The sequence below is a fragment of the Sapajus apella genome, unplaced genomic scaffold, assembly GCF_009761245.1.
Source record: "Sapajus apella isolate SASKATOON/1434 unplaced genomic scaffold, GSC_monkey_1.0 scaffold22, whole genome shotgun sequence".
NCBI lineage: Eukaryota > Metazoa > Chordata > Mammalia > Primates > Cebidae > Sapajus > Sapajus apella.
This window is the reverse complement of record NW_022436962.1, coordinates 15572026-15716204: the sequence shown is the minus strand read 5'-3', so window position 1 is coordinate 15716204 and position 144179 is coordinate 15572026. Positions and strand designations below refer to the sequence as shown.

The following is a 144179-nucleotide window of genomic DNA, read 5'->3' as shown; positions in this document are numbered from 1 at the left end:
CACAAATGATAACATCTTCTTGATTTCTTTTTATGCTCTGATCCAATATCAAATCTAGCTTTTCAACTTATTTTTGGCAAACACAGACTTCCTATTTCAAAGGAAAAGCACTGCAAGGAACAAATGAAACCAAACCAAGAGCTTTCTGAGACATCCACGGACTCTTGCCAAGCAGCAACTTGATGAGTTCCCAGTAAATGAATCAGAGACAGTGGTTCAGATTCCCCACTCAAAGTGTCAGAGGGACACAGGAAGGCCGAGGGCTCCAGGGAGCTGCTGCTATGTCAACCCCACTCTGCCAGCTGAGCAAGAGATCCTGGTGCCCTTGAGCCCTCAGACATCTCGGGATGATCCTTTCCCCCAGGCTCAACTCACACTCTCATTTCACTCTGTCTTCCCCCAGAAAGAAGATGTCACCAAGGAACCCTAACTGGAAACCAGATAGTTACCAGGGTACCCGAAACCCAATATTTGGTTATTACTTCATCCTTGACCTTCATTCCATTCATTCCCAGCTGCAGACAGGTAGGATTTCTAAGGAAGAGTTACGAGGGTAGAGGTGGTGGACTGTCTCTCTGTGATTGATGTTTTCCAGGAACTCAGCTTGTTGCCAGAGAGATGTCACACACTAGAGTGTTCCCAGTGACCAGCAGGGGAACTCTGGAATGACTCATGTGAGGACCTGCACCAGGAAAGGGAGGATTATGGCCTAAAACCACACCCCACCCGACCCCCATTGTATCAAACTGCAAGCTTTTCAATATCGGCTTCAGCCCCTCCCCTTCCCCCACCAGGAAGCCTTCCTAGATGAACCAGAAGCTCTTTCTACCCCAAGCCACCCTCACGCCTCCAACACTTCATTTGCATATGTAGTTAGCTTTTTAATGATATCAGAGCGATCTGTGAACAGCTTCAGCAGGGGGCCCTCTGACAGCATTGAATAAATTAGATGGTTAAAGATCTGATTGAGGCCAGGTGTGTTGGCTCACGCCTGTAATACCAGCACTTTGGGAGGCCTAGGAGGGAGGATTGATTGAGCCCAGGAGTTTGAGACCAGCTCCAGGCAACATAATGAGATCCCCATCTCTAAAATATAAAATAAAAATCAGCCAGGTGTGGTGGCAGGTCCGAGGTGGGAGGATCGCTTGAGCCCCAGAATTCGAGGCTGCAGTGAGCCATGATTATGCCACTGCACTCCAGCCAGGCAACAGAGTGAGACCCTGTCTCAAAAATTAAAAAGAAAATCTGACTGAGAGCCAACTTGGTAAAGTCATCAGAGCCAAAGTGTCAGGCAGTCAGTCAACACACATGGAAGGATTGTGCACTGGGGAACTGCAGGGCAAGACAGAGATGTAGAGGAAAGACCTGACTCTCAGAAAAGTCAGGAAAGACACAAATAAAAACCCCAAAGAACCCCCGGACCCAGACCTCTACAAACTGACTTGTTAAGCTTTTGACCAATCACGGGGGAAGAAAGGGCTCCACACCATATGAGCCTGGGTCAAGGCTAAGTTGCCGGCGCCGGGTTCTTTTCTGCTCAAGCAGGCTTTATGTGGAACACACTCTCTCTCTGAGACACAAATCAAGCACCATGCCGCCTCCACCCTGGCCCCCTCACTCTCTCAGACGGGGCTCCCTGGCCTAGCAGAGAGCAAAAGGCTACAGCTCTCACCACTCAATGCTGGGCACCACCACCCCAAAGCAGAGAAGTGGAGGAGACGACACTTGGTAACTGCACCAGCAGGGCTGCGCATGAAGCCAGCGCCCGAGAGAAGACAGGAGGGAGGCAGAACGGAGCCAGAGCCTGCAGTTTGCGATGGTCACTGCGGCCACTCTAATTACCATGCACCAGGCCAGGGCCTGTGCTGGGTGTTCCTGAGCACAGAGATATGCAAGACACGGCCCTTGGGGGTGGGATGTCCTACAGGAGAAATTAGCCAAAAACACAAGGCTGCCTGCATTGAATGCCACATGATGGATACATATCATAAGTGTCAGAGGAAAAGAAATATTTACTGAGTATTTACTATGTGTCAAAGCACCTCTAAATGGTTTAGATATATTTAATTTTTCCAGTGCTAGCCTCAGCATCACATACACTACTAAAATTGGAAAGATATATTTAATTTTTCCAACAGCCTATAAAGCGATAGCTAGTATTATTTCCACTTTATGGATAAGAAAATTGAAGCTCAAAGAGACTTAAAGAACTTGCTTGGTGTCACAGTTTTTCATGGTAGATCCAGATTTTCAACTCAAAATTCTACCTCTCCAAGTGCATGTGCGTGCACCCATGCATTAAGTGATGGGAGAGGACTCTGGAACTTCGATGGCTGAGTTTTCAAGCAGAGGGATTTTGTTTTGTTTTGTTTTGTTTTTTAGACGTAGTCTCTTTCTGTCGACAGGCTGGAGTGCAGTGGCGCGATTTCGGCTTGACTCACTGCAACGTCCGCCTCCCGGGTTCAAGCGATTCTCCTGCCTCAGCCTCCGCAGTAGCAGGGACTGCAGGCGCGCACCACTACGCTTGGCTAATTTTTTTGTCTTTTAGTAAAGACAGGGTTTCACCATGTTGGTCTGGCTGGTCCCGATCTCCTGACCTCGTGATCCGCCCGCCTCTGCCTCCCTAAGTGCTGGGATTACAGGCGTGGGAACCAAGAGCTCCTGTTTGATGTTTAGTTGCGTAGTCGTTAAGTCTGCGAGCTGTGATCCTGCTTCATTTGCGCTGTGGGAGGGCAGCGGGCCAGGACTGGCTGGCCGGGCTGGGGAGGAGCCCAGGGAAAGAGGAAGGGAGGGCCGGGGAGGGGAGAAGCAGCTTCCCCCGGGCTGCCTGGGAGTCGCTGGGGAGTCCCAGCCAGCCCTTGGGCCTAGAGCTCCCTGGTACGGCCTCCACTTTTCGCAGGGCCAGGGGGCGAGGAAGGAGGAGGGAGGGAACGGCGATCTCGGTGGGGAGTGGGAGAGCGTCCTCCACCAACTGACGCTTGGGTCTTCCGCGGGGCAGCCTCGGAGAGGGTGGCGGCAGGGCCTGGAGTCGCCTGGGTCGCAGCGCCATCTCGTGGCTGCTGGCAGGTCTGCCTTGGGCCCTCGCGCACATAGGAACCCGGCGTTCTCCCCATCAGTGGCAGGTGCCCGCCGGCCCGCAGTGAGTTCCAGGGGGATTTCTCCAGCGTCATGGAGCCAGGTGGGGAAGGGGGCACGGGTGCTGGGACCAGATTTGCCTGGGTCTGTGCTTCTGGGTAAGGACTGATTGTCAAGAGTGGGCCTCCAGTTCTACCCCAGACCCTGCTGGCCTTGTCCTTTTGCCGCGAGCCCCCACCGTTCTCCCCTGCTCTCTCCCGGCTTCTCAAAGGATAGCATAATGAAGAAATCATCCTTCGGGTATGCAGGCCAGAACCCTGCCCCGTTGCTTATTAGCTGTTGTCCTCGCGCCTCTCTGGGCATCAATGGTCTCATCTGTTAAAGGGCATAACACCAGGAGGAGAACATTTTTATAAAGCCTCTAGCACAGTGCCTTCAAGTAGCAGGAAGGCAATCCATCATTGATGGCGACATCATCATCAGTGGTTACAACAGATGTCAATGTTGCAGAAGCTCATGCTTAGCAGATGGTAGGTGTTCTGGACTATTCAAACCTCATAGTGATGCCTTCTGAGCTCCAGCCCAAGAATGGGACAGTCCTAGTGCTAGATGTTTGCCTATTTCCATAGATGGTAACCATCCAGCTGGTCTTGCAAACCTAGTAAAAATAGCTGTCTATTCTACCATCAGCCCAGGAGAATGTACCTGTGTCCTAGTGACTCCTGCCCCCACTTCTGCCTATAGGAAGCCCTCTTGGAACAAAAGCGTCTCACTTCTGGGAGCCATCCAGGTAGTGAGGGGAGAGGGCAGTGGAGTGGGGTACACAGACTTGAGGCTCCCAAACCGGGATAGGACCTGGACAGGCCATTAACCTCTCCTAACCCCATGTTTGTCATCTGTAAATCAGGGATATTATTAGACTTCCCACCTCTTTAGGCTTTCATGGAATTAAATGAGCTTATTCCTGTAAAACACTTAGCATGGTGGTTGAGTGCATCGGGATCACCTGAGGATTTACTAAAACATGAGTTGCTGGCCCCACCTCAAGGTTCTGAATCAGTAGGAATGTGTGATGTGGCTCAATAATTTGTTTGTGTTTCTAATTTGCATCTTGGGGGATGTTGGCGCAATCTGTCCAGGAATCAGACTTTGAGGACTAACCTAGCACATACTAGACCTTTAATGAATTTTGGTTGTCAGTCCCCACACACCCATGTACAAATCAAAAGAGAATATGAGAACATATGGGAAAATATACCCAAATCCAGTCAAGTAAAACTATAAAACCCACATCTAGCCAGACATAAGAACAGCTTAATTTAACAAAAGTTAGTTGAATGCCTTTTTCTATTTCTTCCATATACTTTGTTGGGTAGAGATTCACTCACATGCCCCATCTCTTTCAACGCTCATAACAATCTTGTGAAGTGCATCATGATCTCGGTTAACAGGTGAGTGACTTGCTTACAGGCACAAAGCTCTGGAAGGCAGAGCATAGCCTCAGTTGGAATCCGCTGACCCCGGCTGGGTCCTTTGGAGTACGTCTCAGACACCTCTGCATGCTCATGGAGGCCAGCTGGGCTGATGTCAGTCTGCTTCAGCCACTGTCTTCTGAGAATTTCTTGACTGAATTTCCTGGCCAAGCTCACTCTCTTAACCAGCTCACACTGCTTTGGGGTCAAGTGCGGATTGGTTTATCCTTGCCAGGCTCACTGGCTCTCTCTTCTCATCCACTGAACACTTGGTCCTTACAGAGCACGGCTCCCAGCAGAAGGACGAGGCCATCAGGGCCTGGGGTAGACTAGAGGCTCACTCTTGACAATCAGTCCTCACCCAGGCCCTCTAGGTCTCAGGAGGAGTCCCCTTCTCCCCCATCCTGGGTATCTGAGAGGCCTGAGTATCGAGTCACTTGGAGATGTGGGAGGAGCCGCCATCCTTCCCTACTCAGCGCCTCCTTTGCCTCTCCTAAGTGGGGTGAAGGAAGGGAAGAGCACTAAACCTGGGTGGACTCTGGAAAGTCAGGATTCTCTCCTCCAGTTTCCTCCTCCAGAACCCAGATAGTTTGGGTTTTTATGGTTGGTGGAATGAACATGGCCGTAAGAGCAAAACCTGATTTGAACCAACACCAGGTCTCTGCTACCAAAATACTGGGTGGTCATTAGGAAGTCTCTTAACTTCTTTGTGTTAGTTTCCTCATCAGCAAAAATAGGCACAGGAGGACTTGCCTTTCAAAACTACTGTTTGGCTTGAGTGACATCTCTGTGTTAAGGTTGCTGGCACCTAATGAGCAGTGTCTTAGTTCATCCATGCTGCTGTAGCAAAGTACTGGAGACTGGGTGGCTTAGACACAGCGGACACTTATTGCTTGCTATTCTAGAGGCTGGGAAGTCCACAATCAAGGCACTAACAGATTCAGTGTCTGGTGAGAACTGCCTTTTTGCTGTGTCCTCACATGGTAGAAAGGGTGACAGGTCCCTCTTGGGCCTGTTTTATAGGGACACTAATTCCATTCAAGAGTGCCCCACCATAATCACCTCCCAATGGCCTATCATTGGGAGGTAATCACCTCAAACAGGCCTCATCTCCTAATACCATTATGTTGGGGTTAGGATCTCAACATATGAGTGGTTGGTGCGGGGGGTGGGGGGGCACAAACACTCAGACCAGAACAAATACCAAATAACTCCATTTTCCTCCATTTGGTATTTACTAAGCACCTACTGTGAGCCTCTCCATGGGGGTACACAGGTGAGTGAGTCAAAATCCTTGCCTGCTGGGTGCTTCCACCCCATACACTTACCCAACGTGGACAATGTGGCAGGCCTGATACCAGATCTCAATGGGGGAGTTGGGTGTAGGAGGCAAGGCTGCTGGTTGGGGATGGGTGCTCAGGGTGTGAACTCTGCAGCCAGGGCGACTGAAGCTTGCTCTATGCCTGCTGGGCTTGAATCACAGCTAATGGTTTTCACAGCTTTGCCTTGGAGGCATGGAGAGCCCTTTGAATCACTGAAGCCTCCTCCACTCAGCAGCCTCTGCTCTGGCATCCTTTGTTACATGTCCATTCTCTCATTCATTCGTTCGTTCGTTCATTCATTCATTCATTCCACAGACATGTCAGAAACCCAAAGTGTGCTGGACCCTGGGGCCTGGAATGTGGAAGACAGACTTGATGGGGAGGCTAAGAGGGGATTATACCCCGCCCATCCCACCTCTCCTCACTGGGCCCTAAAAGGGGTTGGGAGTAGGGGAGTAGGAACTTTTCTCCCAGTTCTCAAGGCTCACCTCATGGGGTCACAGGGAAGCCTGATAAAGGAGTTTCTGAGGTTAACTGGGCTGGTCGTAGCTCCTGAAGGGATATGGGAGGAGGAAGGAGGAGCCATCGTGCGGGGTGATGCCTGACAGCTGTCTTGGAGAGGAAGGAAACCAATCTGGGTTCAGTATCAGTGTTCCCTTGAATTTCTTTTCTTTCAGGAGATGAAAAGAAAGTCAAGAAGCACAGAGTGGAGGATTGGTGGGCGAATGATTCCAAGGCCCTGCCCCCTCCAGCCCTCCTGCCGGTCCCCGGTCTCCTCCACCTCCCTCCCTCTGAAGGCCATCCTCTCCTCTACTCTCATCTCTTCACTGTCTCCCCCTACCCTCCAGACTAAGTCTGAAGCTCCCAAGGAATAACGGAAAAGTGCAGTGACCCTAAACCTGCTTCCTCCCATCCCACTCCACCTCTGCATCCAGATTTTGCTTCAAAGTTCTGCCCTATGACTTATAACCAGAAAAGAAGTCCTACTTAGAAAAAAAAAAAAAAGTTGTTTTGATTAGAGGGTGGAAGGAGCAAACAGCCTCCTTCGCACTGCGTTACGGGCTACTCTGCTAGTGAGCTGGTAAGCTGTTGTTAGTGGGTTGTCCATGCCACCAAATCCCATTTAAATCCTGCAGAGTAGGGACATTGCTCTTAGAGGTCTCGTTCAAGGTTAGCTGACAGATGTTGACAGTTCAGTGACTTGTCTAACAAAACACTGTTAGATTATTGCTGTTTAGATTATTCTCTCCTCTTCCCTCTCGAATTTCCTTGGGGAGATCCCAGCCACTCTTAAGATCTCCCTTGTCATCTCTGTGGCCACAGATCAGCTTCTGACCTCTTCCCCAAGCGCCAGAGCCTCATGGTGGTTAGGCGCTTTGGAGCCAGGGGCCTGGGTTCTTACTATCTGTGGGAACTTGGGCAAGTACTTAACCTCTTGGAGCGGTCGTTTCATCGTCTATAAGATGGGGATAACAATGTCTGCCCTTTGGTGTGTTCTGATAATTAAATGGGATAATGCATGTGAAGGGCTTAGCACAGTGCCTGGTAGAGAGTAATCTCTCAATGTGTATCAGCCAATTCTAGTAACAGTAATAACATCTCCACTTGGATGACCTACAAATACCTTAAACTCGGTATTTCTTCCCTGTAAACCAGCTCCCTGGCCTCCCTTTCTAGTTCCCTTTAAAGGAATCAGCATTCTTCCTATAACTCTTTTGGGACAAGGTCACCTGGATTTCTACTTTGTGCCTTTCTTGTGACCTTTCTACCATTCCTTTATGGCCATGTTCAGCCCTTCATTATGCCTTCCCTGGACTCCCTGGTGCCAGTCTCTCCATTCAGTCCTCTCCACAGAGATATCAGATTTGGCTTTTGGATTATGTTAGTCTCCTCCTCAAGAACCTTCAATGGCTCCCTAGTATCCACTGCCAAAGTAACTACATACTTCTTATACTTCTCTCCACAATATGCCCTGATACACCTGACCACCCACCTCCATGCCCTCCCCTTGCCCAGCTTTTCTCCCTGGAAGTTTACATAACTGTCTCCATCACCCTCTTGCTCTCCAGTATGTGTATCATCAGCAGGATGGACTTGCAGCCCCTATTCCGGGTGAAAAAGAGAATCTCTCAGTCCTACCCTCAACCTACCCTGTCCTTTCTCTACTCGGATTCTTCTCAACATTGACCCTCTTGAAAGGATCATAAAAACTCACTTTAAGGCGTATATGACGCGTTTTGTCTCCCGGGAAGGTTTGCATCGTATCTCTAATGGTGGCATCTCAGGCACCGACTTCTCAGGCAAAGGAAGGGTGATTTTGGGCTGGGGGGCCTTCCTGAAACCTCTGAAGAAACAGCACACCAGCACCTCTGCCAGTCAGCTGTGTCCAGGACCAATGGTCCCCCTGGGTCTGCTTCACTCTTTTGAAGTTTTGCAAGGTCCCAAAGTTAATTTCAACCCTTTCTTTGGTCTCTCTTTGGTCCAGGCACAGCTGTAGGAAAAATCATGAAGTGGCATGAAAAAAGTGAAGGGTTTAGTGTAGTAAATTCTGCATTTTTTCTTTAAAAAAAAAATACTGCATTTAAAAAAATAAAAATACTATGTCTTCTTATAAGGGAAATGTATTTCTACACACACATATAAGCAAATACACTTAAGGGATAGTTCAGTTGAAAGTAGTTATACATCTTTATCATAAAAGTCCTTGGTTTACCCAAATTAATGTTTCTCCTGAAAATGAGAATTCTTGAATTATATTGGGTTTGGGGCAACAACTGCTAATTCATAGGATGTGAGCATCTAGCAGGTACCCAATATGTGTTTTATAAACCTGTATATAAAATGCAAATACTCTGGGCTGGGCAACATGGTTTTCAGTTTTTGCCTGTGTGTATGTGTGTGTGTGTGCGCGCGCGTGTGCACGCACATGTTTATACATTCTTATGCATTCTATCCAAATGATATTCAGAAACAATACAGTGGCTTTGATGCACTTGTATTTTTTTCCCATTATGGCTGGTTTTGGATATACCCACAATTACTGTTGTCAAAGCAGTTCCCATTTCACCCTCTATAAATGTAGATTTACACAGTGGTGGAATGTATACCGTGGTGATTTCACAGTGATGAAAGCTGACACTGAAGAGCTGTTTCAGCCCTGTTCTTCTCACCTGCTGGCATACAGGTAGAGCACTGGTTTCCTCTGTGCCAGCCTGGCCACTGATGGTTACCCAGACTGGGATTCCAGGGCAAACCCCGTGGGTTCTAGTTTGTAAACTGTAAATGGAAACAGCTTTACTTCCTTACATGTATGCTTTGGAAATAAAGCCCTAAAAATGAAAAAAAGAAAAAAAGTAAAGGGCATGAAACCAATCAGAAACCACAAGAGTATTCATTCATGAGAGGAAGAAAACCTTGCTGCCCGGCCAGTGGGGAAGCAGGAGATCCTAGAGACTCAGGGAGGCCAAAGAGTGGAACCCAGGGCAAAGGTGTGTGTGTGCGCCCACATGCATAGATGGACACACACACACACTCATGGATACAATGGGAACCCCAACAGAAAAAGCTGGGAACACAGCTCTGGCATTTTAGGTGTCTCAGCCCACAGCTCTGCCCAAGCCCAGCAGAGGCCCACTCTGCCCCTTCTTATTTGCCCCTTTGCCCAAATTCTCAGATGCCAGGATCCAGGCTCTATCCCTATGGCTCCCTGTGGAATGCCCTGGGCACCTCCTCAGGGTGCTGGGGAGACCACCATAGGGTAAGACTCACAGGATAAGACTCAGGAGGCCTGGGTTCTCCCTCTGCTTCTGCCTCCCTATCTGCCTTAGATTCTTCTAGTATAAAGAGGCTCAAAGTTCTCCCAGATCTCTTCCAGCTCCAACAACAGATGATTATTTTGGAAAATAGTGAAATTCAGAGACTCAGTTTATCAGAATGCTTTGGCTGCAAATAACAGAGATATGAAGAATAAAAACTTGGGGTTCTGTTAGCAAGAAAGGGAAGGGGAGCAGCAGTTGGGTGACCCACAGTGCCTGCCACAATCAGGGGGAATGCTTTCAGGAACGAGAAACCAAGACTATCTTGTTGTTGTAACCAGGAAGGATATTTATTGGAAGAAAGGCGTGGTGTGAGTCTGGAGGAAACAGGCCGGAAAAAAGCAGGAAGCACAATAAATGCCTTCTAGCTGGAGTGGCCTGGTGTGGATTCCTCATCACAGCGGAAGAATTCTAGTGCCTCTGGGCTATGTGTCATTCATTCAAGATTGAAGTCTTGGCAGCAATATAGTATTGGCTCAGGCTGGGATTCAGGCCTATGACCTGGATAGCTGAGTACAGAGAGAAAGAAGACTTGGCCTTTTTAGTTTCCAAAGTGGCCACCTACCAAGACCTTATATAATAGGAGATTCCCCTCCAATAGGAAAGAGGAGTTGAATACTACTTAGCCAAAACAAAGCCAGATGGCCCAGCTAATATCCAGGAATTTGAAAAGCCCTTATTGAGCCTGTGGCCTGGGAAATGCAGTACTTGGGAAGGCAATGGTTGGACTTACTTATGACCACCATGATTAATTACCAGGAAGCAAGTAATGACTATATGCTTCATATTATTTTGCAAGTCTTATTAACAGCTGGGTAAGTTTATTTTGATGATAACATGAATATCTATGTCCACCAAGTTTGTAGTGTGTGTTGGTTGTTCACAATTTTAAGATACTATAAGAATAGAGTTGTTGTTAAAGAAAAAAAGACTTAGAAGGAACATTTTGAAAAATTAGTCCCAGAGATTGCCAGGTGGATACATCACACCTGAGTGAAGCGGTGGAAAGGCTCCAAGACACCAGAGCTGGAAGCAGTGCCCTCAGCTCCCTAATACATTTGCGAGTCCCTGGAAGGTCTCAGGTTCCTTTTTAAGTGGAAAGATACGTAATACCTTTTCACCTCGAAGTAAGGCCGTTAAGCTCCAGATGATCCTCAGTGAGGGATATCATCCTCTCAATATTCAAAAATCACCCCTCTCCAGGGGCCTCTAGACTGCCCATTGCGGGATATGACAGAAACCAAGTCCTGCTCCTGTCTTTCTTGGACCTGGCTTGATGCCACTTTCAGCAACTCATGGAGCCAGCTCAACCTAGACAGCGAAAGGCCAAGACCCACAGAACTACCACTGCCCCTCTGTCAGCAGGAGGCAGCTACAGAAGACTGATCTTCATCCACTGGCCCCCAAAGCTTTGGGGTCTTGGACTCTTGAGGCAGGGGAAATGTTACAGTAGGTAGCTAGTCAAGTATGAGCAGGGCAGGAGAGGGCTCCCTATCACACATGCACCAGAAGTGTTGAGCAACCATCAGGTGATGGTCAGGCAGTTGTTAACAGTTTCTTTAAAGTAATAATTGGTCAAAGCTGGTGCCAGGGAAAGGGAGGCGCCTAATAGATAGAAAACACCTGAAACTGGTCAGCAGCTGCCCAATCAGATCCTGGAAGTATGCCAGCGTATAAAACCCCAAGTCAAGACGTCAAGCTGTGCACTTGGTTTCTCGAGTCGCCTGCTTGGTCCTCTTCCAAGTTGCACTTTCCTTCTTTCCTTTCCTTTTTTTCCTACTTTCCTAAAGCTTTTAAAATAAACTTCCACTCCTCCTCTGAAAAAATAATTACTTAGTCAAAATTTATTTCAAGGTCTGAAAACATTCAGACTAATCAAAATAGTACTACTGTAACTTCTTATAATAGATAATTAATATAAAACTTTGTAAACTGTAGATACAGTTAACTAACCTCTATATACCATACCATCCATCTTAAAAGCAATGGCTATTTAACAAAATATAAGGTGACGATAAAGTATTAAAGAACATTCACACGCTTCACGAGAACATAATTAACAGCAAGCTAGTCAGCCAAAACAAGCACAAACGTTTTCACATTTTCCGTGTTTGTTTTTAACTTTGCTTCATAAAGCCACCTGTAATTGAGTTTCTTTCAAGTATAGATTTCTAATATTAAAAACAGTATTTTCTACATATCTCTATAAAGAAATGAAAAAGCCACAAGTTGCATTGTTTGCCATAAATTCATACACCAAAAAGTAAAACACAATCCAACTAAATTTATCCATGCATCCCTCTTCTCCAACAACCACTTTAGATGTTTTTCTATATATTTTCGAAATATCTTTATTAAGGTCAGTTCAAATTCATTTATGCAGATTAGGAAAAAATGATTCATTGTGAATTATTTTTAAGATTACCTTCTACATACTTCTATCCCTCCACCAAATCAACCACCAAATTTATTGCTAAAGCGAACAGTAATGCAATATACTATTTGAAGGGGTCCAACGCAATCTGTAATTTTAATTTCCTAAATATCCAAAGATTTTAACTTTCTGCCAATATCAACAAAAAGACTCAAAAATTACAGTCAGTAGGAGGAAAAAAATCTAAAGTATGAAGATAGTTTAACAAAACCTACGCCTTTCCCTCAAGCTACAAGCATTCTTTAGCGTTAAATTACATTGTGCATATACAACTACACCAGTTTAGATTTGTCCTGGAACATACACTAAGAATAAATAATTTCCATGGACTTCTTTGTATTCTTAGAGTACGGTTCCATCTTATGCGCACCACCATTTTACAGATATCTCCACTTCCAGCACTGGCCCAACCATAATGAATGCAGTGCATGCATCAGCTGGATGGGTACTACTTGTTCAGGAAAGCTCGCTGTGGCCATGCCCAGTGCTTGGAGCCGCGCAGCACCTGGCCTGGGCAGAAGTAGAGCAGGTAATTCAGAAGGCAGTCCCCTCGCTCCGGGCACGGGCTGTGGCCCGATCCACGCATTGTCCAGACCCCTGCATAAGGAGGTCCATTGAGGGAGGGGGGTGTGAAATCTGTGCTAGGCAGATGCCCACGACACTCAGTGGTGCAGTGGGTGGGTCCCTCACGCTGCGGACCCCAGGAACAGCTTCTGAGGCAGCTGGACTAGGGAGGACTATGACCTGCACCTGCTTCTCCCACACACTTCTCCGATGGGGGCCGGCAGGGACGACACTGATGGGAGCAGAGGCTTCTCAGGGATGATTTGGGGATGATTTGGATGGAGAAGGCAGAGAGAAGCAGCTGGATTATGCAAGTTCTACTGTATTGATAAAAACTTCAATTTGTCCGCACCACCTCCATTTAAAATGAATCAAACGTGTTTGCAGTTTCACCATGCCTGTGACCCAGGTGGAGGCGAGCTTCGCCTAAGTATGCAGCAAGACCTCGCCCAGTCAGCAACGCGCATGCGCACACTTGCACCCGCACATGCGCACACAACACAAACACGTGCGGGTGCGCAGCCGCCTCTCCGCCAACAGACGGCGATGGGACGTGAAGTGAGACCGGAGCCGGATGCCAGGCCACTGAGCCTTGAAAGTCCTGAACTGACTGCTCCTGTCTTTGGAGAGAACAGAGTCACAAGATCTATTGAGGTAAATGACTGGCTTTTAATTGGTGCTCTTTGATGGAGGTCTCAGGGTAAGGCTCAGTCTTACACTTCATGACAGCCCAGGCCCCCACGCCGGCCATCATCTTAGGACATGTCAAACGTCCTGTCCAACAACCACTACAGTTCAGACATTACAGAGATTTAAGTTCTTCCCCTTGGTGCAGAGAAACCCAGCAATGGTGGTTCTTGCATCGTCTAAACAGAAAGTCTCTTCTCAATTAAACTCATTCTTGAGTATTCAAATCCAGTGACTAGGCATTTTTAATCATCCTCTCTAAAACAAACAGAAATTTCCTCCAGATTATCAGGGCCACTTAACTTCCTGAAGCCAGTCCCTGAAGGAGTATCACCAAGTCTCCTGCTTAGACCACTGGGCTTGAGGCAGCTCTGGACACCTGGTGGGCACAGTCAGGGAAAGGGAGAAGGGAGCGGAGGGGTGCCACCTCCTTCTGCCATCTGAGTCCCTCTGTGTCTCAGTGCCCTTCAGCTAGAACCCTCCCACTGCTCTCACACACCTCACACTCAGATTCCCAACTTAAATCCTCTTTCCCCCTCCCTGGCCAGGTCACAGGCTCTTTCCGGTCTTGGTGAAGCCTCAGGTGTGTGACAACTTGGTCTCCATTTGCCCACCAAACCCAGCCTCCTCACTGGTCCCTCAAAGCTTTCTCTCCTTGAGACTTCTTTCCTATCTTGACTACAGCCGACGCTGCACCCCAGCCTTACTCTCTTCATCACCATCAGTAAGGAAGGCGTTTCTTGCCTACCTGTCAAACACTGGGCTTCTTCCCTGGGCAATTTATTTTTCCTAGCTCGAAGGTTACCCTTCACCCATGGTGTTTATTGACATGATTTCACTGAAGTACAGATGTAGCCTGTGTGGCAGTTGGGGTGTGGGGCAGAAACAAAGGTGGCCTATACCATCTACATGTGACATTCCTTTCAGTTTTCCTTCCCAGTTTGTTTGTTTCTTTGTTCGTGCATCAAACATTGCTCATTTATCATTTGTCTGGTTTTGTGAAAGACATTGGGCATAAAAGAAGGTAGATAAGACGTGGTTTCTCCCATCAGCCCCCAAGGAAGCTCGGAGCCTAGTAGGACAGTAGTTAGAAGTTCACAGCAGATAGGGACAATACAGTGTGGTGAGTGCAGTGATAAGGCATTATGAGAGTGATGCACAGAGGCTCTGAACCTCGGTGGGGAGGAGGCTCAGCTGAGTGTTGAAGGATAAGTAGGCAATAGCCAGGGGAAGGTGGGGTGGGGGAAGGGAGATCAAGGGACAGCGGTATAGCAGGGAGAGGGAACTTGTAGTCTGGGGGCCGGAAAGTCATCATCACGTGTGCTGAGAACTGAAGGTAGTTTGGAGTTGCTGGAACTGAGGTTTGAGGCAGAGAGTGGTGAGCGACGAGGCCAGAGCTACTCTAACTCTGGGGGGTGTCATACCTACTGCAGTCATCACGATAGGTAGCCCCTGTTGTGCACAATTTTTGTACCCTTAGACCAAGGCCCTGAATGCAGCTGAGAGGTAAGGCTAAGCTTGGTGGTAAGGACTATAACCTGATAAGGGCTAAAGAACTTGAACTTTGCCTCATGCTACCCCCAGGTGACTGGGCTCCCACCATGCTGTGTCCCTCTACGCACCTCTGTGCTAGTCTTTTCCTTCTCACCCCTTCCTCCTTAGATCACAGGCTGTTAGAACTAGAAGAAAGCTTAAATGCCATCAGGGGCAACCCCCTTCTTTTCAACAAATGAAACAACATTAAAACAAAGGCTCAGAAAAAGGATTGGTGTGCCAGAGGTCACATAGTCAGTGGTAAAATCTTCCAGGTCTGTTCTTCCCTAAGACCCACCTAGCTACTGGCAATATCCCCAGTGTCCAACCTGCCCTGAACTTCTCTTGGTGTTTTCTTTCAGACATTTGGATGTGGCTGAGGCTGATTTGCCAAATCCTCTCCCTAAACCTTATTATTTATGAATTGGGGGTGGGTCCTGGTGGTTGGACAATGAGACCCCAGGAGAGGTTTATTGGGGAGCTGTAGGAAATGCACTTCCTTCCTCTTCTGAGCGAACTTCCAGAAGTACCAGGTGCTCCTGGATGTGTGGGTGGGACCTGCACACAGCCACTGGGTAGAAATTCTCAAAGGAAGTTTGGAAGAAGGGGAGCCTTGGGAGACACACGAATGTAAGCCAGCCGAGCTTCCAGCTTTAACACTTCCCCTCACACCTTTGGGAAAGACTGCCAGAGACATCTGTACAGCCTGGTGTGTGATCTGGGGTGAGTGTAGAGAGGGACAGTCAAAGGAAGACTTTCCTGTTGCCACCTACTTGGTAGTATCCTCAGTGTTGGGACGGGAGGCAAATACTTGGAACCTCAGGCCATGATCGGGGAGGGAGCAGCAGTCCCCCCACCCCATCCCAGTGATGCTGGGAGGGCTGGAAGAAGCCCAGGATACTCAGAAGCCCCTGGTGCCTGTGCAGCTGTAGGCCTGGGTTGCACATGTATCAGTTCTGTGTATCAACAGCAGGGGTTTATCCTCTCTTCCCCTATTTTCTCTCCTCTTGATGTTAGGCTGCCCTGTGACTTGTTTTGGCCAATGGAATATGAGAGCAGCACTAGCAGGGGTTTTAAATGGGTTTGTGTGTTTTGGCTTTGTCTCCTGAGCATCACTGGTGATGAGGAGAGCTTGTTCTGAGTGTCTGCTAGAGCTCCACGACATCTTAAATGAAAAATAAATACAATTGCCATCTGAGATTTCAGGGTTGTTTGTTAAGCAGCAGGGTCAGAGCAAATCCTAGAATACAGTTCTTTTGAGAGAGACTGAACACATAAATGACCAGCGACTTAACACAAAAAGGTTTTCTTCTCTCATGTAAAAGTCAAAAGGAGTCACTGAGACCCAGGACCCTTCCAGCTTTCAGTTTCATCTGCTCCAGGTTGTAGCTTTCATCCTCATGATCCAAAGTGGAATGAGTGATCAGGGTCCACATTCTAGCCAGCAGGAAGGAAGAGTGAGGGATGGCAGAAGGATATGCCTGTCCCTTTAAGGAGACTTCCTAAAAGTTTTACACCAGGAGTAATTTTGAAAATATTTAATGACCAGTAAGGCACGAGTTTCAGTTAATCAGAACCAATGCCAGCTATAAACAACAGGTACACCTCTACCTGGGCATGTAGGGTGACTGTCAGCCCTGATCACATCTTTCCACTTACAGATATCATTGGCAGATCTTAGTCACGTGACCCCACCTAGCTGCAAGGAAGGCTGGGAAACAGTCTTTCCTTCTGACAGCCATGGATCCAAACACAACTTGGAGATTCTATTACCAAGGGAGAAGGAGAAAGAATTTACAGTGGCACAGCTAGTGTCCCTGCCACGCTATTAAAGACACTTAGCAGAGCTCTTGGTACAGGTCTGTAAGCCCTTTCCACGATTTAAAAAAGAATTTTGTAAGTTTCTCTGAAAACTTTTATGAAAAAGTATTTTTCATAAATCATTAGTCAGCAGAATCTGACCTGATGTGTCTGTTCCATTTGGTGTGAATTTTCATACATTTGCTGCAGAAATATAGTGTGTTTGATTATGAGGTACTGCCCTGGATCCCTCTACATACATATAGTATATATATGCATACACATATATGCGTATACACAGTATTACCTTTATAAAATCTAAAAAAAATCTAAATTTGAAGCACATTTGACCCCCAGGGTTTTGTGTAAATCAGGGGATCATACATCCCAGTTTTACAACTGTAGTCCTGGTGAGATTATTGATAGCTCCCCCACCCCTCCTTTTCACTTTCAAAATTGCCTGGTTTGCATGATACATTATATGGTCAACCTGTGGATAAGGGATTGTGAATCTGTACAAAGTTAAGCTCTCGATAAACGGCAGCAGTTATTACCATTCCCAAGTTGAGCTCTTATAATGCCTATGTATATACAAGAATATATTAAAGTTTTTTAAGGTAGCCATCCAGTTCCTCAAGCCTAAACAGTACCCTCCTCCCCATTTTGGCTCCATTATTTATGAATTGGCTTCCAGCTTCATCCCAGCTGCCTCTTAGCGGTCACAGGCTTGGAAGTAACGAGCACTAAATCAGGGCTATTTTACTGAAGCAGGAAAAGGACTAGCACATTTTGAATGTTGACAGGCTTTTCTTTCTTTGTTTATGGGGTATTTAAAAATAGGCCTGGAGATGACTTTTTGCAGCTGAATTCTACATTCATGATATCCCCTTTCCACAAAAGAGATGTGGGGGACATCTGACTGGAAAGTCCGTTTCTTGACTTGAGGTTCTTCCTCCAGGTTCCAGTCAGGAGCTCAACTTCTGGCATAGGTGCCAGTGTCTGTCTCAGCAGGGCCAGCCCTGAGCAGCACTGTAGATGGTCCCTTTCTGCTCCATCCTCCCTGCATTCCCTCACCATCCCCACTTCGACTTACCCTCTTCCAATTTCCCACGGCAAAGCACAGTGTAATATTTCCTAAACTTGGCTCATCTTCACTTGCACCTGGGGGTGTTTGAAAACACAGATTGCTGAGCCCTGCCCCCAGGAGAGTAACTGAGGAGGCTGGGGCCAGGGCCAGGAAACTGTATTTTTAACTGTCCCCTTGGTGATTCTGAAGAGCACCCTAGATCAAGAAACACTGGGCCAGGCACAGTGGCTTACGCCTGTAATCCCAGCATTTTGGGAGGCTGAGTTGTGAGGATCACTTGAGGTCAGCAGTTCAAGACCAGCCTGGCCATATGGTAAAACCCCATCTATACTAAAAATACAAAAATTAGCTGGACGTGGTGGTATGTGCCTGTAATCCCAGCTACTCCGGAGTCTGAGGCAGGAGAATCACTTGTACCTGAGAGTTGGAGGTTGCAGTGAGCTGAGATCATGCCACTGCACTCCAGCCTGGTGACAGAGTGGAAAACTTTTTTTTAAAAAAAAAAAAAAAAAAAAGTAAAAAAGTCTGATGAAACTATGGGACAATTACAAAGATTTTGGAAGAATCTTTCCTTCTCTTGAGATCTTTAAGAAAAGGTCAGTTTCTTTTTTCTTTTCTTTCCTTCTTTTCTCTTTTTCTTTCTTTCTCCTTCCTTCCTTCCTTCCTTCCTTCCTTCCTTCCTTCCTTCCCTCCCTCCCTCCCTCCCTCCCTCCTTCTTTCTTTTTTTTCTTCAGGGTTTGGCTCTGTTGCCCAGGCTGGAATGCAGAGGTGCGATCTCAGCTCACTGCAACCTCTGCCTCCCAGGCTCAAGTGATCCTCTTGCCTCAGCCTTCTGAGTAGCTGGGACTGCAGGTGCCACCATGCCCAGCTAATTTGTTTATGTTTTTGTAGAGACCAGGTTTTGCCATGTTGCCCCAGCTGGTCTGAAACTCCTGTGCTCAAGCCGTCTGCCAAGTGTTAGGATTACAGGCATGAGGCACTGCTCCTGGCCAGAAGAGGTCAGCTTCTAGCTTTTGGGGTTGTTCAGCACTTTTCTGTTTAGGGTCAGAAGAATGGGCTGAGGCTTCTGGGGCCACCTTCATCCCTCCTGTCCTTTATTGGAGTGGTCCTTTTCTCCCTTCTTCAGGAAATGAGTCATCCAAGCCTTTGTGGCTGAGTTGACCTGCCCCTTAGCAATCCTTTGAGGCTTGCTTTATAGGAACCTCCAGAATGCCTAACCCCTGTTCAGGTTCCAGAACAATGTCCCAGAACATTCTGGGCACTTGACTGGCCATACCCAATGAGAGTCAAGTACAAGAAGGTCAACATAGGGAGATGTAAGGGGAGAAGAGAATAGGAAAGTGCTGTCATGGGAAGTAAGATGTAAATAAAATGTCTGTTTCCAAAGAGGCGGTACAGTCCAGGGGCGGTATTTTCGGGCGCACACACTGTCAGGTGGTTTTGACAGGGCCTGGAGCTGAACCGGAGTCAAGACAGAAGAAAGGAGGCACAGGCATGGCAGCCAGATGCCTTGCTGCCTCTGCCTTCTGTTGGGTGGCTTAGCGGATGCACGCGGAACCCAGACTGTGCTCTTTCCTCTGAATGACTTCCAGCCACATCCCTCCCTGACCCCCAACTGAAAGCCATTCTATTTTAATATTTCTCTTGGGAAGTAGATTTCAAAATTTCCCTAAGTCTTCCTGTAAGGGGAGCCTCTGATTTCCAGTAAATCCAGGGTCACATAGTTATCTATATTCATTTGCATTTGGTTTGCATAAATTAGCATGCTACCAAGTCCTGGACTCTGAGTCAAAGCAAGCCAGGGAATGAATGCAAAAAGGCTCAAGCTTTTGTGCCCCTGGGAATGGCAGAGGAAGACTGCTTCAGCCTCAGAGAGCACAGCACCGAGTTCTAGGCAGCAGGTCTCATCCCCTTGGCCAGCAGATTTTCACCCTGGGCCAACTGAGAAGCCTACCAGGGGGTCCTCTTGTCTGCATCCTTGAGGCTTCATCCTCAATGTGTTGGAGTCTAGGAGAGAGCATTACAGTCATGTGGTAGGTGAGGGAGTTGTGTTTGATGGGGTAGGTGTTGGGTGAGGAGGGATCCTCAGATTTGGGTAAAGGCAAGAAGGCAAGGAAGCCAAGAAAAAGCAAGGAATTGGAATAAAGATGGTGTGTGGAGAAAGGGAGTGAGCTGGGTACAGGGGTGGGAGCAGATGCAGGAGGAGGAGGACAGAGAATCTGACTCAGGATTGAGACAGCCTGTGGGAAGTGGACCCCTAGAGTAGGAACAGGAGAGCCAGAGAGGAGAGGTAAAGCGGGCAAGAGTGGGGTGAAGCAGAGGCACGTGGCAGGCAGGCATTGCATGGCTAGTTGAGAATGGAAGGGGCACATGGTGATCTAGGAAGTTGCTGTTTAAAAGCAGAGAGTGTATGGTCAGGCAGTTTCCCCAGTGGGGAAAAAAAAAACCTTTCTATTTTCTTTTACCAGGCGAGTTGTGTTAGACTAGGGTTTCTTGCTGGGGTCTGTCCTGGGACTGTCTGTGGTGTCACAAAGAGCCCACAGGTACAGATCACAGATTTGAAAGTGACTCCAGGTGGAGCAGATGACAGCGAGATGGGACTTTAAGTTGTTTTTCTAGAAGTAACAAGCTGCTCCACTACCCACACATACAGCTCATTCTCCCGGTAGCCAACACACTCCTGTACCTGAGGGAAAGGCAATGCCTATGGCAGAAATGGAGTGATCCCCCAGCCAGGAGAGAGTGGCATCTGGTATGCTACCCAGTGCTCTAATGCATGGAGCTTATTAACTGCTGACTGTAGACCAGCCACTCACCACAGTATAGGTTGGACGCCTCTAAGGCCATGCACTTTGCAGAGTCAGCCCATGGTGGGGCCAGGAGTGTGGGCTCCAGAGTCAGCTCCTTGGGATTTAATCCTGGCTCCAACTCTAGGGGACTTGGGTAAGTTCTTGTAACTCCTCTGTGCCTCAGTTTCCTCACCTGTAAAATGGGAATAATAATGCCTACTTCACAGAGTTGTGGAGAAAGAACTAAGCACAATAATCGCTGTAGAGTTCTTAGAAGAGTGGCTGGCAGAGAGGAAGCACTCAGTAGAGGCTATGATGACACACAGCAGCCCTGATAAGATGCAAGAGAAGGATTGCAGAGCTTGGAGAGAAACACCGGATGGGCTCCCAATTGCTTGGCTCTGTGCCCAATGTGGCAGCTGCTCTTACAATTTCAACTTCAGTTGCTGCAGCCACGGCAGCAGGCTGTATGGATGGGGGCCAGGTTCAGGCTCTGGCCAACCACAGGTTGGGAAATGACACTGTTAGCTAATGATGTTTCATCTGGCCTAGTGATGTTTCTTCCTGTTTTCAGTTTTCCTTTCCTTTTTAGGGGAGTATAAGGGAAAGAAATTGCCCCTTTCTTTTTTTGGAGAGAAAGAATCCATGGGCTGGAAGGAGGGACCCTGGCACAAAGAAAGGCATGGGACCCTCCATGACTCGTTTCTGCCACTCTGCTTCAAGGGCTCCTGGGGAGGGTTTCTTAGTCTTGATTGGTGGGCAGGAGAAACCAAAAATCCTTAGCAGGATTTCTCCCTGCCCTAAGCTTCCTGTCAGAGCTAGCAGAGATCTGCTGAAGCAGGCCGTCATGCCTGGGTGCAGGAGCAGAAGGATTTTATAACAAATATTTGTGGAGCTCCTAATATGTGCCAGACTGTGGTAGACCTGGACACAGCCACTCCCCTAAAGGAGGTTGCAGGCTATACCAATTAAAATAATTATTTCAGTCCCTTCTTCTCAACAGAGTTCTCCATGGAGACTATTTCCCCCCCTGCCCCAGCACACAGAAGCCTTGAGACTTTCATTGTTTCCCCATGGTGATGTCCCTGACAGCACATGCAGGTGGCACTCTCAGCTTATCACTGATTTGCAGAGCTGCTGTCTTGAAGCTAAGTTCTGGGAGGCTTCTTAGAAGGTCATTCTTCACATCACTTAACTATTCAGATTCCAGAACATGGTGCCAACCCTCTGCATTTACCCCAGCCTTGCTCTTCCTCTCAAGATCTAGCTGCTAATGCTATGGGATGGCTGGTGGCCCCGCTTGGGCTCCCCCGACCCCCACCCTGAGCTTCTTTTGGACTTGTTATCAGAGGAAACAGGCTTGAACAAGACAGTGTTGCTGTTGCTTGGGCCTGGCCAGAGAGTTGTGTTTTCTTAGCCTATATCACCTCAGATTGACCCTCAGCCTGACTGCAGCCATTATCAGCTAAATTCACCATCCCTAGATGCCCAGAAGATTCCAAAAGTGGTCTGTAGGCTGCCAGTTGATGTTAGAGTTCAGAGAATCCCTGGACATCAGCATTAGAAAGGAGCAGCCGCTGTGTCGAGGTGTCAGGGGCTGGGTGCAGGGCTGTTGCAGTGATCTCAGCTTGCTCCACTGACCCACTCATCCATCTCTGAAGACTGGGACCAGAGCCAAGCCTGGGACAGGCCTCTCTGGGAACAGGGGCCTGTTAGCATTGGTTTCATTCCTTCACCAAGAGGCCTAAAGACATTGGAATTATGAGCAATTAATGTGAAACGGAAACAAGTGGCTTTAGTTCCAGGCATCCGAAACAGAAAGGAAGCTGTTGACATTCTTTGAGCCCCACTATAGGCTATGATTTATGCTGTGCTAGCCAGCACTCTGCTACTTACTTGAAGGAGGACCTTGGGAAAGTCCCTTCTCTAGGCCTCAACTTCCTCATATGTAAAAGTGCATCTGGGATTAGTCAAGACCCTTCCAAGCCTGACATGCTATAGTCTAAGTGTCCTAATAATCTCTGTGTCACCCAGGGATCAAAGATTTACAGATGTTTAGGAGAGATGGGGAGGAACGGACTAAGAAATATCCTTGTGAGTTTAGTTAACAAAAAGGGTGGGAGAAAGAAAGGAAAGTAAGAAAATAAAGTGAAAAGGTAGAAGAGGGTAGAGTGTGAAAGAGGGAGATAAGGAAAGTACCAAAGATAGAGATGTCCGCTGCAATTTCTCAGCACTGTTCAGATACATCCTGGCCAGGTTTACTTTCTTAGGGACAGGGTGGGTAGATAGGGTGTGGCAAATGGTATTTTTCTAAGAGAGTCACAATAGTATTGCCACCCCACATGCTCTTACACAATGTGATCTTGACATTTCTCTACCAAGATAAATGCAGTCTAGTTCCTTTCCCTTTAAATCTGAGCTGGCCTTAAGACTTGCATGAACAATAAAATGTGGTAGAAGTTATTCCAAGTGACTTCTGAGACTTGGTCAGAAGCAGCTTCCCTTTAGTTACTTCGAGACATTTGTTCTGAGGGAAACCTGAGGCTGTCATGCTGAAGAAGCCACACATAGGCGTTGTTGTTGACAATCCTAGCTGAACCCTGTCTTCTAGTCATTTCCCTCAAGGTTTATCAAATAAGTAAATGAAGCTATCTTGGACCCTCCAGACCAGCCCATGCTCCAGCTAAGTATTACTGATCAATTTCACTTTATACCACAGGGAGCAGAAGAATCACCTAGCTGAGCCCTACCCAAATTCCTGCTGTGTTTGTGCCTAGCTTTTTTTTTTTAATATAAAACAAAACATACTGGAACAGGATGGTAGGAGATGTTTTTTTAAACTCCTGTCTCAAACAGCAATGAAAAATCCTTTAAAATTTAAAAATAAGACTTCAAGATTTTAAGAGGTATGAAATTTCAAAAGCAATCTGATAGCCAGCTTTTAATTTGCCCATTAAGGACTTTAGTACAAAACTACCATCTTCTATAGGTCATCTTATTGTTTTTGTTTGTGTTTGTGTTGATACAGAGTCTCACTCTGCCACCCAGATTGCAGTATAGTGGCACAATCTTGGTTCACTGCAACCTCCCGTTCCCAGGCTCAAAACATCCTCCCACCTCAACCTCCCAAGTAGCCAGGAATACAGGTATGCACTACCATGCCCAACTCATTTTTAAAATTCTTTTAGTAGAGGTGAGGTCTCACTGAAGCAGTGCTGTTGTCTGGGATAAATACCTGGGTTCATCATCTCGAGCCAAGAAGATTAAGGACATGGACACACACGAGGAGTAAGTTTAGGGGCAGAGGTTTAATATGCAAAAGAACGAGAAAGGAGAACAGCTCTCTCCCTTGCAAAAGAGAGGGGCTCCCAAAGGGGAAAACCCAGCCTGCAGTGGACTACACCTGAGTTCTTAGAAGAGTGACTGGCAGAGAGGAAGCACTCAGTAGAGGCTATGATGACACACAGCAGGCCTGATAAGATGCAATAGAAAAATTGCACAGCTTGGAAAGAAACACTGGATGGGCTCCCAATTGCTTGGCACTGTGTCTGCTTGAGCAGACAGTGTCTGATTTGCGTAGGGCACACAGATTGGTTTGACCAGGTATGAGGTTTACATAGTGTGCAGGGAAAGCTGCTCACCCAACCATAATCTTATTATGCAAATGGAGTCTTTGCTTGGCTGGTGCCATATAGTCTTCTCCTTGCTGTACCTGTGGTTTGACAAAGGGAAGGGAAGAGGGAACTGCCATTTTGACCATGCCTAGTCTCAGGTAGCCTTTTTCTATTGTCACAACTACTGGCATTCACATGTGCAAGCTTCCAGCTTGTTTGTCTATGTCTGCAGCTTGATTTTACAGGCTGCTCTTTGTTAGAAGAAGAAAATGATTTGGGGGCTGTTTTCCATTAAAAGAAAAACCTTACCGAGGACTCCCATGCCCTCACTATCTGCCTGAGTAATTTCTCCTTAACTCCTATATTATTGCTATATTGCCCAGGCTGGTCTCAAGTTCCTGGGCTCAAGTGATCCTCCTACCTCAGCCTCTCAAAGTGCTAGGATTACAGACATGAGTCACTGTACCCAGCCATATTGTATCTTTTAAAGTATATTTTATCATGAAAAAGGGAGAAAAGGTACTACATCCTACCAGAATAGCTAAAATGAAAGAGAAAAACACTATTAAATTTTGACAAAGATATGAAACAACCAGAACTCTCATATGTTCCTGGTGGTGGTGTAAAATGGCATAGCCACTTTGGGAAATAGCTTGGTCATATCCACTAAAGCTGAAAATATGCATCTATTCAATTATATTCTTAAGTATATACCCTAGAGATATTTATGAGCATTTTAACCAAAAGATCTGTGTACAAATGTCCACAGCAGTAATCTTTTCTTTTCTTTTTTTGCTCCAGTCAAGGGAGAAGCAGTAATATTTTAGTATCCAGAAAGTGGAATAACCCAAATACCCATCAACAGCAGAATGAATAAATAAATTATAGCGTATTCACGCCATGGAATGTTGTATAGCAAAGAGAATGAATGAACTATTGCCAAAAAAGACGAGGACAAATCTCATAGACGTGATGCTGAAAGAAACCAGTGTCCAAAAAGTACATATTATGTGATTCCATTTATATAAAGTGGGAAAAGGAAGCAACATTAACTTATGGCATTGGAAGTTAGGATAGTGGTTACCCTTAGGGGTAGTGACTGGAAGAGAACATGAGAGGGGTGTTGGGGATGTGCAGTGATGTTTGGTTCTTCATCTGGGTGCTAATTGCATGGGGTTGCTCACTTTGGGAAATGTCATTGAGTGGTATGCTTCTGACCTATGCACTGTTCTGCATATGTGTTATACTTCAAAATAAAACAGACACAGGAGGAAGGACATGGTCTCAAAGCAAAGGACAGGTTTTTTTGTTTTGTTTTTCTTTTTTTTTTTCTTTTTTTGTTTGTTTGTTTGTTTGTTTTGGTTTGGTTTGAGACAGAGTCTTGCTCTGTTGCCAAGGCAATAGCTCACTGCAACCTCCACCTCCCGGATTCAAGTGATTCTCCTGCCTCAGATACCTGAGTAGCTGGGATTACAGGCGTGAGCCACCAGACTGGCTAATTTTTGTGTTTTTAGTAGAGACAGGATTTCACCATATTGGCCAGGCTAGTCTTGAACTCCTAACTTCAGGTGATCTGCCTGCCTCAGCCTCCCAAAGTGCTGGGATTACAAATGTGAGCCAACCACAGACATGATGCCAGATGTAAGGCCAAAGCAGGTCTTTAAAAAGTAAGTTTAACTTTTTGAAAAGTTTTATGAAAAATGTACTACATTTGTCCACATTTTCCCATCTCTCCTTGATCCAGTGTAAATTGCTTTAGGACAGGGTTCTGGGGATATGCCAATGTCAGTGGGAAAAGAAAACAGGGGTGACATGATTGGCATCAACTGATGCTGTGAGGAACAGGCCAGCTCTCCGAGGACGGTGCCTCTCAACTGCTCCTGGCTGCTGCGCTCAGAGTTCACATGCACTGTGTTGTGTGCATGTCTAGGCAGATGCTTCCCAACCTTTTGCAGACCATGGCATATGCAGAAAATGACAACATTGGACTGGCACACTGGCATGCCAGATGGGGCTCCTGGCAGTCAGTGCTGACTGGCCTCATCCTTCAGCCACCCCCAGAAAGAGAGAAATCAATACCTTGGCACATCTGTGGGAAAGTTCCAATTAGAGAGTTGGGGGAAGACATCGGGCTCCACAACACATTTCAGGTTCTCTAAACTGACAAAGGGGAAAAGTCTGGGCTTCCTTTGCCCTTTTGTTCTTGGAGAGCCCAGCTGTGCACACCCCTCAGCCCTGCACTATAGCTCCCATTTGGGTAGTAAAAATCACAGGACTCGGGGGAGTTATGCAGCATTCGGGAATGGAGACCTGGAAAGCCACACTCCTCCTTGCCTTCCCGTGAGCCTCTCTTCTTGCTGTCCCCTTTACAAACCAACAGTCCCTGCAGAGGGAAGACGCTCTGCTTTAGTCAGTTCCACCTCCCTTCCAGGTCTCATCCTCCTTCCAGCCTCATTTTCCCCACACCCTCATGCTCCTTCCCACTGCTCACCCTCACCCCCGACTCTCCTCCAGCACATCACACATTGCACCCAGCATGCTGTGCTTGTCTGCCATCCATGAACAGATCCACGTCACCCACACCCTTCTCTTTCCCTGTCATGCCGGAGCCTCTGTCAGGAGCGCTCAGCCTGCTGTCTCCACCCAGACCTCCCCTCTCTGCAATGCCTCCTTCTGCACATTGCCTGAGAGCCACTCCTCTCTTGGGTTTGTGTTACTGCTGTGTGTGGCGGCGGCATCTCCACGGTGCCTGATTTCTCGTCTTGGCCTATAGTAGGTGCTCAACAATTGTTTCTCAAATAACCACCAGGCTGCAGAGGGACCCCAACACTAACTCCACCCCACCCCAACTCTTGGCAGTCAATCATTGTCTCCTTGAGTTGGGATCCCAGTCTCTCAGAGGACCCGTCTTGCCGCCATTCCACACTCTGTCACCCCACTGCCAGGAGACTAGAGCCATGCTGCCTAGATGAGACTCATCTTTATCAGCTCCTAGCTCTGGCCGCTGCCTGCCCAGGGGTGGCCGCAGGCCAAGGGATTGGGCTGATTACAGGTGAATCAGCACAAGGCTGACTGTGGTGTGACAAAGGGGAAGGGTGACTGTCTCAGCTTCAGTCCTGGCTCCCCTCCTTCTAGCCCTGACCTGCAGTGACAGCATATGGCCACCAGGGGCTCTACTGGGCGACTCATGCCCCACAGAGAAAGGCCCATTGGGAGCATCTGACCCCAGCTCCCAGCAGATGAGAAAGGAAGCATTTGGGAGGCCTCTTCTCTCAGAAGTCTCTGGCGCTGAAGCCCTGCAGCCCCACCCGGCTGCCTTATCCTTGTGTTTTGCCCCTCATGGGTCTAGAAGCTGTTGTCTCACACCTTAACATCTTCCTCCTTCCTTGCCATGAGCTTCTCTGCAGGCCGCCCCCTTTACAGAACAGTCAAGGTAGAGGGAAGATGCCTCCACTTTTGTCAGTTCTGCCTCCTTTAGGAGAGTGCCAGGCCTACCCGCTGTGTGCCCCATCTATCAGGGCATGGAAAGGACAATTGTCCTGTTTCATCTTTTCAATATCTCTTGACTCTTCCTCCTGGTCTCCCCACAGCCAGCTAAGTTCAGGGCCTCCCATCTCTGGCCCGGATTAGTGCAACAGCTTTCTGAAGGGTTCTGGGATCCAGGGAGCCCCTTGCCCATCAAGTCTCCACCCTGGAGCCAGACAGCCCTCACTCCCTTCAGACATCAGCCTCCAGTGGCTCCCAAAAGCCTGACGTCCACACAGCACCCCACGGCCCCAAGATCCAGCTGCTTGATTTTCCTGCCCTGTGTCCCTCCTGTCCCCTGGCCCTCCCACCCAGAAATTGCCCCAACACACTGTGATGTTTCAAGCCTTGTACTTTGCACACATTCTTCTCCATGGCCCAATTCCCTCTCTCCACCCGTCACCCCACCCCTCCTCCACCTTTACCCTTGTTCCCCATTCATTCATCACCGGCACAGCCCTGTTTATCCTTCAAAACGGCCACTTCCTTTGCAAAGCGTTTCCTGACCCGGGTCCCAGTATTCCTTCTCTGAACAAATCATGTTCCCTTAACGTGTGTCTCTCATTGTATCTGTCACTCAGAATTGCAATAATTACTCACACACGCCTGTCCTGTGTCCTCCACTGGCCCTGTACCTCCATGTGGGACCTGTGGCCAGCACACGTCAGTGCTGCCCGAAAGCCGTTGTACTGGAGTCGCTTCCTCTCCCCCATCACCTCCCACCTTAAGCAGGTCCTTTAGATGACCTGAACTCCAGTTGGTTGATCTGTAAAATGGAAAGATGTGAGAATCAGAAGAGAACACGCCATGAAAGGGTGTTATAAACTCCTAGGGGCTGTACAAATATTTTTATTGCATTTTTGTCTTCTAGTGTTTACCTACACTTGCCTGTGTGGAAATCAGAAGACTAAAGGAATGAGATGTGATCTTTTTGTAATTTCGCCACCTTGGTTCAAGGGAAAAGCTGGTCAAGAGTAAGCCATTAATTCATCTCCCTGCAGCCCCCCTTGTCTTCTCTAGAGCTCTGGGTTAATGATTCTGAGGTTGTTCTCCTCAGAGCCAATTCATATCTAATCTTTGGCCTGTTGCCGCCTTTATTAAGAATAGCTTGACTCACTCCAATTATTCCTCATCCTGGGGTCAGGAGCCTTGTTTTGCAGAAGGAAATGGTGGCTGTGTGTGGGTCTTGGGCCTTCTTTCTGTCTCAACCCCCTTTCTTTCATGGATTCCTTCCCCCAGTCCATGCCTACAATTCCCTCTATGGACAGAAGAGACCTCTCCTTACCTGTGTAATGAAGTCTATGACTTTTATCAAAAGTCGCTTTAGGAATTAACTGTGGAGGTCCAAGTAGCAAGGATGCTGTGACCTAACTCATAACCCCCTCATGTGTGGTTTAATTGCTTTTGGAATCCCAGCAGAAGGAATTTCCTGAATATTTGGTATGGAGAAACCATTCTGAGCTGACTTTTAAGCGCTTTATTAGCAGCTCGGGAGGACTGGGCTGCAAAGAGATGCAACCCCCGTCAGAAGCGGTCCCTGGTGGGGAGCAAGGCCTGGAATTCCAGGAGGGAGGTCTGTTTATAGCTGAGGCAGAAGCTGGGGAGCGAAGCCTGGGAGCCAGACACGGCTTAAGGGTGGTCTGGACACTCTTGAGATAAGGCCAGCTAAGGACTATGAACTCATTGAAGTTCCAAAGCCAGTTCACAATGGCTCACCACCAGGCATCTCCCCTGCCCCCACATCCCCTCCTCTCAATCCAGGAATTTGGTGCTCATCTCCATACAGTTTTAGACTATGGTGGTAGGAACCCAGTAAGTCTCAGGTTCTTCCGTTGCCCAGTTCTCCTTGGATTTGCTGGCTTTGCCTCCTTCCCATGTCTCAGCCAGCCCTTTGCATAAAGAAGTGGGCTGGTAGCTCTGCAAGGGTCCCTCTCTGTCCCTCTCAAGTTACCCTCTTGAGCCTCAGTGTCCTTTTCTGTAAAATAGGGATATCATTCTTTCTTTCCTAAGGCTTTTTATAATAATGGCATTCACATCTGAACCTTAACAAAATGAGCCTTTCAGGCTTAGATCACTTTTGTGCATACATAAAAATGAAAGGATTAAGGAGAAGGAATTGGTAAAGATATGTCTGGGGCAATCAGAATTGCCATGGTGATTGTAGGACCATTCTGATTCCAGAGGTGTTAAAATACAAAACCCAACAAAATCATAAACAACCTCGTGCCCACCTCCTTGCTGAAGAACTGAAACAATTCACAACACCAGTAAGACCCTGTGTTCTCCTCCTTGATCCAGTCTCTTGCCTTTCCACCCCAGAGAAAACCAGTCCCGAATTGTTCCCCTTTACCAAACATGTATCAAATCTGTAACATATTATTTGTATTTGCCTTGCTTTTTAGAATTATCATATTCTACAATTTGCTTTTTTAAAAACTTTAACGTGTTGAGCAAAATGTATCTGTGCTAATATGTGTAGCTGCCATTGATTTGTCACTGCATATACCCTCTCAGTTCTGTTCATGGAAATTCAGACAGTTTCCAGTATTATTTTGCTATAAACATCCTCATGGCTGTCTCCTGGAACATGTGTGTTTCTCAGGGGTATACTTAGGAGTGGGATTGCCAAGTCTAGACAATGCTCCTCCCTGCTCTGGTTGCCAACACATGCTGCTGCTCCCTTACTGCCTCCCCTGAATAGTCCAAGGGGGCAAGAGTTCTGTTCTCGCTTTGTCTATGGATCTTCTGGAGTTGGGAGGGCAAGTTTATAAAAAGGATGGGGAGATGGTGGACCATAGTCCTGGGAACCGAAGCCAGGAAGAGGCTGGGAAAGCTGGAGCACTCATCTGGGCCCTGCTGAGCATGAGTGTGAGGTGGGGCTCGCTTTGACTGGCTCCTGGGGTCTCAGGCTGCAGCACAGTTGACATCACAGAATTCATTGTGAGGTCGCTGCTGGGCTGCGGGATACAAAAATTCAGCCATCAAGCCATTCTCAGATGTATGGTTGTTTATTTAAACGGCAGTAAAGAATGCTGGAATAGGCTCTCCAGGGACACTCCCATGAGCTCTGGACCGCTTTGCAGCTTCCAGCTCCGGGTCCTATTTAATGGGCTTCAAAGGTCACTGGGCTTCAAAGGGCCTCCAGCCCCTGGCCACCCTCTGCTGTCTCGGCAATGGCCACCATGGTGCTCCTCTCCACCGTCTTAGCCATGATGTCCACATCTCTGCCATGTGGTGCTTTTGTAGTAAGGTTGGTTCTGACGTTCTTCAGGAAAGAGCTGATCCTGCCGAGTCTCTTGCCGGAACCGGAACTGGTGGTCGATAAACTCCTCCCGGATTTGTGAGAGGTCCTGGACTCCTTCAAGATAGGCGTGTGGCTGGCGCCTTTATGCGAGCCCCCATGCCTGCCACTCCCTGGGCTGCCATGACCTTTCTTCTTTTTGTCATCTTTATTGGCTCTGTGGCTGGATGCGGACCTGTTGGAGGACTTTCGGGCAATCTTGTCCCCCCTTGTCTTGTGGCGGCTTTCACCTGTCCTGCGGCGATGGAAACTCCTTCTGAGAGCCCTGTCCTTTTCCCTTCTCTCCTTTCTTTCCCTCCTCTCCTTGCGGGCTTCAGCTCTGGCCTGGGTTCGCTCAATTCCATGCTGTCCACTCAGGCTGCTCTTGCTCTGCTGGGTGGAGAGGGGAGGTCCTGCCGCTGCATCTGTATCTGTTTCTGCAGCAGCCCTGCTGGTTGGTCCTACTCCTACGATGGCCAGAGTCACGCTGCCCTCTGGGGAAAGGCTTGTGGATGCGCTGGAAACGCACTCTAAGGACTTGCCTGCAGCCCCTGCCACCGCCACCTCCGTGCTCTTTGGAGCCATGCTGGCAATTCCTGCAAGGGCCATGTTGCTTTTGCTTCCTCCTGCACCTATGGTGGCCACCCCAGCGATGGCTGCGCTCACCTGTCCAGGGGCAGACTTCACTGCTGCCACACTCAAGGCACCTGCTATGCTGCCTGTTGCTGCCCTGGCTGCTGCCACACTCAAGGCACCTGCTATGCTGCCTGTTGCTGCCCCTGCAGCTGCCCCTGCTGCTGCTGCCTCTTTAGTCGCCCCTGTTGCTGTCTCCTCAGCAAGCTCTGTAGATGTTTTAGGGGTAGATACATTGAGATTATCAGTGGGTTTGTGAAAGTCATGTTGGAGTCTCTCCCCTCCAGCATAAGCAGCAGAGGTGGCCCCACATACCTCAGAGACCACGTGGAGGCTCCGGATGCTGACCTGGTCCTGATCCCCCTTTCCTTGAAGATCTGCGGCTCCCAGACTCCTCCTCTCTTCCTCAAACACAGGCATGCACATCACATCTTCAGCTGGAATGGCACAGGTACTGCTGTTACTCTCCATGGGTGGCCGCAGGAGGTAAATTAGCTTTTCCCAATAGGCAAACAGGTCATCCCGTGTGTCGAGAGCAGGACACAGTTGCAGATAGCAAGATCTGCCAGTGGCAAACTTAAGGCGCAGCTGCTGTTTCTCATGGTCGTGAACAGAGATCCTTACAAACTTCAGGGGGAGGAGCCTGGTGAGCTCTAAGGTCTTTGCTGCCTTGCGTTTTTTTCTCTTGGTGGCCTTGCCATGTCCAGCATACTCTTCACAGCCAGTGGCCGGTCGCGCCAACAGCATGACGTCCGGGAGTGGGAGGATGGGGCTGGTACGTGCAATGCCCATGGTCACCATACGGACACGGTTGTGCACATCAATCACTTCTCCCCTTTTGGTGATCTGGATAAAGTCGCTCTCAAATATCGGTGCATATTTGAAGATATCATACTCTCCCTTGTACAGTTGTTGCTGCAGTTTCCCCATGGTGGTGTTGAACATGCTCATGCCGGAGCCACTCTGGGCCGTGTAGTATGGCAGCAGAGAATCACTGTTCATGGCTGTCTCAGCACGAGGGCAGCGCTGGTGAGGCAGGTCTCTGTGTCTTCCTTGGCTTTGGTGGCAGATGAGGAACCAGGGATGCCCCTGGGTCATAAAGATGGCTCTGCAGCTGGTCTCTCAATCCCACCCCACCCCACAGGCCCCTGCCGTTGCCTCAGAGCCTCCCAGAGGCTGGGGTGGGGGTGGGAGCGCGATGATTGCTGCGTGGGATACTGTAGGATACCTGGACTCCAGACTCTTCCAAGATGTAGAGATGCAGGGTGGGCTCCAAAGAGGTTTTCTTCTGAGTCTAACCCCCTCACCTCCACCTCTGATTTTTTTAACTACAGTTTGTAGACTCTCCCTGAGAGTTTCAGACTCTCCCTGAGTCTACAAACTGTAGTCCTAGTGACAGGAAGTGACCACCCTCTCTGCCTAAACCCCCTTTGCAGCCATATTTATCTTCTGCTTCCCTTTGTGACCTGTCGCTGTCACATACCCCTTTGTTCTCATCCCCCAGGCCAGGACCACCATCCTCTCACTAATACTCCATTGCCCTCATAGAGGACAGCCCCTCACTGCCAGATACTTGGGTGGGTGCCAAAATAAAAATTTTTCAAATGAGAAAATGTTGTGTGGTTGCTTCCCTTCCTCATCCCCAATTCAAAAGATTCAGCAACTACATGGGGTCAATGGGAACACAAGATGATGGGATACATTTGAGTACAGGGTTTATTTTTTTTTTCTTGAGATGGAGTCTCACTCTGTCTCCAGGCTGGAGTGCAGTGGTGCAATCTCAGCTCACTGCAATCTCCACCTGCCGTGTTCAAGCAATTCTGTTGCCTCAGTCTCCCAAGCAGCTGGGACTATAGATCTGCACCACCACACCCAGCTAATTTATGTATTTTTTTTTTAAGTAGAGACAGGGTTTCACCATCCATCTCCTAACCTCGTGATCTGCCCACTTCGGCCTCCCAAAGTGCTGGGATTACAGGCATGCACCACCGCACAGGGCCGGTTTAATTTTTTTTTTTTTTAACCTAGAATTGGCAGTCTTGGTTCTCAGCCCACTCTTCCATAAAATCTCAGTTCATGCTGATGATGGAAATCCTTAGTAATAACCTTTAATACTAACATGAGAGATTGCTTCTCCTAGGCGGCATACTATGTATCAAACTCCATTCCAGTTTGATACTATTGCAATTCTTCTCATTTTACAGGTAAAAAACTGAAGTTGTGTAACTTACCTACATTTGTAGAACTCCTAGGCAATGGAGGCATTATTTGAATACAGGTCTTGCTACTTTTAAAGTCTTCCTCCTGAACCACTGCAGAACTTACAAAAAAGCTTGGGGAAGCCAAATAGTTGCATAATTAATTCTCTCCGTGTGTGTGTGTGTGTGTGTGTGTGTGTGTGCGCGCGCACATGTTACCGAGAATCCAGGACAACCACTTCAGGAAGGGGCTGGGCTGAGTTGGGGACTAAATTATTCAGGGGGCCACCTCTGTTCCTCCCCTCCCTCAGGCTTGTACCAATATCCTGTGTCAGGGAGCCCAGATATTCTCTCAAAGCACCTAGTGTTTACCCCCCACCCTTCTTACCCCCTACCCTGTGAAATGCGGGGAGAAAAGGGTAGGATGGAAGGTGTGAGCTTACATTCCAGGAGCCTATCAAAGGCCCTCCTCTACTAACCTCTCTACCATGCAGAAGTAGTTTGGAAGCCATTTACACCAATGGGGAACAGGTGCCACTATACCGCCTGCCTTGCCATACCCACAGAGCTAGCTCAGGAATAAGTAATTTCCAAACTGTTACCTGAATTTCTGACAAGGAGCCCCTGCGTCCAACTCTCTTTTCTCCTAATTTGATGTTAAGCCCGAAACCCTACCTTAGAGATTCAGTCCTTGAAGATAAAGGCTAGTTCTTTCTTAACATACACCCACCTGTCCATCAACTGATGAATGGATAAACAAAATGTAGAGTATCCATACAACAGAATACTATTCAACCGTAAAGAGAAATAAGATACTATTACATAATACGATAGGCTGACACTTGAAAACATTACGCTAAGTGAAAGAAGCCAGCCATATTGTATGAAAGGCCACATATTGTATGATTCTATTTACATTAAATCCAGCATAGGCAAGTCCATAGAAACAGGAGATAGATTAGTGGCTGCCAGAGGCTGGAAGGAGGGGGAATACGGACTGACTCCTTAATGGATCCAGGATTTCCTTTGGGGACAATGAAAAGGCTCTGGAACTAGATAGTAGTGGTTATACAGCATTGTGAATGTACTAATGTCACTGAATTGTATACTTCAAAATAGTTACAACGGCAAATTTTATGTATATTTTACCACACACACACACACACACACACACACACACACACACAAATGTATATACTCTTGTTTGAAACCACTGTGGTTGAAAAAAATAATAGGCTTCAACTTTGGAAAGATCCATTGTGAGACCTCGAGCAAGCTAGTGAGCTCTCCACGCCCTTATCTGTGAAATGGGGATAGCAGTTGTTGAGGATTAAATGGGATAACACGTGTAAAGTGTTTAGCATATTGTCCTACTCAATAAATGTTTCTGTTAGCATTCGTCCTCAACAGTCCTTTTAACCTCAATGTAAATTCCTTCCTGAAAGCAGTGTTTGATGAGATCTTTGAAAGCTTCTGGAGTTAGAGCCACCACAAGAACACAGGATGCTCAGTAGGCCAGTGTGACTTCCTTTCAGGTGGATTCTAATCGGAAACACGTTCACTCCAGAGAGAAACAGTACATGAACCCAACCAGAAGGTATGGAACAGGGAAGAGAGGAGAAAGCTTGATATGGGTTGGAGTGTTGAGGGTTTATGCAAAGCCCATGGGAGAAATTAGGATACAAATGGAAAATAGTATTTTAGTTAACAGAAAGTGGAAAGATTCAATTCCAGAACACATCCTGGGCCAGAATCCTTTAAAAGCTCTTGACTCTGAAACGGGTGTCAGGCAGCTCTCAGGAAAGCCAAGGGGGCAGGAGGAAGGCAAGAGACGGGAGAGAGGGTGGCTTTCCACACCCTGGCAGTGTGACATCACCACCACCAGCAGGAGAGAGCTCGGTGCAAAGACACTGTCAAACGGGGTGCTTGACCTTGGTGGTGGCGCCATCTAAGCTGATTCCCTCAGATCCCCCCACCTTCCCTCTCCTTTAAATGTGAAACAAAAAACTAAATGACTTGACAATAAATGCATAGTCAACCTTTTTAAAGTATCAAAACATAAACTTGGCTACATAAAACTATTTTTAATGCATTTGTGATAGAACTTCATTTACACTTACCGTACACATCAAGTTTTCTTGCTGTAACCACCACCCACCCCCAACTTCCTTCCTCTCTAATCCATTGTTGTCCTTGACAGCTTACAAATTGTCTTGAGTTTCATAATGGCTGGTGGCTGGTGCCTCTACCCATAACTAGAATGTAAATGCAAGGGATGTTTTCCCCTCCACCAAGATAAGGAACACAGATTATCTCCCGAAAGAAGTGGTGAATGGTAGTAACACCAGATGGCTTTTGACAGATTAGGAAAGACCCCTGCTGTGCAATTAAAAGAGTAAAATGAGGATATCTGTGTCACAAGTGATCATTTAAAGAAACCATACATGAGGTCAAAGAAGTAGGCACAAAATTCATGAATGAATCTGACATTTGAAGAAGGCAGTGTCTCTGAAGAATGGCCCCCGTGGCAAGTGGCCAGTTTTTATGTTTAGCCTGTGACTGTTACAGAGAAGCACAAAGAGCACGGGGGCCTGGCTCTCGCAGGCCTAAGGAATCATATGCCCTGGAAATTCCAGGAATTTCAGTGGAATACCTTTCTTTGAATTATCACACCCATGCTGTCTAAAGTTACTCCCTTTCTTCCTTTGGTCCCCCTTCCCATTCTTTTCTGATATATATTTCCAACAATGAGACACACATTTAGAAATGATAACAGATGTAACTCAAGTGAGTAACTGAGGACTTCTGTGGCAGAAAGTTAGGGGTCAAAGTTTCAAGCTGAACAACAGGTGTAGATTTTAGGTGTTTGTACATTCAGAGAAAATATAGTTAAGGTATCTAGCAAGTGAGATTTTATATCAAAATTCTAAACACCAAACTGTTAATCTGAAGGATATATTTGGTACCTTGTTTCAGGGTTTGTCAATGAGAAATGGAGCATAAGTTACCCGGGACTGAGGAACAGGACTGGAAGTCAACTATCCCATCTAGTGATGCCCCAAAGAGCAAAGGATGACATCCAGAGAAATTTAAAGCCAGACACCCCCCGTAATAAAGAGGGAAGGGCAGGGAATCACTGGATCTCAACTACCAACAGATTTAAATGAACAGAAACCAGCACAACACACGTACATGTCTTGGTTCCAATATTTATTATTCTGACAGGGTAGGAATACTAGGATAAATAAGTAATATTTTCTCTTACAGAAAATTGTAATGATACTATTGAGTACAATTAAACACTCTGAGAATTTCACAGAAACATCAGAATTTTAACAGACAGTAGCCGCATCCTTGTGGCCAGTGTGAGTGACTTCTCACAGCTGCAAATGCCCTGGGCCAGATTTCTTAAAACAGCTACATGACAAAAACAATACTATTGACATCCAATAATGCTAACGCCTGGGTACCACCTAGGCTCCACTAACTGTGGTTTTCAACCACGTCTCCACCGACTGTGGTTTTCAACCACAAGGAAAGGAAAATGGAATATTCTTTGGCTCTTCCAGCCTAGACACATCTCCTAAGTCATTGAGTGGAGAGTCCTAACCTTTTGGAAGTTGAACTTTCTGCTTTCTTCCTGTGACATTGGAACTGAGTTTGCAACAGAGGACCTGCCATCATGCCGCCCATGGATTTTGTGTTAACACTGGGAGAATTCTGTTCTTCAGGGGTGGACAAGCTCCTCTGGCCACCTGAACGTATTGAGATACTGCACATGGGGACAGCCCTGCCCCCCTCCCCAAAACTCTTAGAAACCCAATCTGAGAAAAAGCATATAAAAGTCACAGCAGTGTGTGACACAAACATCAAAAGAATACATTGCCTAGTTTTCTTGCACAGAACTTCTGGACATAACAGCACATTTGCTAGAAAGCACAACCCTGGCCATTGCACAACTTCACTAAATGCTGTTCTCACTCCACATCCCCTACGAGTGACAATGGTAGCCACGGTGAAGGAGATGGCCCCATACCTTCCACCCAAGGTACAGACACTTCTGCATGAATCCTAATGGTGGGCATCCTGGTTTTTTGTAGAATCCAGATGAAAGGCGGGCAGGACACTAGCTGGGGGCCATCTGGAACATAAGAATGGCCAATGTGTTAAGGCCTAAATCCTGGAGTTGAGGCAAAGATGCACTTGCCCTGGTACAAGACTCACTCTGGGACAGAATGAAAAGGCCCCGCTGAGTCACCGCAGGCCCTCCAGCCTTGATGGTTCTCTGCTGCTGGGATTCTAGAGGTGCACAGGAAGTCAGCTCTCCAATGGCTTCAGGGTTTTGGGTATAAAAGGAGGATTCAGTGAGGACTCCCCAGTCGCCCCCATACCCGGCTGCTTAGCTCTGCAGTGTTCCTTCTTTTATCTGTTGGATAAAGAGGTTTCTCTCATCTTCTGGAGTCCTCCCATTCTGAGCCCGGACAATACACGTGGGCCGATGAAGGTTGAGCATATATATCAAATGCTGCTTCTCATTCTTGAGCTCCTCAATCTGAGCCTTCAGTTCAGCATTCACACTCTCCAGCTTCTCCGACTCCTGGGGGACAAGCAACAGAGGCATCAAGAAAGGAGCCAAGGGTCAGTGAGGAGGGGGTGGCCTGGGGTGCTGCCTGAATGCAGGGTGTACTTGGGATACCTTGGGGCTCATCAAGCTGGGAGAGGGAAATAGGAGATGGGAGAGCAGCACTAGGTTTAGGAAAATGTCGACCCTGGAGAAGTCTTTGAACATGGAGGCTCCTTCAGAGAAGCCCTGGAGATGCCACAGAGGTGGCCTGTGAGTCTATTAGTACGGAAGCTGTAGAGGAACCAGCAGTTCAGATACCTCATTGGCATGAGTCAACAGCCCATGTGCAGGTCTGCTGGACCCAAAAGGGCCTTAGGAGATGGGGAGAAATCCAGAGTTACGGTGGCTTAGTCGATTCTGAGTCACAGATCTCAATCAGAAGCTCACCTCCCCAGAAAAAGTGTATATGGCAACACACAAAATGCCTAATTTTCACTGACCCTCCTGAAGCAATCAACAGAACCTTTGGGGACCTGTGGGATCTGGGTTAAGACTCTGCCCTGGCCTGTCCACATTTGGAAGAGGGACACAGCCACTGAAAAGACTGCTGGGCACCACTGCCCACCCACAAAGGCCATTCCCCCTAGTGTCTCTCAAGGTGGGCCGGCTGAAGGCAGCCAGGGACTCAGCTTGCTGGATAAGCCAAGGAGAAGGGCTGCAGAGTTAGGAACTTGACAAGAATGCAAAGAAAGTGTAGCTACTGCTTGTGGATTAAGGAAATAACTTGTTTGAAGAGATTAATTAAAGGCTTTTCATGGTGAGCCAAATGAGAGCTGGCAGCTTCCTTTTCTCAGGAAAACAGTCAAGTGAAGCCTCTTTAACTGGGCTGGCATGTCCTACAGCCTGGAAGCTGCTGGACATGTATGAACCAGCCAAGGCTGCTGGGAGTTGGGCACCAGATGAATTCACACACCTGCTTTTATACATCTACAGTCACATCCATTGTGTTAACTGCTTTGCCACCTCCTCATTCTGCAGCTGGCATTTCTGCTACCAGCTACAGGCCCTTGTTGGGAAAATCTGGCAGGTAGGGAGTTTCCTAACTCCGCTTCTGAGAGCAACATGAGGCTGGTAGGGACAGGCATGGGAGGTGAAGGGGAAGGCTAGATGGCACTCACTTTCTGCAGACATTCCGTCTTCTCCTTTTTCTTGTTTCGGCACTTGGCGGCTGCAATCTTATTTCTTTCTCGTCTCCTCTTTTTCCTTTCATCTTCTTCAGGGGCTACCTATAAGATCCAAAAGGGGCACATTTAAAGGGCGGTAAGAAATGCCACCTACCTCAAATACACTGCCTTTTACTGCCAGCAAAAACTGGCAGACGGGGCAGTCCTAGCACTAAAGAACCGCCCCCCAAAAAAAGCTCTAGATTTTTGTGTGAAACCCCTACACACACACACACACAGGCACACACACATACACATGCACACATACACACATGCACATATACACATACACACACACACACAGGCACACACGCACACATATACATATACACACACACACATATACACACACGCACACATATACACACAGGAATGAACAACAAAAAGTTAAAACTATACTGGCAATATATTAATAAAAGTTGGCCAATTTTTTAAATGCATTTGGATTTTGAGTTGAGGATGACATGCAAGTTGATAACTATTGGTACTCACTGTAATCATTTAAAGCTGAAACAGATTCTGTTTGGTAAATCTGTCCTTTCTTTGAGAACTGAGAATGATTTCAGGATTATCACCTAGCCACCCTATCCCAGCCTCTTTTTCTATTCAAGACCCAAGGGCAAACCCATTCACCTCTGTCTTCACCTGGAGCATCACAGTACCAGCTTCCCAAATCTGGGAGAAGCCCATGATGCTCCTGCAGAAAAGACACCTAAGCCCATTCCAACCGAAGTGGCATTAATCAACCCATGCTGGGGTGCCACCTGCAAGTGGTGAACTAGAACCATCTTTTGGGTCAGTTCCACTACTTTTTGCCTAGAGGCTGTAATCATGCCAGTTAACTAAGCTTGAAACACTTCCACTTGCCACCATGAGGGAAAGGCCAACAAAATGGTGGAACCTCAGCTCTGACATCTTTAAGCCACTAAGGCATTGCCAGAAGCTGCCTCCCAGACTTCTCACCATGTTGATTATTCCAGAGATCTTCAAGGTTGTCAAGTGTGGAACAGTGCAAGTATGTGAGAGAAGTGAACCTGGGGCAACCCCTCCTCCCAAGCCTGTGATCATTGCTACAGGGAAGGGTGAGGCTGGCTGCCTGGTCCCTGCTCTACTGTCTGGGTACTTGGGTCCTAGTAGTGATAAAAATGGGGACCACCACACTCCATGCTTCTTCAGAACAACGGGACACAGAAGGTGACCTCATCCTGACTCACAGCTTTAAGTGCCATCTATATGCCAATAATGTCTAACTCTGTTCTCTCTAGCCCAGACTCTCCTCTGAACTCCAGACCCACATATTCAACTGCCTGCTTGACATCTCCACAAGGGTTCAGAATAGGACAGACCTCCTGCTCTTGCCACCACCCTACTCCCTACAATTCCGAATCTTGGCAGCAAATGGACGCTCCGTTCTTACAGCTGTGCTGGCAGAAAACTTGGAGTCACCCTTGAGTCTTCCCTTTCTCTCACAACCACATCCAATCTATCAGCAAATCAGCTTTATCTTCAAGTCAGATCCAAAGCCCAGCACTTCTCAGCACTTGCACTGCTCCCTCCTGCCACAGGCCCCTCCATTCATGTGGATTCCTACCACGGCCTCCTTTCTGTGCACTCAGCTTCTGTTTTACCTCTACTGCCCATTTTGAACATGACAGCCAAGGTGATCATATAAAAATATAAGTCAAGGCTGGGCACAGTGGCTCATGCCTATAATCCCAGCACTTTGAGAGGCTGAGACAGGCGGATCACCTGAAATCAGGAGTTCAAGAACAGCCTGGCCAACATGGAGAAACCCTATCTCTACTAAAAAAAAAAAAAAAAAAAAAAAAACACAAAAAATAGCCAGGCGTGGTGGCGGACACCTGTAATCCCAGCTACTCAGGAGGCTGAAGCATAAGAATTGCTTGAACATGGGAGGCAGAGGTTGCAGTGAGCCAAGATCATGCCACTGTACTCCAGTCTGGGTAACAGAGCAAGACTCTCTCTCTCAAAAAAAAAAAAAAATCTATATCTATGTATATGTCAAATCTTGTTGCTTCTCTGCCCAAAAATCCTGTGGTTTCCCATCTCACTCTCAGCACAGGGGTGCATCTATACTATAATAGTCCATAAGACCCAAATGACCAGCCCCTATTTATCTCCCGCCCCTACACTCTGCCCCACTGCACAGCCCACCAGGCACCAATACTCCCACCTCAGTGCCCTTAATTTCTTTTACCAGATACCCACATGGCTTCTTCCCTCTCCTCTTTCCTTCTTCCTTTCCTTTTGACCTCTGCTCGAAAGCCACTATCAGTGAATCCTTCCCTGACTTCCTAATTTAAAACAGCAACCCCAGCTGGGTACGATGGCTCATATCTATAATCTCAGTGTTTGGGAGGCTGAAGCAGGAGGATCACTTGAGCCCAGGAGGCTGAGGCTGCAATGAGCCATGATCACAATGGGGTGATCACAGCTCACTGCAGCCTCAGCCTCCTGGGCTCAAGTGGTCCTTTCACCTCCGCCTCCCAAGTAGATGAGACTACAGGCATGTACCACCATGCCCAGCTAATATTTTTATAGAGATTGGGTCTCTTTGTGTTGCTCAGGCTGGTCTCAAACTCCTGGACTCAAGTGATAATCCCACCTTGGCCTCCCAAAGTGCTGGGATTACAGGCGTGAGCCACCACACCCAGCCTGAAAATTTTTTAAATCTAGCGAGCCCACCCCTACCTGTTCTGTCTGCCCCACTCCCTTTTTTCTCCTTTGCACCCATCTCTTACATATTATATTTACATATGTGATGTATTGCCTGTCTCCTCCCAGTGGAAGGTAAGCTCCCTGAGGGCAGTAGTTTTGTTGGTTTCACTCTCAACAACCGCCCTCTGCCTAGAACACGCCTAACACACAGTGCCTGTGAGAGAAACAAGTGCTGAAAGAATAAACACCTGTGGTAGAACCCACCTCGGCTTTCATGACAGACACCCCGAGGGGTCTGTCGCTGACAGTGACCGACTCCAGCGCAGAGGACATCCGGTGGCAAAGGTGCTTGTTCTGGATGGCAAACCTCAGCTCTTCCTTGACAAAGGGCGTCAGGTTAGCAAAATCCTCAAACACCAGTGACCCAGGAGGGGACAGGCAGGGGACGATGGCAGAAGCACTCACTTCTGAGGCAGAGACCTGGCCTGGGTGTTGAAGCATCATTTTGCTGAAAGACACATTGAAACCCAAACTGTTTCAGGAGCTCTGGGGCATGGGATCAAGTCCCCCTCCTCAACCAGACCTCCAACACCAGAACCCCACCCTCAGAAAAAAGTCCCATAAACCCTTAGGTTTCTGTTTTGTTTTCATTTCATGCCATCCTCATCTTGAGTAAAAGAGATTCTTAAAATACACACAGCTCAGTGACGTGAACAAAATGCCTATTTGAAGTTTATAAGGGCTGTTGTTTCAGGCTACTCTGAACTCACAAGAGCTATGAGTTTTGGCTGGTGTGCCTATGTGCAAATGTGGCCTCAAACAGTCCTGAAAGAGGAAGAACTTTTTTAAAAACTCAATGAGGCCATTCTGTAACCTCATTTCCAGCCTCTTTTGCAAAGAGGCTTGACATCAAGCTCAAACTATCAGTGAGTAGAAGTAAAGGCAAAATGTAAGGAATCCTTGAATTTAGCAAATACATTGCTGAAGCTTCTCCCCCGGAAGTTGGACCCAAGCAGTGGGAATGAGAAAGGTAAATATAGCCAGGTGCGTTTCTTCACCCCAGACTTTGGCAGGGCATGGGGGGACGGATTCTTAAGGTTAAGGTTGGTGAAGCAAAAGGCCTTAAAGAAAAGTGAGGTGCTAAGACATGGGTATTTCGGGGGAGTTGTTCAAGCCTGTGGTGTAGGGATAGACTTAGGCAGGGTGTGGGGGCAGGGAGCCTGGGACTGGCTCTGGCACTGAGGAGCAGTGACTTGAGCCAGTCACTTAAGCTCCCTAGGACCCAGTCTGTGCCTGGTAAATGACTGAGAGCTCCTCAATGCAAGGACTGAGCCTCCACCACTGCTTTACTCAGAGCCTGGCCCAGCACCTGCCTCACAATGCCTCACTGGCCAATTGAATAAATGAAATGGGGATGGGGTCATCAAATCACATGGCCTCCATGGTCCAAGGTCCCATCTCCCTCTATTATTCTATAGCTCAGTGAGCCCAAAAGGATGACAAAAGAAAAATAAAGGGTAGAAAGAGTGACAGTTCCATAGCCCCAATTTGGAAGAGTCCCCCGTAAGTCTTGGCCGGCTGTGTACTCCCTCCAGTGGTGGCCATTCCCCCTCCTCCCTAGAGTTGGTTTCCAAGGAGCAATGAGCATAGGGATGAGTGTAGGATGAGTGTGATCTGGGCATTCTTCTCAACCAGAATCTGTGGTCTTTAGCCCAGTCCAGACAGAGAGGAAGCCCTCTGGCAACTCTTGACATTTAAGCATTGCCTCCTTCAGACCAAAAACCTTATGGGCACTATCTCATTTAATCCTCATGAGAACCCAGTGACTTAGGACCTAGCCCCATTTTATAGATGAGATAACTGAGGTTTAGACAAACTAAGTCATTTGCCCAAAGTCATAGAATTAATGTGGGGCAGCATTAGGATTTGGAATTCAGTTAGTTTGGCTCCAGAACTCATGCCCTTAATTTATACCTGTAAAAATGAACAAATATTATTCGACATTACAAAAACAAATAAGTATTATGTTATATTGCACAAATAAAAAAAACGGAGCAAATTTTTCAGGGACGGGCCTTGGGGCTGGTGGGGGGCCTGGAAATGAAGTGATGGAGGGGAGGCTAAGTAAAGATTCCTGGGGAAAACTTGAACTCTGTTTAATGAACTGCTAATCTTTATGTCATACTACCTACCCAGGCTGCTTGCTACCTGCCTTCTGGGAGGGTGAATAAGTGGGTCTCTTATTCACAAAATTTCCAGACCAGGGTCAGAAGACGAAGATTTGAAGCCCATTTACTCTGTTATGTGTTATCATCATACCTCCCAGTGGCTTTTTCTTCTCTTGTTAAAGAAGGCTTATAACAATGCCCCATTTTTCCATAATATCCTATGAGGAATTGAGGAACTAATACATGAGTATGCCCTGGAAAACATTCTTCAGCCAGGAGCTCCATGATTACCAGGCCTCCCAGAGATCTCTCCAACCCAGGGCTGGCTCTCTGACAGAGGCTCTGTGGGGTCCAGGTGGGAGGGCGGCTGGTCACCCTCTTTGATCTCAAAGGCTTCTGAATAGAACACCCTGCCTCAAACTCCGCCTGGAGATCTAACATACTCCAATGGAGGCAAGAATTCCAGGCCAGTGAATGCTGCTCTTGACTAGTCAAAGAAACCCAGGCTACGTATGTAATTCTTTTCCCAAAGCCCTGTGTCATGAGTCAGAACTGAAGTTCTTCTCTCAATTTAATCCTATAATCTTAAGATGCTGGAAGGATACTTGTAGCTGTCAGGTGATAAACTCTGAGAAACTAGCCTTCTAAAGCCAGAGGCTTAAGATTCTCCCATGCATTCATGTTTCCCTTCCATTTCCAACTTTATTAAAAACCCAGTGATTCAGGGATGGCATTCAGAGCCACCACTGGGCTGGTCTTTGTTTGGAGGCCTGGATGGCTCTCTTCTACTTGGGTACTTTGAATTCCACTGCAGCAGAGTGTAGTTATATTTTGCCACCCAACTAAGTTTAATAAGCTCTCAGGGCTTGGGTTCTGCTGTTTGTGACTCCAATCCCCAACCCATCTTCTTATTTGTAAAGTCAGCAGTTCCAATGAAAGAAGCTAAAGAATGTCAGTGGTATGGAATGCTTTTATGAAAAGCATTGGTTGTACTTACTTGGGTACATAAATGGTTGTAAAAATATTAAAAGCCTTTTAAAAAATAAATCAGATGTATCTGTAGAGATCTGGGTTTTCTCAGCACTAGGCTAAAGCTTAACTTATTGGGATATTTTCTAGTTACTTGTGTACTCAGTCTCTTTAGGTATGATTCAGCCTAGACTCAGGCTGTGTCCCCACAAGGAACTGAAGTTAAATCTTCAGACAATTTTTTCAGAAAGTTGAGATCCTCAAACATCCTGGTCGTTGAAAAAAGTTGTTTGGGGGCCTCAGATCAGAGTTCACTTTCTATGCTGATCATATAATTGTACAGACTTGCTACCAAGAACTTGCATTTTATTTCTGCTTGATGATTTCCAATCATCAGAAATCATGTTGTATCATTGGTAGTTTCATCATTTTCAAAAAAGTGAAACTTTACTCAAGTACTTCTTTAACTGGAAATTCAGCTCCCAGATTTTTATTTCCTAGTAGCTACAGCTACATTGAATTTTCACTTTTAATTTTCATCTCTTTCCACTAAGCATTGCTCACTCACCATCTTATGTTATTAGGACACCAATACTGGCCTTTCACAAACTCTTCATATCTTGATCTTCCTCCCAGACCTCTTAAAGATTGCAGGTGCAACGCCGGGCTTCAAGGGCCAGAGACAATATTTCCAAGCCTATCAGTGCCACTTACACGCTGGGCACCCACCAACAAATCACTTAGGCCTTCTGGGCCTCTCACTCTCTTGTCTGTAATATGACACCAAAACTGCCTGCCCCAAAGGGCTGTTGAGATGGACATATGAGATTTACATACACACTAGGTAGTCATTATTACTGTGACTCCATCTTCTCCCTTTCAGGAGAAACTCATTCTGTTGTTATCAATTCAATTAAGCCCTAGTAGGGAGGAATTAACTGGAACCTTCAAGAAATTCATGTCAGCCAGAGCCTCATTTGTACTGATTGACCCCAGGTTCTTGACAGACCAAGTAGATTCCACCCCACTATTTGCTGACACCAGCATTTCTCCATTAACGTATTTGAAAGAGAAGCAGTTTTCACACATAAACCATTTATCCTTTGGAAAGCTTCTGCGGCATCATGGCTATGTCCTTCCTCCTCCTCTGGCTGGGTAACACTAGAAGCCACCAACCCTGTCCCATGCCCAGCCAATTTTAAAAAGGAAGGAATCATGAACTCTCCAATGGAAATCATACAACATTCAATATTAGAATCATCTAGGTCAGATTCTCATTTTGTAATGAGTACGTTGGCCCAAGGAGGTAAAAATGACTTGCCTAAGGTCATGAAGCTGGTGAGTGTCCCAGCCCGTGCCAAGCCGCTGACCACCCACCTACTGCTCATTTCGTTCCATCACCAATAGGGATCCATCGCCTCAAAGGATCAACCAACAAGGCAACCAGAGAACAGAGCCATTAGCCAGGCAGATGAGGGGTCAAGAGTCCTGGCACCTGGTACCAACCACAGAGGAGATTTTGACAGGACTGAGACAGGGAGGGGCAATAGCAGAAAAGGGCCCTGGAGAGAAAGGAATTCGATAATGGCTAAAGGGCAAGGAGGAAGAGAGAGAGAAAGAGAAGGTGATGGCTGCTGTATCTTATCCACCCTGTGAGCGTGGAGTGCTGCCTGCTTTGCTGTCTCTGAAGCCATTCAGGCAGTAAGTGCAATCCCCACCACACCCCATCTTTGTCCAGGATATCCTCAAAGCAGAAGCCTGGATGCTACAGCGTTATTCTACAGCCAATGCTAACTGCAAAACAACGGGGACAGTTAATACCAAACTTTTGCCTTCACTTTAAGTTGCAGAGACAGAAACTTCAAACAGGAGATATGACTGTCATCTACACCAAAAGAGGTACATTGAGAGAACGTTCAGATTTTCTGGCTTTTTTTTTATTATTATTATTCTGGCGTCATCAAGGATTTAGTAACAATTTTATGTGTAAAGAAAGCATATGTGACCTATGCAATGAAATTAGGGAAAAGAAAATGTTTAGGAGGAAAGGAAGTAGACGAGAGACAAAAATGAGGGTGGGGGGAGCAGAGAAGGAGAACGAATCCAATGGAAAGAAAGCTGGGGAGGGAAGAGATACCCCGCAGAAAAGTCCCCTTTCCCCCACTGTGTGGACACTGGTGAATGACATTAGATAGAGACCCACTCCATTCAAGTCCCCTCACTGGCTCTTTCTCTTTCCACCACTCTGAAAGATTTTCCAGATCTGAAAATCTCCAGACAGAAAGGACCTTAGCAATCAGTTATCTGATCCAGCCACTACATTGTGTCCTCCAACACGCAGAGGGGGCCGGCACTGCCCATGTGCCCTTATTTCCCGGCTGGACATACTGAGGGTCAACGACATCGACTGCAGTGCAAGCGCTCAGAATCCTGGCACTAGACTGCAAAGCCATTCTCTCAAATATCTCCACAACTGGCTCCACACCCTCGCTTCCCCGCCACGGTGGGTCTCCATGGATATAAAGCCAAGAAATCCGAGGACCCGCAGAAGGAAAAGCCAGAGTGAGGGTCCCAGGTATGCAGGAGTCCCGGGCTCGGAATCCCGACCCCAGCCGGCGCCGGGAGCCCTCCCGGTCTTCCACCCTGGGACAGCGCGGCACCAGCGCTCGCCACTTCCAAACTTATCCAGCTAACTTTTTCTCGGGGCAGCCTTCGCGGTCCTGCAGCCAGCGCTCCGGGGTGCCTAGGGCAACCCCCAGCGGCCGTGCCCACGACGCCGCCCTCCTGCCCGCCCCCTTCCCCATTCATTCCACCCGGTGAGTGGGGCAGCGCTCCCGCGAGCCTCCGGCCTTCGCGCCCCTCTGCAGACCCCGAGAAGGATCGGCTCCGGCAGTGCCGGGTCTCGAAGCGAGGGATGGAGCGGGACGGCGAGCCGGACAGCCTCGGACACCCCTGCGCACCCCACCCACCGACCCACCTCACGCCCTCTCCCAGCCGGGCAAGCCAGCTCCGTCGGCGGAGAAGCGGCACTGGAGGCAGGCGGCAGAGCGGACGCCAGACCGCCGTCACCAGGAACCTTTCGCTCCTCAGGTCAAAAGAGAAAGTTAGTTCTTTCGCTTTGCGAGAAACTTTCCGAAGAGCCGAGGAGCAGCCGTGGCTTAGAAGAAGTTCAAGCCAGAGTTATTTCCAAACCGGAGGCTGGGGGCGCGGGTCGGGGTGAGTCAGGGGTCGGGGGGACTGGTTACTTAGAGGCGCGCGAAGGGAACGAAGGCGAGCCACCCTTGTCGCGCTCAGTCCCTCAGCTTCCAGCGCTCACCTCCAGGTTCCGCTCGGGGCGGCCAGGGTCCGGAGGGCGGGCAGGGTCGGGACGGGGTCGGGCTGGCTGTTGGTCCGGCCGGCGGGCGAGCACCAAGGACTCACGGCCGGCGCGCGGGTTGGCTGGTGCGCTAGGGCGGCGGCGAGGGGAGAGCGCTGTGCAGTGCGCGCCTGGCTGCGTGCGACTGTGGCTTGGAGCTCGTTGCATCACCCCTTTTATAGCTCTCTGGCTGGCGGCGCGGTCGATTACTCCGGGTTGCCAGTCCCAGGCTGACGTAATGCTATTAATAGCTTCCCGGGAGAACCGGCCGAACCGAGCGGAGGAAGGGGGATGGGGGAGGGGTCAAGGCGGGGCGAAAGGCGGGCGCGGGGGCAGGGGCACTGGTGATGCAAGTTCGGGGAGGAGCCAGCCGAGGCGCGTTGCCCCAGCCTCGCTCACTGAGACGCTCACCCTCCCGCCCTCTCTCTCCATATCAGGACTGAAGCCGCCCGGGATAGCCGCCAGATGTGCGTACTCGCTGCTGCGTGTTCCAGGCATGACCAATGGTGCCCAAGCCAGCCGCATGACTCCACCGCGCTGGCATCTCTCCCTGAGCTAGGTTGAAAAGCGGGGGGGCGGGGAAGGTGGGGAGGCGGATCCCGGCCCCAGCCCAGACTAGGTGAGGCTGGGAAGCGGGCACGACCTTTCTCTAAAATGCGTGGTCATTTTCTGGAGCTTCAGAAAAATACCCCCTCCCCCACTGGCCTCCTTCTTATCTAGCAGGGGGCAGAGTAGGGCAGAAGCGTTAGTCTGGTGTGGGGAAGGTGTCCAAAGTCACCCTTCGGTGTATCTATGCCGTTACCCGCCGGGTGTGACCTCCGCGTTGGGGACCGGGAGAAGCTGGCCGGTTAACACAAAAGCGGAGGGCAGCCCTCGGCTGGCACCGTGCGCCCGAGCCCGCAGCTCCTGACACTCCACATGGGCACACACGCGGGACGGCTCCGGGATCCGAGGCTAGGGCGAGTGGTGGGACCGTAGCGGTTCGATTTTTTTTTTTAATAATCACAAAGCGTTTGAACTTGACAAGAACGTCTCAGTAAAACCAGCAAGAGAGTGAAAAAAATAAGAGTCCCAGAGGAGACAGAGGCAACCTGGTGGGAGGGTAGGAGGGGGCTGAAGCCAGAGGCCAGGAGGAGGGGGAAAGAGAAGGTGCTTTGGTGTCGGTGAACCTGCCCAGGCCTGGGGGTCGCCCAGCTCTCAGGCAATATTTAGGGAAAACCCATCTTCAGCTTTTCATGTGCTCTTCTGCGTCCAGAGCCGATTGGGCTGGGACCGGACGGCCGGGAATGGGGACCCACTGACCACAGGCGGAACCCGCAGCAGAAATCCCCTCTGCCCTCAAGCCAGGGTGGCGGGAAAGGTGGGGCCCCATGGCCCGAGATTCGGTCTGAGACCTCAGCAGCACTGGGTCTGAACCTTAAAAACTATTTCCTGGTTCCTATTTCCCGACCCCAACAATTTCTGCTCAGAGAGCAGCAGAACCAGGAACCTTCTTGACTGCCCGAGGATGACTATTTGTGGACACAAGTGTGTCCTGGGACTTTCGCACCTGCCTGGGAGGGAGACCTGCGCGGCTGCAGGGTGTGGGGGCACAGCCAAGGGCAGAAACACCTGCTCATTTCCACCTGCCTCAGGAAGAGAGGCGGCCGAAGATCATAGTTTAGTAATTTGAGGTAGAAACTAAAGGTGTCTAGAGCCCGGGTCCCACTTGAAGTCCCCAGTTCCCCGCATCGGGGTTCCTCGCCGCCAAGCCAGACCTCACTCAGAGCACCCCCTTCCCCACGGGCCTGGGACTACGCAGAGAGCTGCCTCCGGTCTTTGCGCCCCGGCGGGCCCGGGACCCCTGGGGTTCCACGCGACATCATTGGAGATCCTGCTCTGGACCTGACCCGATTTCCAGCGGCGCAGCGCGGGAAGTGCAGGGCGGGTGTTTTCGCTTTACTTTTTGCCCTGGTAACGGCTCTCCCGGCCCCACCCTCCGCTCCCACGCCCTCACCCCCACGCTCTGCGCTGCACACCTCCACAATCCGCCCTCCCGCTGGAGTGCGCTCAGGTAAACCTCGGGCGTGCCAGAGCAACCCCGGGGGACGCCGGGCGGCAGTAGATGGAGGAGTGTTTGTGCATTTGAATAAAGTTATTTGGAATCGCTACTTAGCTATTTTATCTACTTATAGACTGCCCTGGAATAAATAGCACCATTATAAAGTGAAGCAAGGAGAGGAGGGAGAACACGTGAAGCGTTTTACTCTTTTTCATGCTGTGAAACAGAAATTTTTGACCAGTTTACAGGTTGAACTGTGATTCCATTAATGCACCCAAGCCAGATCTGTGGAGATCTGGTCCTGTCCTTAAGGGGAAATTCAACTTAGGGTGTCAAGTAAACAAACAAATAGACTGGCCGCCACAAAACAATTGCAAAGGAAGGGTAATTGGGGCAGGGCAAGTCCCCGCACCCTGGTCAGGTTATTTTTATTACCATTGTGCCTCCAGTTCCTTTTATCAATCTTGCTTCATTCTAATTACTCTGAGTTTGGAATCTCCAAGTCACACCTGGTTAGAAATGCTGTCAGCTGTTCACAGAAGTCTGATCCTGACTTTCTAAACCCTAAAAGAGATACGAATCTTGACAGAGAACTAAGTCCGCCCCCACTTGAATGAAGCTCTTATCCAAGGAAAACAAAAACTACTCCTGCCTGCCTCCCTCCCCTCAGCCCCTAGGAGAACCCGTGAAATGCCTGCTGAATTGAGAGACTGGAAAAGAACACAGCAAGGCAGAGCCCCTAAGGTCTTTGCCACAGGAGAGTGATCAACATGAGTCCTTTGCGTCCTCATTTTACCCTGACTTAAGTTAATGCCACCAATGTCCAGTGTGCCCACTCTCAGCACACACACAGGCAGTGCCATGCAGACGAGGAGACAGAAAAGCTTTCCACACCAAAACATTTCTTGACACAAGCCAAAGAATGGCTCTCCCGCCTTAGAAGGAAGCCTTGGCTAGGGTGATGTCAGAGGTTAATCCTCAATGAAAGGGCGTTAAGCAGAGACTTGAAGATTGCTGAGGTTTTATGCTGGTGAACTGCCTGGGGAATCCACATTCAGATCGGCTTTGGTATGTTTTGCTGAGTGAGATAAGAACTGGAGACTTCATGCTGGGACATGTGCAAAAGGAAGGAAAAAAATTAAAAAGGGAGGGGAAGGAACTAGGCAACTAAAAACAGCCCACTCGTGGCAACCAAATCTAAACATAAAAACATTACAGGGAGCCAAATGCAAAAAAACAAAAACAAAAAAATTCAAGATATTTAAAGGTTCTAGCAGTTTCTTAGTTCAGTACACAGTCTCTTCCCACATTCCTCTGCTCCATTACCCTGTTCTCCTAACCCTAAGACTGTGTTTGTGCCCAGAACTCTAGAAACACAAGATAAAATCCAGCAGAAAGGCAGCCCTGTCTGCCGGGCTCAACCTACGTCTTCACTGTGGAACGAGAGTGGGGTCGATTTTCTTATACTTTATTATGTTTCTGAAGCCCACCCTTTCTACAAAGTCAGTTTGAATGTGAGGATTGCTAGTTTAATAGTGTCCAAAATAGGCATTGTCAGGAAACAGGGGCAGCATCACCCAGTAGGCACCGAAGTGTGGAAGGTACTTGGATTCTGGATTCAGCACTTAGATGCTGTGTCACCTTAAGTAAGTCATTTCCTCAAATGAAAAATGGCATTAACAACGCCTAATGCCTGAGGTTGTTGTGACATTTCTCTGAGGATCAGGCACCCAGTCAGCCTTCAGTGGTGGTATCGTTAATTATGAATCAGGAAGAGCTCTCTGAGGTAACCCTGAATCTCTCCAGGAGCTCATTCAGTCCCCCTTGCCAGTGGCAAATAGTGGATGAAGTCAAGCGATATCCAGGAATGACAATGTGGGAATGAGAGCCCAGGCAGATGATGAGAACAGTCCTCATTCTCCATCACAGCAATTCCACCACACACCTGGGGCTTTCCTCAATGCTGTGTGGCCCTGCAAAGTATCCTGGGCTGGGAGCCAGGGATTTGGGTTCTGGTATGTTTCTGCCTTTGGTATTCTTGAGCAAGGCACTCCCCCTTTCTAAGGCTCCCAACTTCTCTGAAGTGAGGAACCTTGGGCTGAGCTCTGACAGTCCTGAATGGAGACCCTCTGCCAAAGCCACCCAGTGAGCATCTGGTAACTTCCCCTAAGAGAGATGGGGAGAGAGAAGACATCATAGGCAAGGCACTGAATAAACCCATTTCTGCAACCTTTCTTCCCCTCCAAAATCTAGAATTAAGAAATGTTGTCCAACTTGAATCTCAAACACAGCCTGTCCTTCTCCCACCTCCAATATTTCCAAGAGTTTTCATCCCCATGGACTAGGTGCCTTGTGAGAGAGGGACGTGGCAGAGCACCCCAGGCATGGATTGCATCTTTAGGGACTTCTAGTGTGTAGTCCATCATCGACAGCCATAGACCTCTACTGGGCCAAAACCCAGGTAGCAGATATTCCCGTTTGAGAGATTGAATCCTGGAGACCCCAGAATCCAAGATGGAGTCCTGGAAATCAGGGGATTAGCAGGACTCAGGAGACCTGGGATCCATCCACAGGTTTACTTTCAGTCAACTGAGAGAGTATACAAGTTATAACCACAATGTCTCGGTTTCCCAGTCTATAAAACATAACTACTTAGCATTAACTCCCCCTAGATTGTTGTAACAATCAAATGAGATCGCAGATGTGAAAGTGATTTGAAAATAATTAAAAGATTCATAGTTCTAAAGATTTCTTTGGGGAAAGTTTTACCATAATTTTTTTGTCATTATGAAAATTTGGGAAACAGACAATAGAAAAATATTACCCACAATCTCAACACTATTAGCACTACGGTGTGTTTCCCTCCAATCTTTTTTTCATGTATATTATTTTTAAATATAGTTATGATTTTAGATTGCACACACCTTTGAAATTTGCTCTTTTGCTTTTTACCCCAAAATGGTATATGGTCTTTCTTCTTAAAAATATATTTTATTAAAAATATAGCATATATACAAAAGATTACATAGAACATACACACACACATATATATATATATTTACATATACACACATTTTAATAATAAAACACATTGGGAACCCACTCAAGAAGTAGACCTCTTTGCCTCCCAGTAGTAACCACCATCCTGATTCTTATTACCATAACTTGCCAGTGGATGTTGTATGATTTACTTAATCATTTCCCTACTTTTAGCATTTAGAGTGTTGCTAATATTTTGCTTGAATGCTATACAAATTTAAATCTTTGCATAAGGGAAGGGGCATTAAATACCATCATTGCTCAGGATGCTTAAATGGGGTTAAAGAATGAGTCTTGATGTCTTCCTTCAAAATGCTACACAGGGCGTATATATGGTGGAGGATGGAAGGACCCCCAAAGATTGTGATTACCTGTGCATTTTCCTTGTTGTCTAACATCCAAACAAAAGACCCTACAGGCGCTTTTTCCCATGGAGCATCTCCTTTAATGCCCACCCCTCTCTACTTTCCCATCCTCCTTTATTTTCTCTTCATCCACCTTGGAACAGAAAATGCAGTCTGCAGCGTGGGCTAGTGGTACAGAGGTAGAACAGCCAGGCTGTGCTTCTCCCTGTGCCTTCAGGCAAAATTCTCACTGTAGCTCAGGCAGCTCTGGAATCTCTATGCCAGTTTGGTGACATGAGTAGCTACCACGTATCTGGTCACCTCAGTCTCTCCTGAGCAGGTGCATATGTTTGGCAGTGATTCTGAGAACTAAAAAACACCATAGCCAAAAGGACCCTAGAAGTATTCACTTCCGTCTTTCTCAAACTGGACATGAGCACACACGGTGTACCAGGGCCATGAGATAAACAGAGGGGATCTTAATGGAGTGTCTGCCTTAAATAAAAAATCCTGCTGGGTGCAGTGGCTCACATCTGTAATCCTAGCAATTTGGGAGGCTGAGGCGAGGAGATCACAAGTTCAGGAGTTTGAGACCAGCCTGACCAACAAGGTGAAACCCCGTCTCTACTAAAAATACAAAAATTAGCTGGGCATGGTGGCGCACGCCTGTAATCCCAGCTGCTCAGGAAGCTGAGGCAGGAGAATCACTTGAACCTGGGAGGCGGAGGTTGCAGTGAGCCGAGATCATTCCACTACACTCCAGCCTGGGTGACAGAGCGAGACTCCAAATCAAAAAAAGAAATAAAAAATCATTAAAACATTGTGTTATATTAAGCATATATAGATATGTGGAATTTAAATATAAGTCATACAAGGATTTCTAAGGAAAGAGAGATGTCAAATACATTTTGGGTTTAGCATAAGCCGCTAAAAGTTATATTCCTGGGACCTTGAGAGGATTAGTTCCCTCCATTCTTCCTAAGCGTACAATGCTACTATGTAGCATTCAGGGTGTTCCAGTCTATATACTAAGCCCTTTACATACAGTTAATGCTTTTAATTATTGTAACCACCCTTTAATGGACTGTAAACCTCTTTATTTTATAGATGAAGAAACTGAGGCATAGACAGGGTAAATAACTTGCCAGAAGTTACCTTGTTAGTGAGCAGTAGAGCAGGATTCAACACAGGCAGTCTGACTCCCAAATCTGAGTACATAACCATGATACATACTACCTCCTGGCACGTGCTCATGGGAAATTTGGGATGCTCTGATGCAGTTCGGGGCCCTCATTTGATTGATGAGGAAGCTGAGCTCACAGAGGAAATGTGGCTCTCCATGGTGTCAGAATCATAAATTCTCACACCAAAAAGTACCTTAGCAGCCACTGAGACTCCTAAACTCCTTTTTTGCCCTCTTCCCGGGGAGATGCTGCATTTGCTAAGATTAGGGCCAAGGTGAAAAAAATTGCTGATTGTAAGAAGAGGACCCTAAAACATTTCAAGGGCAACCTCAGCTAGTGGCTGGCCAGGCATACTATTCTTGGGGCTGAAAAGGAGACGCTGCAGGCTAGAAGCCAGGAATGGCAGAAAGAACCTGTGGTCAGTTAGAATTGAGTTCAAATCCTCCTTCTGCCACCTCTTATTTGGTTTCGAGTAGGTCCTATAGCCTCAATGTCTCCTGTAAAATGAGGATAATATCTATTTCACAAGGCGGTATTGAGGATTGAGGAACAATACACCCTTATTATACGTTATATGCCTGTATCAAAGTATCTCACATACCCAATAAATATATATACCTACTATATATCCCCCAAATTAAAAAACAATGCACCCTCAAAAGTGACATTCAATAAATTTTACTTTTTTCCCTCTTCATGCCTTACCCTTGAAGCTACCAAGTCATATGGAAACCAGAGACACCAGTGTCTAGACCCTCACGGAAAATTCCATCCTTGAGGCTTGCTGACTAATTTGAAAATAAATTTTTAAAAACTTGATGTGTGGCCAGGTCATATTTAGTAATTACTATTTACTGAGCACATACTACATGCCAGGCACAATGGTAAGCACTTTTAAAAATACCCAGTATCTTATTTCATCCCTATAATAACCTGTGAGGTAGGGTTATTTAATCTCAGTTTTACAGATGAGGAAACCAAAGCACAGAAAGGTTAAGAAAGTTGCTCATAGGCACTTGATTTCAAGAACGATCTAACTTATTTCAAAACTTATATTAAGCGATACTGTCCTCAAAATCTTGGAGAGCATGATGTGTGTTTTCTTTAGCCTTGCCTCCCTTTTTGAAAATGGGCACCCTCGCTTTACCAAAGTCTTACTGAATGCACAGATGCTTCTAGAGTTGACCTTACCGGAAAATTCTTTCTCCTGATGTCCCAGAAGTTTCATGCTTAACAAATTCCAGATCCCTGTGCCCTCAGGGATACTTTCCCCTCTGCCAAATTTGCAATTATTTCATAATTTGTTTTAACCACAAACATAAGCCCTGTTATTGACTGAGTAAACTGAGTAGGGCTTTTTGGACTTTTATTCTTTTCTCAAAATATGATGAACTTGAATCATCGGATGATGAACTTGTACTTGAAACTAGAGTGGCCGAGGGCAAAGTGAGTCACTCAGTGCGTTTATGCCTATCAATCAAGGCATCAAATTGTGTCCTATTGCCAGACACTGCTCTCAGCAGTCTACTTAGACACCTTGGGGTTGCAAGGGCAATAGAGCATTTCTTGACCTGAGGAGTTTAACATCTTGTTGAGGTGGCAAGTTGATATACATGAAGCAGATGTCCAGCAATATAGGAGTCACTCAATATATGTATATACGTCTATGTTTAGTCCTCCAACATTTTAGTGAGCACCTACTATGTGCTGGATACCATGTCAGAAGCTGCAGGTACAGAGTGATGCATATCTGCCTTCCAGGTGCTCATAGCTCATGGGGAAACAGACTTGACAACAAATAGTTACAGCCCGATGCAGCAAAGGCTAAAGTGGGACAGGACAGCTCTGCCCAGGAGAGCTGGCAAGAGCTGATGGCTGAGGTGACTTTCGAGCTGGATGTTGAGCTGAACATTTTCTAGGCAGGGGAAGTGGACAGGCATTCCAGGCATAGAGAAAGTCATATGAAGAAGCTGTGAGTGCCAGGAAGGGGCTGTGCCCTGCTCATCTCTGTGCTTATTTCCAGCTCTCTGCACAGTTCCAGGGACATACCAGACTCACAGTGAATATGCATTCAGTGAATGAAAATATGGAATGGAGAGAACATGCATGTTTGGAGAACAGGGAGGCAGTTGCTGAGCAGGAGTATTGGTGGAAGGGAGGGGAAGTTAGGGAGGCAAGCGGGGGAAGAACCAGACTGTGATAGGCTTTGAAGATGTAATAATCAGTTTGGACTGTGTCCCCAGGGACAAAGGGAGGGGGATCACAGGGTCTGTCAGTGGCAGATGGACACAAGCAGATGTTTTTTGGGAAGACTGTTGGTAAGGGGCTGAGGGTGGGCTGAATGGGAGAGGAAGATGCCCATGGAGGGGCATCAGGAGGCTGCAACAGCAGTCAGGTGAGGCCATCAGAGGCCAGATGAACTGAGAAGATGGTGGTATTCCCACTCTCATGTTGTTCATTCAAAATAAAAGTTATCCACGAAACATAATGCTCTTATGTGTACTGAAATTAAAATGGCCTTTTCCCCCTGGATCTTTTCATTGCAAAATTCAGAATTGCTTCATTAAAGCTGAGCTTCCCTCACTTTTGGGGACCCCCGCCCCATGACAAATACCCTAAGCAGGTGCCTGGTCAGTCTTGGGAGTGCAGCAGTGCTGCCTCACCTGAAGCAGGGCTGGTGAGGGGAACTGGAAGGGACAATCTGGGAAAACTTCCAGGGAGACATCTTTGGATTTTGGCACCAGCTTGATGTTAGGACAGATGGAGAGGGGAGGAATCCCCCTATCTCAGATGTTATAGAGCATAGCATTGGGGTGGGAAGTAACTGATTGGGTATTGTAGGAGTAGAAGTGGGAAGAGACTAATAACTACATTTTGGGACAAAATGCTTAGCAGTGGGATGTCAAAGAAGGGAATAGCCCCTAGATATCAGCATGTTGGGGATTTCAAAGTAATAGACTCAGAGGAGAGGAGAGAGGGAGGAAGGAGAGCCAGGTTGGGTCTTAAGGCTCAATGTAGGAGTCAGTGTGGACTATTGGAAATTTACAATTAATTACGAGGTACCATGAAAATCTACCTCACTGGTTCATAGCTGGAATCTCTGCTTTCCCTCAGGCTTTTGATAACAATATTTACCCCAGCTAGCTTTCTGTTAAAGTAATTAATGAGGACCAGGAGTGGTCCCTCAAGAACCAGGAAAAGCCAATAATCCTCAGCCTGACATAATTGACACTGACATAATTGAGAATTGAGAAACTAGACAGTTAATTAAATAAGTCTTTTTTTTCAATGCTATGCCACTATTTTAAAAGATATTCACAAAGAGGTTACAACTTAGGGAATGCTAAGTAGAGATAATGCAAGTTTTAGGTGCAAGATACATATTATCTCACCCCAGTTAAAATGGTCTAAAATGGTTTTATCCCAAAGACAGACAATAACAAATGCTGGTGAGGATGTGGAGAAACGAGAACCCTTGTACAACTGTTGGTGAGACTGTAAATTAGTACAGCCATTATGGAAAACAATTTGGAGTTTCCTCAGAAAACTGGAAGTAGAGCTACCATATGATCCAGCAATCCCACTGCTGGGTGTGTACCCAAAGGAAAGGAAGTCAGCACATCCAAGAGATATCTGCATTCCCATGTTTGTTGCAGCTCTGTTCACAATAGCCAAGTTTTGGAGGGAAACTAAATGTCCATCAACAGATGAATGGATAGAGAAAACGTGGTACTTATATACAGTGGAGTACTATTCAGTTATAAAAAAGAATGAGCCCCTGTCATTTGCAACAACATGGATGAAACTGAAGGTCTTTATGTTAGGTGAAGTAAGCCAGGCACAGAAAGACAAACATCACATATTCTCACTTATTTGTGGGATCTACAAATAAAGCAATTGAACCCATGGACATAGAGAATAGGATGGTTACCAGAGGCTGGGAAGGGTAGTAGGGGTAGGGGAAGGTGAGGATTGTTAATGGGTTACAAAAAAATAGCTCAAATGAATAAGGCCTGCTATTGATAGCACCACAAGGTGACTGTAGTCAACATAATTTGCTTGTACATTTAGAAATAACTAGAAGAGTATAATTGGATTGTGACCCAGAGAATAAATGCTTAAGGGCATGGATACCCCATTTCCCAAGATGTGATTTTTCCACCTTGTATGTGTGTATCAAAACATCTCATGTACCCCATACACACCTACTATGTACCCATAAAAATTAAAAATAAAATTTAAAAAGATATATATAAACACAAAATACAACTCAATAAAAGCTATAAACAACAAAATACATAGGGTAGAGGAAATAAATTTCCATAAAATATTAAAAGTATTTCATTGTTGGAAGTACGGTGGGTAACTTTTTCTCTCTTCTACTTATACATTTCTGAATTTTCCAATTGTTCTGTGGTGGCTATGTGTTAATTCTTAAAAGATGAAAGTATAAGTTTTTATGAAGGCAAAAACTAATATTACTGTGTGTCTTTCAAAGGGTATATTTGCCTACTTTTTTCCAGTCCTGCCATTAAGGGGTACTTAAGACTGAGATTCCATCCAAATCAAATCCTGGCTTAATTAAATGTATCAAGCACTCCTTGAATGCCTACCACGTGCCAGGGGATGAAATGGAATCCAGGAAAGAATAAAATCATTTCTAAGGTAGGAGATGGAATGATTAATTAATCTTCAATAAGCTCAGTTTTTGTCCTGCTAAACCTCACGGTGACTTACATGAGTGAAACAGAAAGAAATCCAAAGTGTCCTCATCTAGTCTGAGAACACCGTGTGAAGTGGAAACAACGCCAGGCCAAGGTTCAAGTTCTGCTTCTGCACTAGCTGAGCAACCCGAGGTACCTCTCTGAGGGTCAAATTCCTCCTGTGTTAGTCAAGGAGGCTGTGCTAAGGGAAGGGCTCCAGAAGGCAGCAAGAGTCTCAACCTCTGCCACTTGCTGGCCTGGGACAGTGAACATAAAGCTAGTGTGACCCACCTTGCAAGGCTGACATGGGGCAGGGGGTAAAAAGATAGATGATTTCTAAATAGATGAATGGATGGATAGCTAACTAGCTAGAGACAGACAGATAGATAGATAGATAGATCATAGATAGATAGATAGCTCAATACCCAGAATATAAAAACACATTAGTAAATGGGAGCTTCTATTATTATAAATTCTGAAGTTCCTACAGTTCTTCAATTCTGTGATTTTAAGGTCTGTGTCTACAGTCAATGATGATGATGATGAAGATGATCATGATGGTGACGTTATTTTCAAAGGGCCCCTTTTTCCTTGTTGTCATTCCCTATTGACCAAGGTTCTACAGAAGAGATATGTACCTGGCCACATAAAAGTGAGTCACCAAGGAGGCCCCATATTGTCTCCCTCTGTGTTGGATGTGACTTGCTGGACACACCACCCCTGTCCCCTCAGTTTCCAGCATTTAGTCTCTATTTTCTTATCTGAAACGTTGCCGCCACAACTTCCTCACACAGAAGTGCTGTGAGGAATAAATTCATACAGTTATTCATGTATTGAGTGCCCGCTGCATGCTGGCGTTGTTCAAAGAGCTAGAAATCCAAGAATGAACAAGACAGACAGAGGCTTCACACAGGGCACTTAGCAGACACCCCAACGTTAATTTCTCCTCTAAGGTTAATTTAAATGGAAATAAGGCAGCAGTGGAAATTCAAAGAGATTCTCAATTCAGAGGAACCAATATTATCCCTTCAGCATTCCTTTAAAGAATGTGGGAACAAAACACTGTCTGCTATTAGCTCACCATTTATGTGCTAGAGGGAAGCCACCATCTTTTTCCCCCTTCGCACTGGCCTTGAAAGGGGAGCCAGTGGGTGAGAGGGGACCTTGTCGTTTCTTTCTGATATATAGAGCCTTAGCTTTAACTTTCACATTCTCCACAGCATCTTCTGCCTTGGCTTTATTACATGCCCTGACATGTAGAACCAAAGGAAACACAAAATGAAAATGAAACAAATGTTCCACCTGAGTTACTGTCTGTGTTTCTCTTTATCACCAAAGCAATGAACTCCCACGCAACTGAGGCTTGTTCTATTTAGGTTGTAAAACGTCATCTTTGTAATTAAAGCACACTATTATTGTTATAAAGTAAACAATTGGAAAACATGTTCTTAGAAACATCTCTCTGATTCATAAATATTTGGGTGGTGAGATCACAGAAGTGGAATGCTAACTTTGCTATCAGGCTGGTGATAAAGATCAGTAGGCACTTCTGTTACACAGGGAAAAGTTAGCCTTAGTGTGCAGTGGAAGAGTGAGATGGAAAACAGGAGTTACCTTGTAATGGCCATTTGGAATCATGGAGATTTAAAAAATATAAACTCTTTTTCTTATGTTAAATTTCACTTCACTTGTGTTTATTGATTCATTGAAGGAATATTTTGTTGAGAGCTTCTCTACCTCTGTCCTTCCCACTCCGCTGGGGCCACACCCCACAGGCACTTTAAGCCCCAACCACTTGAGGCGCTAGTGGTTTTATTTTTTTCTCATCAAGCCTCTTATAGCCGACATTCTTGCCTATGACAGAATTTCCTCCTCCTGCCACCCAACCTTTCCCATTTGCAAAACTGCTATTTCATTTTATCTTTCAAAATCCAGTTTCAAAGTCACTTCCTCCTGTAGATAATATAATGTTAGTCACATCCAGGACTAGCTATATAGTCAGCGGGGCCTATTACAAAATGCAAATGTGGAGCCCCTTGTTCAGAAATTATTAAGAATGTCAGGTCAGTGACAGCAGAGCATTAAGCCATGTGAAACCTGTTAAGGGTGGGATGGAACAGGCCTTCCGGCTTATGAAGCTAGCCGTGGACACACATTTTCTGTGTCACCATAGTTCTTAGTGGATATTTTTGTTTCTCCATTTAGTATCTAACATCTCAATTCAAGTCATGGTTTCTCAGTTTTCCTCTGAGAAAGCCGCTCCCCTCACATTCCTGGTCCTTATGCGTTGGGTGACCAGTCAGAGCAAACCAGGCCAAGGACCACTGTGGTTGGTCCAGGAAGGGGCTCAGGATCCATTTAGAGCCAATGCGCTGCTGGAGCACTGAGCTGGGGCTGCTGGAGGCAGCTCACTAGCTGGACTTGAAGGCAGGGGGCTGTAGCCTAGGACTGCTGAGGTTGCCATATGCAACTGGGGAAAAAGGACAGAGCCAAAAGGCTCTACATCAAGCTGAGTGGCAGTCACATATTCTGTTGCATTTTCAGTTATATGAACCAGCAAATCCCCACTTTTTGTTTAAGCCATTTGGTACTGGTTTTTCTAGCAAGCGAGATTCCTAGGGGCTACACATCTATTTGGTCTTTATATACATATTTTTATACATGTGTTTCCCTACAGTTTTATGAACTCCTTGGGGGTGAATATCCTATTTTGCTCATCTTACCATCCTCAGTGGTTGAGATTAAAATATTCTTTCACTTTTTAAATAAATAGAATTGTAATAGTAGATGGCAAAACAATCATTGACAACCCTGCAATTCTCCCCAGTATTTGTTGTGAAACTTAACCAATCTGTAGAATCAGAATGGCTGTGAGCCTCTGTACATGTCTTCAGTTCAGTACATGCCAAGTCCAGGTGGCCAGGCAATCAACCACTGGGTTAATGCTGCTCACAGGTGCTGGCAACACTCTTCTTTCCCCTGACTTGGAGGCCTGTAAGGGGCCCAGTAGCTTCAACCAACAAAGCATGTTCACACCCATTAGCTCCTCTGCATCTCCCACAACCCTAAAAAGGGATCAGGTAGGACGCATCATCTCCATTTCACAGACTGGAGATGGAAATGAAGAGCCTGGGCAGTTTCAGCAACATCTGGAGCAGTACTGGCCCCTTGCCACTGTGATAGCCCTTTGCACGTGTGGCCGCCGCGGCCTTGAAATGTGGCTCAGCCAAACTGAGATGTGCTCTCAGTGTAAAATACACACTAAATTTTGAAGACTTCAGTATGAAAAAAGAACATAAAACATCACATTTGTAATTTATATGTTAATTACATGTTGAAATGACATTTTAAGTATATTGAATTAAATAAAATGTTATTCAAATGAATTTCCGACTGGGTACATGTCTGTAATACAGTGGCTCATGCCTGTAATCCCAGCACTTTAGGAGGCCAAGGTGGGCGGATCATGAGGTCAGGAGTTCAAGACCAGCCTGGCCAACATGGTGAAAACCTGTCTCTACTAAAAATACAAAATTAGCCAGGAGTGGTGGCAGGCTCCTATAACCCCAGCTACTCAGGAGAATTGAGGTAGAAGAATTGCTTGAACCTGGGAGGCGAAGGTTGCAGTCAGCTGAGATCGTGCCATTGTACTCCAGCCTGGGCAACAAGAGCAAAAACTCCATCTCAAAAATAAAATAAAATGAATTTCCCCTGTTTATTTTTACTTGCATTAATGTGGCTACTAGAATATTAAACATTAAATATGTGGCTCACATTTGTGGGCTCACGTTTTATTGCTGTTGGATAGCTGATCTAGAGTCTAGCTAGCATCCTGGCTCATGTTCTGTTTCTGTCTGCAGACCCAGGCTCTCCTGCACCTCCTGATACCCTCAGTATGGACCCTCAAGCAGTCCTCCAGCCTCAGCCTCCCAAAGAGCTGGGACTACAGGCACATGCCACCATGCCTGGATAATTTTTTATTTTTTTATTTTTTTGGGACAGATGGGATCTCACTTTGTTGCCCAGGCTGGCCTTGAACACCTAGGCTCAAGCCATCCTCCCACTTTAGTCTCTTAAAGCACTATGGTTACAGCTGTGAGCCACCATACCCAAGAACGCTTATTTTTAAATGCCATATTATCAATGGATGCATCAGGCTGGCAGCACCCAAACCCATAGATCTGTTTTAATATCTCAAGAAGTGAGACCACCAGGTGTGAGGGTCTCTTGCTATGATGTAATAGAAAGTGCACAGCCCACCAAAGGGGTTGAACCTGAATGAAATCTGGCCCCTAGATCTGACCATTTGTTTATGTGAAATTCAGAGGATAGAGGAAATGATTAAACAATGTAGAGGACATAATCGCCAAATCCAGAATGAGTGAAATTCTACAGGACAAATTACCTCATTTCTTCAACAAATAAACAGCATGAAAAATTAGGAGGAAGAATATGATACACTGAAATAGTCTTAAGAGACATATCAACCAAATATAGCGTGTGGACCTTGTTAGGATCCCAATTCTGTCAAACTATAAAATGACATTTAAAGACATACTTTTGGAAACGTGAACGTAGATTAGCTAATTAGATGACATTAGAAAATTATTATTAAATTTGTTAGGTATGTTGTGATTAATATCTTATAAGCCCTTTTCAGTCTTTAAAAGGCACAATATTCTTAGATAAATGTTGAAAACATAGGTCAAATAAACCAGGTTTTTAAAAATGCTGTATGATTCCACTTAGATGAGGTGTCCAGAAGGGTCAAATTCAGAGACAGAAAGTAGAATAGTGGTTACAAGGGACTAGGCTGAGGAAAAAGTGGGAAGTTATTGTTCAATGGGTACAGAGTTTCGGTTTACGATGCATAAGTTCTGGAGACATATGGCGGTGACGGTGGCACACAATGTGAGGGTACTTAATGCCGCTGCATTGTACACTTAACAATGGTAAAATAGAACATTTTATATTATGTATATTGTACCGAAATTTTTTTTTTTTTTTGAGACGGAGGCTGGAGTGCAGAAGCACAATCTCAGCTCAGTGCAACTTCCGCCTCCCAGGTTCAAGTGATTCTCCTGCCTCAGCCTCCAGAGTAGCTGGGACTACAGGTGCGCACCGCCATGCCCAGATAATTTTTCTATTTTTAGTAGAGAAGTGGTTTCACCATGTTAGCCAGCATTGTCTTGATCTCTTGACCTCGTGATCCACTCGTCTCGGCCTCCCAAAGTGCTGGGATTACAGGCATGAGCCACCATGCCGGGCTGTACTGCCTTTTTTTTTTTTTGAGACAGAGTCTTGCTTTATCGCCAGGCTGGAGTGCAGTGGTGCAATCCTGGCTCACTGCAACTTCCGTTTTCCAGTTTCAAGCAATTCTCCTGCCTCAGCCTCCCGAGTAGCTGGGACTACAGGCACGCACCACCATGCCCAGCTAATTTTTTGTATTTTTAGTAGAGACGGGGTTTCACCATGTTGGCCAGGATGGTCTCGATCTCTTGACCTTGTGATCCACCTGCCTCGGCCTCCCAATGTACTGCCATTTTAAAAGAAGTCCTTATCTGTTAGAAACATACTCTGAGATGCCTATGATTTACTTTAAAATACTCCCACCCAGCAGAGGTTGCAGTGATCCAAGACCACGCCACTGCACTCCAGTCTGGGCAACAGAATGAGACCCTTTCTCAAAAATAAAAAATAAAAAAAACTCCCACCCTACCCCACCACCCCATAAAAGAAACGTGTGCAGAAGGGGAGATGAAATAGATTGGCAAAGTATTGATCATCGTTAAAGCTGGATTTCGGGTATATGAGGATTTATATGTGTAAGTTTGCAAATTCCCATGATGAAAATGTTTAAAAATGATGACTGCAGAATGCCTTACTATCAAGGATAAATGAATATAGTGCAAATCTGCCCCCAAACATAGCGGAGCCCAGCTGATTGGAAGAGTACACACAATGGTCTGGGGCAGGGGATGGAGGGCATTGTGGCCTCCATCCTTAGCCGTCAGTGTCTAGGGCACATACATTTTCAAAACTGCATCCTGACCTCTGCCCTTGTTGCAACATCCCAATGACCTTCTCAACTGGTTTTCTGAGCTTCTGGATTATATTTTTTCCACAGATATAAGCCAAAATATCACTTTAGATTTTCCCCTTGCAAGAGGAGCCTGGTGGCAGCTGTTGAATATAATTGAGGAACAGAATGGCACAGGCTGGTGGGAACACTCAGGAGGGGTCCTCTCTGTCTAAGGAGCCTGGGGAGACTGCAGTGCAGGAGGCTCCATTGGAAGATGGGTCTTGACACATGCACTTAAGAAGGTGGGGAAAAGAAGTCCAAGTAGAGGAATCAGAATATGCAAAGACATGGAAGTACAATGGAGTGTGGCTCCCTCCGGAAAGGGAGAGCCGCCACATGTCCCTGGTACAGGGGAAGGGGCAGCTGGGAAAGTTGGGATCAGATGGCAGATGGTCTTGTTTGTCTTTCTGTGAATTGTATTATTTCAAAAAACTGAGAGCCTACCAAGGGCCATGTTCTTTGCAAAGATGTACAAGAAACCAGGCCCGTCAGAGAGGAATGTTTTTTTTTCATTTCTGTGCAGTCTTTCCTCCTCATCTAAGTGGTTGACACACTTACCTTATAGTAAGAGCCATGAAAGTACATTATCCTGCTCCCCTAATGCTCCCCATATCCAATGGTAACTTTGTAAGTCTTTCGACAGGAGACTCATTAAGCTTACATTACCATTCAAAGTGGTACCGGGGAAATGTGCAATTTCTGATGGCACAGCAACACAGATGGCCACTGCAAAATGAGTTATCTGCATTTATGGCTCCTGTGTTCACACTGAATTCAACTTTTCAGTATTTCCACCGGCTACATTTTAAAAATTAAAGTAGGCCAGGGGCGGTGTCTTACGCCTGTAATCCCAGCACTTTGGGAGACTGAGATGGGTGGATCACAAGGTCAGGAGTTCAAGACCAGCCTGGCCAATATGGTGAAACTCCGTCTTTACTAAAAATGCAAAAATTAGCCTGGGGTGGTGGCGCAAGCTCCTAGCTACTCAGGAGACTGAGGCAAGAGAATCACTTGAACCCGGGAAGTGGAGGTTGCAGTGAGCTGAGATCGCACCACTGCACTCCAGCCTAGGCAATAGAGCAAGACTCTGTCTCCAAAAAAATTTAAAAATTGAAGTAATATATGCACAAGATAAAGGAAATCGGATAGTAAGGAACTGTTTATATTGAAAACTAGCAGGGCTCACCCCACACGCATGCCACCTTCCAGAGACTACTACCTTCAACGGCCTCATTTAAAAATTATTTGAATGGTGAACTTCCTAACTCCAAAAAAATATGTTTATGTGACTTTTTAAAAACAGTTTCTTGATCAGTTTAAGACTTTTTTTTTTTTTTTTTTTTTTTTTGAGACGGAGTCTCACTCTTGTTGCCCAGGCTGGAGTGCAGTGGGACAGCCTCAGCTCACTGCAACCTCCGCCTTCCAGGTTCAAGTGATTCTCCTGCGTCAGCCTCCGAGTAGCTGGGATTACAGGTGCTCTTTGGACTCACCTTTATAAAATAGGACATAACTTTCTATTCCCTTCCCCCAGCTTTTTGAATTTGGTTCTTCTATGGGTTCCCTGTGTACACTAATATGATATACTTGATCTTCTGTTTCTTCCTCCATCTAGAAAGTAACTTTTGACTCCTTAGTACATTAGCTGAGGATATTAGCACAGTGCCCTTCTTTCTGTCTCTCCCCTGCTCCCATTATCTCCTATCTGTACCTCTAATTTTGCATCAAGAATGAAAACATTTACAATCAGCTCTGTTTCCCTTCTCATGTCTTCCTTGCTTTGTGGGGAGGTTGATTTTAAGAGTGGAGAGCTAGCAGACAAGGTTGTAATATTATGACTATGTAAACTCAGGATTGCTGTGATGCCCAGGAGTATGCTGGGATCATATTTCTCTACCCGGCCATAGTCACCACTCATGGCCACTTCAAGGAGGATGTGCCTAGTTAAAGCAGAAAAACAGACTCTCTCTTATGACATGGGTTCAAAGGTTCAAAGTGATGCTATATTTTAGATGGCTTCAGATTGGGAGAATAATTTTGTTTTAAAAGTATAAATATGTCTTCGTATTCACAGAAAAAAAATGTATATGCATGTATTACTTATATTTTTGAAAAGGAAGTTATTGCCAAGTATGAAGGCGACTAAAATATGGCATCGTTCTGAGCATTTGAAGGAGTGATTATGTGGATGGTGGAGGAAGAAAGCAAAATTCAAAATGTCCAAAATGAGAAATAAATAGATAATGTCCAAATGGAAAAATCAGGAAGTGGGCAGTATACACACATGCTTTATAAATATGGAGAAGAAATAGTGAAAAGAATTGAAAACAATTGCCTTCAGGGAGTGGGAATCAGGGGTGGGATTGCATGGGCTGGGAGACTGTTGTGTTTTTCATTATAAGCCTTATAGTATTTTTTCAGTTTTTAAACTTTGTACATGTATTACTTTGATAAAAATGAAATTTAAATTTAAAAAGAGAGCAATTGTCCTTCTCATCCCACCCACAAGGCAATTACTGCTGCCCCAACCTGATAGGAATGAGGCGCTAAAAAGAGAATTGGAAGCTGTTTGTGTGAAGTGAATCGTGTCTGCTGGTGTTGACACCCTAGGGTGATGAGCTGTGATTCTTTACTGGTAGACACAATGTCGGCAATCCTGTCTTTGCTCTATGAGCCCACGGGTTTCTACGTCCTGATGGGGGCTGGTGGAAACATGCCGGGTGAGGGCTGTTTATGAGCAGGGCAGGGAGTCAAGAACTTGCAGTTTCACTTAATCCTCTTGTTTTCATCCAATCCACACCCCGCCTGGAGTCCCCTAGTCCTAAGCGTCTTCTCTTCGGTTTCAATTTCTCCTTAAAACAAGCTTCTCAAGGTGAAAGGGATAGACACCTGGCTGCAGTAGAGGAGGCTACTGAGGACCACCCTCTTCATTCAGACTCAATGGCTAATCTCCCCACTCGCTCACCTCCCACGACCACCTTCACCCCACATGCTGAGCCTCACTGGGGTCTGCAGAGGGACTGCGTCCCCCCAGCAGGCTCCTTGCTTGGACTGCTGCTTTGCTAAACTAATTACAGGCACGCTCCCCCACACTCCCCATTTTTTTTTTTCTTTGGGACGGAGTTTCGCTTTTGTTACCCAGGCTGGAGTGCAATGGCACAATCTTGGCTCACCGCAACCTCCGCCTCCTGGGTTCAGGCAATTCTCCTGCCTCAGCCTCCTGAGTAGCTGGGATTACAGGCATGAGCCACCATGCCCAGCTAATTTTTTGTATTTTTAGTAGAGAAGGGGTTTCACCGTGTTGACCAGGATGGTCTTGATCTCTTGACCTTGTGATCCACCCACCTCGGCCTCCCAAAGTGCTGGGATTACAGGCTTGAGCCACCGCGCCCAGCCCACACTCCCCATTTTCCACAATTCTGTTGACATCTCTTGTCTGCTGTTATCTGTCTTCCTATCCTGTTTGTCCTTATAAGATCATTCATTTTTAAAATCCCTTCAGTGTTATTTTCAGGGGACCTGGGAGGAAAGAGAGGAGATACACACATATGTATGAGTGAGTGAGTGGATGGTTAATGCTTCATTTGAACTGAGGTTACAACTGACTTTAAAATGGAAAGGCTGGATTTTATTGGCTGTTTTCTGCCTTCTGTTTTGAGTTCATATTCTAGGGTATTTCCATGTTAGCAAAACTTTGTCCCTTGACCAATGGCAGCTTCCCTGAGTCCAGCCTGTGGGCTTCTAACCATGTGGGTTGGTCACAAGAGGTACAGACTTGAGATTGTGGTTTGCGTCACATAACCCACCCCCATGCCAGCCACCCTCACTTCTGCAAAAGCCCATTTGCAAGTCAGTTGTTTGGAATGCAAAACATATTTTCCCATAGAAACAATATCATAAAGGAATATTTTAGTTCTCAGGTCAGCTTTCCAAAATGTCTGTCTAATGCAGATAAAAACTCATAGGTAAAATATTCTTCATTTATTAATGTATTCATCCCAAGCATGTGTGTGTAAGTTAAGCATTATGATTGTAGGATCCTGTCAAACACAATCTTTTAAATATACCACTTTCCTCCATTTTTTAGCTTTTATTGTTTTTAACTTCCAAATGGTCAACTCTTTTCCAAAATATAATCTTCTTCTCCCGCCTTCCCTCTAATTCGCCCATTCCACTTTAAGAGAATAAGGCAAAACTTGTGTCAGAGTTGGTGAAAACATTCATTTGTCCGAGACAGAAAGTCCCCAGAGCTTCTTTGCACCCAAAGGGCTCCTCTGCGCTGAGGAGGGCCCAGCCCTTGCTGTGAAAGGGTCACTTTCACAGTAAGAAGCTGCTCATTGTGCTTTCCCCAGGGCCCCGCAGTGACTTGGGTGAAATAGGCAATTGGCTCCCCATCAATTATCTCTGGGATTCCTAAGGTTGCAGCACTGACCTGAACAAAAAGTCACTTTTTAAGGCTTAACAAGATAACTGTTAGTTATTTTTTGCCTTCCCGTAAAATTTAAAGGTAACTGGAGCATGTCGCCAGCTCAGCGCTTCACATTCATTTTCTCTGGCTTCCAGAGGGCTCATGCTGTCACTCATAGGCACAGGGGACAGCTACTTTGTGGTGAGATTGGAAGTTCTCACCAAATTAGGTTCTTTGGCACTTTCTCCAGAGTTATTGAGGGCAGAAATATCATTCAAGATGGCAAACTCATACTGATGTACGTAGTCATTCATTCATTCACCAAATACTCCATTAGTGCTTACTGCGTGCCAGGCATTGCGCTTGGTGCGGAAGATGCCCAGTGGAGTCACTGCTACATCATTAGCTCTACACTTTGAGCAGCAAAGAGGAAGAAAGTGCCATGTCTTAAGAAGAGTACTCCCTCCCACTGACTTGCCCCAAATAAGAATTCACCAGCTTAGGAGAAAAGGAAGAAAAGGGAGAGGGAGAAATAGGGGAGCTGCCTGTATGGGTCCCTCTTCCCCAGTTAAGCTCTATGTCAAGAGATAACAGAAACTTCACCACAAATTAGGAAACCCCAGGATGGAGGTGACCTGAGCTCCCTTCCACAGGTAACTTCCCCAAGAATCCTGTGAGTGAGGGTACAAGAGGCATGGCTGAGGAAGGCATCTAGGCAGATGGGCTGAGGACAGACTCACAGTGGGGTGCAAAAAGAGGAGCCAGGACCTCCCCTGCCCACGGGCAGGACCCAGAGGGTTGAGAGAGGCTGGAGGACCCAACAGTTGTGGGAAAAGGAGAATGCCAAGGCTATTGGAGACCACAACAGATCCTAGGTCACTTGGGAGGAAGTCAGGCGGATGGGTGCCAGTGTCTAAAGGCCAAGGGGACCCCACCTCTCAACAAAGCCACTGTGGACAAACAGCAACAACCGTGGAGCAGGTGCCTCTCTTGGCACCAGGGCAAAAGCAACCCCCTGTTTTACACACACACACACAGCCCTAGAACTGACAGCGCCCCTCAACCCAGGAAGAATGGGAGAAAATCTGCCCAGGTAGATAATCAGAAATGACCCTATAACCGAAAAAGATTCTGTTTTCTGTGACAGAGGGAGGGTTCAGAAACTAAGAATTACAAAATATAATCTATTACAGTTTGGTACACATGAGTGTGTGGCCTAGGAAACTGGCTCCTGCTTCACGCACCAATAAATCTTTAAAACCACACATCTTCATAAATTCTCTAGGGAGGCAAACAAGTAGTGAAACAGAGGGAAGCCCCTACATCGGATGGGGTAGTAAGAGGCAGGAAAAAACTGATGTCCCAGCTCAAAGACAGACAGGCAGGAGGAGTTACCTTTTTCTTAGCCTCTTTGCTGTCTTCAGGACTTCAGCCAACTGGATGAGGCCTACCTGCACGTGAGGGCAATCTGCTTCGCTCACTCCATCAGTTTAAATGCTAAGGTCATCCAAAATACCCATCAGCTCCTCCTGGGTCTTGAGCCTCCCAGCCTCAGACTGGAACTGCACCATTGGCTCCCCAGGCTTGCTGACTACAGATCTCGTGGCCCATCAGCCTCCATAATTGCATGAGCCAAGTCCCTTACAATAAATCACTTATATACATGTGTCTTATTGGTTCTGTTTCCCTGGAGAACCCCAGGAGTAACAGCTGTTTTCTGTTATCAGGACTCTCAGAACTTTGTATTCCAGTGGGAGAAAATCTGTCCTGATGGTAAAGGTTGTTCATAAATAGGTATTGGTATAAGAAATCAAGAAGTGGTATGCAGCGTTAAGTCTCTTTGGGGGAACTTTAAGAAATAATTATAGCTACTGTTTATAAGTACTATGAGTACCCCTTGTGTGAGAGGTGATATTTTATCTCCTCCGTCTTGTAAATACTTATGTAACGTCTGGCTTTCTTGTGTTTCACCTACCACGAGGGCAGAGATACGGTCTGTTTTGGTCATCACTGTATCTGTGGGAGACAGCCCAGCATATGGTAGGTACTTGGTAAATACCTGTTGAATGCGTCAGTCGTGTATTTCTAATCTTTACAACAATGCCACAAGGTAGATATTATGATTCCCATTAAAAAAAAAAAATGAAACTGATGCCCAGTGGGAGTGTTATTATTCTCCGATTACTATGCCCCACCCCTTCCATCCACTTCCTGCCCTCCTCTGTGCCCTGAGGGGTAAACTCTACAGACTCATAACCTGAGCTCCCTGCTAGGGAAAGAGAGAGGTCAAGGTTAGGACATCTGTTCCAGGGTGTGGTTCCGACAGTGGCTGTGTTTCTCCAGGACTGTGGCCCCTGTCCATGATGCCGGCTGGGGCCCTTGTCCATGATGCCGGCTTTCAACAGGATCCAGTAAAATATTCCCTCCTCGGGGAATATCACACACTGGGGTCTGCTGGGGGGTGGGAGCAGAATGACTCAGAATGATTCTTGACCAAGTATCCCTAGGGGAGGGATAGCAGGGGGCGGGAGGTTGGGAAGGGATAACACTGGGAGAAATGCCTGATGTAGGTGACGGCGGCGGAGTGGGGGTGCTGGAGACAGCAAAGCACCGTTTTGTTATACCTCATGTTCTCTCAAAAACTGGTTAGGAATGAGCCTGACCCATGAGAGTCTATGCTCTCCTCTAGAACATTCCATAACCTTGGCATCCTTTGCACTCTCCCTTTTCCTAGAGAGATGAAGGGTGGTAGCATGGAAATAAGTCTCAGCCGTTCGCAGCCCAAGAGACCTGGATTGGAATCCAAGTTCTGCTACTGGCTCTGTGACTCGGGAAGGGCTTGACTTCTCTGAGCCTTTGTTTCTCAGTGTGTAAACCGAGAGTCATACTTCAGCGGGAGCAAATGAGGATTAAATAAGCAAATGTATTTCTATCAAGAGCTCAGTAAAGATGGCATTTCCCCTCCATTCTCCTAAATTCAGGTCTGATGGAAAGGCTGGAATATCTACCTGGAATCACTCAATCTCTGGTTAAAAAGTGCAGCCCAATCCCTCTGCAGGGACAGCTGTCAGGAACTTTGTTGAAAAAAAATGCACAGACACATTTCAGAAGGTGGCTTCCAGAACGCTCAGCACACGGCATGGAAGCCCAAGCCTTCTTTCAGGCATTGTTTTACTGACTTTCTTGCGACATGGCAAAAGGTGAACCTCATGACCAGTGTGTGTTTTCTCCAGCACTAATGACTGTGACCAAAATAGAGCTTTGTGGGGGAGAACCCACACAGCCCTCCCCTTGGAGAAGTTCTGAAGGCTGCCCTGCTTTGCTTTGCAAGGGGGCAATGGGTTTGAGAGCCAGTGGTTTGTGACTTCAGTTTCATCACAAGCCTCAAAATGTGCAAAAGAAAATGCATTAATACGAGCTCACCAATACAGAATTTACAGGGTGTTGGGCAGAGGCTGAGTGGTTCCTTTCTAAAGGGTGGTACACAATGAAGGTTAACATCTGAGGTGGGAAGTGTTGCCAGATAAAGTACAAGGTGCCCAGGCAAATGTGAATTCCAGATAAACCACAAATATAAGTCTGTCCCATGCAATGCTTGGGATATGTACACTAAATAGTCTTCGTTTCTATTTGAAAATTCACGTTTACCTGGTCCGGGTGTATTTTCATTTGCTAAATCTGGTAATCATGTAAGCAAGTGGAAGGGAGATGATTCACTGGCTTACAAAACATTGTTTTCAAGCATCCCTCACACATTTCAGAAGCTTTATTTCACTCAGAAACCATGTGCTTGTTATACATTGCTTTTTTATGTTCATTGAAAGAGGGCATTAAATAACATCCTATTAACTGAGTTCTAACATCTATGTCCTCAAAAATAATAAAACTGTATTTCATTAAGAATATGCAATTATATCCTTTATCTAGAAGCCATGTAGCTGAAAACTTCAAATATCAAAATGCTGCCAAGCTTTTATTGTGTCTACATGTAAGATATTTCATGTGTATATATTAAGTATGTCTCTGGGGACTGAGTAATATTATTTTAATTTGTATGGTTTGCATTTTCATAGTATGGGCCTTATTTTGTTTATGCTGTTTATTTCTCTTCAAACCATTATATGATAAAGTATAATTTTTATTGCAGCGCAAGTGTCTAAGGAACCACAAATATTTTTTGTATTTTAAATATCATGAAACAACGACAACAACAAAATAAAACTCCTACGACACCCATAAGAAATGCCATGGGATTCACGCAATTCACTCAGAGCACTGCTGAGCTGTTCTTAGATATCTACTCAAAAAGTTCTTGGTGTTTGGACTTTCCACCTTAAGCAGGTGGAGGGGCGCAAACGAGGAAGGTGGCTAGGACTTCCACGAGAGTCAGGTGCACCGAGGGCATAAGCGCAGAAGCCGCACTGAGACGCAGGACCCAGAACGCCAAGAGGCCTGCAGGGCCGGCAACCCGCGCATGCGCACACCCTCATGCAGCGCTGAACAGAGGCACATCAGCATGTTGCATGTCCTCATGAAAAATTTAAACTATATCCAAGTCAAAAGCTTTGTCTTCCCATCCCTCTCTGGAAAAGGTACCATAGCACTTTAAAGATACTATTATATGGCCCAGGGCAGTGGCTCACGCCTGTAATCCCAGCACTTTGGGAGGCCAAGTTGGGCGGATCGCTTGAGGCCAGGCGTCCGAGACCAGCCTGCCCAACATGGCAGAACCCCATCTCTACTAAAACTACAAAAATTAGCTGTGCGTGGTGGCACACAGGCCTGTAATTCCAGCTACTCAGAAGGCTGGGTCGGGAGAATCACTTGAGCCCGGGAGGCAGAGATTGCAATGAGCTACAACCTGGACAACAGAGACCCTGTCTCAAAATAAACAAGCAAACAAACCAAATATATTACTGCAGTTTTGAGAATCCTAGACAATGTCACAATTTTCTCAGAAAATTGGAGTGCTGCAAATATAGAATAATTACTGGATTTTAATATATTTGTGCTTAGTAGTGAACACAGAGTGAAGAATGATTATCACATATTACATAAGAAAGTGAAGGCTGGATATGGTGGCTCATGCCTGTAATCCCAGTGCTTTGGGAGCTGAGGATGGGTGGATCACTTGAACTCAGGAGTTCAAGACCAGCCTGGCCAACATGGTTAAATTCAGTCTCTACTAAAAATACAAAAATTAGCCTGGTGAGGTGGTATGCACCTGCAGTGCCAGCTACTCGGGAGGCTGAGGTGGGAGGATCACTTGAGCCTGGGAGGCAGAGGTTGCAGTGAGCGGAGATTATGCCGCTGCATGGGCAACAGAACAAGACACCACCTCAAAAAAAGAAGTGGGAATTTGAAAGAACACAGTGGTGAAAAAGACAGCATTCTTCCCCCAATAGAGCTCACACTCTATAGAGAGGAAGGATACAAGTAAGTAATTTTATCCATCAAGATAGCTTAAATTAAGTTCTAGTAACAAACAACTCTACAAATCTGTTTCTTAACCAAAGTAGTTTCTCATTCACCCTACTCCATATTGGCTGGGATCCGCTCTGTTTTTCTGGGAGCCCAGGCTGATGAAGCAGCCATTACATCTGGATACAGCATTACTATTCGACCATGAGATGCTCATTTTATAGAAGAGGAATCTTGGGTTTAGGATGATTAGGTGACTTAACTAAGCAAGGGCAGAGCCAGCCCTGAAACCAAAGGTCTTTTAACTCTTACACCAATGCTTCTTCTCTTCTGCAGATAAAAATTGTGCTGTGTACTAGGCTGACTGTTCCCCAGAGGGGCTGGGAGTAAACAAAGTTCCAGGTTAAACTCCAAAGGTCCAGTCCTTCAGTTTTTGACACGTTAGCCATCATTCATTCACTCACTTTACCATGTGTTGGCACTATTTTATGCACTGGGGATACGTTGGTGACAAAAATATATACAGCCCCTCTCCTTGTGGTGCTTAGAGTTTTATGATGAGGGAGGTGTATGGAATTGAGTTTCCCAAGTTTGGGAAGGAAGGCTAAAATAAAATGGCTCCAGAAGGCTGAGCTCAGTGTCTCACACCTGTAATCCCAGTACTTTGGGAGGCCGAGGTGGGTGGATCACCTGAGGTCAGGAGTTCGAGACCAGCCTGGCCAACATGGTGAAACTTCATCTCTACTAAAAATACAAAAATTGGCCAGGCATGGTGGCACATGCCTGTAATCCCAACTACTTGGGAAGCTGAGGCAGGAGAATCGTTTGAACCTGGGAGGTGGAGGTTGCAGTGAGCTGAGATTGCGTCACTGCAAGCCAGCCTGGGTGACAGAGCAAGATACCTTCTCAAAAAAGAAAAAAAAAATGGCTCCAGAGAGTTGCCTGGGGCTCTAGCTCCTAGAAGTTGCATGCCTAGGGGTGTGGGAGGACACAGACACAGCCTGGTGGTTGGGAATGAGCCGGTGACTGGGTCTGCTCTGTGCCTATCGTCACAGCAGTAACCCTGAAATGCCCCCAGAAACTCTGGTTCTGGGTTGGGGAGCTGGAGGGCTGAGTGGACCACTACAATAGTGGAGAACAGGGAGGGATGAGCACAGAGTGAGGGAGAAAGACAGAAAACAAAACAAAACAAACCTCACTTTCACCTGAAATGAGCCTGCAAACCCAGCTTCCAAAACACATGAAGAAATCTAATGCTAAGGAAGACAGCCAACAAAGTGAATTGTCAGAACAGGATTCTACTCCAGGTTGAAAGTAGAAAAAAGGGCCAACCAAAAACCTCAGAAATGATTAGTACAAACATGGAAATTTTAAATGCACCAGACCAGAAAATTTCTGGGCTGGACAAAACTGAAGAAGGCATTAGTGAAATGGAAAAGGGTGTGGAGGAACACACCCAGAATACAGGCAAAGAAGAGAAAGTAAAGAACACACACACAATACAGGCAGAGAGGGGACATGGAAGATTGATTGATAGATACCAACCATCATGTAATAAAAATTCTGAAAGAAGAGAAAGGAGGAAATGACAGTGATGCAATATTTAAAGAGATAATGGCTGAGAATTTTCTAGAAGTGAAATACATTGCAACTGAATTGCAGAACACTATGGATAAAGAGATAATCGTAAGTTAACAGGTATCACCTCACACGTCAGAATGACTATTAGCAACAAAAGATAACAAATGTCCGTGAGGATGTGGAGAAAAGGAAACCCTTTCACATTGTTGGTAGGAATGTAAATTTTAACAGCCATTATGAAAAACAGTATGGAGATTCCTCAAAAAATTAAAAATAGAATTACCATATGATCCAGCAATCCAACTACTGAGTAATATATTCAAAGGAAATGAAAACAGTATGTCAAAGAGCTAGCTGCACTTCATGTTCATTGCAGCATTATTCAGAATAACCAAGATACGGAATTAATCTAAGTGGCCATCAACAGATGAATGAATAGAGAAAATGTGGTATATATACACAATAAAATACTATTCCGCCATAAAAAAAGAAACAAATCCTGTCATTTGCCACAACATGATGAATCTGGAAGACATTAAGTTACGTGACCTATGTCAGGCACAGAAAAACAAATACCACATGACCTCACTCGTATGTGGGAACTGAAAAAAGTTGATCTTCCAGAAGTAGAGAGTGGAACTGTGGTTACCGAGGGCTGAGGCTGTGGTGGGGGTGGCATGGGGGTGGTGCTGGTGAGTTGGGGAGATGTTGGTCAAAGGTTATAAAATTTCAGTTAGGAGGAATAAGTCTGAGATCTAGTGTACCACATAGTGACTATAGTTAATAATAATATATTATATTCTTGAAAAATGCTTAACAGAGTGAATGCTAACTGTTCCCAGCACAAAAATGATAACTATGTGAGGTAATATACATGTTAATTAGCTAGATTTAGTCATTCCATGTTATAATTTTACTTTAAAATGTCACATTGTACACTATAAATACATATCATTTTATCTGTCAGTTAAAAAGAAATTAAAGAGATAAATGAATTTATCTACAAAGGAATAAAAATTAGTCTGACCACAGCCTTCTCGTGGACATCAATAGATTCTAGAAGATAATAAGGGTAATATGTTCAAAATGCAGAGAGAAAATAAATATCGGTCTAGAATTCTATACCCTGAAAAATAAAGAATTTCAGGTATCCAAAGATGAAAGTTTACCAGCCACAGACTGTCACTTAAAGAGCTATGAAAGAATATTTTATTTTGATAAACATAATTACATGATTGTAAAAAGTAATTTGTTTATCTTTAAAAACTATAACTCTGGAATAAAAATAAGATGGGGAACAGGGTCCACGTGTAATTTTAAAGTGCTGAGATCCTTGCTGTGGCCAAAAGGACAAGTAAAATTCTACTTAAGAAAAAAAATCCGTAAAAACAAAATGAAAAAACAAATAAAAGCAGCACAATAAATAAGTAAACTATTCAACTTAAGAAACAGGGCAAAAAACAACAGAGAAATCTAAACTAGAAATAAGAAAATCACGTAAGAGAAGAATGAAAGAAATTTTATGTAGGGAAGACGAATAAAACACAAAGTTAGTTTTTCAAAACAACTTACAGAAAATAGTAAAAAAGAGAAAAACACGAACAGCAAGTAGGAATAAAAAGGGATAGAAACAGATACAGTGGAGATTTTAAACTACATAAAAGAATACTATTAACTGCATCTGAATAAATATAGAAATTTAGAAGAAATGGATAATTTTCAAGAAAAAAATTAAAGTTTGGTAATTTATTCAGATAAAACCAGAATAAAGCCTTGGCCACTAAAGAAATTAAATTATTAATCAAAAGTTCTTCCATCTCCAAAGACACAAGGCCCAATGTTTACCAGATTTTTAAGAAATAGATAAGGCCTGCTTAAAAGACAAAAACCCTCAGAGGATGAGAGGAAAAAGGAAGAGAATTTCCTAACTTATTTTTTGAGATACTAAAGCTAGACAAGGACAGTCCAAATAAGGAAAACTATAACTTAATCTCATTTTTCACGTAGATTCAAAATCTTAAAGAAAATAGATATCATGACCAAGTGGAATTTCACCTCAAGAATGAAAGAATAATTCAAGGTTTGAAAACCTACTAAATTAACAGATTAAAAACAAAAGCCTTTTTCCTTTTTCTTTTTAGTATCTCAATAAATTCAGAAAAGGCATTGACAGAATGTAGCATTCATTCACGGTTTTAAAAATCTAAGCAAACTAGGTATAGAAGGCAACTTTCCTTACCTGATAAAGGCTATATATCAAAAGTCTATATATCAAAACTCTAAAGCAAATATTCTATTAACTGGTACTACTTCAGAGACATTTTCATTAAAGTCAGAAATTATATGAAGATGTAAGTTATAAGCCTCTATTCAGCATTACACTGAAGTTCTTAATTGATGTAATATAAAAGAATGGAAAAAAAGAATAAGAAACTTCTTGTTTGCTGAAAATGTGATTGTCTACATAAAGAACTCAAGAACATTCACATACTCTTAGAACTAAAAACTGTTCATCAAGGGTTGCTAGATACAAGAAAACATGCAAAAATCAAAGCATACTTAATAGTAATAACCAACTAGAAAATATAATTTTTAAAATCCCATTTATAATAGTAACAGAAATTATGTGGCACATAGAAATAAATTTGTTCAAAGGTATGAAAGACCTCTAAGAAGAAAGCTGTGAAAATGTTACTGAATAAAACAAAAGAAGACCTAAATAAATGGAGAGAATTACTATGTTTGTTGATTAGAGCAACATAAAAATGATAGCCATCTTGGTGGCACCTCTGGTGTAGTGGTATCATGCAAGATTTCCATGGAAATATTAGCCGTCTCCATATTTATTTATAGATTTAATGAAATCCTAATATTGAAAATCCCCAAAATGTGTGTGTGTGTATGTGTGTGCACGATTCTTAAGAAGTTAATTCTAAAATTCATGTGACTAGGCCAAGAAGAGCCAAGAAAATTTGGAAGAAAAAGAAGAGAAAGTAGCAGGGCTTGTCTTATTAGATATTTAGACTTATTGAAAAGATTGTGGTAGTATTGGCATAGTGAATAGAAATAGATTAATGGAACTGAACAAAATTCCAAAAACAAGCTATACACAAGAGGAAGCTCTGTACACGACTGAAATAGCCTCAAAGCGATGGGGGGAAATTGTGGGACTGGGACAACTGGTTATCCATATGGGAGTAAGTGAAATTAGATTCTCACTCACATCAGCCATAAAGATTAAAGACACAGATGTGAAAAGCAAAACTTTGCAACCGAGAGAAAAAACAGTATCTAGGAAGACACATTCATTACCATCAAGTACATAAATATTTTTATATAAGATACAAATGTACAAACAATAAAATAAGAGGGATATATTTGATTACATTAAGACAAAAAACTATATGTTAAAAAAGGCAATATAAACAAAATGAAAAGATAGTATAGGAGAAAGTAGTGCTCGCTTTGGCAGCACATACAGAACAGAAAAAAGTATTTGCAATGAATATAACCAAATGGGAGATATTTTAAGAAACAAATATTATATAAGCTTGACTGTTTGATCACAGTGCAGCTATTAATAATAGAAATTAAAGTAAAAATAATTAAAGAATAATTAAAGTATAAGGACAGAACAAAACTTAAACCAAAAATTAAAGTATAAAAACATAGCAGTAAAAAGATAATTAAAATAAGGGCACAATATATCAAAAGCGGTGAAATATTATCAAAGTTGCACTAAAAGTTGAAGTTAAAATCTTATTTGTTTTTATAATTTTCAGGGGAAAAAAAATTAAAGCATTCGACCCAGGGATTTATAAAAACAATGACAACAAAATCGCTAAGAAATCAGTAGACAGAAAAGACTAAAGGTAAAACCAAAACTAACTGAATTAGGATATAGGAAAACTAATAGAATTAATTCAAGAGCACTGTTTTTAAAAAGCAATAAAATAGACAACTATTAGAGAAACTGAAGAACACACACACAAAAAAAACCGCTATGAGTAATAAAATCAGAAATAAAAAGGGGAGGTTCAGCACCAGATAAGGAGGAGATATTTTAAGTATAAGACAATACTTTGCAAAATTATAAATTACAAATCTGAAAACCTGGTTAAAATGAATAGTCTGAAATATATACATTATCAAAATTGGCATATGTATAAAACCTACATATGCCAATCACAGCTGAAGAACCTAAAAAAGAAAAAAAGGAAAGATTTCCCTTCGGGAAAAAAATGTGCCTAGGCCTAGAAAGCTTTACAGGAAAAAAATCTTTCAATTCTGAAGAAATACATAATCACTATGTTTCAGTAATTTCAAACATTGAAAAATATGGAAAATTTATCTAATTTACTTAACAGAGATAACCCTAATGTAAATCCTGAAAAAGACAGCTCAAAAAAAGAAAATAATAGACTTATCTAAATTATGAACATAAAAAAGAAATCCAAATTCAGATAACAGTATCAAAATAACCCAAGGAGGGTTTAATCGAGAATAAAAAGATTTTATGTTTTAATATCTTTAAAATCCAATAGTATAATATATTACATCCACAGGCTAAAAAAGAAAATCCAAATAAGATTCTCAATTGATGCAGGAAATACATTAGAATTCAACAGCTCGTCCCTGTTGAAAATAATTACAACTTTAAGAACTTTTATTAACATAACAACAAGTGTTTATTTCAAACAGTCAAAGTCATCTTTAAGAATGAAGTACTAAGTCAATATTATTAAAAACAGGACCAAAACAAAGATACAGTTTGTTGCCATTTTTACTTAATTTTGACCTGAAAGTTCTAACCAATGAAATAGGGCACTTATAAAAATAAGATGCACAAACACTGGAAGGGAGAAAACAGATTTGTAATTATTTATACATAATATAATTACATTCCCAGAAATTCAAAAGAACAATTCAACTAAGAATTATTAGAACTGATGTGAGAGCCCAAGAAAACTGCTAAATATAAAAAAGATACAAAAGCCAGTATCTTTTGTGTATACAAATTTTCTGTATAAAAATTTGTATATAGAAATTTGCTACATTGCTTTTTTATATAGAACTACTATCCAATTAGAAAATATAACTTTTAGAAAAGATAAAATGACAATAGCAAAAATCAACAATGATGACGTTGGAAACTTCTGTGGAATGCCTTGGAAAAGCTATAAAGAGAATGTGAAGGACCCATATATAAAAATTGTAAAATGCTATTAAGAAATGTAGAAGATTTGAATACTAAGCTTTATGGCAACGACATCAGTGTTTTGCAAATTAATTTATATGGCCAATATAATTTCAATAAAAATCTCAATAGCATTCTTTTCAGAATTTCACAAAATCATTCTAATGTTCAACCAAAAGAATAATCAAGTATGAACAGCAAAAAAAATGTTGAACATGAAAAGGAATGATGAGACAGTGACCTTGCCAGTTCTTAAATCATTTTAAAAAGCAAATATCAATAAGAGTATGAAACTGACAAAAGAACAAGTGTAAAAATGTACAGATCAAGACATAGAATAGATATTCTGAAACCACAGTAAGAACCACATATAAGAACTTAATCTATGATAAATAAAGCATTACAAATTAGTGGAGAATAAAAGTATTGGCCCGGCACGGTGGCTCATGCCTATAATCCCAGCAGTTTGGAAGGCTGAGGCGGGCAGATTACCAGAGGTCAGGAGTTCAAGACCAGCCTGGCCAACATGATGAGACCCTGTCTTTACTAAAAAATACAAAAATTAGCCGGGAGTGGTGGAGGGCACCTGTAATCCCAGCTACTTAGGAGGGTGAAGCAGGAGAATTGTTTGAATCCAGGAGGTGGAGGTTGCAGTCAGCCAAGATCATACCACTGCACTCCAGCCTCAGTGACACAGTGAGACTCCAGTATCAAAAAAAAAAAAAAAAGAATAAAAATATTATTTAATAAATTATGCTGGCTTAATTTATTATTTAGAAAAAAAATTAATGTAGAGATTTACCTAGACTTAAAAGCAAAATAACTTTTGATGGATAAAGAGATATGGTTAGATATAAAATACACAAATACTAAAATAAACAAAAACTAGAAGCACATGGAAAAAATGCTCACTTTATCAAGGGAATGCAAATTAAAACTATGATAAGCTACCACTGCATACACAACAGAATGGCTAAAATAAAAAAGTCTGACAACACCAAATGTTGACAAGAATTCAGAGCAACTGAATATTCATGCATTGTTGGTGGGAGTGTAAAATGGTATCACTCCTTTGGAGAAAAGTCTGTTAGTTTCTTATAAAATGAAATATACATCTATCCTATGACCAGCAATTCCACCCATAGGTGTTTATTCAAGAGAAATGAAAGTATGTGTCTATAAAACGGCATTTACAAGAATGTTCATAGTTTTATTATTCATCATGGCCCCAAACTGGGGACAGCCTAGGTGTCTACAATAGAGTAATGAATAAATAAACTGTCATATAGACATACTATAAAGAAAGCTTACTTTTAGTAACAAAAAGACACAAATTCCTGAAGCTCACCAACACAGATGATTTTCACAAACACTATGCTGTGAAAGAAACCTTATGCAAAAGAGTTCATGCTGTATGATTCCATTCCATATGAAGGTCAAAAACAGACCAAACTAATGATGGAAAAACTAAAACCTGTGTTTGCCTATGAGTAGAGGGGGCGTGAGGACCAGCTGGAAGAGAACACAAGGAAGCTTTCTGGGGTGATGGTAATTTCCATTTTTTAAAAAGGTCTATAGATACAATTTATATAGAACACTTATTTAAAGCAAAGTTTACCTTTAGAAGGCTGTTTTTTATTAGAAGAAAATATGAAATAATTTTAAAAGTTCTATATGGAAAAAAAGTCATTCTCCAGGAAAAAAATAGACAGATTCAATTACTTTAAATCTTAAAAAATCTCTCTGTGCCAAAAATAAATAAATATAACTAACATTCAAATGTAAACGTCAAGCCAGGGAATTATTATTATTTTTAAAAATAATAGATAAGTTGATATATTTTATATATGCATAGAACATTTTAAATCATTGCAGATATTAAGATTCCAACAGATGTACAGGCAAAGACTCTGAACAGAAGATTCATAAACAGAAAATAAACTTGTTAACAAACATGGGAAAATGTCTTTGTGTTTATAGAAATTAAACTTACATCAAGAGCAACATATATCAAAGACTCTATGATTCGTGTATTATTTGGTTTGTTTTTGAGAAATAAGTCAATTCTTTTTGAGGAAATGTATTTAAAGTGAATAAGAATTAACATGAACATAGCTTTAGCTACAAGAATGTTTATTAGAGTACTATTTACAATTTTGATGAATCAGATATTACCCAAATGTTTAACATAGAGTATTAGTAAGGTAAACTACAGTACAAAAATACTACATTAACTTGGGGCCCCTGTACAATCATTTAAAATTATGTTGTCGAAAAATAATTCTTATGAGGTAGAAAGAATGAGGTGGGAAGATGTTTACATTTTCGGTGAAAGAAGAAAGCCCCCCCTAAAAAAATCCTTGGTTCTGTCACACTAGCTCTTTCCCCTGTGTCTCCACTGCGGACACACAGGCACTCAGCTTCTGTCAACTCTCTCCCTTCTCTTCTCCCCATTTCCCTTTGGAAGCCATTCCTCTGGTTCATCTTAGTAAGGAGGAAATAGGCTCACATTATAAGTGGAAAAATGAAAACAAGAAGGGTGTATAACTCTGTTCCAGTTAACTTTTTTATTGGGGAAAAAATATTGCCATGATTACAAATTCAAAGTCAGAAAGTGCATATGATGAAAAGTCTCTCCGCCTCATCCTAGGCTTTTTAATCAGTTCTCTTTTCTCCTTCCACACATACTTTTTAGAAAGACATTTACCAAAAGCAACAAACAAATGAAACACAAGAAAATAAAAAGAAAAGAAGGCAAGGAGGAAAAAGGTGGAGGGAGAGATGGAAAAAGGGGGAAGGAAGAAGAGCAGAAGAAATTAAGAAAAGGGCACCAGGGGAAAAATTCAAATAAGTTTATTCTGTGAGGGCTCTAAACAGCCAATGTTTATTTTATAATATATGTTAAACATTTGGATCCTTCAACAACCTGCTACTAACTTAATAACACTATTAAATTGTTTCTAAGAATATTCAAAATAAATAAACCAGGATCAGAAGTGAGGAGCCTTTTGACTTGAGATGCTTTAAGGAACAGTCATCCACACTCAGCTTAGGATGCCCGGTCCAACACACATTAATGAACCTACAGTAACGATGGAGTTGGGGAGGTGACATTACAACTGTGTCGGACATGCAATATTGAGAGAAAGAGAGCAGTGGAGGTTTAGACGTTAGAAATGCCAGAGCCTGTATTCCCCCCATTGGAAAGTCTGCCTAGGACGGAAATACCAAATGACAGTCACCAGGAGAACACACTAAATTTGCTTTCTGGCATCATCTTCAAATATTTGGGATGGGACTACAGATCCTGACTCTCTTTGATGGCCATTTTGGATTGATTTGCCATGAACAGACTTGCTTAGATTTACTGCTTGAAATAAGCCAAACAATAATTATTAATGGGTCCAGGAGGAAGAGATCACTCAATACAGGAGTCCACAAAAACACACCTGAGCCCCTTAGTTCAGGGTAGGTCGACATTTTTGGTGCGCTCCTTCTCTGGGGCTCCTTCTTTCTCCATGATGCAAATGTGGAGCATGCAAAGGTTGTATACTCAAGGTACAAGGCTTAATAAAATTAATTTGTATTGCTTCATCAGACATTCTTAAGCAAACAGGAATATTTTTTGTGTGCAATTCAGCTTGGTAACCCCAAAATAATAATCAATTTGTTCATAAATAACTTATGTATAAGTGAATGTATAATTAGTTCATGATTTTTTTATTAACACATTAAAAAATTATTGACCCCTCTCCATGTGAATGACACCTTGCTAGATGCAATAATAAACCACAAGGGCAGAGGTCTGGCGTTTATAGCTTTATCTCATTCATTAATTCTGCAAATACTTACCAAGCATCTCTCAGTAAGTAAGTAAATAAGGGCAGGCTCTAAGTTAGACACTGGAGCTACAGTAGTGGGCAGACACTGTCTCTGTCCTACAAAACTTCAAGGCTAGTCAGGTGTGGTGGCACATACTTGTAATCTAGCTACTCAGGAGGCTGAGGTAGGAGAATCGCTTGAACCCAGGAGGCAGAGGTTGCCGTGAGCCAAGATCATGCCACTGCACTCTAGCCTGGGCAACAAGAGTGAAACTCCATCTCAAAAAAAAAAAAAAAGAAAAAGTTCAAGCCTCTTTCTCTGACATAGGCAGAGCAGGTATTACTAATATTCTCATGAGATAAAGAAATTGAGGCATTTCCATTCCAATATTCAGTTCTGGAACAGGACTGGAGCCCAATTTTTCTCTCCTGAGGTCTAAATACTTGGCACACTCCACTTGATGGCTCTCATAACTTTTCCCATAATAACGAGACAAAGGAGCTTTAAGAAGGCATTCCCCAGTCCCCCTCCCCATGGGCTTCTGCCCCCATCTTTAAAACCGGGGGAAATGACTTTTGTCCTTGTTCCAGTCTTAGAAGCAGCAGCACATTTCTTCGCACAACCTTAGACTATTATGATCATTAATACCCGTAACATTATAAAACATAAATAATTTGCTAAGTCTTTAAATCCACCCTTCCCTAGAGTTGGGTAAATGAAATATAAGCTATAAAAATATTTTTTTCCTATGAAAAGATCTGACATCAAGGCATTCAGATAACAATGCTAGATCTGGATTGGTCCCTGGGGAACTCTAAGTTAACCTGCCTTTCATGGCATCTGAATCCTTTGCACAGAAAGAGAGACGAGAGAGGACGGTTGTTTTTCTTGAGAGTATTTTCTTATTCCTTCACTCATTGCAGCTGTTAGCAGCAGCTGGTTACTTCAGTGTGCTGAAATGCCCACTGCCGTGTAAACATTCTCGCTAACCCCCTGCATTACTCATAGTTTGAAAATCACTTTGACTCCTGAAACATAATTATGTTAATGTCAGATGAGTCAGCAGGGGGACAGCACGCTGCTCCTATGGCAGCTTCAGCTCCTGCCAACCTCTGAACGTCTCAGTGCCTGGAGCCTCAAAAAATAAAAATAAAAAAGGAAGAAAGAAAGAAAAAGAAAACCCCTTTCTGTGGGCGGGAAGAGAAATTATACTTATGGCTCAAAGAACAGCTTCAAAGACGTGGCCAATTTCACTTTCACTGCAACATGAAAGGAAGAGTTGAAGTAAAATCGCTACCCCTGGGTTAATCTGTTTATGTGAAGAATAAACAGGAATTTGGAGAGTTTCTCTAGGGAATCTGTGACTTTCCCTCAGAGACGGCTCGAGACAGGTCACTCTGGTCACTGTTTGGGCGTGATCCATTAGGCATTTTTACTTTCCTAGGAAGTGATGCCAAGCAATGCAGGAGGTGCATCCTCGTGGGCACCAATAGGAAGCAGGAGGCTGCTCGATTTGCAGGGGTCCTCAGACCCTGGATGCACTTCTCAGTGCATGCTTTTCTCCCCAGGCATGACCCCCTCAGACAGTTTGCAGCCACTTTTGTGAGCTGTTTTCAGCGTCATTTACAACCTCTCAAGTGATTCCCCTCCCTCAGCTGCTGGGAAAGGAACAGGAACTGAGCAGGATAGGGCCAGATGTATCTATGGCCTGGCTGGCCATGACCTCCACCCACTTTATGCCCTGATCACAGTTCAGCCTGCCAGTAACCCCAAACATCGCACCTCAGCCTGCCTTACCCTACCTGCCCTGTCCAAACTCAGGGTGTTGCTTTACATCCACATCGTGCCTCCGAAAAGGCTCTCAGCTTCATTACCTCACTGTTGTCTCACAATAACCCATATTTTATAAATGGGAAAATTGAGTTTCAGAGAAGGGGTTGTCCTTGTCCAAGGTCGCACAGCAAGTGGCAAAGCCAGACACTCAAACTTGTGCCCTTTCTGGTCTGCCAACAACAGAACCACAGGTCCACACTTAAAGGACGGAAGAGAACCAGTGTGGCTGGAAGAACCCCAAGTGCACACGGTTTTACAGATGAGATGAGTAACCAAAATCTAAAGAGAAACAATGACTTGTCCAAGGACACCAGCTGTCAAAGAAGACCTCCTGACCCCCCACTCCGGGGCTCTTCCTCTCTAACGTCTTTACTTCCTCACTCTGGACTTATTCCAGTTTAAACACAGGAAGAGCCAGCTCTCCCCACATCCAGCCCATATCCAGTTAACCCATCCATGAGACACTGTGATACAAAGCATTCTACTCCCAAAACACAAGGGCCCCGGAAGAGGTAGGAATGTCAAGGAGGAGAACACACTAGGAAGAATGGGTTAACCAACTCCAGTGGCTTCCCATTATGAGTAATCAATACCCCACACTGACCACAGCACTGACTAGTGGTATCCCCAAACCACGATTTCATCCAGGATGAGACTGAGACAACACCACAGCCTCGCTGGGATGCTGATATGGTTCCACAGGTGTCATGCAACCCGCAGAGGGGTCGGTACAAAGCTCAATCCAACCTGGAGATTCTGCAGCACCCGAACTCCAGGACTTTTCAGTCCCTACCTCTCAGATCACTTCACTGGGTGCCTGCCATATGCACCGAACTGCTCACTTTCCCACCTCTCTTCCGGCGGCGCCCACCCAGCAGAGCCGCAATGGGTACTCCCCCAGCTGGAGGCTTTCTGACCAAGCACCTTTCTCCTGTAACATTTTCCCTGTTTCTCCCCAAAAGCCAGAGAAAAGTCAAGACTCACATTTTGGGGCGAGGTGCTGAAAATCCTTAGGAAACTGCAGAGCATCCTATTTAGAGGAGGATTTCTCTTCTTGTCACATCTTCCCATCTGACCCATCCAATTTATCCTCAAGGCATGGTTGGTCTACTAAAGCTAACCCCACCTCCGTCCCCCAGAGCAACCAACAGCTGTTACTATATTGAGTGGCAATATGATGTCATATCATAGGTGACTAACCCACCGAGGCTTCCCTGCGAGCCATCATCTAAATATGACAGCCTTCCATCATCCTGACCTTTTCACGGGAGAAAGCCGAGTGAGGGGCTCAACACTGATCTGGGGCTCCAGTGCATGTCTGGCCTTGTGTAGCCAGCACCTCTGAGGACACACTCGAGTGACTGAGGACACAAATGCCCCGCATATACAGATTCCTTTCCTAGTAGAAGACACTTTCACCTAAGGCAGCTTTCCTCCCCTGGCCTGACTTCAAAAATAGTAACCATCAGAATATATAAGAATCACAGTCATTAGGGAGGAATGGGGAGGGCTGCGTATATTTACCATGCCTTTATATGCCAGGTGCTGGATTCGATTCTTTACATACAGTTTTGCATTTAGTTCTCAAAACACTCTGAAGAAGGCATTACAATCTCTGTGGAGTTAGAGAAACTAAGATTAGAGGGGTAAGTAACTTCCCCCAGGTTACAGAGCTTGGCTCAGATTCCAAGCCAAATCTGTGTGACCCTACAGTGGAATGAACTCTACAGAAAGGTGCTACCACCTCACTTGGCTTTTTTAAACATCAGCGTGTAGCCGCCACGTCCTTTATCAATATCCTCCATCAGACTGGTACATTTGTTACAATCAATTAACCTAATTAACAAACTATTAATACCTGAAATCCATAGTTTACACTGGGGTTCCCTCTTGGTGTTGTACATTCTATGGGTTTGGCCAGATTTTAAAATGCATGTATCTACCTTTATCGTATCATACAGAACAGTTTCACTGCCCTAAAAGTCCTCTGTGCTCCATGTGTTCATCATCCCCACTCCTCGACCCCTGGTAACCACTGATCTTTTATTCTGCATAGTTTTACCTTTTCCAGAATGTCATACACAGTCATGCGTCACTTAGCAGCAAGAATATGTTCTAAGAAATGTATCGTTAGGTGATTTCATTGTTGTGCCAACATCATAGAGTGTACTTACACAAACCTAGGTAGTAGAGCCTACCACACACCTAGTAGGATACATACCACAGCAATAGGCTGTATGGTATAGCCTATTGCTCCTAGGCTACAAACCTGTATGGTATGTTACTGTATGGAATACTATAGGCAATTGTAACACAATGGTAAGTATTTATGTATCTCAACATATCTAAACATAAAAAAGTTAGTATGTTGCACTACTATGACAACTATATCACTAGATGACAGGCTTATTTGAGCTCTATTATATCTTTTTTTGACGTTTATTTGTTTGTTGTTTTGATACAGTCTTACTCTGTCACCCAGGCTGGAGTGCAGTGGTGCAATCTCAGCTCACCGCAACCTTCGCCTCCCTGGCTCAAGCAATTCTCCTGCCTCAGCCTCCCAAGTAGCTTGGATGACAGGCAGATGCCACTGCACCCAGCTAATTTTTGTATTTTTAGTAGAGACAGGGTTTCACCATGTTGGCCAGGCTGGTCTTAAACTCCTGACCTCAAGTAATCTGCCCCCCTGGGCCTCCCAAAGTGTGCTGGGATTTTAGGGGTGAGCCTCCACCCCAGCCCATTATATCTTATGGGACTACTGTGGTAGATGCTGTTCATTATTGACTGAAGTGTCACACGGCGCTTGACTGTATGTCCATGTGTTTTCTATCCAATTACCACACAGGTTTATCTTTTTTATTCCATCCATTCATACATCCAGTATTTATTGAGCAATGAATAAATGGGCTGAATGTTTGTGTCTCCTCCAAAATTGTATGTTGAAGCCCTAACCCCAAGTGTAATGGTATTTGGAGGTATGGTCTTTGGGAGATCATTAGGTTTAGATTAGGTCATGAGGATGGTTCCCTCATGTTGGAATTAGTGCCCTTAGAAGAGGAGGAAGAGACAAGAGAGCTCTCTCTCTTCACAGGCACAATACCAAGGAAAGGCCATGTGAGGACACAGCAAGAAGGCAGCCATCTGCAACCCAAGGAGCCGGTCCTCACCAGACGCTAATCTGCCAGCACCTTGATCTTGAACTCCCCAGGCTCCAGAACTGTAAGAAATAAATATCTGTTGTTTACACCACCCAGTCTTTGGTATTCTGTTATAGCAGCCCAAATTGACTCAGACAAGTACCTGCCTTATATTGATCTTAGATAACAAGTCCTTAGAGGACATGAATCTGTTTAGGTAAGTTTCTGGGCAGAGGTGTACCAATCATAGCACCTCATTCCATTAATAAATGCTTCCCCCGCCCCTTATCTTCACTATGACACTTTAAAAAAAATTCTTTAAAAATTGAGATGAGGTCTCACTATGTTGCCCAGGCTGGTCTCAAACTCCTGAGCTCAAGCAATCCTTCTGCTTCAGCCTCCCAAAGTGCTGGGATTACAGGCGCAACCCACTGCACCCAGCCAAGAGATACTTTTCGATTGGGGTTGGAGAGAGGTGGGTGGGGGGATAAACACAAAGACAGTGAGTGACTGAAAATATGAAGCCTGTGAGGCCATCTGCATGAATTATTATTATCATCAAACTTTCAGATAATATTTGTTATGTATAACATTATAGATATCAAATTATCGTGATTATTCTTATAACAAACCATTATGCAACACTTCCTGTGTTTTAGAACTCAAGTGTTTTTACATAAATGGTAAATCTACTTGTTGCCTGAAAAGGCTGTACAGGCTGAAATATAAATAGAATAAAGAAAGTTTCAAATAAATTCCTGGAGGGCAGATCCAGAACAAGTTATTAAAGTGGAGTTAGAAATAATCAGGGTGCATTCCTAACCTATGAGAATGATGTCACTAAGGGCAAGTGCCATAATCCAGCCCAAGCCATGGTAGTGTCTCCATTGGAGGCAGAGCTCATGGCCATTGCTAAGGAGTTACTATGGAATTGGACTCCACTAGGGACCCCTGAGCTTCCAGCACGCAGGGATACCCCTCCACCTCTGTCAGGGCACAGACCATGTGTGTCTCACTGCTCCACGGCTCTCCCTCCGAGAAAGTGGAGCTTTGCTTTGTGTCACACTGTGAGTCACAGGCACAGTTGGAAGCTGACCCAGGATTCCTGCTCTTTTGCTTGCCGGGGCTGTTTGCCGGAGATCACAATCCTTCCACATTAGTGGCCAGTTACATTTATGGTTCTTAATGACATTTAATGGGGCTTCTGGGATAAAGGAATGATGGAGAGTAAAGACTGGAAGATAAAAAATTAAAACTGAAATGACACACAAGATCTTTATTACTGAAGGTTTACAAATGGCAATCCACTTCACTGTGTCATTCCACTGGGAAATGATTCTTAGGTCTGAGGATGAACAACTCCTCACCTATCTTCAAACAAGGCGGGAGGCAGAAGGAAAGGGGAAGTGGGAATAGGCAGTGGTCATCAGAAATTGTGTTCTCCACACATGGACTCAGGGAGAGGAGCATCACACACTGGAGGCAGTTGAGGGGGGTAGGGGAGAAACAGCGGGGGGTCGGGAGGGAGGGGAGAGTGGGGAGGGATAACATGGGGAGAAATGCCAGATATAGTATGCACCTAAAGTAAAATAAATAAATTTAAAAAAAAGAAATCATGTTCTCCAATTCTTCCCTAGGATTTCATGTCTATATTTACTTCATGTCATGATCTGTCTTCCCTTCCATCGTAAATATGACCAATGTTCCAGTTTGCCATGCAAGTCCATGCCCTTTGTCCTACCTGAGTCTTATAACAGTGGTGTGTGTTATCCATGGAAATGAAGCGAGCTGGAAGTCAGGTGACTTAAGAATCTCTACTCCTAACAGGCCATGGGACCCCAGGCAGACCACCTCACCTAGACCTTGGTTATAAAACAGAGGCTTGCCTGGTTGGCCTGAAGGTAGCATACAGCTGTAAGTTTCCACGTCTGTGTCCAGCCCCAGCACAGAGGAAGAAGCTCCTGTTCCCACAGAATACCCCTGCCCCCCAACAGTACCTAAGGCTACTAGTGGTTTTCTCTCCTGGGGAGCACACACAAGGTGTTTGGCCACAGGCACTAGAAAACCTGTAAGAACAGGAAGAGGAGTGGGCAATGCTTCTATCAGCATGAGGGGCAGGAGCTGGGGACAGCAAGGGAGAGCTTGCTGGTGGCTGGAGACTGGGAGGGGAGAGGAGTTAGCTTTAAACATCTCCCAGGAGTGAGCTGGAGGCAGAAGGTGCTTCTGGTACACCTGGTGTGTGTAGCCTGAGGATGAGGCTGCAGTACTTAGCCAAGGACCAATAGTGACTGTCAGAAGGGAACAGGGACAGCGGCTCACTTACTTGGCTACATTTCCAGGACACAGTCACCATCATTTTGCTTAAATTTTTGAGACGCTGTTGTTGTTTCTAATTTGTTTTTGGCACAAGCATGCTGCTCCAATAGGAAACTTTCTGTTTTATGCTTGAGAGGGGATGATGGTAGAGGAAACATACAGTGTTTCTTCTGCACTTGGGCAGATCTGGCCGCTGAGTAGAATGGCCTCTGGGGTTTCCGGAAAGGAAATACAGAGTCAAGGGTGGGCCTGGCAGGACTGGGATGAAGGGGAGCCAAGTGAGATGCCTAAGGTGCAAAGCTGAAGGCGGCGCCCATGGTCAGGCGCAGTAAGCACAGGGTGGGCACCTGAGGCAATGCCTCCTCATTCACCTTCCCGTGTCTGGGACCTGACGCCGGCCACCTCCATCTCTGGACATCTGGTCTGGCATGGGTTACCAGCTGAAAGACACTGAGATTGTGTTCAAAGTGGAAAAGCTGGTTCTAGGAGACTCACATGCACAGAATAAGACACACATTTCACGGTCCACCTTCATCACCAAAACCAGGGGCTTTGGAGTCTGTCTCGTCTGGGACTGACTCCCAGCTCGCCATTCATTAGCTGTGTGACCCAGGGAAACATGCTGAATCGTGTTCCTCGATTTCTGTCCTCACCAGTAAAATGGGGAGGACAGCACCTACCTCAGAGAAGAGGATTAAACGACGGGTGAAGGGGAGGAAGGATCATGAAAACACCTGGCCAGAGCAAACCTCGGTATATTGGGAGTTCCCTGCAAGGCCGTGATGTTGTTTACCATCACGTGTTGGCCAGGGATCCTGCCCTCTGGAAACTTCAATCGGCAACATTAGTATAGTAGGAGGGTTTGGAGATCAGTCCACGATTTTACCACCGACAGACATTAACTGGTTTCTGGTCACACCACTAATGACAGTTTAGACACAGTCGAAACAGTGATAAATGGGCCTAATTGGTCCAAGTTGATGGATTCATAAATAAATATTTAAACTACAGCCTTTCTCTGCCAGCAGAGGCATCACAGCTGAGACGCTACAAGCGAAGGGCTAGGGAGTCAAGGACATAGAAAATTCTTCCTGACACTTGGTTCAGGCTCAGAAAGCAACCGAGATGTCCACCTGGTTAACCAAAGAGGGCTTCCTGGAAGAGGTTCTGGGACTTCAAAGAGCCTCCAACTAGGCTCAGTTGTTCTCCGGTTTTCATCACCATCTCAACAGTCAGCTCTCTTAAGTACAAAGGGGTACAAGATGGTCTGCAGGTGGGTGAGTGGAGTCGTCTCTCCAGATCTTTCACGATCCCAAGCCTGGTCCCTTTAAGGCATCGAAACTCCGAACATTCTATCAGCAGCCTCGGCCTCCCCTTGGCGCGTTTACGTCACCCTTCGGGGAAGCGGCTGACGTCAGCGCGTTCTTGGCGAGTGGGGCGGGGCCGGTGACTCATCCGGACCGCGCCCCTTGCTGCCAGACCCCGTCCGGACGCGTGCTGCTAATTTTAGTTCCGGCGGCTTCCCTGGGGTCCCGAGAGGTGAAGGCGGTTGGAGGGGACGAGGCAGTCAAGGAGTGCGGTTCTCCTCGTCCCTTCCTGCCCCGCCGTAGGTCTTCCTCGAGAACCGGGCCCGGTCCGAGGGGTGGGGGCCCGCGGGCGACTAGAGGTGCTGGAACGCGGATGTTTCCCCGACGCGGGAACCGAGGGTCTCTCCGCGTGGAAACCCCGCCCCTCGCTCGGCCCTGGACACAGTGGGCCTTAAGTAAATGAATCGAAGTTTCTTCCTGGACGGCGACCCTGGGCTTTCGGGAGAAAGCCAGACGGGCAGGGTTCTGGAAGGTTCCTTGGCGGCCGGGGTGCGGTGCGGGCTGAAATCCGAGCAAGAGCGGGGCGCGGCCCTCGGGCACCGACTGTGGGGCCAGCGCCGCGGGTGTGGGGCAAGGGCGGGCCTGGACCCTTGGGGCCACCGCGTCCGCAGTCCACAGGTCGGAGGGAGGGACAGTGCCCGCCCGCTGTGAAGGGCGGTGGCCTTTCTAGGGTCAGGCCCGGCGCGGAGGCCTTGAAGGTCACCGGGTGAGAAGCTAGTGCTGGTGCGCGCCCCGTCCCGAGCCCTGCGCGAACCGGGGTGATCTTCAGGAACCAGATGGGAGCTGCGTTTTCAAGAAAGCGGTGCCAGACACCTTGGGAAATCGGCACGCTCCTGTCCTCGGGTGGGGGTGGGGGTCCTGGGAAGGAGCTCCGTCAGCGTAAAGTGAACTACGGTTTTGGCTTTGCAGAGGGATCCGCCGTGTCACAGTGACCCGCATTCCTGTGGTTGGTGTGTGTTTCACAGCCACTGCCTCCCTAGGTAGACTGTAAAACGGCGTTGGTAGTGCTATTGACGTCGTTAGATTATGTTGGAAATTACACGGTAGTCAACATAATGATAAACGGGGAATGTTAAATGGTAGTATGGGAACATTTTCTAGTGGTTGTATCCTAAAATCTATTTCAAGTTTTTGAAGCCTATAACCTTAAAAAACGCTGACCGAGCCGGGCGCGGTGGCTCTCGCTTGTAATCCCAGCACTTTGGGAGGCCGAGGCAGGTGGATCACGAGGTCAAGAGATCGAGACCATCCTGGTCAACATGGTGAAACCCCGTCTCTACTAAAAATACAAAAATTAGCTGGGCATGGTGGCGCACGCCTGTAGTCCCAGCTACTCAGGAGGCTGAGGCAGGAGAATTGCTTGAACCCGGAGGTTGCGGTGAGCCGAGATCACGCCATTGCACCCCAGCCTGGGTAACAAGAATGAAACTCTGTCTCAAAAAAAAAAAAAAAGCTGACCGTAGGAAAATGGTGGAAAGAGTTGTGGAATAAAGGTAACTTTAGGGATTATGACATGAGTAAATGACAGAAATTGGTGTCATTTTCATTTGTTTTCCAAAAATACCACATTGGCTTTTGTAAATTGGAAGTTTTTCGGATGTGAATGTGGAACCTACAAGCTTTTTAGGGCTTTATATCCATCTTAAAACTGGTTTTAAAGGAATGGCAGTTACAGTCTAATACTGGTATTTGTAACAAAAACATCCAGAGGTATGCATACTTGTTTTTAATATTGTTCATATATCAACAAAGGTCTGTTTGTCCTAATGTCCCCATAAGCGTTACATTGAGGGAAAAAGGTATTTTCCTCAATGTGACGCTTATGGGGAGGGTCTTAAACTGAGCAGCTATGAGGATGCTGAATCAAGTTCTCAAACAGCAAATTTCTCTTCCTGTGTGTTATTGTGCGCATATAATGTGCAAGAACCTAAGCATGCAAGTTCTCATGTTCAGAAAGGAAAGCTTTTAGTCCAGAAACTCAGTTTTTTTAATTGAAAAATACTTAACCTTGGAGGGGGCCACCAGCATCCTGCAGGCAGCCCGTTAGCATTTCTGCAGAGCCTTCCCTTCACCGCAGTTGTACCTGCTTGCTTTGAGCATACGTCTTTTTCTGTTATTGGTTACTATGTTGGGATTGTTTGCTTACATGTTTATTTCTCCCACTAGACTAAGCTATATGGACTAGTGTCTTTATCGTTGTATCTCTTACTTCTAGAACAGTGCTATCATGTACTAAGAGCTACATTTTTTTTTTAATTTTTAATTAGTGCTTTGATTCATTGAATAAATGTGGGTTTCCAGAACCAGATTGCACATTTGGAGAAGGGGGAGTTTTATTTTGTTTTTTAATAGTTGAGAGGGTTTGCACTGCAGACCTGTGTTGCTACCACAGAGTATACAGTTCTTTTCCACACCCACCTTAACTCCTCCCCAACTCCCACCACCACCATTTATGAGGAAGAAACAAAGGAAATAAACCAACAATCAAACTCAAAGTTATATTGGGATCGAAATAGTATGCTATGCTTTTAGATTCAAGATGGTGGCCGTTTGTCTAGCTCTCCAGGCTGTGACTGCAATCCACACACGGGCATTATCTGTCAAGTTTTGTCACAGGAGAGTTAGTCTTTACTTAAAAAAAAAAAAAAAACATTGAAATTTCAAGACCACTGCTGCTTCTGTGTGCTGGTTGCTAAATAGGGTGTTTACATTTGAAATAGAAGTGATTTATGCACAGTGATACCTCATGGCCTATGCCCTAAGATTTAAGGATATAAAACGAAAATGAAGAGATTGTACTTAATCTCTTTCTTAGATGTTACCATTGTTAAAGAGAGAAAGGTCTTTATAGTAAAGCTTTAAGGAATTCTCAGCAAACTGGAATTGATGCCACAGTCAATTTTATGAAAGGCTAATGACAGCATAAGAAGTTATCAGAGATTTAGTTTTAAAAATAAATCTGTAGTATGTTACAGTGATTTAATATCTTCATTGATAACCTGGTGCCTCTGCAAAATTTTAAATCAGAACTCATATTTTTATATCCACTGTGCTTAATTAAGCAAGTAGTGATCTGCATTTGAAAGATTTTTAACCAGATTTTAATTAGGATTTTAGACAGTGGCACAGTTGAAATATCCCATACAAAGAGTTATGTTAGGGATGAAACACGGAAAGTAACATTCATGGAGATAAGAAGAGCAGAAGGAAAGGAGAAACACGGGACATTTTTGCTGTTGGCTAAGATAAACTTTGACAATTCCTACTCACTTTGATATCAGCTTCCTCACCAAGAATACATATTTAGGCCCTATTTCATCTGGATTTTTTTCTCAAAATAGAGCCGTCTATAATAATAGCAATGTCCATTTATTGAATACTATGTGCCAGCCTCTGTGCTCAATGCTTTATGAAATTATTTCAATCTTTGTTATAGTGCTTTGCTGAATGAAATATTTCCATTTTATAGGCTCAGAGACATTAAGGAACTTAGTTAAGGTCACACAGCTATTAAGAAACAGAGCCATGATTTGAAAGCAGGTTGTATTAGGGTTCACCAGAGAAACAGAACCAATAGGATATGCAGGGTTACCTCATTTTATTGTGTCTCACTTTATTGCACTTTGCAGATAATGCATTATTTACAAATTGGTACCATTTTTTTCAACAGCATGTGCTCACTTTATGTCTGTCAGCATTTTTTTTAGCAAGAAATTATATTTAAATGAAGGTATGTACTTTTTAAAAGACAATGCTGTTGCACACTTAAGACTACAGTGTAGTGTAAACATAACATGTATGCACTGAGAAACCAAAATATTTGTGTGGAGTCCTTTATTGTGATATTTATTTTACTGCAGTGGTCTTGAACCAAACCTGCAGTACCTCTGAGGGATGCCTGTGTGTGTATGGATATGATTTATTGTAAGGAATTGACTTATGCAATGATGGAGGCTGGCAAATCCCAAGATCTGCAGGGTGAGTAAGCAAGCTTGAGACCTAGGAGAGCTGATGATGTAGTTCTAGTTCAAGTCCAAAGGCAGGAGGAAGCCCTTGTCACAATCCAAAGGTAGTCAGGAAGAATTCTCTCACTCTGGGGTGGGCTAACCTTTTTAGTCTATTCAGGCCTTTAAATGATTAGATAAAGCCCACCTACATTATAGAAGGCACTCTGCTTCATTCTATCAATTTAAATGTTAATCTCATCCCAAAACACCCTTACAAAGATACCCCAGAAGTTTGACACACAAGTAACCATCACACTGCCTTATCTGATTTCTAAAGACCTTGGTCTTAAAATTATGTCACAATATCTCCCTCCTCTCCATTTTAGGATTCACAACCCCAAGTCTTTTACTCCTTCACCTGGAATGTTTGTCAAACCCCACCCCATTCATACCTGAAGAACACAGTTAATTAGTGCAGGTGTTTAAGTAACTAACTCGGAATTCCCTTTCCCAATAGCACAATTACCCAGCCATTTCCTTTCTGAGAATAACTTCCCAGCTTTCTACTTACACTCCAAGTTTTCTTTTTATTCGTGTAACTCTTTGAACACATTCCTCCCATACCTGCAATTTTTACGTAACTTTTTGTTCCAGTTCCCTCTATTGACCTCTTTGAAGGGGATTGAGCCCAGATGATACAGCTCAGTGAGTCCATGAGATTTCCATCTCTCAACTCCCTCCTTAGGACAATCTTTCTTACTGTTTCCTCTTGACTCATTCCTGCCATCATTCTTGCTGTCATTTTAGAACTCTAATCTCTCAACCTGCTACCCCACAACAGAAGCACTGTCACTGCAGGAACTTCACTTGGTTGCATTCAGACTTGTGAACCCACATCACAGAGATTGCCTATTTCAAAATACTTCCATGATATATGTGCTCTTAATAAATATTGTTTATTAAATATACTTACTTGATTGCAATTTTAGAAATAATTATTAGAATAATGTTTACCTAGTGGACACTGTTCTGTTATGACACATTATATAGATGTCTTGGGTGTCCTGATACCACCCTCTTCAACATTTTTTTCACGAAGAGCCTCAGAGCATTTGTTCTTTGCGAGTTAATTTTCCTTGAATATCCAGAACATAGTCATTCCCAATGAAGTGATTCTTTAAACACTTTCTCTTCCTTTCAACTTTTTAATGCTATTGTTCATTGTTGCATGTTATTAAATTTTAAAAAATTAGGGAGCATTTAAAGAATATATGGATTAACAAAATCAGATTTTATTGGTATTCAAAATAATACGCATTAGCCTGTCTAGCTCTGAAAAATGAAAATTTTAATATGGATTTTGGAAGATGGGCTTCATTAAGGGAAGGTAATTGTTGCAGTTGTCCATATTGAGTTGTCATTTAAGGTATTTTTCATCCTTCTAAAAGTTAATTTGTCAACCATAACACTGAAGGGTATTTTTATTAAAACCACAGATAGAAATACACTTCACTCTTTCCATATTAGAAAAACTCAGGCGTATATTTTTTGATTGACAAATGACATCTGCCACGATTACATTGCTGTAATTGAGGCAAGAGAGATCATCCTGTTGTATAGTACATTTGTTCCACCGTTTTCTGGGCCTGGAATTATATTACCTCTCGAAATTTAAATTGGCTTGATTGATTTTGATACATCTGGGTGGAATAAAACAGAGGGTAGAAAGTAAGGATGCATGAAAATATTTTTTTTTTTTTTTTTTTTTTTTAGAGATGAGGTTTCACCGTGATGGCCAGGCTGGTCTTGAACTCCTGACCTCAGGTGATCCACCCACCTCAGCCTCCCAAAGTGCTAGGATTACAGGCGTGAGCCACCGCGCCCGGCAAGGATGTGTGGAAATCTAAGTCAGGAGAAGTTTCATGTATAATTTGATACTGTTTTTACAAGCCAGGTAGTGACTTTGGCCTCTAAGGCGATTATGAGGGTGAGTTCTTTGTAAATGGTTTCTTGGTTGTATTTGCTTCTATCGAAACCTTGGTAAAGAGGACCCATCATTTAATTACCTCTTTTTATGTTCTTGATAGTCTTTGTTTGTAAAATCTAGTTCAGTTGAATATAATAATTTCCCTTTTTTTGGAAGCTGAGCTACAATTATGTTTTAGGAAGCTAGTTGATCTGTCAAGTAATCTATTAAGTAATGGTGACACATGCTTGTAATCCCAGCTATTTGGGAGGCCAAGGTGGGAGGGTTGCTTGAACCAGGAAGGCAGAGGTTGCAGTGACCTGAGATGGCGCCACTGCACTCCAGCCTGGGCAATGGTGAGAGATTTCATCTCAAATAAATAAATAAATAAATAAGCTTGCATGGTGGGCATGCGACTGTAGTCCTGGCCACTTGGAAGGCTGAGGCTGGGGGATCATTTGAGCCCAATTTGAGGCTACAGTGAGCTATGATAGCAACGTTGCACTCCAGCCTAAGTGACGGAGTGAGACCCTACCTGCAAAAATAAAAAGTAAAAGGGAAAAGATTAAGGAAATTATACAACACAGAGGAAATCTGTATCTAAATGCTTGAAAAAAATTAAGAATGCAAATGTTTACTTGTATAGAGTGTGAATCAGATATATTACATACTAATAAGGTTTGGTAAATAATAGCTCAAAGTTATACGTCTGCTCTGATTTTCTCAAGTTGCTAAGTAATTTGACCAGTACTATGGTATTAGAGCAGCTAAATTATGAACATAATGAAACAAAGAGTGCCACTTTTTCTTGCCCAATGCACACAGAAAAGAGAATTTTCTATGTATGCCCAGCCAAACTGTCAAGACTGAGCGTAGAATAAATAAAATTTTAAATATGCCAGGTGTCAAAAAAAATCGCTTCTTTTTTGTCCTTTCTCAGGAAGCTATTGGGGTTGAGGATGGGGAGATACTCTATCAAAATAAAGGAATAAACCAAGAAAGAGGAAGGCAAGGGATGCTGGAACCAGGGGCTTCAACTAGTGCTACCAAAGAACAGAGAATAACCAAAAATACTTGTCATGTGGAAGAGTGAAATAAAAAGTTGGATATGGTGAAAGAAGGAAAAAGCTTAGGTAAGAGAATGGAAGCTAGAGATAAGAGGAAAATAAATGCATACTCTGAGCCTACACAGTTTCAAAAATTGGATGGCAAATCTGTCCCTCAAGCTTCCTAACATCCAAAGCCAAGGGGAAGATATGCCCAGTTGCAAGTTGTATGATGTTCTTCAAGTCGATTCCCAAAGACCTCCTCTGGATCTTATGAAAAAGATCCTTTGCTCTGAACCTTATCCCTACAATCAACTATTGTGTTTCATTGTACTGTTTCTTGTAGCATACCGTATAGCCCCCAGAGCATTGTTAAGTAAAGGCAATTCTGTAAGGACTCAATAGTGATATCAGAGGCGGACCAAGGACATGTGAATGGCTGGTTAGGTCATTTTGATTTGCCACCCCATAGACTTCATGGAAGGCTAGCAGGAGGATGGCTGTGGCAGGTAAGGCTCTCTAGTATCCTGGAACAATTTCATTCTTGCCACAAACTAGCCCCCTGTAAGCAAAACAAAGTGTCCTTCATTGCACTTGTCCTCCTTAGGGCACCGCTTAGCAGCTGTCTGGTTACTGGAACATGTTCATTTGGGTTCTCAGGCCTCACCCCGTCCCACCCTATCCCACCCCAAATGGTTCACTGGAGTATATATTCCTACTTTAATTTCTTCCTTCCTTCCCTCCCTCCCTTCCTTCCTTCCTTCCTTTCTTTTTTCTTTCTTTCTTTTTTTTTTTCGGAGGTGGATTGTCACTCTGTTGCCCAGGCTGGAGTTCAGTGGCGTGATCTTGGCTCACTGCAGCCTCCACCTCCCGGGCTCAAGTGATTCTCCTGCCTCAGCCTCCTGAGTAGCTGGGATTACAGGCATGCACCACCACACCTGGCTAATTTTTGTATTTTTAGTAGAGACGGGGTTTCACCGTGTTGGCCAGGCTGGTCTCGAACTCCTGACCTCAAGTGATCCTCCCACCTCAGCCTCCCAAAGTTCTGGGATTACAGGCATGAGCCATCACACCCAGCCACCTTCCTACTTTAATTTCTAAGAGAAATTCTGGTAAATAAAATTTATTCATGTATTACATTTCCAATAATGTTTTAGTACTTTTAGATTAGATTACCTGGCCCTCCCATTAATCCAATTCTGAATACAATCTAAATGGAACCCTTTCTGATGACCCTTTTCCTTCCACAGGTAACATTCAGCCTATCACGTCCTCAAGTAATTTGCCATAGCATTTATTTCCTGCAACCAGGCTTCTATTGATAAGTGACATTGCATTTAGTTAAATGCTATAAAGTTTAGATAACTAATCAGAATTTTCAGTTGTTGGTCACATATCATCTCCCTAACAAATGATGAGAATTTACTGCACAGCTTTGAAAAAGTCAACCCCTTTCATTTGATATACTTTCCATTAATAATTTTGGAAAAATCAAGAATAATTTTTCTGAATCATTCAGTGTTGGACGTTGTTTAACCTATAGTTCACTAGTTATTAAATAAGCATTGGAAAGAAATACATTATTTCTTTGACATTGCAAATATTATTATATTATTTCTTTGACATTGAAAGTAATAGCAAAAACTGCAATAACCTTTGCATCAACCTAATACTTTTTAAGTCTCTTTAGAACTAATCTCTAGGAAGATAAAATTGTGTGCCATTAATGCTTTTGTGCTTAGTAGGTTATGTTTATTCACACATAGCTAAGTCTCCTGACATCCTAAAATTCAAAACCTTGAAAGATTTATGTTTGTAGGGTATTAACTTCTCTTTGCCAGGAAACGTATTAATTATTTTTCAGAGTAACAAACTACCTGCCTGCCAGTGATGGTCCACTTATATTACTATGCTAGAATTTTTATTGTCTTTAATAAATGCTTGATATCCAAGACTAGAAAATGCTATGGTAGTCCGGTAGAGTTCATGGTAACATTTTTATTCTGACCTGCAGTAAATTACTATGTATTAAATGAAATGAAGATTCAGTAAAAATATTTCTTCACAGCTAAATCTACATTTAGTGTTGCTATAAAAATATATGTAACCAGTTTTTATTTTTCATAACTACTGTTAATTTTTATCTCTTTAACAGAAAAATGTGTTTCTCAAACTTGGTAAGATTATAAACAATGATCCAAGAAGTACTAACTGATGTGTTCCTATAAATAGAACCATCATAAGTTTTGAAATAATTTAAGTGAGAATATATCACAAATGTTGATGTTTTTTCTTCATAACTTTTTTTCCCCAAATTTAACAGACTGTTTTGACTTTGGAAAAATCTATACAATAAGAATATAATTTTCAGTTGTTTGAACCTTGTATTTTCTTCATCCAGAAGCTCTCAAATTCTGTGCTATATAAAAAATACCACTTCAATCAAGAGAGAAACTAGTTACCTTGTATGTAAATCTATAGCCATAGGATCTTAATAGCGTGAAACAGACTCACTGCCTTCCACAATTCCATCAATATGCAAAAGCATATACTAATACTTTTAACTTCAATTTAACTGGCTAAAGACTCTTGTGTATATTTACATCATCTGATTATGGGGAGAACCAATATTATTCCTTGTTCAACTAACTTAGTTTCTCAATGTTAAATTCATTTTGTGGATGGAATAGAAACAAAATATTCTTAAACAGTTTAGAAACTGGAAATTTGAAGAACTGCTAAGTACAGTGTTTAAAAAGTTTTTGCTTTCTAAAAATCAATTGTCCAATTAACTGTACTTTTAGCATGTGCCACCAAATCTGCTTGTGCCTGACTGACTTTTAGCTTCCTCTAGACTGTGAGCCCCTCGAGTAGGAAATTATGTCTTTTCATATTTGAATCCTTAGTGCTTAGGAAGCAAAAAGCACTCAGTAAATTCTGGTTGAGTGAATCTGACTAGCAAATCACTACAAAAGGTGAATTATAATCAGCAGCATTTTGAAATGAATCAAATAAGGCTCTGTACTCTTATCCTTTCTCCTACAATCTCCATTTTATACCCAATAGGCGTGGTCTGTTTTTATCTGTATGCTTGGCATGTGTGCGTGCGTGTGCGCGCGCGTGTGTGTGTGTGTGTGTGTGTGTGTGTGTGTGTGTAGGTGATATGTGAATGTTTCAATGGCACCCTTATAGTCTTGGATCAGAAAGATTTAAAGGACTGCCGTAATTTCCCCACTTCTAAAGGGAGTGTTTTCACATAATTTAGATGTCCATTAATCACTTTTCCCAGGTAAAGATACATGATTTTGATTCCTTTGTGTTAGATGTGCAATTTCATACAATTAGAAGAGAGAAAAGATGAACATAAAGTCATTTTTTGAAAGAGAGTGTTGCCGTGGGATGGAATAAACATCAGACCACTTGAAATAAATACCCCCTAGGGGAAGGCTGGGTAGCACAACCCAGGCACTGACTGGGGAGATCTGGATTCTAGTCCCATGCTCCTCTGTGTGACTTGCTGTGAGAGCTAGAGTAGCCTCTGGGTCCCTGTTTGTTTCCTCATCTGTAAAATGAAGATGCTTCATGACCTTTAAGATTCCTTCCAATTCTATGGTTCTATGCTTTGAATGGCTTTTAAATAACAGAATACTTGAATTGCCAAAATTTAGCCCTTAAACCTTTTTTGTTTTTGTTTTTCTCTATGGTGCCTTCAGTAAATCATTATGATGCAAACATGAGTTTTTCAGAATTTCCATTTTTCAGATGGGAGTCTGAGTGTGTGACTTTGGTCATGTGATAGATTGCCTAACCACATCTTAGGCAGCTAGCTCCCTTGGAGGAGGAAAACAAGCTAGACTCCTCAGGACAAAAGAGCTTATTCTACATCACTGCGATGTTGGCTTAATCTGTTATTTACTAATTTTTTTAGATTAAGTTGAGTAATCTCACTTTTCAGATTTTCCCCCTGCCTGTCTTATATGCAAATAAACCAATTTTTTTTTTGGAACAAATGCAATGTAAAAATCACTGTTCACGCTTCATGGTATTCCAAACTCATTCTATGATTCCTTTTATCCTCCCCAAGTAGTTCCCAACTTTTGTTCCCTTTCCAGTATTAGAGTGTTCTCCTGGATTCTTGATGTTTACTCACCTCTTTTCTACCCTGAATGCTAGATCTCCACTCCTTCCACCAGGATTTTAAAGGTTTTGAGATACAGACCTCCTAGGTAAAACACAAGGACACCAAACATTGCATAACAACATAGATTCTTTTAAAGCTTCCTTCTCTAAAGGAAAATTAAAAACTTGTCTCCTTTGTGCAGTATATGCTACCTGATTTATAACCATCTTAACACCATTACCTGCTGTACTTCAATTTTTAAGATAATAAATACAAGTCAGAATTGTATTAGAACCAAAAAGGATTAAAGGAATACCAAATTGAAAGCAAAGATTTGAATTTGGTACAGGCTCTGCCACTTGAACCAAGAAATCTGTAAGAGCCTTCCCCTCAGAAAGTCTGTGATTCTGTGACTTTCTACATCTGTGTCTATGCATGGATGATAGAATCCTCCAGAATCACAATATAAATCCAGGTGACTTTTCTATTCAAGAAAGGAAGGAAGAAAACTAATATTTTTTGAGAGCAGAATGTACCCCATATCTGGTGTTGAATCATGATACAGAATTATCTCATTTTGGTGTTTGCTGTGTTTTGTTTTTTGAGACGTCCCCCAGGCTGGAGTACAGTGGCACAATCCCAGCTCACTGCAACCTCCGCCTCCTGGGTTCAAGCGATTCTCCTGCCTTAGCCTCCCATGTAGCTGAAATGACAGGTACGTGCCACCACGCCAGGCTAATTTTTGTATTTTTTTGTAGATATGGGGTTTCGCCATGTTGGCTAGGCTGGTGTTGAACTCCTGACCTCAACTGATCTGCCTTCCTCAGTCTCCCAAAGTGCTTAGATTACAGGTGTGAGCTACTATGGCCATCCTCATTAGTTTCTTAAGAACTTTAGCAGATAAGCCTGTTCCCTGTGCAATGACATAGAAATATCTTCAAGATGAATGTTTTTAAAAATGGTAAGATACAGATGAGCATGCTTGGCATAATCTCATTAATGACAAAAAAAAGTAGGTCCTGCATATGCCTAGAATATTCTGGAAAACTACACAAGAAAACATTAATAGTAGTTAACTTTGATAAATATTGTTGGGGGTTTGGAATAAAGAGTTTTTCATTTTAAATTCTTTTGCACTTCTTAGAAAAACCCTGGGCAGGTACTAACCTTGTTCTTATATCTGCTTTTCCTTCTCAGTAAAGTACTCTAATACATTACAGCACTTAAATCAGAAAATTCTTTTTGAAGTCTAACTAGTGGACTCCAAAGGAAACTCCTTTCAGATAAGTATATATGTATCAAGAGAATGCTACAGGAAAACTAGAAAACTTTCCATGAACAAAAAAGGGATGTCAGCCATAGAAGGTAACTTCATTTGACTTCATGCAGACTGCATAAGGAACCGAAACACAGAGGAGAAGGCACAAAAACTGGAACTTAGGTCAGATCCACCAAGAAGAGGAATGAAGCAGGGCAGAACAGAAGGTTCCATGTGAGAGAAGCAGAAAACCCAAAATAGGAAATGAAAGTCAAATGACAAAAGACAAAGGGAAATTAAGCATTCTTTACATAAGGAACTAGAGGAAGAAAAAGGAAAATATTGCCTTATTAGGTGTTGGAGGAGGACGTACATACTTAACAGCCTAGTCAACACAGATTCAGAGGGAGTTACTCTGCTCCATGGGAACAGGTGGACTGCCTGTATCCCAAGAGGATCCGGCCTGCCGTTTGTTTCTCTTGGAGAATTATCCCAAAAAGCCCCAGTTTCCTCAACTTTAAGTTGAAGGTAGTAATTGTGCCTTCCTGCAAGTTTATTCTAAAGTGCCAATCATACAATGTTTATAAAGCACTTAGAATAATGCCTGGCACATAATAAATGGAGGGTAAATAAAAACTGTTCTTAATAGCATTACAAACTTGTTAATCCAAATTTTTAGTTTTTCCTTATGCTAGCATTTTCTGTTTTTACTTTTTTTTTTTTTTGAGACAGGGTGGTCTCTCTCTGCTGCACAAGCTGAAGTGCTGTAGCATGATCATGGCTCACTGCAACCTCCAATGCCCAGGCTCAAGAGATCCTCCTATCTCAGCCTTCTAGGTAGGTGGGACTACAAATGCATGCCACCACGCTTGGCTAAGTTTTGTATTTTTTGTAGAGACAGGGTCTCAGCATGTTACTTATGCTGGTCTTGAATTCAGGAGCTCAAGCAGTCCTCCCGCCCCAGCCTCCCAAAGTACTAGGATTACAGGTGTGAGCCACCGGGCCCAACCTTCCTTATGCTATTATTTATTATAGACACGGTCTGGTAGATATATAGCTTTTAACTACACAGGTAACTGCCTTCCCAGTATATAAGACCATTGTTTCTAATAATCTGTTTTAATTAACACACTGATGATGGACCATTAGTGACAAATTTTACTACCTCAAATTCATAAACAGGGAACAGAGGTGGCTTAAGCGATTTCTCAATGAGATATAGCAAAGCAGTGTCTTAGCTGAATAGAAGACCTGCATCTCAGAGTCCTATACTGTGGCCAGGAAGTCCTGCTAAGACAAAAATAGCCACTTTGTTATTTTACATTCATATTTACCATCTGTATCATGTAAGCAGTGATTTAGACTGATTTAATTATAGAAAATCTACATTTGCCCCATGGAAGTAAATATTTTTTGAAAGGAATGTCTAAAGTGCCACTTATGTTTGCAAACTAAGGGTAGCAAAAGTTGAAGGAACAGAAGCATGCAATTTTTAAAATTTGTTCATATTATCACAAAACAAATCACAAGTTGATATACTTATTACAAAAATTTGCTTCTATATTTATCATTACTGTATCTTTTATTTGACCTTATTTTCTACCCCTCTGTAATACCAATATAAATGCTAGTGATATTAATACTAGTAGCCGACTGGGCGCAGTGCCTCACGCCTGTAATCCCAGCACTTTGGGAGCCTGAGGTAGGCAGATCTCCTGAAGTCAGGGGTTCGAGACCAGCCTGGCCTACATGGCAAAACCCTGTCTGTACTAAAAACACAAAAATTAGCCGGACGCGATGCTGCATGCCTGTAATCCCAGCTACTTGGGAGGCTGAGACAGGAGAATCGCTTAAACCTGGAAGGTGAAGGTTGCAGAGAGCAGAACTCGTACCACTGAACTCCAGCTGTGGCAACAGTGCAAGACTCCATCTCAAAAAATAAACAAACTACAATAAAAAATGAATAATAAATAAATAATAGCCATTATTTATTCCTGCTTCCTTAGCATGCCCCTTCTCTCTCTTTCAGGTCTCCAGCTTTCAGTTGTAAGATACTACATAGAAAAAGGACGTAAACTGCTAAAGAAACTACAGAGTTAGCATTTACCCATCCCATATACTACAATAGGGACCAGAAAGGCCAGAAAACTAGAGACTGAAACCATCTAGATAAGGTGTTTCCAGATTCAGCGTGCTGGGCTCAGTTACATTTCAAAAAGTTGGGGGGATTGGCATTGAGATAATTAGAAAAGCTTCCTTGCATATTTTGCTCTTACTTTTGCCATGTAAGGATTGCTAGCATATATGGACAACATTCTTTATTAAAAGACAGAGTGTGTCAACTTTAAGAAAAACCTGGTAGGCAAGACAAAAATATCAGAGTCAAGGCTGTTCACAAGAAGTGACCAGTGATCACTTTTAACCATCTCACATGTATGAGTGAGTGTTTACTCAATTATTTTAAAAAAATAGTCTCTTCTCATTTTGCTGGACACCAGTGAAAATGGACAGGCCTAATTCTGTGGACTGCTGTTTGGGAGCTCTGCAGACCACTGATGTATCCATCTGGGGGTTAGATAAATGTGAAATCCAAAATCAAGCAGGTGACATTCGTTGAGGGGTTACTCTAATTCCAGGCCCTGTGCCCAGTGCTTTGCCAGCCTAAGGAGGGATGAGGTCCCCATCGTGAGTAGAGGAGCCTGCTCCTGCCTTTGTCCGAGTCTGATCACCGCAACTGCCATAACCCAGAAAAGCTCACTGGTGAGTTGCTCTTTCCAAAAACACGATCACTATGTGAAATTTTAAAACTCCAATGTAACAAAGCCACGAGCAGCCTTTTGGAGGCTGCCGCAGCAGAATCTAACCACACTGGGATTCGATGTTCTGCTTTCACAAAGGGACAGAAAGTTGCCAGGTTTTTGGGTGCAAACTTCTGTGCCATGACAAAGCACCGCTTTGACCAGTGTGCTGGGCCTGATCTGAAACCACAACAACCAACCAGCTAGGACAAACCAAAAATAGCTCCATCTTCTAAATCAAGACAGACAGAAAGTGACCACCCTGAGTCACCCAAGTTACACATTTTATTTTTGGATAGCTTTGCTGGGCACCAGAAGTGTTTCATTTGCTGCTGCTCTCCAATAAAAGTACAAAGAAAGGAACTAAGTCTTGTGGTTCTGTTTGACTTACCATGAAGGCTGCAACTAGTATAGATGATGTGATTCCTCAGCTTTGAAAAACCCACGCTAATTGTTTAGGACGGTATGTCTCTCTAATAGACTAAACTGCTAAAAAGACCTTGGCTCACAATCTGTTGCATAAGCAATTTTGCCCCCAGGAATGCATGCATGTTATCATTTCAAGATCTTTGCTGCCATTCAAAATGACAAAACATAAGTATATGAGAAGTGTAATAAAGAGCTTACTTGTCTTATTTAGACATTTTTCCTATTTAAGATATTCAATTAATTTTATGTGTTTATAATTTGCATTGTAAATCTTCTAAATGTCTTTCGTCTTATCACATGTATTACTATCTTTAAAAATGATTTTCATGTGTACATGTAATCCAGATTCTTCACTGTCATCTGGTCCTCCTACCACTCCACCCTTGTATGTCATTGTTCTCCTTCCAGTCACTGCTCCTCACCATTCTCTTTGTTCTTGCAAAATGCCAAGCTCATTTTCACCTTAGTGTCTCTGCATTTGCTATTTCCTCTGCCTGCAATGCCTCTGTCATCTTTACGTAGCAGGTTTCTTCTTGCCACTTAGGTCTCTGTTTAAATACCATTTCATGGAGAAGCCTTCTCTGACCACTTTGGCTGAAATATCCCATTTCCATAAGTCACTCTCTAACATATCATTTTATTTTATTATCTTTCTAGCATTTATGAATAAGTTGTTTTTTTTTTTTTTTTTTTTTTTTTTTAAATGGAGTTTCACTCTTGCTGCCCAGGCTGGAGTGCAATGCCATGATCTTGGCTCACTGCAACCTCTGCCTCCTGGGTTCAAGCAATTCTCCTGCCTCAGCCTCCCAAGTAGCTGGGATTACAGGCACCCACCACCACACCTGACTAATTTTTGTGTTTTTAGTAGAGACAGGGTTTCACCATGTTGGCCAGGCTGGTCTCAAACTCCTGACCTCAAGTGATCCACCCGCCTGGGCCTCCCAAAATGCTGAGATTACAGGTGTGAACCACTGTACCTGGCCATGAGTATCTTTTTTTAAAAAATCTGTTCACTTATTTGTTAACTTGTTATTTGTTTGCTCTCTTTAGACAGAAAGCTCCACAAGAATAGGGACTTTGTCTTGTTTATTCATGCTAGACTGGTGTTTGGCACATAGCAGTACTTAACAAATATTTGTCAAATGAATGAATAGATGATGAATGAAAGAACAGACAAATTCATTAGCATTTTCATATTTGTCACCTTTATCCCAGAGATTTCACACCAAATGGCACAAAGGCTAATGTAGTTTCACCAGTTCTCTTGATAATTTTATCAGTAAACATAGGCCAAATGAGTCATGATTTAAGTCATCTGGCTTGGCACTCTATAACTGATCCTATCACTAAATTGCCAGATCTCCACTTCACTTAAATTATGTAGCTCAGTTTGACAGAGCAATCTAATAAGTGTGCAAATAAAGTTTTAATATAAAAATGAAAGATTAGATGTGATTTTGTGATTTAGAATGGACAGATCCTTTTCAAAAGTATTTATTTCAAACCAATAGATAATATGATAATTGCTAGCAGGAAAATTAAAAAAAAAAAAAAAAACCACTAAGGCAGAAGACCCATTCTTCCCATTTTTAAAATACCGATTTGAAAGTTCTAACCAATGCAATAAGATAAGAAAAAGAAAGAAATGATGTAACTATTTTAAAGTAGAGATAAAATTCTCTTTATAGATAATGATAATCTATCAAGAAAACTTAAGATAATTTTTTTAATGGACTAAGGATGGAATTAAACAAGGTACAGTTATAAAATAAGCAGATAAAAAGTGATAGCTTATAGAGCAGCAATAGTTGCTTAGGAAACACAAAGGCCAAAATATAGCTAAAGAATTATAGGGAGGCCAGGCACAGTGGCACATGCGTGTAATCCCAACACTTTGGGAGTCCAAAGTGTTGGGATTAACTTTGAGCAGATCACTTGAAGTAAGGAGTTCAAGACCAGTCTGGTCAACATGGTGAAACCCCATCTCTACTAAAAATACAAAAATTAGCCAGGCATGATGGTGTGTAGCTGTAATCTCAGCTGCTTAGGAGGCTGAGGCAGGAGAATCTTCTGAACCTGGGAGGCAGAGGTTGCAGTGAGCCAAGATTGCACCACTGCACTCTAGCCTGGGCAACAGAGCAAGACTACATCTCAAAAAAAGAAAGAAAGAAAAGAAAAGAAATTTATGAATGTTCCTATACCAGCTATAGGTTTTTCTTTTCCTAAGATCCAAACATGGCATTAATCTTAAACTGAGGAATATAGCTATGGATTTTAATTTAATATTTATTTTCCTATGAAAAAGCCAATCATCACTTGTTCATTCAGCTAATATTATACTCCTCCTCTATTTATAGTTCTGTACTAAGAACGACAGAGAAAACAAAGAGAAAAGAAGAAAACATTGTCTCTGCTTTTAAAGATTTTACAATCCAGGCTGGGTATGGTGGCTCATGCCTGAAAATCCCAACACTTCGGGAGGCCAAGGCAGGTGGATCACTTGAGCTCACGAGTTCAAGACCAGCCTGGGCAACATGGCGAAACGCTGTCACTACTAAAAATTTAAAAATTAGCGGGCCTGGTGGCGGGCATCTGTGATCCCTTGATCTACTTGAGAGGCTGAGACGAGAATTGTGTGAGCCCAGGAGGTGGAGGTTGCAGTGAGCTAAGATTGTGCCACTGCACTCCAGCCTGGCCAACAGAGCGAGACTCAATCAAAAAAAAAAAAATTACAATCCTGTTGGAAAGAGAAATTGTTATATGTGCATGAGAAATGACTACAAAAACATTTCTGACAACAATTATTTGTCAGCAATATGCATTACTTATTACTGACAAAAATAAGAAAATACCTATTAAGCATCTGTAATGAGAAGGTTCCTTTGCAAGTTGTATGCGGAGTGGTGAGTGGACTTACCATAAATATAATTAGAACCCAGTCCTTGCCATTAGTGCAAGATATTAGGGAGAATAAGATACAAATATTTGAATTATTAAGTCATTAAGCTGAACTTTGAAAGAAGAAACAAGGCTGTCAATGAGCAGATTACATGGGATTCCAAGTCACTTTGGGTAAGAAAGCATAGGACGTGTTTGTGAACACAGAGTAATCCTGTTTGGCTGGAAGACAGGTGAAGATGAAAGGGGATTAGGCGGTAAGACCAGAAGGAAAGATGGGAGGTCAGGCCTCAGACGTGGTCTTGAATTCTTTATTGCAACTAATATAATCCTATTATATTATATAATATATATATTATATATGTCAGAGAGCTTTCAAACGTTTCCAAACAGGAAAGCGTTACAGGAGTATATGTCTGATAGCAGTATTTGGGCTGAGTTGAAATGTGGAGAGACTGTTAGGAGGGTCTGTTAGGAAGCTTGAAAGACAGGGAATAGGGACCAGCACTGTGCTGGAGAAGCCTTGAGAGGCACTGCAGGGGTGGGCTTGATACTTTGGCACCCAGACAGTACTTGGCTGGTAGGTAGTCAATAAATATTTATCAAGTGAATGAATGAATAATTTTTCTGTCCTCCCTGTAAAGTAAGTTCTCAGAGCAGCATCTGGCTATCTTTCAAGCACTATTTACATTTGTGATCATAAACTTATTTGTGAGATTGTTTGCTGAGTGTCTTTTTCTCCCGTTAGACCATAAGCTCACCAGGGGAAAGGCCTTGTCTCTCTCTCCTCTCTTTTTCTCACTCTCACTCTTGTTCTTTTTCTCTCTTTGCTTTATTTTTCCACACTATATGCTCTGAATCAGGCACACAGTAGGCATTCAGTGAATGCATGTTGAATCTATAGTTAGTCAACTCATTAGATATGGGCTTGAGAGAGATGGAGGAGTGAAAGATGATTCCGTTTTAAACCTTCTTTCAATGTTAGTGGCTTGTGTTGTTTTACAAATATTAATAGGGAAGTTAGGAGGAGGAGCTGGACAAGATTATTTGTTCTCATTTTAACTGCTGCATTTGAAAGACTAGGAGAATTATCTAGATGAAGCCATCCAGGAGACAGTTGAAAATATGAGCCTGAGCAATATGGCAGGCCCCTTCTCTACAAAAAAGAAAAACACAAAATAGCTGGGCATGGTGGTATATATCTATAGTCCCAGCTACTTGGGAGGCAAGGTTGAAGGATCACTTGAGACTGGGACGTTGAGGCTGCAATGAGTCATATTGTGCCACTGTACGCCAGCCTGGGCAACAGAGCAAGACCCTGACTCAAAAAGAAAAGAAAATATGGGCTGGACGAGGTGGCTTACGCCTGTAATCCCAGCACTTTGGGAGGCAGAGGTGGGCAGATCGCCTGAGGTCAGGAGTTTAAGACCAGCCTGGCCAATATGGTAAAACCTCATCTCTATTAAAAATACAAAAATTGGCCAGGCTTGGTGGCTCATGCCTGTAAGCCAAGCACTTTGGAGGCCAAGGCGGGTGGATCACCTGAGGCCGGGAGTTCAAGACCAGCCTGATCAACATGGTGAAACCCCATCTTTAAAAAGAAAAAAAAAAAAATGCAAAATTTAGCCAGGTGTGGTAGTGTGTGCCTGTAATCCCAGCTACTCAGGAAGCTGAGGCAGGAGAATGGCTTGAACCCAGGAGATGGAGGTTGTAGTGAGCCAAGATCACACCATTGCACTCCAGCCTGGGTGACAGAGTGAGATCCTTTCTGAAAAAAGAAAAGAAAAGACAATATGAAACTCTAGAACTCTGTAGAAGATTTGGTCTGGGGTAAAGATCTGGACTAGGATAACATCTGCATGGAGGTGTAATTGAAACAGTAGGGGTACTTGAGATCATCAGAAAGGAAATACAGAAAATAAAGAAAAACCGGGTTGAGGACAAATCTTGGGACACACCTGTGTTTTCAGTAAGGCACAAATGAGCCAACAAGGAGAGAGAAGTAAGTTAGTGAGAGGGGAGAGGCAAACTGTGTTCCAGTTGCTCCAAAGATAAGGGAAGAAAATTTTCAAGGAAGTAGTGAACAGCTGCATCAAACTCATTAGAAAGAGTAGCAAGGATGAAATTCAGGAAAAGCTATTACACAGGGGTGAGCAATTTCAGAGTTTGCATAAGTGTGGAGGGAGCATGTGAAGTGAAATCAGATTTAAATGGGCAAGGTATGAGATAAGGCAGTAGATACAGATTACTCTCTCAAGAAATTCAGTGGGAAGGGGTGGGAGGAGAAAAAAAACGATAGCGTTGTCTGACTTGTTGTTTTTGTAAACACCCATTATTAAGTAAATAATTTGCCCAAAGTATTGAAACTACACACCAGTCCAAATTAGGATCTATGTGTCACATAACTTCTCATGATATGTGTATATTCCGTTCTCCACAGCCAGTCAACAAACACTTGCTAATGACCTCCTAAAGCGGCAGTGGAGACTGGGAGCTGTGGAAGGAGTTGCAGAGGTGTAGACATAAGGGGTAAGAAAACACTACATATGTAACACTCACTTTTTTGGAACAGGAGGAAGGAAAAGAACTGTGCCAAGGACAGAGCCAGAAGTAATCAACTGGGTTCACCAACATCATCGACCGTTGTTCTGTGCCAGGTTTGGTATCTGGGTAAAGGAAGAATTGCTGGGAGGGATGAATCAGGTCTCTGCCTAATGGTGGGATCAGTCTACTTGTTACCAGTGGAGGGTGTCCAGGTTCTTGGCGTTTTGAACAAAGAGTTGGACAAAACGCACAAAGCAAGGAAAGAATGAAGCAACAAAAGCAGAGATTTATTGAAAATGAAAGTACACTCTGCAGGGTAGGAATGGGCCCAAGCTCAGGGGCTCATGAGCCCTGTTACGGAATTTTGGGGGGTTTAAATACCCTTTAGAGGTTTCCATTGGTTACTTGGTGTACATCCTATGTAAATGAAGAGGATGAAGTTATAAAGTTATTTACTCGGTGCACGTCCTATGTAAATGGAGAGGATATTTCCTATCAGAGCTGAAGTGTTTCCATTTGATTTAGTTCAAGGAATTCCTTATGTACCCTGTCTCCAAATGCTGCTCTTCTGCCTCAGACTGACAGGTTCTAAACTGGAATAATGAGGGGCTGGAATAAAAAGGGAGGTATCCATTCCTAAGCAGAATTTGAAGGTTGGCTTGAAGGAGTCAGAGTGAGAAAGAGATGGCAACCTTCAGCCTGGGGACACACTTGAAGACAGCGCCAGCATGAGGACTGCCTTCTGTGGGCAGTGAAATTGCCTGACTGCAGAGCCCTAAGGGCAAAGGAGGTTAGGAAAGTGATCCTGAAAGCCATTCACTGACCTGCGGAGGGAGCTACCCCTCCTTAAAGCCTGAAGAAAAAGTTTATTTCCTGCTCCTTCTCTGTTGCTCCCGCATTATTTCTCTGAGCTGGAGGTGGAAATAGACTTCTGTGTCATGATCACACTACTAGTTAGGAAAACATTTTCCACCAAAATAAAAAAAATAAATACAATCTTCATAAATCCAATCTTCATAGATCTTCGTAATGTATTATATTCATGTGAAGGGCACTTTCTAGACCAGGCAATATCCAGCCACTCACCTTTTTACAACAGGAGGAAGGAAAAGCTCACCATAGTCATCAGAATCAACCCACTCTCTCACCCACTGACTGCAAGGCGGATGCAAACAGCCTTCCCAGATGCCCTGTCATCTTGTGTCATCTTTGTCATGAGACCAAGGACGGTGTCCCTCAAAGACACATGTGACTTCAGACCTTCTCCTGCCACGTAGCCCTCTTTATCACAGTTGTAGTTTTAAAGAAACTGGTTGCACTTTGTCCTTCTTAATGCCACTTTATGTCAGACCCTTTTTTAAGAGCCACTTAATTTCTAATACTCAGCCTTTTACTCCATGATGAAAAGCCTGAAGATATAAGGCAAATAGGCCTTCCGAAACTTAAGGAGAGCACAGTTATAAAGAGTGAGTTTATAATTCTACAGAGGGCTGTTATTTCCTCAGGGCAAAACAAAGGGAAGCAGAAAAAGGAGATCCACTGAGGCTGAGGTCTGTAGGTGCAGACAGCAATCTAGAGGACCAGTGGGAATTCAACTATGATATTCCAGAATGATTATCCTTGGATAATCTTGCAGTATTTTGCACATCTTCCCTGATTAAAAATTTACTAATAAGTACAAATTTGCAGAAAAGTCCCGAGGGCTTGGAAACTGTGGAATCAGTATGAGATATTCATAGAGGAATGGGAAAGGATCCTGTCATCCAAAGAGTCTGTAACCATGAAATGGATGAGCTAACAGCTGCTCTCTGGAAAATCATGACCACTCCAATGGACGGGTCAGGCTCATGAGTTTGAAGCATCTGCAACATGACATTTCCATCCACTCTGACTTGGAAACTAGCTTTTGGAAGCTCTCTATCTAGAAATAGACTAGTTCATGTTCACTTGAGAGTTTTAGTCTATAAAATCAGGGAACAGATATAGGAAAATGCCTAATCTCTAGGAGCAGAAACAATATAGTCTTCTTAGGCATCTCAGTTTATTTATCTCAACTGTTCTCTGTAGAAGGGACTAAGTGGGTATGTATTTGTTTTTATTCTTCAAACTTACCAAACAATTTATATCAATGACTGGAGAACAAATGGTGTAGTTGTGCTATGGTGGTAAGTCCTCTGGAGAGAGATGCAAAGAACAATGTCTTTTGTCATAGTTGTTTTTGGCAACTGTAGCCCCATGGCTCAGGTATACAGGTTGCTGTGAATGAGACAAATGATACACTTTGTTAAAATTAGCCACTGTTCCCAGGCAGAGTTTAACAGAGACTGAAACCAGGAAGAATTCTCACTTTCATTTACAACATGGCGTTTCCTGATTCCTTTACTTATTTTTTTCTCCTTTGAGTGTACAACAAAATACAGTCATGTTTGGTATTTGTCAGGGATTGGTTCCAGGACCTCTGCAGATACCAGAATCCTCAGATATAAAACGCACATCCTTCTGTATGCTTTAAGTCATGTCTGGATTATTTGTAATACCTAATACAATGTAAGTGCTAAGTAAATAGTTATTATACTGTTTGTTTAGGAAATAATGACAAGAAGAAAGTCTGTACATATTCTGTACTTGCGTGCTTTCTTTTTTCCTGAATTTTTTTTTTTTAAATCTGGGGTTGCTTAAAACCACAGATGCAGAACCCATGGCTTAGGAGGTCAGACTTACTTGGGATAGTCAACCATAGAGACTCAAGGTTCTTCCTCACTTTGTGTTATGAGTTTTTCACAGGCGCTCCATGTTTTTCCAGAGGAAGCAGGACCAGAGAGAAGACTATATATATATATTTATGTTAATCCCTCAGTAGTTCACCCTACCCAATCACCACTAACCTCTCCATTCCACAGGCTACACAATGACCTTGTGTTATTTATTTTCTCCACAAAGTTGGTGCTTGAAGTTTATCTTAACCCAATTTCACCTAGATACAAGTGTTTTTGAGAAGAAAGCCCATTTCTAAACATGAGAACTTGAATTTTTCTTTAATGACTCAAAATTTATCATCATTTATTTGATACACTTGCTTTTTCTCTATGTACATTGTTAAAACAATGATTAAAGTTAAATGTGAACACATTCCCCCTTTTAAAAAGTATTAGAATATTACAGATAAAGCTAAGTGCTCCATTCCTATAATACCACTATTACTCCTACCTCCACCCACCTCCTTTCCATTTCTTTCTCTCCCTCTCTCCAAGTGCCATGTATAATCAGCTTTATACATAGTCTTACAGTCCCTTAAGAAATGTTTTTACATCTGTGTATGTCCAAAGGAAATATGCATTATTGATTTTTATTTTTCAAGAAATTGAATTTTTCATACTGTCTAAATCTAGAATTGTTTTTTAAATTGCACTTTAGGTTCTGGGGTACATGTGCAGAACATGCAGGATTGTTGCATAGGTACATACATGGCAATGTGGTTTGCTGCCTCCATCCCCCGTCACCTATATCTGGCATTTCTCGCCTGTTATTCCTCCTCAACCTCCCTACCCCCGCTGTCCCTCCCCTATTCCCGCCAACAGACCCCAGTGTGTGATGCTCCCCTCCCTGTGTCCATGAGTTCTCATTGTTAGACACCTGCCTATGAGTGGAAACATGCAGTGTTTGTTATTTAAATCTAGAACTTAGGAACCAATGGAGATGTAGAAGGGGACAGGTTTGCTCTGAGTGAAGCTTCCCCCATTCTCAAAAAAATAAAAGGGGGCAACTTGGGTTTGCGTCAACCGTGGGGTCAAGCTTGGAGTCCTGGAGCTTTACCTTACCACCCACTTCACTGGGAGCTTGATAAATCCACAGTAGCAGTCTCTGAGAGATTACTGAGGTTCTCAGCTACTCAGTTTCCACCAGCATAAAAGTGGATGTTTTATATAACATAAAAGCCATGTTCCTCCTCTCTTGGGGTTATTATGAGAATCGTGAGCCAAGGTGTTTGGCAGTACCTGCCACGGTGCTTCTTGAGAGTTTTCTTGGTCTGAGAGCCTCGGTAATCTCTCAGAGATTCCTACTGAGGATTTATCAAGCTCACACTGAAGTGGGTGGTAAGGTAAAGCCCCAGGACTCCAGACTTGATCCAGTGGCTGAAGCAAACCCAAGAGTTGCCCCCTTTTTATGTTTTTTGAGAGTGGGGAAAGTCAGAGCAAACTTATGCCCTTCTACATCTCCGTTGGTTCCTATAATCTAGATCTGGACAGTAAGAAAAATTCAACTCTTTGTCAGCTTCTCCTTGAGCTGCTGAAGGCACACTTTCTCCTGAAAAGTGCTTGTGATGCTGCAAGTGCAGAGTGACACATTGTCTTAGTATCCCGAGGAGTACAGCTAATGGGAAATGACTTCAGTTTACTGCATCTTCTAGTAATCCTGTGATGCCATCGCAAAACAAAAAGCACATGACTACTCGTAAGCCCACTGCACCTGAAAAAGAAATTGGATTCTACTCGGAAAAATAGACTGTAAAGCTAATCGCTCTGATCCAATAACGTGGCCCTGCAGAGTGGCATCATCAGCCCAGAGACGCAGAGAGGAGGAGGGAGGGCAAGGAGGAAGGGAGAGCACTCGGGCAGACAGCTGCCCAGCTCTCCAGACACTCAAGCCAATAAAAAATTCATAAGGAGATGTTTTATAGCCAATGTCTAATACCCCTGCTGGGTCACAAGCTGATCTGAGCCAATCAATAGTATTCATCATCCTGAAAGGAACTAGTGATTGCATGTTGATGAGAACTGGGAGGTTTTCCAAGCCAATGCCAGTTTCTGGTTACTTGGTATGTGTCACCCTTAAAAATATAGAACTTATTTTGAAAAAGGAACCCAAGACCTTTTAAAAATTACAGGGTGGAGAGGAGAGATACTTTTTAAATCTAGGTGGAGGGGATGTTTGAATTCTTTTTAAAGTCAACCCAAGGACTACTTTTTAAACTGGAACAACTTTTTTGTTTCAATCAGGCAACCATTCCTTGTATATGATTTCTTTTTCCTTAGCTCCAGAATTTTTTTTTTTTAAATAACAGCATCTGAGATAAACTCCCTCAAATACAAATGGGAATGTATGACAATGAAGTCATAACAGTGAAAGTAAATAGAGTCAGCTTTATCATTACATACCACTACATTCCTGGTTTGTTTTTGTTTTGTTTTTTTTTTTGTATATTTATTTGAGACGCAGTTTCGCTTTTGTTGCCCAGACTGGAGTGCAATGACGCGATCTCGGCTCACCCCAACCTCTGCCTCCTGTGTTCCAGCGATTCTCTTACCTCAGCCTCCAGAGTTAGCTGGGATTACAGGCATGCACCACCATGCTCTGCTAATTTTGTATTTTTAGTACATACGGGGTTTCTCCATGTTGGTCAGGCTGGTCTCGAACTCCCAACCTCAGGTGATCCACCCGCCTCGGCCTCCCAAAGTGTTGGGATTAGAGGCATGAGCCACTGCAACCGGCCAATTTTATTTTTAAAATAAAAGGATGAACAGGAGAGGAGAGGGTCAGTGGGATAAGAAGAGGTTCATCCTTTCCCTTGCAGTGGTATCAGGAAAAAGTGATGCCTGCATCTTTGTAAGCAAATAAGATCTCTTTTCATAGCTGTAAAGGTACCGTTCAATGTGTTTGAAATACAGAAAAGTAAAACAAGAAAATGAAAATCATTCGTGAGCCTCATATCCTGAAAAATCTACTTAAGATGGTGAATTTTATTCTAGTCACACACACAGACACACACACACACACCTCTTTACCAAATTGGTATCTTGGTATATACAGTTTTATATTCTGAGTTCAATGTATATTTATTTTATAATCATTTTCACAGCTCAAAATAGTCAGATAAGGCATTTTATTGTCCAGTTAGAACTGTATTAATGGAATGTGTCATTAGGTGCCATTCCTCTATTGACAAACAGACCATGCATTTTCAAGCCCCCGGACTTTGTGGATGCAGGCCTATGTCATGGCCTGCCTGCCCTCCCACCTCTGTCCACTGAACCTTCCTTGATGTTTCATTCCAATGTCAACTATGCTGAAGCATCTTCCATTTTCCTGGTTGGAAATCACTGGGGAATCAGAGGGGTGGAGTCAGGGGGTTGTGGGCCTTGGAAGCTGACAAGCTTGGGCTCCATACCTGGAGCAATGCTTACCAGCCATGTGACCTTGGGACGCTTTTTAACTAACCTTCAGTTTCCTCACTTGTAAAGCAGTGTAATACTCCCTAACTTCGAGTGTTAATATAACGATTGAGAAAAATGTATGTGTTCGTTTTCTCCTCTCCACCTTTTTTTGGTTTTCTGGTTTCTCTCCAGGGCAACTATAGAGTAGCAGTTAAGAGTTTAGGTGAACTTGAGCAAATAACCTAGTCTCTCTGTCTCTCAGTTTCTTCATCTCTATTATGAAGATAATAGTACCCATCTCTGCAGGTTTTTAGGGAAAATTAAACCAGATGATCAACATAAAACTTTTTTTTTACTATGAAAATGCTTTAATAGAGGTTTCTTCACAGGATGCAATGTGAAGACACAGAGACCAGCAAGTGCACACACAGTGAGACACGGCGACCAGGGAACAGCTGTCAGTGAACAAAGAGTTCGCACCTCTTCCATCGTTTGCCAAGTAATAAAAGGCTGTTACTCCTCAAACCACCCCTCCTCAGCCATGGCATCCTGGTACCACTGGTGCCTGGTGTAAGTTGGAGCACAGTCAGTGTTGATTCTTCTTCTCCTATAGTCTTACAGGCCCTCGCATGGGTGTTCTTTTATTGTCATCAGAACATGGCTTCCCAGTGGACAACAAGGTCTTTCCTGCTGGCTGCCTCTTGGGGTCTCTGTCTGGTGAGCTTCTGAGCAACCCAATGCCTGGGACCCGGCCCTTCTTCCCTGCTGGCCATACCTTGCAGAGGGCTGTGGTCACCCGGATGTCCTTACAATCTCTGCTCGATGAGTACCCTGGAATGGAGGAGCCCTTCTGAACTAGTAGCCTCAAATGGGAAGAGACTTCTAACCATTGCCCAGCAGCTAGGTATCAAACCGAAGAGGAATTCTGGCTGTGAGAGAACTGCCTGAGAACTGATTCTGTTCCCAGAAGAAGGCCCTGAGAAGAAGGCCCTCTCCAAGTGCCACATACGATCAGCTTTGTACATAGTCTCATAGTCCTTTAAAGAAATGCTTTTACAGCCGGGCGCAGTGGCTCACGCCTGTAATCCCAGCACTTTGGGAGGCTGAGGCAGGCGGATCACAAGGTCAGGAGTTCAAGACCAGCCTGACCAACATGGTGAAACCCCATCTCTATTTAAAATACAAAAACTAGCCGGGCGTGTGACGCATGCCTATAATCCCAGCTACTTGGGAGGCTGAGGCAGGAGAATTGTTTGAACCCAGGAGGCGGAGGCTGCAGTGAGCCAAGATTGCACCGCTGTACTCCAGCCTAGGCAACCAAGTGAGATTCCATCTTAAAAAAAAAAAAAATGCACCGGGCGCAGTGGCTCAAGCCTATAATCCCAGCACTTTGGGAGGCCGAGGCGTGTGGATCACGAGGTCAAGAAATCGAGACCATCCTAGTCAACATGGTGAAACCCCGTCTCTACGAAAACTACAAAAAATTAGCCGGGCATGGTGGCACGTGCCTGTAATCCCAGCTACTCAGGAGGCTGAGGCAGGAGAATTGCCTGAACCCAGGAGGCAGAGGTTGCGGTGAGCCGAGATCGCGCCATTGCACTCCAGCCTGGGTAACAAGAGCGAAACTCCGTCTCAAAAAAAAAAAAAAAATGCTTTTACATCTGTGTATGTCCAAAGGAAATATGCATTGATTTTTATTTTTCAAGAACTTGCATCTTTCATACTGTCCAGATCTAGAATTTAGGAACCAATGGAGATGTAGAAGGGGACAAGTTTGCTCTGAGTGAAGCTTTCCCCATTCTCAAAAAAATAAAAAGGGGGCAACTCTTGAGTTTGCTTTAACCACAGGGTCAAGTCTGGAGTCCTGGGACTTTACCTTACCACCCACCTTGACCCCTGAGTGTCCAGGTAACCTCTAGCCACTCACCTGGCCTCCTTGGGCCTCATTTCCTCATGGGCAACATGAGAGTAACTATCTCATCTTGCAGGATTTTTTTTCCTGCTTCCGTGAGTTTGCACGAAGCATCTGCAGGACAATTCCAGGTCTGCTCCCAAGGCTCTAAGGCTGCTGGGAGGGGGTTAGAGCTGCAGCTGTGCTGCGACCTGGCCAGTACCAGTGCAGGGGAGGCAGAGCATGCTACCGCTCGTTTAGGAACCCAGGCAGGTCGTTGGCATCAGGCACCAACCCTGGCTGGCAACTGAGGCTGCTGCCTCTGGCCTGCCTGGCTCAGAGGCTGGCCAGACCTGGGCCTGGTGGTGGATTTAGCAACTGAGCTGGGGAAGTAGAGAGAGGTTGAAAAGCGAGGAGGCGGCTGGCGTCAGAGGCCAAAAGCATAGGAAACCAGGCTGGGTGAGGCTTGAGCACTCAGCAGGATCCTCAGGCAGGGGATAAAGGTTTGGTCTTCTTTTTCTCAAGGGCAGGTTTGGACTCTTCATTTGTGTGTGGTGACTCGTCTCCACAAGGAGTCCTTGCGACTCTTTGCTGATGTGCCCCACAGTCACTCAGATCTCCATCCTCACTCCGTTGTATTCACAATGGCTCCCTAATGCCATGGCAGGCCCCTTTCTGGTCATTTTCAGGAGTGAGAGGTGCTTACCCCTACACACGCATTCCTTCTTCTCACACCCACCTGGCTGTTCTCTCCAGAGCTTTTTCATTGCCAAGTCCTATCCTCAAATCTTGGGGTTCATCTTTACTTGGAAAGTACATCATGTTCATTGTTATCCAGCTAATCCTCCAAGCCTGTATTCACACTCGCATCTCAAGGAGATTTGGCAGCACAGCACCTCCCACCCTCTCCCAGCTGCCCTCTGACACAGTCACCTCTGTACCAAGCTGTGCGCTTACTTGGGCTGGGGGTTGCATTTATTCGCCTTTCTGTCCATCATAGATTCTAGCTTGGTGCCTGTCCCATAGCAGGTACTCAGCACACCATGGCTCGGTACAAGAAAGAGGAGGGGCTGGGCCAGACACTGCAGAGGGGCCACCCAAAAGCATCTCCCAGACTTCTCGCCTAGACTTCTTCTACCGGTGTGGACACAAAACCTCGATTTCCCAGCTTCTCTTGCAGCTAATGAGAAAGTTCTGGCCAATAAGCTGTAAGTGCAAGTTTTCAAGGAACACTTTCTTTCCAGAATAAGAGGTAAACTTCTCTAAGAGAACACCTTGGACGCCTTTGCCATCCCCCTTCCTCCCACCTGGAATGCAGACATGATGCCGGAAGGTGCAACAGCCATCTTGCAACCACGAGGCAGCAAGCCACACTCAGACTGGTCCAGGGAGAATGAATAAAGTACCTTGGTTCCTGATGGTGAACTGATGACTGTTACTGCAAGGCTAACTGACCGTGTGGAGGTATCCCAAGATGCTAAAACAAAAATGGTCCTGGGCAAATCTGGATATTGGTCACCCTACCCAGCCCTGGACTTACTGACTCAGGAGACATGTCATACAGGGAGAAAAATAAGCCCCGATTTATCACAGCCATCTAGTCAGGTTTCTCCATTATTCATAGTCTGAAGAATTCCTGCACATGGAAGTTGGTATTTCTAAGATTCAATAAAACAGACCCATAGAGAGTTGTAGGTCACAGGTGCCAGCTTCCTTTTCAGAGGTTAGCCTGGTTGAGTCCAATAATGATTCTTTATAAAAGTTTCATTATACTCATTTTGCAGGTGAAAATAACTGAGGCACCAAGACAGTTAGCCCAACTGGAATCTAAATCCCATACATTTTGTGCCATGCCCTCTCCCTCTGCAAAGCCACTCTGACTCATGTACTTTTAGTGTAATATGTGATCATCTAATGTTATCGTAGGCATGGGCCTCATGCTTTTCTATTGAGTAAAGTTAATGTGAGACACAATTATGATGTTTTATGATTTCTTGATGTCAAAAAATCCTGGTGATCTGACTTGTCTTTATAAGATTGGATAATAATGCCTAAGTGCATATGAGAACCGGTTTACATAAATTTACAGAATTTATATATATATATATATATATATATATATATATATATATATATATATTGTTATGGCCAGGAGCAGTGGCTTACCTCTATAATCCCAGCACTTTGGGAGATGGAAGTGGGCAGATCACTTGAGACCACAAGTTCAAGACCACATGGCCAACATGGTGAAACCCTGACTCTACTAAAAACACAAAAATTAGCTAGACATGGTGGCACACACCTGTTCCAGCTACTCTGGAGGCTGAGGTGGGTGGATGGTTTGAACCCAGGAGGTGGAGATTGCAGTGAGCTGAGATTGGGCCACTGCACTCTAGTAACCTGGGCAACAGAGTGAAACTCTGTCTCAAATATATATATATATAAATATATTTTTTGAATGATTCAAAAGGTACAAAGGAGAAGGTAGTAAAAAAAAGTCTCCTTCACAACACCTGTTGTTTTACAGATGAATGCTGGGAAAACTTCCATCAGTTTTAAATGGGTAGTTTTTATTGTGGATAACAGTGATAATTCCTTAAATTTATATTCCATTTTTGAGATTACAGAATACTTTCAAAGACACTGTCATTTTCTCTCACCAGTTGGTTGGGGAAGTTTTCTTCAGATCCCCTTCATAGTCACAGATCTTCCCCTGAGCCCCTTCATCCCTCACTCCCGAGGTTCACTTCCCCCGGGGTCCCCTGTCCCTTTTGTAGTGATGCTCCTGGGGCTTCCTGGGTACAGCTGTAGGCTCTTCCCACTCCCTGCACTGAGAACAGGCCTCTCCCAGGAGATGCTGGGGGTGAGTTGCTGACGCTGCTCTGCTCTTGTAGGAGGGCAGCGGGGTAACTCCTTCAATCAGCATACCTGACCTGCATTTTCTCTAACAGTTTACATATTTATTTACATTTTGCCCTTTAATGTTTGTGAAGATTCTATAATAGCATATAGTTTACAATAGCATGGAAAGACAGTCATTACATTAATTGAAAAAGCATACTATTTCAATTGCATTAAGTAACCAAATTACTTAATTGAATTACTGCAATTACACTAATTGGAAAAGCCTCTAGATGTATATATATATCTATATATCATATAATTAAGACCCTCAACAAAACCTATGTATAGACAAATTCCTGGAAATAATTTATTCTTTCCTCCCCTCTCAGCCCAACTGTACCTCTTGCCACAGATTCCCTCATCTCAGTTGAAATCTGCCCAGTTTCCCAAGCCAGAGCCCTTAGCATTATCATCGTCGACTCCTTTCCTGAGACTCCCAGCACCAGCACCTCTCACCACCCACCAATCCTGTCACTAAGGCGTGTCCATTCTACCTCCTTAACCTCTCTCCATCCCCACAGCTGCCACCCTAGTCCAGCCCCCGCCATCCCATGCCCAAGTTTCTGCCACAGCCTTAAAAACAGTCGCCTAGCCTCAGGTATTATTCTGATCCAACATTCTTTACAACATCTTTACATTTCAGTCAAGCTTCTCTTTCTTTAAAGAAACAAAAAGTCTTGCAACACACTCTGCTTACATTGAAAGTTCTAACTACATCCTACTGTGCTCAGGAAGCAGTTAAACTTGCTTAGAGTTCTGGCCCCTGCTCACTTCCCTGACCTCCTCTTTCACCTTTCCAGATTCTGATCATGGCCTGTGAGCTGCTGCTGAACTGCTGGCATTGAGCCCACACTCTCTCCTCCAGGCCCTGCACAGGCCGTTCAGCATGCTCTGCACCCTACCCTCGATGAACTCCTCCTGATTCTCCAGGTCTCAGCCTCACCGACTTCAAGGAAAAAGGCTAAAACAAAATGTCAACCAAGTCAGCTGAATAGCAATGATGTGTTTTCACTCTCATGTATATAACTCAGTCAACTGATCAATATTTCATTGCAGAATCATTAACTCTGTTCAGATTTATTAGGCATACTTCATCCAGTGGCCTAGGGCACCACTGGTTCTAGGTGAACCTATAGTAGGAGTATCTTTTTGCAGACTCATTCATTCATTCAATATTTCCATCTTTTATTTACATGTATTCAACAAATACCATACAAAAATTAACAGCAAGGAGTCCCTGTTCTCAAGGGCATGATCTGGTAGAGGACACAGGTTCATTAACATAACATCACACCATGCGGTTAGTGCTGCAAAGAGGAAGACAAAGCACCACAGGGGATCATAGACAGTCTCATCATGGTAGAACTGAAGTTGAAGTGGCAGGCGAGAGGTGTTTAATAGGTAAATGAGGCATGAGAGATAGGGGACAAAAACACATGGGAGGGAAGCTCTTTCTAAAAGGAAGTAGCAGTTACAAAGGCTGAGAGCTAAAACCTGGCTTGTACAGGGACCCAGGTAATGTATGCAGAAAGACCAGAGTGCTAGGAATGTGGACAGGATGGCACTGGGGGCCATGCATCCCCAACACCCTACTGCTGCTTGGTACCACAACCTCCACCAGATTGGAAACGCTTTCTCCTTCCTCTCCTTCCAAGTCTTCCCCATTCTCAAGACCTATTTCCTTCATGAGGCCTTCTCAGACTAGGTACCAAACTGATGAGCATTCAATCCCATTCTGGCTTGTACATGACCATTCAAAGATTTCATAATAAATCTTACCTTCCTGCCAAACTGTAAACTCCTTAAAGGTGGTGATTTACACTTATTCCTTTCTTTTTTCTTGTGACAGAATCTGGCTCTGTGGCCAGGCTGGAGTGTAGTGGCACAATCTCAGCTCACTGCAGCCTCTGCATCCCGGGTTCAAGCAATTCTCCTGCATCAGCTTCCTGACTAGTTGGGACTACAGGCGTGCGTCACCATGTCCAGCTAATTTTTGTATTTTCAGTAGAGACAGGGTTTCACCATGTTAAACAGATGGTCTCGATCTCTGGACCTCGTGATCTGCCCGCCTCAGCCTCCCAAAGGGCTGGGATTATAGGCATGAGCCACCATGCCTGGCGATTTACTCTTATTCTTAAATTCCTTGGGGTATCTGGGTAAGAGACGGAGTATTGCTCTGTAACTACTCACAGAGGCAACACCAGCCTGGAATCTCTTAAAGTCAAAGTCCTGGACAATGCCCATGGACCCAACATCAAGCAATGGCTGATGAGTCTCTTAATACATACCTCCTGTCCGTCTTCATGATATGATGTGGATCATTGGTTTGTGGTAAGCATCAGTTAGATGCCTTAGCCTGATTTTCTTATTCTTGGAGAAGAGATAAGTAACAATGTTATGGAATTTAAAGGAATTCTTATTAGAAGTCCTTACCCTTCATCAACCTTTGATTTTTGTCTTTTGTTTTTTTGTGACAGGGTCTCACTCTCTTGCTCAGGCTGGAGTGCAGTGGTGTGAACATGGCTTACTGCAGCCTCGACCTCCTGGGTTCAAGTGATCCTCCTGCCTCAGCCTCCTGAGTAGCTGGGAACACAGGTATGCACCCAGCTAATTTTTTAATTTTTTGTAGAGATGGGGTCACACTGTGTTGCCCAGGCTGGTCTTGAACTCCTGGGATCGGCCTTGCAAAGTGCTGGGATTAGACGCTTGAGCCACCACACCCAGCCTGAATTTATTGTTGATTTAACTTTTCACCCATGGAAAGTAACAGCTGTTGCTGTCTGTGAAGCCCTGGACTCTTAGAAGAACCAAGTCTTTGTTCCATTTCTATTGTGTGTCAGCCTTGTGACCTTGAACGAGTCATCTATGATCTTTTAAACCAGTTTCCCCTAATCTTTCAAATTGGGCTAATAATACCTCACAGGGCTATTGTAAGGAATAAATGTAGTAATGGATGTGAAATTAATTGGTAGCATATGAAGTATTATTTTAAACATCAGAGAGTATTTTAATCTTCATTGTAAACTAACGTTCTCTTTTCTTTGTTTTATTCCTAGCATTTAGAATCCCAGTGCAAAATTCCCTTTCCACAGGGAAGTGAGTGAACTGTACTTATTTTAAGGAGGAAGAGTGTTCATCATCTCCTATCTGGCAGATCTCAGAAATCACCTTCTCAGGAGACCTATACAGGTTAGAATGATCATGTCTACCTTACTGAGGATCGCAGCTCCTCTGGGCAGGTGGAGCACAGACTAGGTAAGGAGCCCTGCCAGGCACACTACCCTAAGGGCATGGCACCAGCTGAGCAAGCTGCCCAGGCTAAGCTCTTGGAACAGTAGCCTGTCCCAGAGAGAATTCTGTATTCCAGGCTGTCCTCATCAGAAAGAGGGTTCTACTGAGATTTGTCAGGGGAGGGTGGTTAAACAACACAAATAAAAAAGTGGGCCCCAAACCAAAGACTCAAAAAAAAGTGGTGAGGAGGGAACTATGGAAGGAGAGAACAGTCTTATATACACAGCAAACACCAAGCTAACCTACAGTCAGAGGCCCGGATTCAAAGCCTGTCTCCAATACTAACTGGCTGTGTGACTTTGGGAAATTCACCCATCCTTTCTGAGCCTCTGTAAAACTGTGCTCTGTAAAATGAGCATAATTCCTAGCTATTGGTGTTAAGAATTACATTTGTAGGAAAGAGTTTGACAAATTGAAAGTGCTATATAGCTGTAGGCTGACTATAAATTATATACTATATAATAAATTACTTTACTATAATAATGCAATCATTCAGACAGCCCATATGACCTGGGTATCTTTGGGCCTCCATGGAGTTGTTCATTAAGAGGCCTTAAGTGGAATTCCAACAACCCCAGGGACTGAGAAGGTATCTCCTGCAGGTGAGGAGTGTGCATGAAAGCCAGCTGGTTTCCACCGGTAACTCAAAGGCCACCCCCAGGGAGCTTGCCACTGTTTCTGATGCACATCCCCATCCTGGGGGGCACCACTGCATCCCCCCATTCCTACCTACACCTCACACTTTAGGGTTTAAGGCCCTTCCTCTTGCTCTATCTTTTTTCGAATTTATTTATGTTTGATTTTTGTTTTTTAATTCTGGGGACAGGGTCTCACTCTGCCCAGGCTGGAGTGCGGTGGTGTGATCATGGCTCACTATAACCTCAAAGTCCTAGGCTCAAGTGATCTTCCCACCTCAGCCTCCCATGTAGCTGGGACCACAGGCATGTGCCACCATGCCTGGTTAATATTTTCATGTATTGTACAGATGGGAGGGTTTGCTATGTCACCTAGGCTAGTTCTGAACTCCTGGCCTCAAGCGATCCTCCCACCTTGGCCTTCCCAGGTGCTGGAATTACAGGCATGAGCCATCACACCCACCCTTCCTTATCTTTTTGATCCTCCCAATAAACCTGTAGTTTAGTAGAGCAGATAGCAAGCTCTGCCTTCATCTACACAGACTTTTTATAGATGATTTTCCTGGGACCACACAGCTCAAAAGGGCAGCTCGACATCTTTAGCTTCTGTAGCTCGGAACCCACAGCTTGGAGGCTCAGCTGTGATTTGAACCCAGATTTCTAACAGCTTGGCTCCGCTCATAGCCCAAGCTGCTGCCTTAGGGGTAAACAGAACCCCCATTAGCACAAAATTCCCTGGCAACCCTGATTAGGCCTGGACACCTGCTTCTACCCACATGTGTTTATTGTCTTGTGTTGTTTCCAAGGGGACCAGTAGGCACTTGCTCTCCCGCTTTGGTCCTCACTCCCCGTGTGTAACTGGGGAGCCCTGCTGGCCCCCATGGTGATGCACGGGCTTCCTCAGGCGAGCACACAGTAACTGAAGCCCTGCCAGCCACGTGGGCCACTCCTCTGCAGCGCCGCACTCGTGCTATTAGGCCCGTGTGTCACAATGCTTGGCAACAGTTCTGGGAGACAGGAGACCTTTGCTCATGCCATTGTCCTGTCAAGTGACTACAGTTTCATTTGGCGGTCGGCTAGCTTGGCCTTTTGCATCATCCTGTCCTGCCCCCTCCTCCCTCGGCTAATGGTTAGTCCATCATTCCAGACTGTTGAGGGGCACCCCGGGTGGGAGTGTAAAGTTCCCACGTCTTCCCCCTAAAGCAATTTCAGAATGATCACTCCGGATAATGAACAAGTGCTACATGTTTTTAGGCAGGAGACTTCCTGGGAATTTTCTGTTCCTGCCGTGGTTGACTTTTAACCTTAGCACCAGGCACTCTGAACTAGCCGTACAGCAGGGTAGGGATTCAGATATTTGTTCATTCAACCATTTTTATTTTTATTTTTTGAGACAGAATCTTGCTCTGTCACCCAGGCTGGAGCGCAGTGGTACAATCATAGCTCACTATAACCTCTGCCTCCTCGGCTCAAGAGATTGTCTCACCTTAGCCTCCCAAGTAGGTAGGACCACAGTCGTGCACCACCATGCCCAACTAATTTTTACATTTTTCATAGAGACAGAGTCTCACTATGTTGCCCAGGCTAGTCTGAAACTCCTAGCCTTAAGTGAGTCTCCCTCCTTGGCCTCCCAAAGTGCTGAGATTACAGGTATGAGTCACTGTGCTTGGTCCATTCAACAAATTTTAGCTGAGCACAATCTACCTGCCAGGCACTGCTCTAGACACTGGGAATACTGCCGTGAACAAAAAATTAAAAGCCTTGCCCTCATGGGGCTGACATTCGGAGGTGGGGAGGGGAGTAAAGAGAAGAGACAGCAAACCAACTAAAAGATAGGTACGTTACAAGATTCTAGGAAGAAAAATTAAACAGAAGAGAACCTGGCCATAGAGGATGGTCTTCCAAGCACCCACACAGTGCCCAGGACAGAGCAGGTCCCTGACTCTAACTGACCTGGCCAGCTCCTCAGGGTCAGGTCTAATTTCCCCACACCCCAGGCACGGCTGGTGAAGGACTGCTGGGATAGAAAGAGCCCCAGAATCAACCACCAACACTGATGGCAGGAGTATCCCCAAAGAGCCATATTCCACCCAGTGTAGCCTCCTCCATCCAACCCTGCCAGGATGTCCTCTCTCCCACATGTCCTCCGCCCCCCTCCAAATCCTGGCTACCTGAACCCAGCCATTAGGACATGCACAGTCCAGCAGGGAGACCAACCAGTGAAAAGACCATGACTACAGCGACAAACAACCTACAGGACCTGTGCAGGGGCTGTGGGAGCCCTGAGGAGGCGGAAGCAGTTTCTGTAGGGTTCTACCCTGTGCACTGCAGGATGATAACCAGCACCCCTGGTCTCTTCCCACTGGATGCCAATAGCACCCACCCCCAAATTGGAACAACCAAAAATATCTCCAGACAATGCCAAATGTCCCCTGGGTTGGGTGAGGGCAGGAAGCAAAATCAGCCTTGAGTTGAGAACCACTGGTTTAACTCAAGATCAATTCAACTTATTTTACCAAGAAGCACCTTTTATTTATTTTGGAAACTTTATTAACACTGAAGTAACTTATGTTATACTCAACACTGGGAAGTGCTGGCTTCCAGAGAAAGACCATGTTCCCTATCCCGGGGTGCAGAGCCTTGGGATCTGGGCCCTGCCTGGCCCTCTGGCCACACCCGGAACCACACTTTGGCTTCTCTACTTTTGGCTTCAGTAAAGGCCAACCATAGTTGCCTCCAAACACTGCATTTGGTGTTCTGGGCTCAGGCGACTTCTGCTGTCTGGACTGCTCTTCCCACCTGTCCTCACCTGGCTTCCAGATTCACTCTTCAAGTCTCCACTTGGGCATCATCTCATCAAATTCCCCTGAAGCCCAGACAGGGCTGAGCAGCCCACACTTCTTCAGAGCTCCCACAGCACCTGAAGCACTACAGTCCTACGGTATGAGGAGTTTGAGGTTATGGACTCATTTCTCTACTGGACCAGCAAGGCAAAGACCCTGTCTTTTCATCATTGTTATCTCCAGAATCCCACAAAGCGTCTGGCACAGAGTAGATCCTCCATAAGGTCAAAATGAATTGAAAAGTAAATAGGAGGATCACCCGAGGCCAGGAGTTCAAGACCAGCCTGGGCAACACAGCAAGACCCTATCTCCACTAAAAATTTAAAAATTAGCCAGGTGTGGTGGCACATGCCCATGGGCCTCACTACTCAAAAGGCTAAGGTAAGATCACTTGAGCCCAGGAGTTGGAGGCAGCAGTGATGGTCATGCCACTGCACTCTAGCCTAGGAGAGTTGAGATCTGTTCTTGGAAAAAAAAAAAAAAAAAAGGCTGGGCACGGTAGCCCATGCCTGTAATCCCAGCACTTTGGGAGGCCAAGGCGGGTGGATCACAAGGTCAGGAGTTCGAGACCAGCCTGACCAATATGGTGAAACCACATCTCTACTAGAAATACAAAAATTAGCTGAGCATGGTGGCTTGTGCCTGTAGTCTCAGCTACTCGGGAGGCTGAGTCAGGAGAATCGCTTGAACCAGAAAGTCAGAGGTTGCGGTGAGCCCAGATCGAGACACTGCACTCCAGCCTGGGTGAGAGTGCGACACTATGTCTCAAAAAAAAAAAAAGAAGAAGAAGAAACAAAGAAAAGTAAATAGAACACAAAGATGCATGAGATAAAGATACAGGGAGTGAAGGTGGGAGAGTACAGCCTCGGGAGGGAAGCAGAGGGGTATCTTCTTCATGAAACATGAAGTTGCCGGATCCTCATTCTTTCCTCCTTCCGGCTAAACACTCCTAGTTACTTAACCTTTAATCTCACATCCATCTCATTTTCCAGCCCTCTAATCATCTTTGTCATTGGCATCCCTCCATGCCTTCTCCGCATTTTCTAGAGCTGCTTTTGTGTGTAAGACAATGCTTTCAGAGCCGCAGGAACACACAGCCCCAAGAGCACGGCTTCCACTTTATTAGCTTGATTCCACAATTCCCTGAGGCTCATGTTGCCCAACCCGGTGGCTGTTTGGAGGAGCCCTGCCTCTGGGCACCTGCAAATTATTTTCACAGGGAAGCTAGTGGAGAGAGTGTAATTGGTGATTATGCTAATTCCTTCCTTTTCTGTGTCAGGGACTGCTCCGAAGGGAGGCCAGGCTCCCAGGCCGGGCCGTGTGCGTGAAAGCCTAGCAACTTCTAGGCTCCTTCCTCCACAGCAGCCCTGGGAGGGGGACATGGCCTCCATGTCACAAGTCTTGAAGCTGTGAGGAGACAGCCCACGGGTGAAAGGACCTCCCCAGGGTCACCCTCGGAGGGAAAACACGGCCCGTGTGCAGGGGAGGGCGTGTCATTCCACACTAGCTTCTGGAACCCCAAGCTTACACCTTTCTCCCATCCCGCGGGGCTCCCTCTCCGGGTGTCGGTGATGGCAGAGGAGGCCAGACCCTTAGCAGCTCTGAAATCGTGTGACATAGGTCGGGACGCCGCAGGCCAGCGCTGGACGGCCCAACTGTGGCTCCCTGGGCGGTCTGTGGCCTCTGGGGCCCACCGCCGCTGGAGCGGGTGCTCTCCGGAGCCCCGCACAGGAGGCCGCCTGGGCCCCTCAGCTTCCTCAGCCCGAGCCCAGCACATTCCCGCGGCGCTGGCTCCGGCTGTTTCTGGCTGGGCCTGGCGCCTCCAGTGCGCGGGGACCTGGCGGGGGCGCGCGGCTCGGAGCACGGAGACAGAGGGCCGCGGGGCACAGCGCAGCGCTCCGGGCCCACGTGGAGAGGGCTGGGAGGCTGCGCGGGCCGGCAGGGCACTGCGAAGACCCTGCTAGCTCCAGGACCCGCCTCTTCCTCTAACAAAGTCCCGGTTTCATGGCCGACACACAGAGGTAGCCTCGAGGCGGGGAGTCTTGAAGAGGCTGCCCAGGCTGTTGCCACCTCTGTGTCCCCAGCATGCGTACGGCAGCAGGAGAGGCCCCTCACTGACCCCCAACTTCCCCCAGCACGGAAGCTCAAGGAGGCTCCGGTCTGCTTGGTGAGAGGCCCAGAGGCTGCTGCAGGAAGAGAGGGCCGCGGCGCCCCGCGGTGGTGGGAAAGGGTCATTTGACTTGGATGTGGATTCCAGATTGCACGGCTTTATCCCCAGTGATGGGAGGCAGTAGGGCCGCAGCTCAGGTGGGCGCCAGGGCAGGCAGAGGCAAGGGACGGGAGCTCTCTGTGACTCTTTTGCTTCTGGGAAACAGGGACGGCATGAGGCCTCGTCTGCAGGAGTGTCGTGTGCATGAACGAGATGAGCGATGTCCGCTCCGGAAGCGACAGCTCGGCTCCCTCACTGCCTGGCCTGCGCCCTCCACAGGAAGTCCTTCTGCCTTCCTCTTCACATCTCCTTGGCAACTGTCCAGAGTCCAAGGAGTAAGCTGCCTGGGAAGAATGCAGCAACAAAAATACTTGGCCACATCCGGAATTTCGCTGGTGGTAGCTGGTCCACGACCATGGGCTTCCCCTGGGAGCTGTTGTGTTGATGGGCTTAGAGAAGTCACCCAAACTCTCAGCCTCAGTTTCCACCCCTGTCAACTAGGGCTAATAATACCTCCCACAAATGCCAGCTGAGAGTATTAAATAACATAATGTCGATGGCCACCTTTCTTTACTCAGAACAATAAGAGGATACAGTGCCGTAGGAAAGACACAGGGCACGCAGTAATGGTGCCGAGTGAGCCACCGGGAGGCACCTGAGGCTTGCCTGGAGACTGTACACCAGCAAACAGCCACGCAGGGTCACTTGCTGGGCTGCGGCACTGTGCTGAATCTCTACGCAAACCCCATGAGTTAAGCATTATTCCCATTGCACACATGATGGAAGGAGACACTAGAGAGACAAAGGAAACTGCCTGAGGTCACCCAGCTTGGAAGTGGCAGCACCAAGGTTCAAACCCCAGCTGTCTCCTGCAAAGTCCCCTGCTGCCAATCGCTCCACAGTGCTGCCTGCTGGGGGTGAGGTGGCAGGGTCTGTCCCAGATGGGCCTGAGGGGCTGAGTCACTAATTCTTCCTATGTGATCTCCCTGGGACTCCGCTCTGTCATCTGTAAAGTGGGCATGATCATGCAAGCTCCAAATGGATGTTGTGACATTGACTTGGTGGTCCTCAGCACTCTGCAGCGCTGGGCAGGAAACACTTTATAAACAGAGGATTACCTCTGCTGCCTTGAGCCAAATGGCTTGCCCTGCCAAATTGTTGGAATGGTTCAGTGACAAGTGTGCTATTAGGAAGAAATTTATGATGCTTCATTCAGAGTGAGTCACTGAATCCCTGCGGTGAGGGGCACCGGCTAACTGGGGAACCCTGGCCCCAGCTGCCTTGGGTCTGGTTACCTCCCCACCAGAGGGTCAGCAGTGGCCAGTGACATGAGCAGGTGAGGACAGTTGGGGAGGGCAGGCAGCCTCCAGCAGGGGAGCAGGTAGTGCCTGTGGTGAATCTGCTTAGATCTCACACAGCGCGCCACAGCCTCCAGAATTACCTTTCTGCTTGCCACCAAGTGTCCCAGGATGCTCAAGTGAGGCTCCAGGCCACTCTTCTGCCCCTTTCCACCGCATTTTCTCAGCCTGCCCTAGGACTGGGCCAGCCAACAGATATTTCAAAGTGTTTGAGTGAGCCCTCTTCTTTCTGCCTTTGAGTCACAAAAAAGGATGATGATAAAGCACTAAACTTCAGGGGCAAGAAGATTTAGCTTACATGTTACAGTTCTGCTGGGACTGGTTTTTTTTCTTTCCTTAAAAACTATAAAACACTATGTTCATGAGAAAATCTCCAGCCTTAAAAGTGGGTCATAAATGTGACTGTATGAGAAGAACCAGTGTAAGAAAACGCCTTCCGGAATTGCAGGTGATCTCCTTAGAGAGATGTCACTGTAACTTGTCAAACAAATATGATCCTTCCCCATCTGCTCCCAGGGACAATATGAGGGATTTCTTTGATATACCCAAGCCCAGAGGTTAAGATGCAGCAATTCACATGGGGCTCAGGACACAGACTGCCAGACAGACATTTCAATATCTATAGCATGGACAAGGTGAGAACCAGCTCCCTTCACTGGTGGTTTTCTTTCTAGGCTGCAAAAGCAGGTGGTTCAGGAGGCTGAGGCAGGAGAATTGCCTGAACCCAGGACGCGGAGGTTGCGGCGAGCCGAGATTGCGCCATTGCACTCCAGCCTGAGTAACAAGAGTGAAACTCCGTCTCAAAAAAAAAAAAAAAGCAGGTGGCTAGGCAGTAAAATGGGGTCCATCATGTCATTCACTGCGAAGCATACCCACCTCCCTGGCAGGAGAGCCCCTCTGGCTTTCTCAGATCCTATTGACTCCTGCTTGAATCTTAGCCCCAGGAGGCTCACCCATGGGACACACGTTAAGAACCAGAGCTGTACATGTAGAGAGACAGGCACATCTGGGAGCTGACCACCTGACAGTGTGAGAAAGGGTAGAAGAACCCTAGAGAAAAGACAAAATGGTTTTTCACACTGCGGCTGGTCCCTGTGGGCCATACCTGACAGATGCTATTCACCACAATGGCCCTGTTGGAGCCGAGCTCATGCTTGGTGCCATGACCTGAGAAATCAAGGATGCACACAAAGCACGTCCCGAGCATTTGTGATGTACCAGGCCTGCTTCTAGGTGCATTTTCTGCTTGAATTCATTTGATCCTCACAGCAGTCCTGTAAGGTATTATGTGGCGGAGCCCAGATTTAAATTAGACTCTCAAATTTCATCTCCAGTGGTGATGAAGATGATTATTAGAGATGTGAATTTTCCCCCAAAAAAACACTTAATGGTACTATTATTTGTTCCCTTTCCCTTTCCCACACTGGTGCTAAGTATGAGTTTTACATATGTTAATTCACTTACTATATGCAAAACCACTTTTTTTTTTTTTTTTTTTTTTTGAGACAGGGCTTCCCTCTGTCACCCAGGATAGAGATAATGGCTTGATGGCAGCTCACTGCAGCCTCAACCTCCTAGGCTCAATCGATCCTCACGTCTGAGCCTACCGAATAGCTAGGACACCACAACCAGCAAAATTTTTGTATTTTTAGAAGAGATGGGGTTTCACCATGTTTCCCAGGCTGGTCTCAAACTCCTGGGCTCAAGCATTCCACCTACCTCAGCCTCCCAAATTGCTGGGATTACAGGCGTGAGCCACTGTGCCCAGCTGCAAAAACGCATTTTATAGCTAAGGAAGTTGAGGCTCAGAGAGACTACTTATCCAAGGTAACAGGGCTAATAAGTAGTGAAACTGGGAGCTGAACCCAAGTTTCTCCAATTCCAAATCCTTTAATGAGAATTAATGTGCTCTGTTTCTTTCTCCAGTATGAGGTTATGGTATATGTGCTTGTAACTACCTAAAGCCATGAGAGTTTGGTTAACAAAATTCTAGAAAAGGTCTTATATGAATGTCCAGGACACAGACCCTGGTGGTGTGGGGCAATACAAAGAGCCTGGGAAGACCTCCTGCTAAACGTGGTGAATTAGCATTCTGCATTTATTTTTTCTCACTTTCTTTTTTTTTCTTTTTTGAGACGCAGTTTTGCTCTTGTTGCCCAGGCTGGAGTGCAATGGCACGATCTCGGCTCACCACAACCTCCGCCTCCCAGGTTCAAGTGATTCTCCTGCCTCAGCCTCCTCAGTAGCTGGGATTACAGGTATGTACCACAACACACAGCTAATTTTTGTATATTTAGTAGAGATGGGGTTTCTCCATGTTGGTCAGTCTGGTCTCGAACTTCCGGCCTCAGGTGATCCACCCACCTGGGCCACCCAAAGTGCTGGGATTACAGGCATGAGCCACTGTGCCTGGCCATTTTTTCTCACTTTCTTATACATTTTTCATAAAGATAACTGCAATCATTTCTCCTATTCCTGAAACAAGCCTCTTTACAATGTGATTTTGTCAGTCCTTCCATTAAGAGAAAAAGTCTTGAATCTGATCTTTCTTTGACAAACAGAATTCAGTGGAAGTAATGTTGCTTTTAACTTTCTGGAACACTGCCCTGAGACCACCCTTTAAATAAGCTAGTCTAGCATATTAGAAGATGAGGGGCCAAGGGAGGAGAGCTGAGGAACCCAACCAACAGCCAGCACCAATCACCAGTCATGTGAACAAGACCAGCTTGTATTTTCCAGGCCAGCCAATGCTAACTGAATGCAACTGCATGAGTGAACTCAGGTGAAAACAGCAAAAGTCACCCAGTCAGTTCCCAGAATCATGAGAAATCATAAATTATTATTGTTTTAAGCCACTAAGTTTGGCGTGATGTGTTATGTAACAATGAATAACATTTTTGCAAATCCCACCCCACTCACCCTCCTGCAAAAAAAAACAAAAAACAAAAACACTAATAATGGAATTACAAAGCTGTTGAGTCAAAAGGATAAGAAGACAACCACTGGGAAGGAAAGACTTCCAAACATTTTTATAGATAGGCAGGTAGGTAGAGGAGCAGTCTCTGCACAGAGCTGAGGAAGTCACACCCCACATGCATACAAGAGAACTGTATGATGAGAAGTGAGAACCAAGGTGCTCCATGGAATCTCCAAAAAATTGATGCTTAAAGGCACCAGGTAACACAGAAAGCAGGGGTGAGACCCAGGGCTAATCAATAGGAGGCCACCCTCTCCTCTCTTTTTGCATTGAAGAGGCCAGAAATTTATTTTCTGGAGAAGTTGACCTGGAGATGCTCTGAGTCAGGTCTGGAACTCCCGGACACTAGTCACAGCACAGCATGACAGTGAGGCAGGGTTTGAAAAATGGGAGAGTAACTTTAAAATTATAAACTATGGACTCTCAGATTCTTTGGCTGCTCCCAGAACACTAGCAGCTAGCTGTCACTGCCTTTCCAGGCAAGTAATTGGAAGATTCTTCTCTAGAGATATTGAGCTTCTTCCTCACCCACATCCTCCACTCCTAGGAAAAGATCTCCACAAAATATTACTTGAATATTCTCAGTAAAACAGCCTTCTAGCCATCTAGTCACCCTACTATGATGCTCACTAACCTATAAGACTTCCTTGCTGTTAAATATGAAGGATCATCAGATATTTGAAATGAAAGAGACAGGTCAAAACAAACAGGAAAAAAAAAAAAGACTCAGAGGTGTCAAACACCGACAATATATAGCAAGTAGAAGAACATTTAAAAAACAAAAAAGCTATAAATGGTAATCTTGGGACAATATGACAGAAAAAAGAACAGTCAGAGAAGAAAGCTCTTCAAAGCTTAAAATATAACTAAAGCAAAAAATTTTAATAGAAGCTTCCCAGCACAAGGAGTTAAAAAAAATAAAAGGTTCATGCCGAGCACATCAGTATCAAATTTTAGAACCAAATGATCAAGAGAACATTCAGAAAGTCCTAGAAAGAGAAATACACCTAATAGACAAAGGAATGAAAAGCAAGAAGGGCATTGGACTTCTCATCAGAAGCAACTGAATAGAGAACACAGTGGAGAAATGCCTTCAAGATTCTGAAGGAAAACAATTTTCAACTCGTAATTTTATACTCAGTCAAATGATCAGTCACATGTGAAGGGAAAATAAAAACATTTCTGGCATACAGGACTCAAAAATTCAAAATCATGAAAGAGAAAGCCAAGGTATCAAGGAACATGAGCAGCAAAAGATAAGTGAAATCTCAGGGCAGGGAGAGAGTAGCCAGCTCAGCCTGAAACAGTAGGACAGAGCACTAGGGAGGGAAGTCTCGCCGAGTGACTGGGAGATGGAAAGAACTGGTAAATCATATGGCATGCATAAGTAGTGGGACATTCTATTGCTCTACCTTTGAAAGATCCAACAAAGGAATGGAGGAAATTGCAATCGGTAAGAAATGGGAAAGGAGGTGATCATGGCTTACTTATTCCAGAAAAATATTGTCTGAGAAATGGCACTCAGCTGAACATTTTGAAATCTAAAGTAGGGCCAGTTGTGGTGGCTCACACCTCTAATACCAGCACTTTGGGAGGCCAAGACAGGTGGATCACCTGAGGTCAGGAGTTCAAGACCAGCCTGGCCAACATGGTGAAACCCCGTCTCTACTAAAAATACGGAAATCAGCTGGGCATGGTGGCTTGCACCTGTAATCCCAGCTACTCATCAGGCTAAGGCAGGAGAATCACTTGAACCCAGGAGGCAGAGGTTGCAGTGAGCCAAGATTGTGCCACTGCACTCCAGCCTGGGTAACAGACTGAGACTCGATCTAAAAAAAAAAAAGAAAGAAAGAAAGAAACCTAAAGACAAGACAGAAAAAGGCATCTACCTAGTGGAAAGTGGAAAGTGACTGATTCAGAGGAGCAGGGCAGAGGAGAGAAAGAGTCAGGGCTGTCAGCTGCTGGGTTTTTTTTGTTGTTGTTGTTTTGTTTTTGTTTTTGTTTTTGTTTTTTTTGGCTCAGCCTTTTAGCTCTGTTTGATTTTTAACTATGGGCATGGGTCACCTTAATAAAATATAACATTAATTTTTATGCAAAAATAAAGAGCATGGACCCCGAGAGTCGTTGCCTGGATTCAAGTCCCACTCTGCAACCCTTATTGGTGGCAGAGCCTGGATCAAGCCACTGGTCTTGCTGAGCTTCAATTTCCTTATCTGCCTTGCAAAATGGAGGTGAAGATGAAATATAAGTAAAATATAAGGTGAAGATGAAAATATAATGAACACAATGACTGTTAAGGGCCTAGAGCATGATATGGGTTTAGTAAATTATAGTCATCATGATTTTTAAGATTTCTGAGAAATTCCAGGGTATAAAATGAAGGCTGTCCAGGGTTTAGGAGGAGCTGAGAAAGCCTGGCTGAATGTCACCCTTGCATTTGACAGTAAGTTCTCTGACTGTTAAGCATCAGATGGTCTGCAGCCTCCCATCCAGCCCCTCCATACCAGTTAATAGTGTGTCTCAGTCAGTTTTCAGGGTGGGTTATGAGGAGCTGGGATTCGGCAGAGAGCAGCTTTTCACATAAAGGCCCGATTCATGCCCAGGGACACGCTGGGGGGTTTTCCTTCTGACACAATCATCCCATACAATAAGCAGCCTGGGGAGGGGGGGGAATCAAAAGCAGCTCCAAGATGGGCATTTCGTGCAAAGCTGGAGGAAGGCAGCCCCGGGCCCAGCTGGGGGCTGGGGAGCACAGTGGAGTCAGGCAGAAAGGTCCTGCCCCTGACCTTCCAAGGTCCTGGGCTCAGAGCAGCCAACAGTGGTTGTATGCCCCACCCAAGGACAGTCCTCTAATGAAGGCCTAAGGCGGAGACTGCTGACCCTTTGACCTTAATGTATGTACATAGTTATTTAAACAAATGTATTGAATGGGAAAATGTCTAGAAAGAGATATACTCTAAAATGTTAACTGTAGTTCTTTCCGGATGTTGGTATTTGGACTGGTTTTAATTTCTTTTTATTTATCTGTATGTTTCCATTTTTGTACCATGATTATACATTCCCTTTGAAGTTTTGATTAATAATAGCAATAATAAAGAAGGAGGTCCTGAATCCCTGCGAATGGGGAAGGTAGGAGGGAAAGTTCCAGAGCCCCTAAAAGGAACAAATGACAGTCAACCTGAAAGATTCCTTAACAGCAGAGAACATGTCACTCCTCTTCCAGACAGAATTCTTAGAATTCAGAGAGGCTGAGGGTTGGAGTGTGCAGCAAGGCAGAATAATAGAAAACAGCTAATGCCTCAATAACAATGCATACAATGTGCTGTTCTAGTCTTTAACTCAGTTAATCCTCCCAATGACCTCATGAAACAGGGTCAATTATTCTCTCCACTTGATAGATGAGAAACTGGGGTCCAGAGAAGCTAAGCACTTGCCCAACGTCCCTGCTGAAACTAGAACCCAAGCATCCCACTGTAGGATCTGGACTGGTAACTGCTACGCTTTAATGGCAGGAGCATGATTATAATTAGACAGAATGAGAGAAATGCTTAAATCACAGGGGTTATCACTCTTTTCCTAAAGAAAAGCTACTTTTTATTTTCTGGAGGTCTTTACTAGTACCCCTTTTTCTGTTTCACTCCCTAGGCCTCCAGAA

General features: G+C 44.5%; 2 protein-coding genes across 3 annotated transcripts; both read right to left on the bottom strand.

The window, feature by feature from the left end:
* Nucleotides 1-30706: 30706 nt before the first annotated feature.
* Nucleotides 30707-33356, bottom strand: FAM71A (family with sequence similarity 71 member A). Its single transcript, XM_032289178.1, has 2 exons — nt 31753-33356; nt 30707-31704 (listed from the first exon to the last, which is right to left on the bottom strand). Exons 1-2 carry the CDS (start codon nt 32726-32728, stop codon nt 30848-30850), a joined length of 1833 nt encoding a protein of 610 aa, XP_032145069.1. The 5' UTR covers nt 32729-33356; the 3' UTR covers nt 30707-30847.
* A 3663-nt stretch (nt 33357-37019) lies between these two features.
* Nucleotides 37020-89584, bottom strand: ATF3 (activating transcription factor 3). 2 transcript variants are annotated; one of them, XM_032289177.1, is made up of 4 exons: nt 89423-89584; nt 42559-42802; nt 39571-39678; nt 37020-38425 (listed from the first exon to the last, which is right to left on the bottom strand). In XM_032289177.1, exons 2-4 carry the CDS (start codon nt 42796-42798, stop codon nt 38228-38230), a joined length of 546 nt encoding a protein of 181 aa, XP_032145068.1. In that variant the 5' UTR covers nt 42799-42802; nt 89423-89584; the 3' UTR covers nt 37020-38227. The 2 variants fall into 2 exon arrangements, with proteins under 2 accessions (XP_032145068.1, XP_032145067.1); XM_032289176.1 differs by lacking the exon at nt 89423-89584 and adding an exon at nt 48748-49063.
* Between the last annotated feature and the right edge of the window lie 54595 nt (nt 89585-144179).

What these genes read in the sequence shown, in the direction of transcription:
- FAM71A (XM_032289178.1), bottom strand. Translation starts at nt 32,728, where the DNA reads ATGACCCAGGGGCATCCCTGGTTCCTCATCTGCCACCAAAGCCAAGGA. An exon ending in AGCAACAGGCAGCATAGCAG is followed by an intron (nt 31,705 to 31,752) that starts GTGCCTTGAGTG and finishes GCAGCATAGCAG; the next exon opens with GTGCCTTGAGTGTGGCAGCA.
- ATF3 (XM_032289177.1), bottom strand. Translation starts at nt 42,798, where the DNA reads ATGATGCTTCAACACCCAGGCCAGGTCTCTGCCTCAGAAGTGAGTGCT. An exon ending in TGTCTGTCATGAAAGCCGAG is followed by an intron (nt 39,679 to 42,558) that starts GTGGGTTCTACC and finishes TGGATCTTATAG; the next exon opens with GTAGCCCCTGAAGAAGATGA. An exon ending in AGACGGAATGTCTGCAGAAA is followed by an intron (nt 38,426 to 39,570) that starts GTGAGTGCCATC and finishes CTTGTCCCCCAG; the next exon opens with GAGTCGGAGAAGCTGGAGAG.